The sequence below is a fragment of the Nomascus leucogenys genome, chromosome 15, assembly GCF_006542625.1.
Source record: "Nomascus leucogenys isolate Asia chromosome 15, Asia_NLE_v1, whole genome shotgun sequence".
In the NCBI taxonomy this organism is placed as follows: Eukaryota; Metazoa; Chordata; class Mammalia; order Primates; family Hylobatidae; genus Nomascus; species Nomascus leucogenys.
In genome coordinates this window covers 45,642,506-45,786,684 of record NC_044395.1, presented here as the reverse complement: position 1 = coordinate 45,786,684, position 144,179 = coordinate 45,642,506, and the positions used below count along the sequence as shown (strand labels likewise).

The 144,179-nt window shown below is 41.2% G+C and overlaps 1 pseudogene; it reads right to left on the bottom strand.

Annotated features, from left to right (window-relative positions):
* Window positions 1-31,220: 31,220 nt before the first annotated feature.
* On the bottom strand, window positions 31,221-105,229 carry LOC100597880 (annotated as a pseudogene).
* Between the last annotated feature and the right edge of the window lie 38,950 nt (window positions 105,230-144,179).

The window sequence follows — 144,179 nt, the reverse complement described above, 5'->3', positions numbered from 1 at the left end:
TATTGTTTCTGGTGAGAAATCAGCTGTTAGTCTCCTTGGGATTCCTCTTATTTATAACAGTTTTAGAGGATCTCTTTTAAGCTCAATGGCTCCTCTTTCTTTATCTCACTTTCTGCTTTCAGCATTCCCTATGTGTCTTTAGCTTTCAGCATCATTACTATGATGTGTCTGTGGATCTCTTTATGTTTGTCTAATTTGAAGTTCCTTGAGTTCCTGCATGTAAGTAAAACTTTATTTGCTGTATGCTCCTGGGACCATTTCCAGAGACTGTGAATGGTTATTTTTGTTTTGTATAGTTTTTGAAATTTTCGCTAATTTTTCAGAAGAGAACTTATTTCTCACTCACTTTCCTATGCAGGTCAGTGAGGGGCATGTGGTACTCCACAGATGCAGGTCGGTGAGGGGCATGTGGTACTGCACAGATGCAGGTCAGTGAGGGGCATGTGGTACTGCACAGATGCAGGTCAGGGAGGGGCATGTGGTACTCCACAGATGCAGGTCGGTGAGGGGCATGTGGTACTGCACAGATACAGGTCAGTGAGGGGCATGTGGTACTGCACAGATGCAGGTCAGGGAGGGGCATGTGGTACTCCACAGATGCAGGTCGGTGGGGGGCATGTGGTACTGCATAGATGCAGGTCAGTGAGGGGCATGTGGTACTGCACAGATGCAGGTCAGGGAGGGGCATGTGGTACTCCACAGATGCAGGTCGGTGAGGGGCATGTGGTACTCCGCAGGTGCAGGTCAATGAGGGATATGTGGTACTCCACAGATGCAGGTCGGTGAGGGGTATGTGGTACTCCACAGACCACCTCAGGGACTAGGCTGTTGCTATCCCTGACATCTTACAGCTGCTCCATCTGGAGCACATTGCAGGTTGCACAGCTGTAAGTGAATCACATAAGAGTAAGTTTCCCCCTGCAACTTGATCAGGAGCTAGGCAGACTTAGGGGTAAGCCGATGCAACTGAGCTCAGTTCACATGCCACGAGGTGACCCCTTTTCCAGCTCCCAGGGTATCTCCTGGGTCCACAGAGAATTTGATTCATTCTGCCTCCTTGCTGGTTTGGACATTTTTATTTAACCTGGTTCAGTCCTGCCTTCCAAATAGCTTTCCTTAAAAGTTCCCATAATATTTCCCACAATCAGAGGTCAAAGCAGTCAATAACTGAAATTACTACCAATCTTGAAATAGATGAGGATGAGTTAGTTTCCACTGAAGTAAGGTTCCAGTGGGGTTCTTGGGGCCTCAGACTTGGTGGTAGTGGGGTGCCAGTTGTGTGGAATTTGAAGCTAATCTGTAAGTTGGGAAAAATTTTGGATTTGGGGGACAGTCAGACTTCACCAGGATTTAGACAGGTAGAGGCAACCCTTCAACTGGTGGATGAGAATGTTTGCATCCAACAAAGACACTTGGTGGAACATGAGACAGCTTTCAATCATCACTTTGCCCATGCTGGGGGCTTGTGTGTGGTGATGAACAAAACTGAATGTTCCACATATCTTTTCCCTGATTTTACTACTATGGAGAACTTAATTTAAAAGGTGGCCAGTAATAATGTTTCTCTAAACACTTTCATTGAATACATTAAGGGAATTTCTCAGGGGAAAGAAATACATGATGTGCTTTTGGGAGCAGCACGTGGCTGATTTGTAGGCTCCCTGAGTGATGGGTGGAATCATTCCAAGGTTTTCTAATTTTCATGTTTCATTTAGTCCAGGTTACTATGACTTGTGTTACCCCACTGATATGCTTTGGATGTTTTTTACCCTCCAAATCTCACATTGAAATGTGACCTCCAATGTTGGAGGTGGGCCCACTGGGAGGTATTTGGGTATTTGGGTCATGGGGACAGATCCCTCATGAATGCTTTGTGCTGTCCTCATGATCACAAGCAGGTTTTTATGCCGAGTTCACATAAGATCTATTTTATTTTTAATTTTTTTGAGACGGAGTCTCTGTCACCCAGGCTGCAGTGCAGTGGTATGACCTCGGCTCACCACAAGCTCCACCTCCCGGGTTCATGCCATCCTCCTGCCTCAGCTGTCTGAGTAGCTGGGTCTAGAGGTGCCTGCCACCACACCCAGCTAATTTTTTGTTTTTTAGTAGAGACAGGGTTTCACCATGTTAGCCAGGATGGTCTCGATCTCCTGACCTCATGATCTACCTGCCTCAGCCTCCCAAAGTGCTGGGATTACAGGCGTGTGCCACAGCACCTGGCCAAGATCTGGTTATTTAAAGAGGCTGGCATCTCCTTAGTCTCTCTCTTGCTCACTCTCACCATGTGATGGCCAGCTCCCTCTTAGCCTTCTGCCATGATTGTAAGTTTCCTGATGCTTCCTTAGAAGTAGATGTCAGCACCATGCTGCTTGTATAACCTGCAGAACTGTGAGCCAAATAAACCTCTTTTTTTCTAAATTACCCAGCCTCAAGTATTTATTTATAACAATACAAATGGAGTAAAACACAGACCAACTGAAATCATGAATACCTCTTTGAATCAGGCCACTTAACTGTGAACTATGTCTCATAATCATCATCATACCCCAACAAAGACTATGACCAATAGGACTTGAATACTGTAGTACTCTCTTTATTGCCTGAATTTTGAATTGTTTGATTTTAATGTTTTCTTTGCTGAAATTCCTGTTAAGGAGTGCATTTCAGTTTCTTGGTGTTATCCTTCTGATAACCGTCATGATGGCATCACTAACGTTTTGTACTCACTTAAAAGTCTTACATACTAGTATGCAGCCCATTCTTTGTACATCAACTAGTCTCATGATTGGAGTAAGAAAACCTTGAAGAAAACATGAGAATCATGTAATTATTTTGACATTGTGTATTGTGAATACCATACTGAGATCAAACAAATTCATCGTGATGATGACAGAAGGTGGTGTCATTGCTGATGCCTTTGGTCAGTCTCACAAAGCTCCTTCTCCATAGCAGGTAATTGTTAAATCAAGTTGGACAAAAAGCTGCCTCTGTACGTGGTGAACTTTAACATGACTGAATGTGAACACAAACTATAAGCCAAGAGTATACATTCTTGTGTCAAGGAGCCAAGTCTTGGCTGAAGGTTCCTGCAGCCAGTCTCAGGCTGAAAGCCATGAAAACATGACCAAATAAGGCAAATGCTGACTTCAGCCAACAAAGGCTCTCTGTATGTCATTTTCTTCTGGCTGCAAATATAGCTTATGCCCCCATGTGGGGTGGAGGATTCTGAACCACTTTTGTCCTGAGTGCTACCCAGTTTATGAACCTTTTTCTGCCCGACTAAACTCTGTTAAATTGAACTTGTCTAAGGCTTTCATTTTAACACCCCAATCCCTAACCCAGAACCAGACCTTAACCCTAACTTGAATCAGGGCCACTTCACTGTGAACTATGGCTCTTAATCATCATCATATCCCAAGAAAGACTATGACCAATAGGACTTGAATACTGTAGTATTGAGTGGCCATGGGAGGACAGAGCATACAGGACAGAGAGCTGAGTGTGGCTGGATACTACCCAGGGTCTGTGAGGGAGCTGAGGATGGAACAGAACAGCCAAGGGTCTCAGCGAGTTTGGAGGGGCAGCACTGAGCTGTGGGCTTGAGACCGAGGAGGAGAAACCCTGAGGACTGGAAATGACTGGGAGGACCACAAGCGGTGGTGGTGGAGGAGCACAAGCTGGCAGCCAGCAGGACAGGCCAGGGGTCTCCTGGCAGCAGCAGGGCCCCGGGTACTACCACAGGAGGCACCCCCTGTGTGCAGGTCCACAGGTTCCCAGTACCACTGCCTCTCACCAAGCATGTTAAAAATTCCATGGGGTGTTGGACTGGTGCCATGGTTCACACCTGTAATCCCAGCACTTTGGGAGGCCAAGGAGAGCAGATCACAAGGTCAAGAGGTTGAGAACATCCTGGCCAACATGGTGAAAACCCATCTCTACTGAAAATACAAAAATTAGCTGGGCATGGTGGTATGCACCTGTAGTCCAGCTACTCAGGAGGCTGAGGCAGGAGAATTGCTTGAACCCAGGAGGCAGAGGTTGCAGTGAGCTGAGATCACACCACTGTACTCCAGCCTGTTGACAGAGCAAGACTTCATCTCAAAAAAAAAAATTCTATGGGGTGTTTTAAGGACCCCCAGGTCAGATCCACCCAGGACCCTTAGTCATGCCTCATACGTGGGCCCAGGCAAGAGGTGCATGGCCTGGGGCCCTTGCAAGTGTTGGCACCTCGGTCCCCAACAGGCCTAAGAGCACAGCTTTGGCCAGACGAGATTGGCAATTTCAGCCCTGGGACATTTCAGGTGGCATCTGCAGCTGTGGCCACCCCAGTGACACTGAACCAGGCTTGCTGTGCCCTTCACACAGGTACCCAATTACTGAGATGAGGGGCTTTGCAATAAAGATTTATTCACTAAGATAAAATCCACTGTTTGCATCCAATTGTTTTTGTTATTGTTTTTCAAACCTAAGAGTCTGTATCAATATCTCATGGCTAGAGTTCTGAAGCAAAAGCTACAGGATCTTTGTTTGTATGAGTGTGTATGTGTGTATTTATGTGTTTGTACATGTATTTTGTTACATGTTTTTGATCACAAGGCAACAAATTTGGCTTAAACTTAAAGAGTACTCATAAATTAAATAATTCACCCAAATGTTTTTCAAGTTCATATGACTTATTGATCAAGCAATTTCGTACTTATCTCTGCCACGTACTATAAGGTGTCAGAATTTGGCATAAAATTTATAACATCGGCCAGGCGCAGTGGCTCATGCCTGTAATTCCACCATTTTGGGAGGCCGAGGCAGTTGAATCATGAAGTCAGTTCAAGACCAGCCTGGCCAATATGGTGAAATATTAAAATTAGCGGTGGTGGAGGGCCCCTGTAGTCCCAGCTACTCAGGTGGCTGAGGCAGGAGAATCTCTTAAACCCGAGGGGCATAGGTTGCTGTGAGCTGAGTGGTGGCACTGCACTCCAGCCTGGGTGGCTGAGTGAGACTCCATCTCAAGAAATAAAAATTATAAAACTATAAACCCAGCCACCAAACAGAATTATCTCTGCTTGTGTAACTTTTAAACCAATAAGATGTTAATATCATGGGTTTAATGAAAACAGCTAAATCTTGAATTATTGGTAAAATAACCATGTATCTTAAGGTTCTTAGGTAATCATCTGAAACTCACAGGCCATAAAAATAGGATGGAAGTGAGGCAGGCAGCTATGCCACCCTGGCAACACTACAGGACAAAATAAAAATTGGGTGGCCACTGACTTGGCCAGAAGGAGGGCAATGTTAACCAAAAGTGGAATCCTAAGGCCCCCCAACAGCCATCTGAATGGACCCCCCTCTTGGCCGAGGCCATTCCGGAGTTAACCTGAAACTCTAGTTCAGGCCATGATGAAAGAGGGAGTTGGAGATGCCTCATTGTACCCCTCCAGCATTAACATCAATACAGACCTCAAGTGTAATAAGAAACATTTACAATCTAATTTGTCTGAGGCCTGCGACCTGGTGGCTTCATCTTCACGATAAAACCTTGGTCTTCGTAACTGCTTATTGTAACACAAGCATTCCTTTCTACTAATAATAACTCTTTCAACCAATGTTTAAATTTACCTAAGACCTGGAAGCTCCCCACACTACCAGATCAAACCAATGAAAATCTTACATATATTAATTGATTTCTCATTTCTCCCTAAAATGTACAAAAAGCAGCTAGGCACAGTGGCTCACACCTGTAATCCCAGCACTTTGGGAGGCCAAGGCAGGTGGATCACGAGGTCAGGAGTTCGAGGACAGTCTGGCCAACATGGTGAAATCCCATCTCTATCAAAAATATAAAAATTAGCCAGGCGTGGTGGCGGGCCCCTGTAATCCCAGCTACTGAGGAGGCTGAGGTAGGAGAGTTGTTTGAACCTGGGAGGTGGAGGTTGCAGTGAGCTGAGATTGAGCCACCCCCCTCCAGCCTGGGTGACAGAGCAAGACTCTGTCAAAAAAAAAAATGTATAAAAGCAAGCTCTATCCCAACCACCTTGGGCACATGTCATAAGAACCTCCTGAGACTGTGTCATGGGTATGTTCTTAACCTTGGCAAAATTAAGTTTCTGAACTAAGACCTGTCTCAGATATTTTGGGTTCACATAGGAAACAAAAATATGATCATCATTTACATGTGGTTTCATAACATGTTTTACTTATTTAAGGACATGTTATCAATACTGACTAATCTTCATTGAATTCTCGCTATGTCCCAAGTACACTGTGTCCTGGGCACTTTACATTAAAGCCCATTTAATCTTCCTAAAAATCCGTTTTACAGATGGAGGATATGTGGCTCAGAGCCCTTGATAACTTACCCAAGGCCACACAGACAGTAAGTATAGAGCTCAGATGTGAGTCCAGCTGAGCTTGCTCCCCAGCTGGAAGTCTTAGCCATCACTCAACACTGCCTCTCTGAGAGAGAAGATCCTTGAAGTCCATTTTTATTCTCCTAAAGGTTGTGGCGTTGTCATTTGAATGTATGTGAATGAATTTAAGTAATTAATTTCTTACCGATAGACATCCAGATAATTACAGATGAATAATTGCATTCCTCCATATGCATTCCAAATATTTCCTTTTGATAAATTTCTGGTAGTGGGATTGCTGCATGAAAATTTATCTTAAGTGTTACAAGAAGTTAGAGCTTCCCAGAGCTGCATGAAGGAGGAAGATCTGCGTTCCCAGCCTGCTTTAGGGAGTTAGCGCTGATATCGTGGTTTGGTAAGAGAGTGCACTGCAAATGCAGCCTCGTAACCCACACCTCTGTTCAGAGTGCTCCTCTGCTGTGGGTACTGCATCCCACAGGAGGGTGTGAAAGCACTGGTAAAGGTGGTGTGAGTGCACCCCAGTTCTTACAGTGCACCCCAGTTCTTACAGACTCTGGCTGCCACTATTGGCTCAACCTGCATCTGGGGTTGCCCTTCAAGCAGCAGTGAAGTAAGTGGTAAACAAAGAAAAAACTTTAGAAGAAAGGAGCTCCTATGTGGATTATGAGATTAGGGATAATGAAAAGCTTATCCCCAAAGAAGAAAGGGGTATCCCAGCCCCTCCTCAATCCTGAATAAACTTTTGAATGGTTACCTCATTTCTTGTAATTTCAGATATATGTTTAATATCTATGAAATGATTTGGAGCCCAATATTCAAACTGATCTGTGTACATACCTCCACATTTCTAATTCTAATTCAGATTTTCTCTAGCTAATTGTGTTCCTGGACCAAACCAAGAGTCAGACTGCTTGTTCTCATGGTCCAGTAATGAGACGCAGACAAACTTGGAAAGAAGAGATTTTATTTCTGTAACCAGGTATATGGAGAAGGCTGTGGAAAACATCATCAGACCAACTCAAAGTTATCAAATTTTTCCAGTGCTTATATACCTTCTAAGCTGTATGTCTATGTGTAAGTGTGCATTTTCCTAAGGACAAAAGTGATTGATTCCACCTAATCTATAACTAAGGTCTGGCTCCTGGAGACCATCCTCTGGAGCCTCAGTAAGTTTACCTAATCTAGATGGGGTCCTGATGCTGGAGGTGATTACCGTTATCTTGTTTCCAGCTAAGGTGTTGAGGTCTGGGGGAGTTTCTTCTGACACCCAATAGAAACTTTTTAATCCTAAATGCATCTTGGTGTGAGAAATGCAAAAATTTCTTTGTTATCTTGTCACACTTAAAGGCCCAGGAAAGGCCTAGGCCAGACTTTTGTTCAGCTTTTGTTACATTACAGCCTTTGTGTAAGGGCAACTCCTCATTCAGCCTTTAATATTTAACCTAACCAGTTCAGTCAGTGTAGAAGCAGTTGTCACGGAGGCCTGCCTGTTCAACTGTTAATGAGATCTGGTCTGCCACAGTTTTGCTTCTCTTTTCCGGTATTTCTGAGATCAGCTGGAACCATCAACCTAAACAAGAAACAGAGTCTCTCTAAAAGAGAATACACTTGTCTGGGAATAGAGCATTGAATAGAAGTATGTGTGCCATAGTAAACCATGTGCATATGCAGGGAGGTAAAGACTCTGCTAGAACATTTGTATGTTGCTGTAAAGAAATATCTGAGGCTGAGTTACTTATAAAGGAAAGTGGTTTAATTGGCTCATGGTTCTACAGGCGTTATAGGATGCACGGTTCTGGCATCTGCTTCTGGTGAGAACCTCAGGAAACATTTACTCATGGCAGAATTTGATGTGGGAACAGGCACATCACATGGTGAGAGCAGGGGCAACAGAGGGAGGGGAGAGGCGCCACACCTTTTCTTTTTTTCCTCTTTTTTTTTATATGGAGTCTTCCTCTGTCACTGAGGCTGGAGTGCAGTGGTGTGATCTCTCAGCTCACTGCAAACTCTGCCTCCTGGGATCAAGTGATTCCTGTCTCAGCCTCCTGAGTAGCTGGAATTACAGACACATGCCACCACGCCCAGCTATTTTTTGTATTTTTAGTAGAGAAGGGGTTTCACCATGTTGGCCAGGCTGGTCTCAAACTCCTGATCTCTAGTGCTCTGCCCAACTCAGCCTCCCCAAGGGCTGGGATTACAGGCATAAGCCACTGCGCCCAACATCCACACACCTTTAAACAACCAGATCTCACATGAACTCAGGGTGAGAACTTATCACCAAGGGGATGGTGCTAAACCATTCATGAAGGACCTGCCCCCATTATCCAGTCACCTCCCCAGGCCTCACCTCCAACACTGGGGATTACATTTCAACATGAGATTTGGAGAGGGCAATCACCCAAATTACATCAAAGACAAAGGTTTTCAAAGGAAAAAATGAGGAAAGTTACATAATTGTTTTAAAATAATTATCATTGGGTACAAAAATCAATAACAACTGTGATGTCAGTCCATGGTTGGAAGGCAGTAGTTACTGAGAATATGTCCTTACAGAAATTTTTTTTTGTATAATGTTGTCATGGACTTTGTGCAAGGTTGTAATTTTTGTAGAATCTTTTTCATCATCAGGCATACATGCATGAGAATGCGCTCTTCATGGCCTTTCCCAGCTTGAGCTGAGTTTTGTTATCACTAGTGACTCCATTTTGATTCAGACAACTTTCACATTTCCCTTTTGTGCTCCAGATCTTTTTCCAAAAGCATCACTGATCAATCACCTTTTAGTTTGGTTTTGATGGCCCTTGGTGCTAGGATGGACCTATTTTGGTTTTTGGTCTCATCCCACATTGAGGCAGGGGGTAATTGGCACCTAAAAGTCAGTGTCAAAATCCTTTAAGGCACATTTGGAGCAGCAAGGGAGATTTGAGGGGAGTAGTTTTCAGGCTAAGTCTGCCTGAAGTTCATTATTAAGTTCGATTTTGTCTGTTCTGTAGTCTTTTGCTATCATCTCAAAGTGCTGTGCTGGCATTATTCTGTTAGGAGTTGTACTTTTGAAAAAAAAACTTAAGTAATGGATACACAATTTAAAAAGGGAAATTATGAAGTAAAATTAATAGTAATAGGACAATTCTAGTTTGCATAATGGCTTTGAGCCATTAACCTAGGCTTACAGACAACTAATTGAATAAATCAAATGGCTGTATGGAATCCGGTGAATTGGTGTAAGCATGTGGCCTGTCCTCTTCTTTTGTGTCTATAAATTTCTAATTTCCTGGAGAAATTTATTCAGGTACAGCATATAGTACTGACAATAACACAGTCATTTTCTCATTTAACTAAAGGGTACCTATGAGCAGAAGCTATTGATTGTGAATTTTCATTCACATTATTATTCTGCCAAGTGAAAAATGTATCATTAAGGAGGAGAAGAGGTAAAAATCTCATCACATGGAGTCTTGTTCTAATGACCTCGGAAAATCTGTTCTAATGACCTGGGAAAATCGGCATTGGAACATTAACTTCTCCTGCTTTGTAGTTTGAATATCTTTGGTCATGACATCAGGTGGTTTGGTGAACTCTTTCTGTGATCCATACACCAGGCACATGTTTATTCTTTAAAATTTATCTAGTTTCAGCTCATAGGGCTTTAGTGACAGGGCAGCTTTTGCTTTTAGTTGGAGAGTGGTAGCCAAATTAAGAGAAATACATTAGGAAAATTCAGGATCTAGTATAATCTACACGTAGATAACAAGAACTTGAAAACATTGCACAGGTTTACAATCTACTAACAGATGTATTAGAGTTTTCCTTTAGAAACGGAACTTTCTCTCTACATTAATCTACAGGAATTTAGGTTTAAAAACCTCTTGAGGCCAAAGCAAGGGAGGTTTTAGATTTTACTTACAATCTTAAAGTTCTTGGGCCTGCCAGGAAGTGACAGTTTTTACTCAATCACTGTCAGGCTGGAAGCACTGGAAGCCAGACATTTTACGCACATTCTTAAATATGAAATTTCAGTCAAAGCCTTAATAATATAACCAATGTTTTCAGTGATATTCTGTTTATGAAGAGAAACATATTTATCAAGTGAAAATAAAAGAATGCTCACAAATACTTTCCAAATTTTGGAGGAATCAAGTAGAGAGACAAAATGAATGCTTCCATCTTTATTCAAAAAAGTATACTTTACTGAATTTTTGTAAACTATAGGTAGCTTACAAGATAAAGTTTTCTTAAATCTGGAAAACAAAATATTTCAGAACCAATAATGTTTCAAATAAAAGTCATAAAAACATCATCCTCATAAACCACTTAATTTCATGTAATTGTTTTGTTTTGCTTAATCTTGATTAACAGTTTTATAAACCCATCAGTTTATTTATTTGAGCTCTGGAGATTTTTATTTAGTCTACTGATCTTAAATTATCAAAAATTTGGCCAGGCAGAGTGGCTCACATCTGCAATCCTGGCACTTTTGGAGGCTGAGGCAGGTAGATCACTTCAACTTGGGAGTTTGAATCCAGCCTGGGCAATATGGAGAAATCTCATCTCTACAAAAAAATACAAAAATTATTCAGGAGGCTGAGATTAGAGTATTGGGAGGTCGAGGATGCTGTGAGCCAAGACTGTACACTATATACCAGCTTGGGCAACAGAGTGAGACCCTGTCTCAAAAAATTTATCAGAATTCTGTGTTCAAGTGTATTTCTTATTTTCTATGAAAACCAGTTTTGGACTATAGCAGATTGCAAACGCTTTTAGAGAAATTTTCAAAACAACTGTGAATGACAAAATCTTGGAATAGCCATTGTTTAAAATCTGATCAAAGGTCCCAATTGACAATGAAACCTGGTTATTTTTATTACATGCAACCAGGATCATGAGTGACTACATCACATCAGGACAATCAGACTTTTATTAATTTCAAGTTATATTGGAGTAAAACACTGTTTTTCTAGATTTTTCAGGACATGTATTTCAGCATCAGTACATAACAGCAGAGTTGGAACCACAGAAAAAATGTTACAAGAGTTGACAAAAGGTTGAAGGAAAGTTATCACCTCAGCCAAGCCAAATGTTATGCCTTTCTAGGCAAGAAAAAAGGGGAGCTGAATCTCCATCCTCAAACTAGGCAAATTAAATAGATCTCAGAAAGATATTTGACAGAAACGGAAATTGTCTGTAGTTTAGAAGATGGCTGTTAAAGGAGAAGATTTCAGAATTAAAACACAAAACCACTTGCAATTTTATGAAAACTAAATCAATACATTAAGAAAACCTTGTTCTAACATAGGGGAGCACATTTTTTCAGTTTTGTATTAGTATATTTTTAATGCCAAAGCTCAATCTTTAGAAAGAATTATAATTTAATTTTCTTCTGATTGTAACCAACTTGGTCACATGAGAAACATCTTGTATAAATTCTCTTTTCACAAATGAGTTACTCAGACCATTGGTGACATGATTGGTCTTTCCAGCTTGTCCTGTACTTTCCCTCTTAAATAACTAACCATTTTAGTTTAGGATGAAAATTTACCACACAAGATTCTTTGTCATGTGAAATATTTCTTTTCTTTTCAACCTTCTCCTATCTCTATCTCCCTATCAATAACTTTCTTCACATCTCTCTGTTCTATTTATTGGTTCTTCTTTAACATTTCACTGTCCTTCCTGAATCAATATTTTCAAATGACCTTTAAATAACCTTCAAATTATATAAAATTATTATTTCTTTCTCAATAAAGAGCATATTTGTATGCATTTCTTATACACTTTTTCTTATTAAAAACAACCTACTTTTTAAGGCACATTTTTATATAGAATTATATATATTAGTTAGGCCTGGTATGGTGGCTAACACCTATAATACCAGCACTTTGGGATTACAGTAAACCCAGCATTTTGGGAGGCTGAGGCAGGAGGATTGCTGCAGCCCAGGAGTTCGAGATTGCAGTGAGCTATGATCATGCCACTGCATTCCAGCCTGCATGACAGAGTGGGACCCTGTTCCACCACCCCACGAAAAGAATGATCTATATTAATTACAATTTTATTATTTTATTTTATTTGAGACAAGGTCTCACTCTGCCACCCATGCTGGAGTGCAGTGGTACAATCACAGTTCACTGCAGCCTCACCTCCCAGGCTCAGGCAACCCTCACACCTCGGCCTCCCCAGTACCTGGGGCTACAGGCATGTGCCACCATGCCTGGCTAACTTCTGCATTTTTGTAGAGACGGGGTTTTACCATGTTGCCCAGAGTGGTCTCAAACTCCTGGGCTCAAGTGATCCACCCGCGTCAGCCTCACAAAATGCTGGGATCACAGGCTTGAGCCACTGTACCTGGCCTATATTAATTAGAATTTTAAACTTGTAGTAACCTTAAATTATAGTGAAAACCTAGGAAGCAAGAAATCTGTCACATATCAGTATTATCACTATTTTATGGATGAGAAAAATTTTATATCAATATAGAAAGTTATATGGGTATAAAAATCCATATGACATATCCACAGAAATATAACTGTAGGAAAAAGTTAACATAGCAACCAAAATTATGGCTAACAATGTAGGGACCAGCCCCACAGGATCTGTGGGTTTTTCTCCCCATGTGTGGAGATGAGAGATCATAGAAATAAAGAAACAACACAAAGAGATAGAAGAAAAGACAGCTGGCTGTAGGACCACTACCACAGAGTACTGGACACAGAGAGCAGTAGTGGACCTAAATGCCAGGCTGTGCTGTTATTTATTGGATACAAGACAAGGGGACAGGGTAAGGAGTGTGAGCCATCTCCAATGATAGATAACATCACAAGGGTCATGGGTCTGCTGGATGGGGGCCCTTCCCTGTTTGGCAGCCAAGGTAGGGAGAGAGAGAGACAGAGAGGAGACAGCTTACGCCATTATTTCTGCATATCAGAGACTTTTAGTAGTTTCACTAATTTTGCTACTGCTATCTAGAAGGCAGAGCCAGATATACAGGATGGAACATGAAAGCAGACTAGGAGTGTGACCTGTAGCACAGCATCACAGGGAGAAGGTCAGGCCTCTGGATAACTGCAGGTGGGCCTGACTGATGTAAGGCCCTCCACAAAAGGTGGAGGAGTAGAGTCTTCTCTAAACTCCCCCAGGGAAAGGGAGACTCCCTTTCCCGGTCTGCTAAGTAGTGGGTGCTTTTCCTTGGCACTGATGCTACTGCTAGACCATGGTCTGGTTACATCACGGGTGCCTTCTCAGGCACTGGCATTACCGTTAGACTAAGGAGCCCTCTGGTGGCCCTGTCTGGGCATAACAGAAGGCTCACTCTCTTGTCTTCTGGTCACTTCTCACTATGTCCCCTCAGCTCCTATCTCTGTATGACCTGGTTTTTCCTAGGTTATGATTGTAGAGTGAGGATTATTATAATATTGGAATAAAGAGTAATTGCTACAAACTAATGATTAATGATATTCATATACAATCATATCTATGATCTATATCTAGTATAACTCTTCTTATTTTATATATTTTCTTTATTACACAGGAAGAGATTGTGCCCTCAGTTTCTTGCCTCAGCACCTGGGTGGCTTGCCACCCACATAATAACAGATTTCTAGAAGAGACAAATATAAAACCATCTGACCAGTAAACCTGGGTAAAATGTACATTGACCATTTTGAAGATATTTCTATTTTTATTTTACCACTAATTTTAGAATAGTTAACTTATCACAGATTTAACTAAGTCACATGAACTAAAAAGCATTTAGATTAATTATTGTATATTTCATGAGGCCATTTATTTATCTAAATAGACTTTCTTAAGGGATTTCTGGCTCACCACACCAGATTTTACCATGTAGACACAATATATAACAAAATACATGTGTATATGCATAAACACATCTGACCACATACACATACACAAATAACACATCTTATGGTTTTTTTTAATTTTAGACTTTCAGTCATGAGATAGTAATATTAATCCACCAGTTTATAAAAGACAGTTGGACCCAAATTATATTTTTTGGCAAAATATAAAACAAGGCTAAAATTTATTTGTCACAATAGGTAATCTAATAAGTGCTGTGAACCACAGTTTTGGTAAAGCAGTTTCCATGGCAGTTTGACTTAAAAAAAAATTTTTTTTTACCTTTTCTTAAGTTTCAAATGAGTTTAGGGTTATATTTCAATGTTTACATTTAAGCTGGGACTGGATACATTGTATAAGAAAAATAAAATCTCTATGTAACCTTGAATTAGTAGCAAATCTATTTTCTGTTTGCCAGTGTAATTTGCTTGACTAGCAAGTGTGGACAGGAAAGACTTTTAGCAGTTTTAAATTATTTATAATTTTTATTTTTGGCTTTTGCGTGGCACAAATAGCAAAATTTTTGTGCTAGACATACCTTAGATTATTACTGTAAGGTAAAGATTTTGACCTGTTTGATCTGAGAGCCTAATTTCATAAATATTTTTCTAGTTATTTTTCTCTTATATTAACTTTTAATTAAGTATTCTTTCATTGTACACCATTGTAAGTCAGGTAAACCTAAATTTATATTTCTTATTTTTTCTTAACACACGGTATTTTAGAATTAAATTTATATTTCTAAAGACTATCTTACTTGTTGATATCATGAAACTGTTGTAATTTATAAAGCCATTAATTTGAAAACTCTCTAAGATTTGGGGCACAGGACAGAATTCCATAAACAGTGAATGGGCAGAAGAAGAACAGAGAGGTATACAGAGAACTTAGAAAACTCTACGTGCTAACTCTATAATTGCAGGTTTTTCAAATAATGACTATTGGAGATATGAATTATCCTTGATGTAATTTTACCAGCAAGTTAAAAAAATGAGCCATAATATATAACCAGCTGGAATCCCAGAAAACCTAGCATGCCTTAATGTTTGAGAATGTGATTCTGTTTTGTTTTTTGTTTTTTATTAGATGGAGTCTTGCTCTGTCACCAGGCTCTCATGCAGTGGCACAATCTCAGCTCACTGCAACTTCCACCTCCCAGGTTCAAGCGATTCTCCTGCCTCAGCCTCCCGAGTAGCTGGGACTAAAGGCACACGCCACCATGCCTGGCTAATTTTTTTTTCGTATTTTAATAGAGACGAGGTTTCACCATGTTGGCCAGGATGGTCTTGATTTCTTGACCTCGTGATCTGCCCACCTTGGCCTCTGAAAGTGCTGGGATTACAGGCCTGAGGCACCGCACCCGGCAACTATTCTGTTTTTCATTAATTTTGCAAGAGTAGAGAAAATCCTATAAATCCTGTCATAGAATTTCAGGGGTTTAGGCCAGTGTTTTAGATGGTGACAACTGCCCTGGCAGCTTTTAGTTAGCCATCCTGACCCACCATTTAGAATGTTTACTTTTGCTCTTGGGAGAATTTCAGAAACAAGGATAAAGAGTCAAACAAAATCAAAAGAAACCAAGGTAAGATTGTTCACAAAAATTTTAACCTAGACATGCAGATCAAAATATTAAACTAGGCATGCAGACCAATTTGAAAGTAAATTCAATAGAATATATGCCTCACAGACAGAATGTAAAATCTGTAGAAACCAAGACTAATCCAGAAAGACACTGATCTTTATTCCAGAAAGGACTTACCAGAAAAGACAAAAAGTCTTTTATCATCTCTGGAGGGATGTGTGGTCCTTCATTAAGGTAGCTTATCCAAACCAGTTCCCAAATGGTATAAAAAAAGCCTCTACCAAAAGGAGGGAGGCTTAGCCTGAAAGAAGACAGGAAAAACAGGCAGTAAAAAACAAGCTGTGAAAGAAAGCAAAGAGCTCAAAGGGCTCAAAGGTGAGTACTGCACACTGGTTCTGGGAGTAATTCCTCTCAATCTTGGTTTCTGAACAAGAACTCAGTGAAAATATAAAGTCAGCAAAATTCTTGGGGGGGGTGGTTAATAATTATACTTTCTGTGGTTAGTTAGGGAGAACATCTGTGGGCTTTTGGGTTAAAGGACCACTGACATCATGAAAACCAGGGCATCCTCTCCCAAGAATACTATGTTCCTCCTTGCCTTCTTCATTCACAGACAGGATTCCCTTAATCTGAGAAAGCCAGGTCTCATCCAAAGGATCCACCTCACACAAGTGCAGGGTAATTATAATGTATTGGCAACAGCCATTCACTATATTGTACATTATGAAAAAGCTATTAATTTCACTACATCTGCACTTAACAGTTCAGCATAAAATTGCAGACACTGTGTGCAGAGTCTTTTACTTGGAATGCTGACTTCCTGGGCCTAGTGCTTTCTACAGAGGTTTTGCACAATTTGGTGATTTTTTTTTTCTCTACAGAATGGAGAAGGCTTTTTTTGCTAAATACAAAAGACAAGCTCTTGAGGGAAAAATCATGTTTCTATATAAAAGTAAATGTGATTCTCAAAGGCCTACTTTGAAAGAAAAGAGACAAAAGTGAGGTGTCATTCCAGACTGTGTGATAGGTATGTCAACAAATGATAGGTATGTCCAATGGACACATCCAAATATGCGCTTCCTAAAAATGGATCAATTTTTATTTATTCAATAAATCTCTTTGTGAGCTGCTTTCCAAAAAGGCGAAATCAATTATTTTGCACGGATAGAAAATCTTCAAATTTTGAGGGTAAATTGGAAGTTGAAGAACAATCAAGTCATTCATAGAAGGGCCTGATAAGTCAGGAGGATGAATGAATGGAAAGAATGTTGTTGGTGTCCAAAGGTAAACCTGGCTTGCTTCTGGCAGGTGGCGTCTAAGGCACATACAATATGACAGCTTTGAAGGTCAGAGGGTCTTGACATTGACTCTCCACAATGATATGAAGGTCAGTGTGAGTGCCTGCATGTTGACTCCTGGGAGACTACTAAGCATTTGCCACCTCCTCCAAGTTGAAGGTCCACAAGAAGACTCCAGAGTCATTCACAGGTGTTGGCAACTTCCAGCATCAGTGCAGGTCTCCTTACCTGCTCAGCTAGAGATACAGACAATATTGGCAATACAGTATTCTTGTAGGATTTGTTTGCTTCCAGCATAACAGATGAATTTTTCTCCAACAAACACAACAATTCATTTTCAACAGGCACCAGTTCCTCCTAAATATGGAAGATTCACCATATCTCAGTGTGGGTTCCCCCAGGAGCAGAACTTAAGACAAAGATTTCAGTGCGTGTAGTTTATTTGGGACATGATCCCAAGGAGACTGGAAGCATTGGTCAAGGAGGGACAGAATGGGACAGGGAACAGGAAGAAGACAAAATAAGGATGTGTTGCCAAGTGAGTTACACTGCATATGACTGGTGCTTACTCCCATGACAGAGCTCTGGGGAGCTATGTCAAACATGGATCTCCGAGTTACACAGCCAGGGGACAACGGAAATGAGGCATGTATTCTCCAGTCCAGTCGGTAGTAGAAGGCTTTTCTGGGGTGGGGAATGGAACCCAGGCCTAGTGGGCTGTAGCTGCAGAGAAGGGGATATGCAACCTTAGGTAAGAGGGTGCACATCCTGGCCATTGGATGTGGGGCTGCAGAAAGACGTTCGGCTGGGCTCCTACCGTGTATACTATTATACTGTTAGGGTTAGTAAGAGACAGGTGGTGATGATGTTGTCAGTAAAGAATAGCCATCATTTGCTTAGTGAAGTGTGGAATTGTCCTGGGAGTCTAACTTGCTAAGCTGATTTCACACCTAACTCCCACAGCTTGTCCATACTTAATTTCAGGATATATGTCAAAAGGTAAGAATAAATGTGATATACTGGTATATAAGTTACATCAGTGGTCCCCAACCTTTTTTGGCACCAGAAATGGGTTTCATGGAAGACAATTTTCCACAGATGGCAGAGAGGATAGTTTCAGGATGAAATTGTCCCACCTCAGATGATCAGGCATTAGATTCTCATAAGTGCATGCAACCTAGATCCTTCACATGTGCAGTTCATATTGGGGTTCGTACTCCTATGAGAATCGAATGCTGCAGCTGATCTGATAGGAGGCGGAGCTCAGGTCACAATGCTCACTCAGCCACCATTCACCTCCTGATGTGCAGCCTGGTTCCTCAGAGGCCACGGACACATACCTCTCCATGGCCCAGGTGTGGGGACCTCTGAGTTACATTATATATACATCCTGGCCAACAAGGTGAAACCCCGTGTCTATTAAAAATACAAAAAAAAAAAAATTAGCCGGGCATGGTGGCGGGTGCCTGTACTCCCAGCTACTCAGGAGGCTGAGGCCAGAGAATCGCTTGAACCCAGGAGGTGGAGGTTGCAGTGAGCCAAGATCACACCACTGCACTCCAGCCTGGAGACAGAGCAAGATTCCTCTTCAAAAAAAAATAGTTATATGCTTAAAAATGATAAATTCAGTTCATTCTAACAAAATAGTATTTTAAAATAAAACAAGTCCCCAAATAGTTTGAAGAGTTGCAATGTTTTTATGTTTTTGCAAAATGTCTGGCTTAACTGAAGACAGCTGGATACTCATGTCTGCTTCTGAATTCAATCTGTTGCAGTATGTTCTTTTGACTAAGTGTGTGAAGAAAATAGTGCTCCACACAGACATGAAGTTGTAAAAAGGAAGAATAATTTAAAAGAATTTTTGGACGAGGTGTGGTGGCACATGCCTGTAATCCCAGCACTTTCAGAGGCTGAGGCGGGTGGACACTTGAGGTCAGGAGTTTGAGACCAGCCTGGCCAACATGGTGAAACCCCGTCTCTACTAAAAATACAAAAATTCGCTGGGCATGGTGGTGAGTGTTTGTAATCCCAGCTACTTGGGAGGCGGAGGCAGGTGAATTGCTTGAACCCAGGAGGTGGAGATTGCAGTGAGCCAAGATCATGTCCAGCCTGGCGACAGAGTGAAACTCCATCTCAAAAAAAAAAAAAAAAATTAAGTATTTTTGGCCAACTATTGTTCTTCTTCTTTGTTCTCCAAACAAATGCTTTATTCAGGTTATTGCAATGGGAGGCACGACACCACATCATATGCTTTGTCTGCTATATCACATTAAAACCTATGGGTCTATTTTCAATGTTAATGGATCCTTTACCAATCATGATTTTTATCATATTGGTATGGCCATTGGGAAAATATTGGTTCATCAAATAATGCAGATGTTCCAAATATTGATACACTTTTATTATAAAATATTTTGAAATTCGGTAATATTGCCCTTGATCTCCTCAGAAAAATCCATAAGTTTTGAAAAATTGTCATGTTCAAGAATGCAGATATGTTTTCCAAATTTTAATTTTCACTTGAAAACTTTTTACATTTTCAGTAACATACTGTTATTTTTCTTTAAGACAATTCTCACTTTTTTTTTTTTTTTTTTTTCCAGACAAGGTCTTGCTCTGTTGCCCAGGCTGGAGTGCAGTGGTGCAATCACAGCTCACTGCAACCTCTGCCTCCCTCGGCCAAGTGATCCTCCCCCCTCAGCCTCCTCAGTAATAGACTGTGGGCAGCAAGCCACCCAGGTGCCAAGGCGAGGCTGAGGGCATGAGCTGTTCCAGTGTAATAAAGAAAATATAGAGAATAAAAATATACTAGAAATAGAATATAGATATAATGATATATGAATATTAATAATCATTAGTTTGTAGCATTACTCTTTATTCCAATATTATAATAATCTCAGTTCTACAACTATAACTTAGGAAAAACCAGGCCATACAGAGATAGGAGCTGAAGGGACACGATGAGAAGTGACCAGAAGACAAGGAGTGCGAGCTCTCTGTCACGCCCGGACACGGCCACCAGAGGGCTCCCTGGTCTAGTGGTAACGCCAGCGCCTGGGAAGACGCCTGTTACTTAGCAGACCTTGGTCTAGCGGTAGCACTAGTGCCTGGGAAGGCACCGGTTACTTAGCAGACCGGGAAAGGGAGTCTCCCTTTCCCCGGGAGAGTTAGAGAAGACTCTGTTCCACCACCTCTTGTGGAAGGCGACATCAGTCAAGCTCGCCCCCATCCATCCGGAGGCCTGTCTCCCTGTGATACTGTGCTTCAGCAGTCACACTCCTGGTCTGCTTTCATATTCTGCCCTGTACACCTGGCTCGGCCTTTTAGATAGCAGTAGTAGAATTAGTGAAAGTGCTAAAGGTCTTTGAAATGCATAGAAGAAATAATGGCGTAAGCGGTCCTCTCTCTGTCTCCACTTCGGCTGCCAAACAGGGAAGGGCCCCCGTCTGGTGGACACTAAACCCACGTGACCTTACCTATCATTGGAGATGGCTCACACTCCTTACCCTGCCCCCTTGCCTTTTATCCAAAAAATAACAATGCAGCCAGGCATTCGGGGCCACTACCAGTCTCCACGTCTTGGTGGTTGTGGTCCCCCGAGCCCAACTGTGTTTTTTTCTATCTCTTTGTCTTGTGTCTTTATTTCTACAAATCTCTCATCTCCACACACAGGGAGAAAAACCCACAGACCCTGTAGGGCTCATCCCTACAGTAGACTACAGTCTTACATCATCACCCCTGGCTAATATTTTTTGTAGAGACGGGGTTTCACCATGTTGCTCCAACTCGTCGCAAACTCTTGAGCCCCAAAAGTGCTGGGATTACAGGCATGAGCCTCTGCACCCTGTCCCACTTAGTTCATTTTTAAGTAATAAGTTCTCTATGAGTCCTTACCATTTTATCAAATAGAATACTGAAAAGACATACTTGGGGATCTAGATTTAATGAAAATTATACTTTTTACTGCTTCATGAAGGATATTCTTAAGTAACATGAAAATAAAATTGGCATGTTTACTTATTTAGGCAACCACGCGGCTGTAAATAATAGAACTGCTACTATCGTTTGGAGCCACTGTCTTGTTTTGTGCTACGGTTTTACTTACTATTGCATTTGCACCAAAGCAGAGTAAAAAACAAGTGAAAAAGACAAGTAATATATCTGTATTATGATAGAAAAAGTCTTATTTTTATGGAGCACTCTGAGATCCACTCTTCCAGGTATAGCTCTCTCCCAGACCCATCACACCTGTTCTGTCACACAGTTTTGTTAATTCAGATTACTAGGCATTTGTTATGTGATTCTTTCTTTCCTATCATATGGGAGAAAATAGGATTGGGCTGTGTGTTCTGAGAGGGAGGGCACATTTAGATATTTTAGGAGTTGTAAATAGAAGACCAAACATCAGAGAGAGAGACTTTGCTTCACCTGTAGTTCAAATGTTTAGTTAGGACAGGTGCAGTGGCTCATGCCTGTAATTCCAGCACTTTGGGGGGTTGAGGCATGTGGATCACTTGGACTCATGAGTTCAAGACCAGCCTGAGTAACATGGTGAAACCCTGTCTCTACAAAAAACAAAAAAAAAATCCAGCCAGGCATGATGGTGCATAGTATTATGAGGTTGCACTTCACTGAAAAACCAAAGATGTTTAGCACTTCCATGTGAATCACACGGTCTCACAACTATGAGGTGTAGCAGAATTGCAGTCCCAAGGATACAAAGAAGACACACCATGTTAATGGAATGACATGTTGCAGTTTATCTAGATAAATGATCCTGGGCCTTGATGAGAGAGATATAAGCAGTCTTGAAGGAACTGATTATGCAGTGATTCTGCATTTAAATATTTGACCTAATTTTAATAATAAAAATGTACACATTTTTCATTTTCAAAGTACAGTTGTTCCTCAATATCCATGGGAAATCAGCTCCAGAATACCCCCACAGTAACCAAAAACCATTGATGCTCAAGTTTTATATAAAATGGTATATTTGCATATAACCCATGCTTATCTTTCCCTATGCAGTCATGTGCCTCATAATGACCTTTTAATCAATAATGAACCATGTATATTACCATGGTCCGCTAAGATTATAAACACATATAGAAACCTTCTTGTGGGAAGTCAGGGACCCTGAATGGAGGGACTGGCTGGAACTGTGGCAGAACAACATAAATTGTGAAGATTTCATGTACATTTATCAGTTCCCAAAATTAATACTTCTATAATTTTTTATACATGTCTTTACTGTAATCTCTGAAAATAAATTGTGAAGATTTCATGGACATTTATTAGTTCCAAAAATTAATACTTTTATAATTTCTAATGCCTGTCTTACTTTAATCTCTTAATCTCATCATCTTTGTAAGCTGAGGATGTATGTCACCTCAAGACCCTGTGATGATTGCGTTAACTGTACAAATTGTTTGTAAAACATGTGTGTTCAAACAATATCAAATCTGATTGTAAAGCATGGGTGTTTGAACAATATGAAATCAGTGCACCCTGAAAAAGAACAGAATAACAGCAATTTTCAGTGAATGAGGGAAGATAACCATAAGGTCTGACTGCCTGCAGGGTCAGGCAGAATACAGCCATATTTTTCTTCTGGCAGAGAGCCTATAGATGGAAATGTGAGTTAGAGAATACCACTGAATTCTTTTCCCAGAAAGAAATATTAATAATTAATACCCTGGGAAAGGAATGCATTCCCGGGGGTAGGTCTATAGATGGCCACTCTGGGAGTGTCTGTCTTATGCGATTGAAATAAGGACTGAAATACATCCTGGTCTCCTGCAGTACCCTCAAGCTTGCTAGGATTGGGAAATTCCAGCCTGGTGAATTCTAGTCAGACTGGTTCTCTGCTCTTGAACCTTGTTTCCTGTTAAGGTGTTTATCAAGACAATGTGTGCACAGTGGGATACAGACCCTTATCATTAGTTCTAATTTTGCCTTAGCCTTGTGATCTTTATGGCGCTTTGAAGAATGTGATCCTTGTGACATACTCCCTGTTCGTACACCCCCTCCCCTTTCAAAATCCCTAATAAAAACTGGCTGGTTTTGCAGCTCACGGTTGCCATCACAGTCCTACCAATGTGATGGCACCCCCGGAGGCCCAGCTGTAAAATTTCTCTCTTTGTACTCTTTATTTCTCAGAGTGGCCAACACTTAGGGAAAATAGAAAGAACCTACTTTGAAATATTGGGGTCTGGTTTCCCCGATAAAATCTGATATGCGGGACTTGATACTAGCACTGCAGATCAAGTATGAAATGTGACCGATATTCAATGATGGTGTTAGAACATATGGTTTCTCATATGAAATAATATAAACATATATACCATCTAGGGTTATGTAAGTACACTTTATGATGTTCACAAAACAAAAATATTGCTCAGTAATTTATGTCTCAGAACATATACATGTCATTAAGCCATGCATGACTGTACTTTATATCATCTCTGGGACACTTCGGTCAATCAAGAAAAATGACCGAGAGAAATCTCAATCATTTTAGGAGGTTTGTTTGCCAATGTTAACACACACCAAGGAGACAGGTCTATGCTCTTCTTCAAAAATGATTTTGAGGGCTCCAAATTTAAAGGGGAAAGGGTAAAATATTGAGAAATACAATTTTCATGTAAGACTGGGGTAGGGGGGAAACATTCATTGATGTGGTTTGGCTCTGTGTGCCCACCCAGATCTCACCATAAATTGTAATAACCCCAATGTGTCAAGGGAGGGACCATGGGGTGGAAGTAATTGGATTGTGGGGGCAGTTTCCTCTATGCTGTTCTCATGACAATGAGTCACATGAGATCTGATGGTTTTATAAGTGTCTGGCATTTCCCCTGCTTGCTCTCTGCCATTATTGTAAGTTTTGTGAGGCCTCCCCAGCCATGCAGAGCTGTGAGTCAATTAAATCTCTTTCCTTTATAAATGACCCAGCCTTGAGTATTTCTTCAGAGCAGTATGAGAACAGACTCATACAGTAATTCATGCCTTTGGCTCAGTTAATCTGCATTTATACATAACATAGACAAACAGGGAGGGGGAACAATCAGATATGCATTTGTGTCAGGTGGGCAGAGGGGTCAGAACAGACTGATACAGTCATCCATGCCTTTGGCTCAGTGAATCTGCATTTATACATAACATAGACAAATAGGGAGGGGAACAATCAGATATGCATTTGTGTCAGGTGGGCAGAGGGGTGACTCTGAGTTCTGTCCTATGCACTGTAAAGATGAGCTATCAGACCAGGTGCAACAGCTCACATCTGTAATCCCAGCACTCTAAGAGGCTGAAGTGGGTGGATCACCTCACGTCAGGAGTTTGAGACCAGCCTGACCAACATGGAGAAATCTCATCACTACTAAAAATACAATATTAGCCAAGTGTGGTTGTGCATGGCTGTAATTCCAGCTACTCGGGAGGCTGAGGCAGGATAATCACTTGAACCCAGGAGGCAGAGGTTGTGGTGAGCCGAGATTGTGCCATTGCACTCCAGCCTGGGCGACAATAGCGAAACTCCATCTCAAAAAAAAAAAAGGATAAGCTATCAATTTACATTGCCATGATGTATTTTAACAGAAATACTTTAGAGATCTTAAAGCACACCAGAAATTTCCTTGTGGGAAAAATATGAGGGAGGGGGCTACAAGATAAAAAAGCTTTTTTATCTTGTAGCCATCTTATTTAGGAACCAAATGGAGGAGGCAGGTTTGCATGACCGAGTTCCCAGCTTGACTTTTCCCTTTAGCTTAATGAGTTTGGAGTATCAAGCTTTATTTTCCTTTCACACTTAGAAGACCAAATATAATGTGGATGTAAATAGTTGTGTTGTTTAGGAAATAATGACAAGAAAAAGTCTGAATATGTTCACTACAGATGCAAGTGTCTGATTTTATTTCAAGTATTTTGCAACCAATTTTGTTTACATACACAGATGTTAAACCTACAGATTAACAAAAAGCTGAGTGTACTTACAAATTAATAGCTGTACACAGGCAACATAAAATTCTCTTTGTACATGTCAAAAAAATTCCGTGTTCACCCAGGGTGAACACAGCCACTTCACAAACAGAGTGTAAATAAGGTGGTTCACTAAGTACAGGAAAGTTACATGAGCATATTGGCATTTTAAGAGCCATTCCAAGAAAGAGAATGGGAAAGAGCTTAAGAGTCAGGGGAGAGGAAAACAGGAAGACAGATGACCACCTACACCAGAAGATGAAGCAATGAGAAAACAGAATAGGGAAGAAATAGATAAAAGGAAAAAAAATAGAAACAGGATTTGATGTCAATTTACTGTGCAGAGGGTAAAAAAAGGGAGTTTTATTTCCAGGTTATCTGCCATGATCACAGCTAATTTGTTACTGGTGATATGAAATTTGGAAAAATAAAATAACAGTATGATGGCCAGAAGTGATACAGACTTGAACACATCATGTTTGAAATGTCTGAGGTCCCATATGTAGGGATGTCCAACTGGCAATTGGGAATACAGTTCCAGAGTTCACAAGAGAGTTCAAAGCTGGAGATAAAGATTTTGAAAGTATCAGAATTTCAATGGTACCTGAATCCATCAGACCAAATGAACCTAAGAGAATGAAAGGATAAAAAGGAACAAGTACAGAATCCACAGAAACACTAATATTTACAAAGAGAAATAGACTGTTAAGACAAAGAAGGAACTTTCTGAGTCTGTTTCACAAATTAAGAAAAGCTCAATGTTAGAAAGTCTACTAATACAATTCATCATATTCAGAGTCCTGAGGAGAAAAATCCTTTAATTTTCCACATAAGCATTGAGAAGAGAAGTCTTAGAAACAGATTCTAGGTTCTGATTTCTGCATGTAAGAAGCTTAGAAGTGGCCAAGTGCAGTGGCTCATGCCCTTAATCGCAGCACTTTGGGAGACCGAGGTGAGCAGATCACCTGAAGTCAGAAGTTCAAGACCAGCCTGTCCAACATGGCAAAACCCTGTCTCTACTAAAAATACAAAAATTAGGCTGGGTGCGGTGGCTCACACCAGTAATCCCAGCATTTTGGGAGCCTGAGGTGGGTGGATCACCTGAAGTCAGGAGTTTGAGACTGACCTGACCAACATGGCAAAACCCCATCTCTACTAAAAATACAAAAATTAGCGAAGTGTGGTGGCATGTGCCAGTAGTACCAGCTACTTGGGAGGCTGAGGCAGAAGAATTGCTTGAACCTGGGAGGTGGAGGTTGCAGTGAGTAAAGATCATGCCACTGCACTACAGCCTGGATGACAGAGTGAGCTCTGCCTCAAAAAAATAAAAGATAAAATAATAATAATACAAAAATTAGCCAGCATGGTCGTGGGTGCCTGTAATCCCAGCTACTCAGGAGGCTGAGGCAGGGAGAATCACTTGAACCCGGGAGCCAGAGGTTGCAGTGAGCTGAGATTGCATGGCTGCACTCCAGCCTGGGCAACAAAGCGAGACTCCATTTTAAAAAAAGGAAAAAAAAAAAAGAATGGAAGTAATCAGTCCATCTTAACAACACATGAAAAGCTGAAAAGGTCAGGTGGCTCATGCCTGTAATCCCAGCACTTTAGGAGGCCAAAGCAGGAGGATCTCTTGAGTCCAGGAGTTTGACACCAGCCTGGACAACATAGTGAGACCCCCAACTCTAAAAAAAAATTTAATAAAACAAATAAAAGCTGAAGAGACTGAAAAATCAACAATTATTTTTGGATTTGAATGTGAAAAGAGGATATAGGGCAAACCACTGCCCCCAAGATTGGAGAGATAGAGTAGTGAATATAGGAATTTATAGCTTACAGGAACAGAGACTCACTACTGAAACCACCTTAAGAACCAGTGCTGGAGTAGAAAATTCTTGAACTATAACTGGCAAATTGCTGAAGGTTCCATGTGGACAACTCAAGGAAGTAGAAACGCCAGGGAGCTCTAGTTATGAGGGAGCATAATATTGTAAAATTTATCTCCTGGAGCTTCACCAGGCTCCTGTGGCAAACACCTGAGAAAACTCGCTTCCTGCTTCCACCTTTGAGAAGGAAAAAGGAAAACCATCTTAAAATATGCCAGAGCACCCTGTTCTTAACAAGGTTTGTCCTCAGGAGAAATTACTGAACCTCAGCCTAACCTGCTCTCATATAATCAGATCCTAAATGACCTGCTGGAAGGGAAATACCCAACTCCAGCCTACTCCAGTCATCCCTAAAGGGGAAGATAAAAACAGAGAAACACTTGTGAAGTTCATAGTCCAAAAGCAGAGACTCACTTAAACAATGAGGTCCAATTGTAAGATTACAGAACACTTCTGCTATGGTCTGAATATTTATTCCCTGCCCGACCCTCTGCAAAATGTGCCTGTTGAAACCGAGTCTCCAATGCACCAGAATTAAGGGGTGGGGCCTTTGAAAGGTAATGGCAAAGCCATCCTGATTAGGATTAGTGCACTTATGAAAGAGGCCAAGGGAAGCTTCTCTGTCCATTCCAACATGAGAGGACATATAGCTGGCACCATCTATGAGGAATGGATCTCATCAAACACTGAAACTTCTGGAACCTTGACTTTGGACTTTCTAGCCTCCAAACTGAGCAATAAATTTCTGTTGTTTACAAATTACTTGCTCGAAGTTATGCTGGTATAGCAGCCTGGATGGACTAAGACAGCTTCCCCTCCCCTCCACAGCTTCCCCTCCCCTCCACAGCTTCCCATCATTACTGGATGCACTGTTACAGTAGTTCCTTTTACCTGGTATCTCATATCTAGGAATAAAGAAAAAGCACAAGGCATAATAAAAGGCAAAAAACACAATTTGAAGTAACAGATCATCAGAAGAAGACACAGCTATGATATTGGAATTATCAGACAGGGATTTTTTAAAAAATCTCTGAGTAGTATGCTAAGGGCTCTGATGAACAAAGGAGATAGCATTCAAGAACAGATAGGCAATGCAGTCACAGAGACAGAAGTCCAAGGAAAGAACAAAAAAGAAAGAGTAGAGATAAAAAATACTGCAACAGACCCAAAGAATGTCTTTGATTGGCTTATTAGTAGACTGAACACAAGAAAGGAAAGAGTCTCTGAGCTCTGGAAACGTTGAAAGAAACTTTAAAAACTGAAAACGATGGAACATAATATCCAAGAACTGTGGGACAGCTAGAAAATGTGTAACATAGAGTGAGGAGGATATCAGAACGAGAAGAGAGAGAAATAGAAGAAACATCTGCAACAATCATATCTGACAACTTCCACTGTTAATGTCAGACATCAAACCAAAGATCCTGGAAGCTCAGAGCACACCAGGCAGGATACATGCCAAAAACCTACACCTAGGCATATTATTCTCCAACTGCATAAAACATCAACTCCAAAAGAAATCAAAGGTGGAGTGCACAATATCTTACCTATAGAGAAACAAAGATAATAACCACATTCAGGCTCGGTGGCCCACGCCTGTAATCCCAGTACTTTGGGAGACTGAGGCAGGTGGATCACGAGTTCAGGGGATCGAGACCATCATGGCTAACACGGTGAAACCCTGTCTCCACTAAAAATACAAAAAAATTAGCCGGGCGTGGTGGCGGGTGACTGTAGTCCCAGCTACTCAGGAGGCTGAAGCAGGAGAATGGTGTGAACCTGTGAGGCAGAGCTTGCAGTGAGCCTAGATCACACTACTTCACTCCAGCCTGGGCAACAGAATGAGACTCCACCTCAAAAAAAAAATTACATTCAACATCTCAGAACCATGAAAGTAAAAAGAGAGTGGAATGAAATATTAAACATGCTGAGAGAAAAAAAAAACAAACATCAACTTAGATTTCAGTGCCCTGTGAGATCTTCCTTCAAAAGTAAATGAGAAATAAAACATTCCTTGGACAAACAAAAGTTGAGGAAACTTGTTGCCAGCAGATGTGTAATGTTAGAAAATGTTAAACATTATCTAGAGAAAAAAAGATATACATCTGAAAACTGAATCTACATTTTATTTATTTTTATTTATTTATTTTGAGACAGAGTCTCACTCTGTTGCCCAGGCTGGAGTGCAGTGGCACAATCTCGGCTCACTGCAACCTCTGTCTCCCAGGTTCAAGCAATTCTCTGCCTCAGCCTCCCAAGTAGCTGGGATTACAGGAGCCCTCCACCATGCCTGGCTAATTTTTTTGTATTTTTATTAGAGACAGTGTTTCACCATCTTTGCCAGGCTGGTCTTGAACTCCTAACCTAGTAATCCACCCATCTTGGCCTCCCAAAGTGCTGGGATTACAGGTGTGAGCCACCACACCTGGCCTGAATCTACATTTTAAAAAGAACATTAGAGATTTTCGCTTATATGTATGCTTACATATAAGTGAAACAAATGGAACAATAACAGAAGAGATAGGAATATGAGAGAAACTTGTATTACATTTCTATTAGAAGGCAGTCAAAGTAACCGAACTGGTATAGTGTTATTTCAAGGTGGACTTCGATTTGTTGCAAGTCTATACTGCAAACTCCAGGGCAACTAGTAAAAACCAAAGTATAAAAATGCTAAAAAGAGAAAACAGGCAAGGTATAGTGGCTCATGCCAAAGTAGAAAGATGGCTTGAGTCCAAGACTTAGAGACTATCCTAAGCAACACAGTGAGACCATGTCCCTACAGAAAAGGCCAGGTATGGTGGTGCATACTTGTATTCTTAGCTAATTGCATACTTGCAGTCCTAGCTAATTGCATACTTGTAGTCCTAGCTAATTGCATACTTGTAGTCCTAGCTAAATACATACTTGTAGTCCTAGCTAATTGGGAGACTGAGGTGGAAGGATCACTTGAACCCACGAGGTTGAGGGTGCAGGGAGCCATGATCACACCACTGCACTCCAGCCTGGGAGACTGTCTCAATTAAAAAAAGGCAATGAGAGGAAACAAAAATCATATAAAATCATCAACTCCATAAAAGGCAGAAAAAGAGTGGAGGGCAAAGCAAGAACAAAGAACAATAGGAGTGAATGGAAAATGATATGGCAAAATTAATCCAACTGTATAATCACTTTGAATGTCACTGGTCTAAATGCACCAATGAAAAGACAAATTGTTAGAGCCCATCAAAATAGAGGCACACCTCACTTTATCGAGCTTCACTTTATTTTGCTTGGCAACATCACCTTTTTAACAAATTAAAGATTTGTGGCCAGGAAGTGCTGAGCAAGTCTGATCAGCACCATTTTTCCAACACCGTGTGCTCACTTCACACCTGTGTCACATCTTTTGGGAATCCCCACAATCTTTCAAATATTTTAGTTATCACATCTGTTATGATGATCTGTGATCAGTGATTTCTGATGTTACTACTGGAATTGTCTCAGGGTGCTGGAACTCTATGGAAGATAGCAAACATGATGGAAAAATGTTACGTTTGACTGCTTCATTGACTAGTCATTTCCCTCTCTACTTCTCTCTTCCAGCCCCAGATTACCCAAGATACAATAATGAAATTAGGCCACTTCACTCTGCAGTGGCCACCATGTGTTCAAGTGAAAAGAAGTGTGCACATCTGTCACTTCAAATCAAAAGGTAGAAATCATTGAGATTAGTGAAGAAGCCATGTTGGAAGCTAAGACAGGCCAAAGCTAAGCTTCTTGCATCAGCTACCCAAGTTGTGAATGCAAAGAAAAAGTTCCTGAAGGAAGTTATAGGTGCTACTCCAGTGAACACATGAATGATTTTTAAAAAACAAAACAGACTTTTTACTGATACAGAGAAAGTCTGCGTGGTCTGCATAGAAGATCAAACCAGCCCCAACCTTCCCTTGAGACAAAGCCTAATCCTGAGAAAGGCCCTAAATCTCTTCAATTCTATGGAGGAGAAGAGAGGTGAGGAAGTTGCAGAAGAAATGTTTGAAGTTGGCAGAGATTGGTACATGAGCTTCTAGGAAAACAGCCATATCTGTGACATTAAAGTGGGAAGTGTGCTGTAAAAATGGGAAAAAAAGCCTACATGATAGAACATCTGTTACAGCATGATTAAGACCTTCTTGTTGGTAGGCCAGGAGGTAATGGTCACCATTTGTGTCCATATTCTCCTAGACTGAGCATGGAGAAATCTGTAATAGTAGCTGGAGAGGTGTAGGTTGTGTGTTCAAGGGAAAAAAGAGTGATTTTGAGGGAACACATAGCTTGCCTCAGCTATGTCAGATTTCTCTCCTATACGGGTTTGTTGATGCCTGCTGAGGTGTGACTTCTGGCAAAAGGTTTTCCCACATTCCTTACATTCATAAGGTTTTTCTCCTGTGTGTGTTCTCTGATGTATACTGAGGCCTGACTTCTGGAAGAAAGTTTTCCTACATTCATTACATCTAAAGGGTTTTTCCCCTGTGTGAGTTCTGTGATGTACAGAGTTTTGACTTCTGGGAGAAGGTTTTCCTACATTCCTTATATTAAAATGGCTTCTCACCTGTGTGAATTCTCTAATGTAAGGTGAGAACTGTCTTATGGTAAATTTTCCTACATTCATCACATTCATAGGGTTTCTCTCCTGAGTGAGTTCTCTGATGCATATTGAGGTTTGACTTATGACAAAAGGTTTTCCCACACTCATTACATTGGTAAGGTTTTCCTCTGGTATGAGTTCTATGATGTACAGTGAGGATTGACTTCTGACTGAAGATTTTTCCACATTTGCTACATTCATAGGGTTTCTCCCCTGTGTGAATACCTTGATGATTCTGAAGATTTGCCTTCTGATGAAAGGATTTTCCACATTCATTACATTCATAGGGCTTTTCCCCAGTGGGAGTTCTCTGATGTATAATAAGGTGTGATTTCTGACAAAAAGTTTTTCCACATTCATTACATCCATACGTTTTTTCCCCCGTGTGAGTTCTCCAGCGTACAGTGAGGAATGACTTGTGATGAAAGATGTTTCCACATTCATTACATATGTAAAGTTTCTACCCAGTGTGAGTTCCCTGAGGGATACTGAGATTTGACTTCTGATGAAAGGTTTTTCCACATTCATTACATTCATAGGGTCTTTCCCCTGTGTGGGTTCTCTTGTGTATCCCAAGGTTTAACTTATTGATTAAGGTTTTCTCACATTCATTACATTCATAGGGTTTTTTTGCCAGCATGAGTTCTCTGATCTATAGTTAGGAATGACTTACAGTACAAGGATTTTCCACATTCATTACATTCATAGGGTTTTTCCCCTGTGTGAGTTCTGTGATGTACTGTAAGGTATGACTTGTGGCTATATGTTTTTCCACATTCGTTACATGCATATGGTTTTTCCCCAGTATGAGTTCTCTGATGGACAGTGAGGAATGACTTACAGTGAAAAGTTTTCCCACATTCATTGCAATCATAGGGTTTTTCCCCTATGTGTGTTCAATGATGTATCCTGAGGTTCGACTTATTAATAAAGGGTTTTCCACACTCATTACATTCATAGAGTTTTTCCCTCATGTGTGTTTTCTGATGGACAGTAAGCCTTGACTTATGGCTAAATGCTTTTTCACAATGGTCACATGCAGAGGGCTTTCCCCTGGTGTGAGTTCTATGATGTATTGTGAGGTATGACTTCTGGCTAAAAGTTTTTCCATTCACTACACCGATAGGGCTTTTCCCCTGAGTGAGTTCTGTGATGTAAAGTGAGAAGTGATTTACGGTGAAAAGTTTTTCCACATTCAATACATTTGTAGTCTTTATCCCCTGTGTGAGTTCTCTGATGTAAAGTGAGAAATGACTTATGGTAAAAGGTTTTTCCACATTCATTGCATCCATAGGGCTTTTCACCTGTGTGAATTCTCTGATGGATACTGAGGCTGGACTTATAGCTGAACAATTTTCACAACAGTTACAGGCATAAGGTTTTTCCTCAACAGGCATCTTGTGCTGTATCATAAAGTCTGATTTGATAATGGAAGGTTTCTCACATTCAACATATTCATAGGGTTTCTCCCCTGTGTGTATTTGCTGATGTATAGTGAAGTCAGACTTTCTACAGCAAGTTGGCTGTCCTACCTGAGTTATCCCTTGGACAATAACACCTGAGTTATTACAGCCTTTCTCATATTCATTATATTTACCAAAGGTCTGTCCTATATGAATTCTCTTATGTATAAAAAAACATTGCCTCTGTGTTGAAGGTTTTCCCTTGTTCATTACATTGAAAAGGCTGCAGCACAGTTTGAATCTTGTGATGCTGAGTAAGATGTTCATGATGTCTATGAGATCTCCTGGTTATATCAGGGACATAAGGCTTCTCTCCAGACTGTGTCTCACCAGGCTTAATAGGGAAAAGCACGTTCTGGCAAACATTAAACTGCCCAGGCTTCATTCCTGAACTGTTTCCATTATTTATAATCAGATTTAAAACATGGTTTGAGTTCAAATTAAATGATTTTCCTAATTCAACTCTCTCCTGAGTTGATGTGTTGCTGTTGGTGATTACAATTTGCCAGAAAAATCTATCATGACTTTCATGGCTCCTTTCAATGAGGTCATCAATGATCTGGACAGCTGAAATGAGAAAAAGGTATCCATGAACCACACATGAGCATGTCTTACAGAATGCTTGTGTAAAGGTAAAAAGAAATACTTCCTATCCCAGTGGAGTAAGATTTGATAAAAATTAATAATGGGTATTGGTTTTATATGCATATGGTTCCCGTTCCTACTGACATAATGTAATAAATCAGTATATTTCCTGATGTTCAATTGAGCTTTTCTTTGCATTTTGAAGTTTTCCTGTTCTTTTTTTCACAAAGAATTATTTGGTAATAATATGCATCTACTTCCTACTCATAGGTTTTAATAAGTGTTCATTATCTGTCATTTGTTTTCTCTCTTTTTTTCTATTTATTCATATAACAATAGTGGCTGTTTTAATAGCTGTTATTTTTTCATTATTCTTCTTTGAAGATAGCCAGTTTTTCCTGGGTCAGCAACTGGCAGGTACAGGACACGGCCATTTTTCTGTTTCCTAAGCATGGAAGTAGCTTTTGGACAGGATTTTGCCTATATGTTAACTTTCACTCCTCCCTGAGAATGGTTATGTGTCTGGAGGTTTTCCAAGCAGAAAATCTCTTATTCCCCATGTTAAACAAAAACAGATCCTGGCAAATTCTTACTTAAACATGACATCCCCTGCTTCCCAGAACCATAATAAGCACAGAAGCTCCAGTCAAAAAACCACACTGGTGATCTGAAGGATTGGTTCTGCAACTCAGGCTGTGCCCATCATCTTTGAAAAGTGGATTTCTTGTTCCTTCTGAGATCAGCCCTGCCCCTCTCCACTAACACACCCCTGTTTAATAATTCACTATTTTTGAAGGGTTTTATTTTGTGTTTTGGAGTTTCAGACGTCACACAGTTTTATATAAAAATGAAGTTTCCTGTACATTTCTCATCTTCAAATGGTAACTATAAACTCCACTCTCAAACAAAAATCTGAGCCCTTCAATAGGAAATAATTGGTTTCTTTGGACTTGAGACCCAGAATCTTCTGGTTCTCCTCCCAAGTGCAGCACCAACCCTATCCAGGCCCCTATGATGGGTCCTTCTCAGCTTCATAATATCTTTCTGAGACAGGATATTACTCTGTTACCCAGGCTGGAGTGCAGTGTTGCTATCATAGCTCACTGAAATTTCAAACTCCTGAGCTGAAACAATCCTTCCACCTTAGCCTCCCAAGTATAAAAACTAGGATTAAAAACCCATGTCACCATACTCAGCTGCTATGTTTTTTTTGTAGGTGGGGGTCTACCAGGATTACATAAGGCCAGAATTTCGAGACCAGCCTGGGCAATAGAACAAGACCTCATCTCCACAAACAATAAAAAATTAGCTGTGTGTGTTGGCATAGACCTGTAGTCCTAGCTACTTGAGAGGCTAGGGTGTGAGGAACACTTGAGCCCAGGAGTTCATCGTTACAGTGAACTACAATCATGTCACTGCACTTCAATCTGAGAAACAGAGTGAGAACCAACTGTTTAATTAAAAAACAAGAAGAATACAGCTACAGCTTAAAAAGAAACACTATTTTCATCATCACTGTTATAATGACTGATTCTTAAAAACTGCTTAAGATACATTCAAAGGATAAATAAATGCATGAATGTCCAAAAAAAGTTTTTAAGATACCACATCAGAATAGAGGAAAAGGGGGAAATAGAGAAAATAAATAACAAAGAAAAAGGCCTAAGGAGAGGATGGCAGGGATTGGATTTGGGGTAAATAGAAGAAGATACTCAGAAAAATAAGAGACTTGGATATATGCATGAGAGCTACCCCTTTGGACTATATAATGCACATTTAATGCAGACCAACAGTCTTCAGGTGGTGGGAAAAAAGTGGTGAAAACAAGATAACACTACAAAAATCTGCTGGGCATTACTCCTCCAGGCCTCTCTGCCCAGTATTCACTGACTGACCTGAAAGTCTCAGGTTTGGGGCTTCTTGTAGTATCCATGGCTCTGCTCCTTGCTCTAGCTTGAAGATCATCTCAGGTTTGGTAATTCAATGTCCTGGTAATGAGAAAAAATGGAAGACTTTGTCAAACCACTAAGTCAAATCCTTTTCAGAATGACAACAGCTGGGCTTCAGGGACTGTGCAATGAAGGAGCCAATTTGAATATTTCATTACAGAGTAATGACACATTTTTCATCAACCGGAATCTTACAAGTAAATATTATTATACCTTAAAAGGGTTCCTATATTTACCAACAACAGAACACATTCCTGGGAGTTATTGGGAAATTTCACTCACCCAATGATATCAGGCTGCTGTAGGTCTCCAGTATCACGTCCCTGTACAGGGTCCCCTGAGCATCATCCAGGTCCTGCCACTCCTCCCAGGTAAAGTGCACAGCTACCTCCTCAGAGGACACCAACTCCTGTAATGATACCAGGCTGTTGTAGGTCTCCAATATCACGTCCCTGTACAGGGTCCTCTGAGCATCATCCAGGTCCTGCCACTCCTCCCAGGTGAAGTGCACAGCCACATCTTCAAAGGACACCAACCCCTGTAATGACACATTTTTCCTCAAGTCAAAGCATCAGCCCAGGGTCAAAAGAACAAGAATCTGGGTATTCACTCTTTTGTGTGTCCATGTGTCTTATATGTATTCTACATAAGATGTAGTTTGTTTTGTACTGTTTATGGTGGGAGAAAGAGTAATCACAGTAGAAATATGCTTCCACTGTAATAACTTATGAATTAATAAAATTATATTACACAGTTCACCTTATAGACCTAGAACCACCCTTGTTGCTAGGGATAAAAGTATAAACAAAATGCAAGACTCTCTCTCTACAAAAATAATTTAAAAAATAGGCATAATGCTGCATGCCTGTAGTCCTGGCTACTCTGGAAGCTGAGGCTGAAGGATTGCTCAAGCCCAGGAATTTGACAGTGCAGTGAGTTATGATCACACCACTGCACTCCAGCCTGGCCAACAGAGACCCTATATCTCAAAAAAAAGAGGAATAAAATTCTATTCCTCAAAGGAGCTCATGATCTTGTTATGAATATATAAGTATAAACACATACTGGGAATAATGTTTAGGTGAACTCATTGAGATACAAGCTCAATGCAGACTAAGAGAAGAGAGAAGGAGAAAATAAATTTTTTTAATTTTGCATCATGAGGTTCCACTTTACTGAAAAATCAGGTGTTTGGCTCTTCCACATGAACCACGAATTCTCATGCCTATGAGAAAGTATCAGACGTCTACTCACAAAGGCAAAGAGAACACACACCACTTTAATGGAACTCTGGACAGCACCATGCCTAGATGAATGATTCTGGGCAGTGATGAAAGCTACATGCAATATTTAAGGAATTGATTATGCAGTGATTCTGCATTTAAATATTTGACTTAATTTTAAAAATTCTTATGCACCTATCATTTTTACATTATATTACTTCCTCAGTATCCATGGGGACTGATTGCAAGATACCCCCCAGATACCAAAATCCACAGATTGGATAATTCTCTTATATAAACTAGTCTCATATTTGCATATAACTTATGCACATCCTCCTGTATACAGTCATGAGCTGCATAATAACATTTCAGTCAATGATGAAACATGTATATCACAATAATCCCATAAGATGATGATGAAACATACACAGAAACCTGATATTGGCATTGCAGATGAAGTGCAGAAAATGATAGTCAATAATGGCTCTGAGCCATCTGGTTATCCATATACCAAAAGCATATAAATAAAAATATACATATCATATAGGTTTTTGTAACACTATGATGTTCACAAAACAATGAAATTACCTAAAGATGCATTTCTCAGAAATTAATCCCATCAGTAAGCCATGCACAACTGAACTTTATATCTTTAGATTACATATAATACTGAAGACAATGTAATGCTACATAAATGGCTGTTATACTGTACTGTTTAGGAAATAATGACAAGAAAAATTTCTGTAGATGCTCTGCACAGAGACAACCATCTATTTTTGTGGGAATATTTTCAATCTGAAGTTGGCTGAATCCACAGATGCAAAACCTATGGATACAAAAGGGTGAGTATACTTAATTAAAAGCATATACACTGGCATTTCAAAATTTCCTTTCTACGGGACAAAAAATTGCTGTATCCACCCAGGGTGCACACAGCCACTTCACAAGCAGATGTAAATAAGGAGATCCAGTAAGGACAGAAAAGTTACATGACAATATTGGCATTTTAACAGCCATCCCTGAGAAAGAGAATGGGAAAGGGCCTAAGGGAAAGCCAGAAGAGAGTAAAGAGGAAGACAGATGACCACCTACATCAGGACATGGAGTGTAAGAATACACAACAGGGAAGCAGTTCTCAAAAGGAAAAAAATGTAGAAACAGGATTTGGTACCAATTTGCTGTACAGTGGGTAAAAAGGGGAGTTTTGTTTCCAAGTTATCTGCCATGATCCAGCTAGTTTGGTACTGATGTTGTGAAGTGAAATTTGCAAAAAATAAAAGAATATGATAACCAGAAGTGACACAGACTCGGATATATCATGTGTGAAACATCTGAGTTTCCATGCGTGGGAATGTCCAACTGGCAATTGGGAATATGGCTCCAGTGGTTCAGAAGAGAGATCAAAACTAAAGATAAAGATTTGGAAATTACCAGAATTTCAATGGTACCTGAATCTATCAGACCAAATGAAAATAAGAGATGAAAGAGTAAAAGAAACAAGTACAGAATCTACAGAAACACTAACATTTACACAGGAAGAGAAATAGACTGTGAAGACCAAGAAGGAATTTCCTGAGTTTATTCCACTAATAAAGAAAAGTTCAATATTCAGAAGTCAACTAATATAATTCATCATGATCATAGTCCTGTGGAAAAAAATCCTTTAACTCTGCACATAGGCATTGAGAAGATAGTTTTAGAAACACATTCCAGGTTCCTATTTCTGCATGTAAGAAGCTTGGAAGTAATCAATAATTACTTTACAATAATTAATTTTAATAACAAACTTAACAACAAATTAATATGACACAATGAATCTTAACAACAAACAAAAAGCTGAAGAGACTAAAAAATCAACAATTCTTTCTAGATTTGAAACTCAGGGGAGGACACAGGGCAAACCACTGTCCCCAGGATTGCAGAGACAGAGAAGTGAATATAGGACTTAATGGCTTACAGGAAAATGGACTCACTACTGAAACCAACTTTGGAACCAGTGCTGGAGTAGAAAAACTCAAACCGTAACTGGTGAATGGCTGGAGGATCCACGTGGACAACTCTAAGTGGTAAAAACTAAAAAGAGATAGAGTTATTGTGGGATGGGGGCACAATACTGTAAAATTGTCTCATGGAGCTTCATCAGGCTCCTGTGACAAATACCTGAGAAAATTCCCCTCCTGCTTCAAGCATTCAGAAGGAAAAAGGAAACCATTTCGAAATATGCCAGAGCACCCAGTTCTTAACAAGGCTTGTCTACAGGAGAAACTACTTAACTTCAGCCTAATCTGCTCTAGTATAATCAGAGACTAAGCTAGGGGAAGGGAATTATCCCCTTCCATTGCAACCGATTCTAGTCATGTTCCATCTAACGTGGAAAATTAATTAAACAGAGGAACACTTCTGAGGTTCACAGTATAGATCCAATCAGCATTCCAGAACACGGCTGCTGGGGTCTGCGTGTTTGTTGCTCACATATGATACCAAACACTGCTCCTGAGGTCTGAATGTTTCTCCCTCACATAGGATTCCATAACACTGCTACGAGGGTCTGTTTGCCCATCACATAGGATTCCAGAACACTGCTACGAGGGTCTGAATGTTTGTCCCTCACATAGGATTCCAGAACACTGCTGCTGGGGTCTGAATGTTTGTCCCTCACATAGGATTCCAGAACACTGCTGCTGGGGTCTGAATGTTTGTCCCTCACATAGAATTCCAGAACACTGCTATGAGGGTCGGAATGTTTGTCCCTCACATAGGATTCCAGAACACTGCTGCTGGGGTCTGAATGTCTGCCCCTCACATAGAATTCCAGAACACTGATACGAGGGTCTGAATGTTTGTCCCTCACATAGGATTCCAGAACACTGCTGCTGGGGTCTGAATGTTTCTCCCTCACATAGGATTCCAGAACACTGCTACTGTGATCTGAGTGTCTGGCCCTCACATAGGATTCCACAACACTACTGCAAGAGTCTCAATGTTTGTCCCTTACATAGGATTCCAGAACACTGATGTAATGATCTGAATGTTTCTCACTCACATAGAATTCCAGAACACTGCTGCTGTGCTCTGAATGTCCATCACATACGATTCCAGAAGACTGCTGCTGGGGTCTGAATGTTTCTTTCTCACATAGGATTCCAGAACACTGCTGCCATGGTCTGAAGGTTTGTCCCTCACAGAGGATTTCAGAACACTGCTACTGGGGTCTGAATGTTTGTCTCTCACCTAGGATTCCAGAACACTGCTGCTGGGATCTGAATGTCTGTCCCTCACATAGAAGTCTAGAACACTGCTGCAAGGGTCTGAATGTTTCTCCCTCACATAGGATTCCAGAACACTGCTGTAAGGGTCTAAATGTCTGTCCCTCACATAGGATTCCAGAACACTTCTACAAGGTTCTGAATGTTTGTCCATTACATAGGATTCCAGAACACTGCTAATGTGATCTGTGTTTGGCCCTCACATAGGATTCCAGAACACTGCTGTGAGAGTCTAAATGTCTGTTCCTCACATAGGATTCCAGAACACTGTTAGGAGATTCTGAATGTTTGTCGATTAGATAGGATTCCAGAACATTGCTGCCATGATCTGAATGTTTGTCCCTCACGTAGGATTCCAGAACACCGCTGCCATGGTCAGAATGTTTGTCCCTCACATAGGATTCCAGAACACTGCTTCTGTCGTCTGAATGTTTGTCCCTCACATAAGATTCCAGAACACTGTTCTGGGGTCTGAATGTTAGTCCCTCACATAGGATTGCAGAACACTAATGCAATGATCTGAATGATTGTCACGTAGGATTCCAGAACACTGTGCTGGGATCTGAATGTTTGTCCCTCACATAGCATTCCAGAACACTGCTGCTGGGTTATGAATGTTTTTCCCTCACTTAGAATTCCAGAACACTAATGCAATGATCTGAATGATGGTCCCTCATGTAGGATTCCAGAACATTGCTGCTGGGGTCTGAATGTTTGTCCCTCACATAGGATTGCAGAACACTAATGCAATGATCTGAATGATGGTCCCTCACGTAGGATTCTAGAACACTGCTGCTGGGGTCTGAATGCTTTTCCCTCACATAGGATTCCAGAACACTTCTGCTGTGGTCTGAATGTTTGTCCCTCACATAAGATTCCAGAACACTGCTAGAAGGGTCTGAATGTTTGCCCATCAGGTAGGATTCCAGAACACGGCTGCTGTGGTCTGAAAGTTTTTCCCTCACATAGGATTCCAGAACACTGCTACGAAGGTCTGAATGTTTGTCCGTCACATAGGATTCCATAACACGGCTGCTGTGGTCTGAATGCTTTTCCCTCACATAGTATCACAGAACACTAATGCAATGATCTGAATGTTTGTCCCTCTTTAGGGAAAAGAGAGATCAGACTGTTACTGTGTCTATGTAGAAAGGGAAGACATAAGAGACTCCATTTTGAAAAAGACCTGTATTTTAAACAATTGTTTTGCTGAGATGTTGTTAATTTGTAGCTTCTCCCCAGCCAGTTTGACCCAGCCACTTTGACCCAACCTGGAGCTCACAAAAACATGTGTTGTATGAAATCAAAGTTTAAGGGATCTAGGGCTATGCAGGACGTGCCTTGTTAAAAAAATGTTTACAAGCAGTATACTTGGTAAAAGTCATTGCCAATCTCTAGTCTCAATAAACCAGGTGCACAGTGCACTGTGGAAAGCCACAGGGACCTCTGCCCTTGAAAGCGGGGTATTGTCCACGGTTTCTCTCCATGTGATAGTCTGAAATATGGCCTCGTGGGATGAGAAAGACCTGACTATCCCCCAGCCCAACACCCATAATAGGTCTGTGCTGAGGTGGATTAGTAAAAGAGGAAAGCCTCTTGCATTTGAGATAGAGGAATTCCACTGTCTCCTGCCTGCCCCTGGGAACTGAATGTCTTGGTATAAAACCCAATTGTACATGTGTTCAATACTGAGATAGGAGAAAAACCACCCTATGGTGGGAGGTGAGACATGTTTGTAGTAATGCTGCCTTGTGATTCTTTACTCCGCTGAGATGTTTGGGTGGAGAGAGACATAAATCTGGCCCACGTGCACGTCTAGGCATAGTACCTTCCCTTGAACTTAATTATGCTATAGATTCTTTCGCTCACCTGGTTTTTACTTACCTTCTCCTTATTATCACCCTGCTCTTTTACTACATTCCTTTTTGCTAAAATAATAAAAATAATAATCAATAAAAACAGGGAACTCAGAGGCTGGTGCCAGTGCAGGTCCTTGGTATGCTGAGCGCCAGTCCCCTGGACCCACTGTTGTTTCTCTATACTTTGTCTCTGTGTCTTATTGCTTTTCTCAGTCTCTCATCCTAACCAGCTAGAAATACCCACAGGTGTGGAAGGGCAGGCCACCCCTTCACCCTCACATAGGATTCCAGAACACTGATTCCAGGGTCTGAATATTTATACCTTACGTAGGATTCCAGAACACTGCTGCTGGGGTCTGAGTGTTTGTCCCACACATAGGATTCCAGAACACTGCTGCTGTGGTCTGTTTTTTTCTGTGTATTTAAAATTACTTTATTTATATTTATTTTTAATTGACATATGACATTGCATGTTTTTGTAATGTAAAATGTGAGGGACAAATATTCGGACCAATGCAGTAGCGTTCTGGAATCCTATATGAGGGACAAACATTGAGACTCTCACAGTAGTGTTCTGGAACCCTATCTGAGGGACAAACATTCAGACCCAGCAGCAGTGTTCTGGAATCCTACGTGAGGGACCATCATTCAGATCATTGCATTAGTGTTCTGCAATCCTATGTGAGGGACAAACATTCAGACCCCAGCAGCAGTGTTCTGGAATCCTATGTGAGGGATCATCATTCAGATCATTGCATTAGTGTTCTGGAATTCTAAGTGAGGGAAAAACATTCATAACCCAGCAGCAGTGTTCTGGAATGCTATGTGAGGGACAAACATTCAGACCCCAGCAGCAGTGTTCTGGAATCCTACATGAAGGACAATCATTCAGATCATTGTATTAGTGTTCTGCAATCCTATGTGAGGGACAAACATTCAGACCGAGCAGCAGTGTTCTGGAAGCCTATGTGAGGGAGAAAGTGTGTATTCATTCTGAAAAGGTCAAATCTAGCTAATTAACAAATACGTAAGCTCACATAGTTATCATTTTTCTGGTGAATACACATAACTTTCTATTTCTCAGGAATACAATATATCATCATCAATTACAATCAACTTGGTCTACAATAAGTCTCCTGAAATTTATTCCTTCTATCTAAGTGTGTATCCTCTGATTAACATAACTGAAACTCCCCTTGAGCTCTAGCTCTGATGCCCTACCATTGTACTTTGTACTTCTATGACATCAACTTTTTTACATACCAGTAAATGTGATTTTCATTTGCATTTCTCTGATGGTGAGTGATGATGACCATTTTTTCGTGTGTCTATTGGCTGCATAAATGTCTTCTTTTCATAAGTGTCTGTTCATATCCTGCACCCACTTTTTGATGAGGTTTTTTCTTGTAAATTTGTTTGAGTTTTTCATAGATTCTGGATATTAGCCCTTTGTGAGATGAGTAGATTGAAAAAATTTTCTCCTATTCTGCAGGTTGCATGTTCACTCTGATGTCTTTTGCTGCACAGAAGCTCTTTAGTTTAATTAGAACCCATTTGTCAATTTTGGCTTTTGTTGCCATTGCTTTTGGTGTCTTAGACATGAAGTCCTTGCCCTTGCCTATGTCCTGAATGGTATTGCCTAGGTTTTCTTCTATGGTTTTTATGGTTTTAGGTCTAACATTTAAGTCTTTAATCCATCTTGAATTAATTTTTGTATAAGGTGTAAGGAAGGGATCCAGTTTCAGCTTTCTACATATGGCTAGCCAGTTTTCCAAGCACCATTTGTTAAATAAGGAATCTTTCCCCATTTCTTTTGTCAGGTTTGTCAAAGACCAGATAGTTTTAGATGTGTGGTATTATTTCTGAGGGCTCTATTCTGTTCCATTGGTCTATATCTCTGTTTTGGTACCAGTACCATGCTGTTTTGGTTACTGTAGCCTTGTAGAATAGTTTGAAGTCAGGTAGCATGATGCCTCCAGCTTTGTTCTTTTGGCTTAGGATTGACTTGGCAATGCAGGCTCTTTTTTGGTTCCATATGAATTTTAAAGTAGTTTTTTTCCAATTCTGTGAAGAAAATCATTGGTAGCTTGATGGGGATGGCATTGAATCTATAAATTACCTTGGGCAGTATGGCCATTTTCACGATATTGATTCTTCCTATCCATGAGCATGGAATGTTCTTCCATTGATTTGTGCCCTCTTTTATTTTGTTGAGTGGTGGTTTCTAGTTCTCCTTGAAGAGGTCCTTCACATCCCTTGTAAGTTGGATTCCTAACTAATTTATTCTCTTTGAAGCAATTGTGAATGGGAGTTCACTCATGATTTGGCTCTCTGTCTATTATTGGTGTATAAGAATGCTTGTGATTTTTGCACATTGATTTTGTATCCTGAGACTTCGCTGAATTTGCTTATCAGCTTAAGGAGATTTTGCTCTGAGATGATCGAGTTTTCTAGATATACAAACATGTCATCTGCCAACAGGGAAAGTTTGACTTCCAAGCAATAAGTAAGATCAGAGCAGAACTTAAAAACCAAAAACCCTTCAAAAAAAATCAATGAATCCTGGAGCTGGATTTTTGAAAAGATCAACAAAATTGATAGACTGCCAGCAAGACCAATAAAGAATGAAAGAGAGAAGAATCAAATAGATGCAATAAAAAATGATAAAGGGGATAGCACCACTGATCACACAGAAATGCAAACTACCATAAGGGAGTACTCTAAACACCTCTACTCCAATAAACTAGAAAATCTAGAAGAAATGGATAAATTCCTCAACACATAAACCCTCCCAAGACTAAACCAAGAAGAAGTTGAATCTCCTAATAGACCAATAACAGGCGCTGAAATTGAGGTAATAATAGATTACCAACCAAAAAAAGTTCACGACCAGATGGAATCACAGCTGAATTCTACCAGAGGTACAAGGAGAAGCTGGTACCATTCCTTCTGAAACTATTCCAATCAATGGAAAAAGAGAGAATCCTCCCTAACTCATTTTATGAGGCCAGCATCATCCTGATACCAAAGCCTGGAAGAGACAAAACCAAAAAAAAAGAATTTTAGACCAATATCCCTAATGAACATCAATGCAAAAATGCTCAATAAAACACTTGCAAACCCAATCCAGCAGCACATCGAAAAGTTTATTCACATTGATCAAGATGGCTTCATCCCTGGGATGCAAGCCTGGTTCAACATATGCAAATCAATAAACGTAATCCATCATATAAACAGAATCAAAGACAAAAACCACATGATTATCTCAATACATGCAGAAAAGGCCTTCGACAAAATTCAATAGCCTTTCATGCTAAAAACTCTCAATGAATTAGGTATTGATGGGACGTATCTAAAAATATTAAGAGCTATCTATTACAAACCCACAGCCAATATCATACTGAATGGGCAAAAACTGGAAGCATTCCCTTTGAAAACTGGCACAAGAGAGGGATGCCCTCTCTCATCACCCCTATTCAACATAATGTTGGAAGTTCTGGCCAGGGCTGTCAGGAAGGAGAAAGAAATAAAGGGTATTCAATTAGGAAAAGAGGAGGTCAAATTGTCCATGTTTGCAGACGTCTGTTTGCCCTAACATAAGATTCTAGAACACTACTGCTGTGGTCTAAGTGTTTGTCCCTCACATTGGATTCCAGAACACTGCTGCTGTGGTCTGTTTGTCCCTCACGTAGGATTCCAGAACACTGCTACAAGGGTCTGAATGTTTGTCCATCACACGGGATTCCAGAACACTGCTGCTAGGGTCTGAAGGATTTTCCCACACATAGGATTCCAAAACACTGCTAGGAGGGTCTGTTTGTCCCTGGCACAGGATTCCAGAAAACTGCAGCGAGGGTTTGAATGTTTGTCCCTGATATAGGATTACAGAATACTCCTGCTGTGGCCTGAATGTTTGTCCCTCATGTAGGATTCCAGAACACTGCTAAGAGGGTCTGAATGACTGTCACATAGAATTCCAGAACACTACTGCTGGGTTCTGAATGTTTGTCCCTCACACAGGAATCCACAACACTGCTGCTGTGGTCTGAATGTTCATTCCTCACATAGGATTCCAGAACATTGCTATGAGGGTCTGAATATTTGTCCCTCACACAGGATTCCAGAACATCCTGCCGTGGTCTGAAAGTTTGTCCCTCACATATGATTCCAGAACACTGCTGCTGGGTTCTGAGTGTTTCTCCCTCACATAGGATTCCAGAACACTGCCACGAGGGTCTGAATGTTTGTCCCTCAATAGGACTCCATAATACTGCTGGTGGACTCTGAATGTTTGTCCCTCACATAGGATTCCAGAACAATCCTGCTGTGGTCTGAATGTTTGTTCCACACATAGGATTACAAAACACTCCTGCTGTGGTCAGAATGTTTATCCCTCACATAGGATTCCAGAACAGTGCTGTTGCATTCTGAGTGTTTGTCGCTCATGTAGGACTGCAGGACACTGCTACGAGGGTCTGAATATTTGTCCCTCATGTAGGATTCCAGAACACTGCTGCTGGGGTCTGAATCGTTGTCCCTCACAAATGATTCCAGAACACTGATACGAGGGTCTGAATGTTTGTCCCTCACATAGGATTCCAGAACACTCCTACTGTGGTCTGATTGTTTGTCCCTCACAAAGGATTCCAGAACACTCTGCTGTGGTCTGAATGTTTGGCCCTCAAATGGGATTCCAGAACACAGCTGCTGGGTTCTGAGTGTTTGTCCCTCACATAGGATTCAGAACACTGCTGTGTTTTTTTTTCGCTCAAAGGATTCCAGAAGCTCTGCTGTTTGTTTATCCCTCACATAGGATTCCAGAACACTACTGCTGGGTTCTGAGTGTTTGTCCCTCACGTAGGACTCCACAACACTGCTACTAAGGTCTGAATGTTGGTTCCTCACGTAGGATTCCAGAACACTGCTACGAGTATCTGAATATTTTGAATATTTATCCCTCACATAGGATTGCACAACACTCCTGCTGTGGTCTGAATGTTTGTCCCTCACATAGGATTCCAGAACACTGCTGCTAGGTTCTGAGTGTCTGTCCCTCACATAGGATTCCAGAACAATGTTACAAGGATCTGAAAGTTTGTCCCTCACGTAGGATTCCAGAACACTGCTACGAGGGTCTGAATGTTTGACCATCACATAGGATTCCAGAACACTCCTGCTGTGGTCTGAATGTTTGTTCCTTACATAAGATTCTACAGCACTGCTGCTGTGGTCTGAACGTTTCTTCTTCACATAGGATTCCAGAACACTGCTGCTGGCCTCTGAAAGTTTGTCCCTCACATAGGATTCCAGAACACTGCCAAGAGGGTCTGAATGTTTGTCCCTTACATAGGATTCCAGACCACTCCTGCTGTGGTCTGAATGTTTTTCCCTCAAAAAGGATTCCAGAACACTGCTGGTGTGGTCTGAATGTTTGACCCTCACATAGGATACCAGAACCTAGGTCTGAATGTTTGACCCTCACATAGGATACCAGAACACTGCTGCTGGGTTCTGAGTGTTTGTCCCTCACAAAGGATTCCAGAACACTGCTACGAGGGTCTGAATGTTTGTCTCTCACGTAGGATTCCAGAACACTCCAGCTGTGTCTGAATGTTTGTCCCTCACATAGGAATCTAGAACACTGCTGCTGGGTTCTGAATGTTTGCCCTCAAATAGAATTCCAGAACACTGCAGCTGTGGTGTGAATGTTTGTTCCTCACAAAGGATTGCAGAACACTCCTGCTGTGGTCTGCAAGTTTGTCCCTCACATATGATTCCAGATCACTGCTGCTGGGTTCTGAGTGTTTCTCCCTCACATAGGATTCCAGAACACTGCCACGAGGGTCTGAATATTTGTCAATCACTAGGACTCCAGAATACTGCTGCTGGAGTCTGAATGTTTGTCTCTCACATAGGATTCCAGAACAATCCTGCTGTGGTCTGAATGTTTCTTCCACACATAGGATTCCAAAACACTCCTGCTGTGGTCTGAAAGTTTATCCCTCACATAGGATTCCAGAACAGAGCTGTTGGGTTCTGAGTGTTTGTCCCTCATGTAGGACTGCAGGACACTGCTACGAGGGTCTGAATATTTGTCCCTCATGTAGGATTCCAGAGCACTGCTGCTATGGTCTGAAACTTTGCCCCTCACAAAGGATTCCAGAACACTGCTATGAGGGTCTGAATGTTTGTCCCTCACATAGGATTCCAGAACACTCCTACTGTGGTCTGATTGTTTGTCCCTCACAAAGGATTCCAGAACACTCTTGCTGTGGTCTGAATGTTTGTCCCTCACATAGGATTCCAGAACACTGCTGCTGGGTTCTGAGTGTTTGTCCCTCACATAGGATTCCAGAACACTGCTGCTGTGGTCTCAATGTTTGTTCCTCACAAAGGATTCCAGAACACTCCTGCTGTGGTCTGAATGTTTATCCCTCACATAGGATTCCAGAACACTACTGCTGAGTTTTGAGTGTTTGTCCCTCACATAGGACTCCACAACACTGCTGCTAAGGTCTGATTTTTGGTTCCTCACATAGGATTCCACAACACTGCTATGAGTGTCTGAATATTTTGAATATTTATCCCTCACATAGGACTGCAGAACACTCCTGCTGTGGTCTGAATGTTAGGCCATCACACAGGATTCCAGAACACTGCTGCTAAGTTCTGAGTGTCTGTCCCTCACATAGGATTCTAGAACAATGCTACAAGGGTCTGAAAGTTTGTCCTTCACATAGGATTCCAGAACACTGCTAGGAGGGTCTGAATGTTTGACCCTCACATAGGATTCCAGGACACTCTTGCTGTGGTGTGAATGTTTGTTCCTCACATAAGATTCTACAACACTGCTGCTGTGGTCTGAAAGTTTGTCCATCACATAGGATTCCAGAACACTGCTACGAGAGTCTGAATGTTTGTCCCTCACGTCGTATTCCAGAACACTCCTCCTGTGGTCTGAATGTTTGTCCCTCATATAGGATTCCAGAACACTGCTGCTGTGGTCTGAATGTTTGTCCCTCACATAGGATTCCAGAACACTGCTGCTGTGGTCTGAATGTTTGTCCCTCACATAGGATTCCAGAACACTCCGCTGTGGTCTGATTTTTCCTCATATAGGATTCCAGAACACTGCTACAAGGGTCTGAATGTTTGTCCCTCACATAGGATTCCACAACACTCCTGCTGGGATCTGAGTGTTTGTCCCTCACATAGGATTCCACAACACTACTGCTGGGGCCTGAATGTTTGTCCCTCACATAGGATTCCACAACACTCCTTCTGAGATCTGAGTGTTTGTCCCTAACATAGGATTCCTGCTGCTGCCACTAGAATCATTGCGAGTGTCTGAATGTTTGACCTTCACCAAACACCAAATGTCCTGTCACTTTAGTCTTGGACTTTGCAGCCTCCAGAACTGTGAGAAATAATCTCTGTTGTTTATGAATTACTCTGTCTAAAGCATTTTGTTATAGCAGCCTAAAGAGTCTAAGAGAGCATCACATGCCCTGACACCTCATCACCACATTACTGAAGCTATATTAACAGCAGTCACTTTCAGTGGGTGCGTCATGCCTGGGAATAAAGGGGAAAAAATTAGAAGGCATACTAAAAGGTGAAAAAAATACAATTTGTATCAACAGAGCAAGCTTCAGAAGCAGACAAAGCTGTGATTTTGGAATTTTTTTTAAACCGTTGGAGAATATGCTAAGGGCTCTAATGAATTAAGTAGACAGCATTCAAGTGTAGATGGGTAATGTAATCAGAAAGACAGATATTGTAAGAACCATCAACATAATGTAGTGATAAAAAATATGATAAATAACCGAAGAATACCTGCAGTGGCTTATTAGTAGACTAGATTCAGCTGAGTAAAGAATCTCTGAGCTTGAGTATTTGTCAACAGAAACTTCAAAAACTAAAAAAGAAAAGAAACACTGGAAAGAACAGAAGATATCAAAGACTGTGGGACAACTACAAAAGGTGAAACAGAGTAATGAGAATACCAGGAGGAGAAGAAATAGAAGAAATATCTGCAACAGCCATGTCTGAGAACTTCCAGTATTAATGTCAGACACCAAACCAAAGATCCAGGAAGCTCCGAGAACACCAGTCAGGATAAATGCCAACAACCTACACTTGGACATATAATTTTCAAACTATATGAAATAAAAGATAAAGGAAAACTCTGAAAGAAACTAGAGATGGGGCAGTAAACACCTTACCTACAGAGAAACAAAGATAAGAACTGCATTCAACATTGCAGAAAGTGTGAAAGCAAGAAGACAGTGGAATGAAAAATTCAAAATATTGACAGAAAAACACCCACCAATCTAAGTTTCTGTACCCACTGAAATCACCATTCAAAAGTGAAGGAGAAATAAGGCCTTCCCCAGAAAAATAAAAATGCAAGAAACTTGTTGCCAGGAGACCTGTCTTGCAAGAAATGTTAAATGAAATTCTTTAGAGGGAAACAAAAGATATATAACTGAAACCTGGATCAACATTTTTTTAAAAAGAGCATTAAAGAAATAATTGTGGTACAATAAAAACTTATGTATTTATTCTTAATTGATCTGACCAAGATGTTTATAGATAATAATAAATACACACTGATAGATTGTGTATGCTTTTACACAAGTGAAATGAGTAACCCTAATACAACGGATGGAATGGAAGGATGGGAGGGAGGAATTGTGGTACAATAAAAACATGTATTTATTCATAATTGATCTGACCAATAAGTTTGTAGATAATAATGAATACACACAGATAGATTATATATGCTTATACACAAGTGAAATAAGGAAAAATGATACAAGGAATGGAATGGAAGGATGGGAGGGGGGAATTAAGTGTTTTCTTTGTTAAGCAGGTAGTCACCCGTGAAGTGGGATAGTGTTATCTGAAAGTGGACTTGAATTGTTTGTAAATGTATACTGAGGAATTATGTGTTTTCTTTGTTAAGCAGGTAGTCTTATTTGTGGGATAGTGGGATAGCATTATTTGAAAGTGGACTTGAATTGGTTGTAAATGTGTATTGCAAATTCTGTGACAACTAGTTAAAAAAAGTTTTAGAAAAAGAAGTACATGCTAAGAAAGACAGGGAAAGTGTAGTCATCTAAAATCAATGAAAACTGCAAAGGGCAGAAAAAGAGTGGTAGACAAAAGAATGAACACTAAGGAGAATGAATAGAAGACAGTAACAAGTATAGTAGATATTAATCCAATGTATCAACAATCACTTTGAATGTTAATGGTACGAATGTACCAATTCAAAGACAGAGATTGTCAGAGTTTATCGACAGACAGACACATCTTGTTTCACTGCACTTTGCTTTATTGTGTTTTGTGACCATGTTTTTTTTACAAATTGAAGGTTTGTGGCCACCCTGCAATAAGCAGGTCTCACTGGCACCATTTTTCCTACAGCACGTGCTCACTTCACGTCTCTGTGTCACATTTTGGTTATTCTCACAGTATTTTAAGCTTTTCATTATTGAATCTGTTATGGTGATCTGTAATCAGTGATCTTTAATGCCACTATTGTCATTGTTTTGGGAACCACAAATCACACCCGGATAAGACAGCAAACAATTGACAAATGCGTGTGTTCTGACTGCCCCACCAACAGGTTATTTCTCTTTCTCTTTTTCTCAGGCTTCTTTTTATTAATATTAAAATGTGGCCAATTAATAACCCTATAGCGTCTATGTGTTCAAGTGAAAGAAGAATTGCATGTCTGTCACTTTAAATCAAAAGGAAGAAATAATTAAGCTTAGTGAGGAAGGCATGCTGTAAGCAAGACAGGCCAGTAGCTAGACCTCGTGCAACAAACACTTAGCCAAGTTGTGAATACAAAGGAAGTGTTCTTGAAAGAAATTTAAAGTACTATTCCAGTGAGCACCTGGATGATAAAAAGCTAAACAATCTTGCTGCTGTTATGAAGAAAGTTTAATTGGTCTAGATAGAAGATTTAAAAAAATTCCATTAAGCATAAGCCTAACTCTCTTTTTTTCTTATTTTTTCTATTTTTTTGAGATGGAGTTTCGTTCTTCTTGCCCAAGGTGGAGTGCAATGGCGCGATCTCGGCTCATTGCAACCTCTGCCTCCCAAGTTCAAGCCATCCTCCTGCCTCAGCTTCCCAAGTAGCTGGGATTACAGGCATGCGTCACCACGCCTGGCTAATTTTTTGTATTTTTAGTAGAGACGGGGTTTCTCTACGTTGGTCAGACTGGTGTCGAACTCCCGACCTCAGGTGATCTGCCCGCCTCGGCATCCTAAAGTACTGGGATTACAGGCGTGACAGCCACCGCACCCAGCCTAACTCTCTTCAATTCTATGAAGGCTCAGAGAGGTGAGGCAGCTGCAGAAGAAAAGTCTGAAGCCAGAAGAGCTTGTTTAATGAGATTTAAGGAAAAAAGTCATCACCATAACATAAAAGTGCAAGATAAAGCAACAAGTACTGAAGGAAAAGCTGCAGAAAGCTATCTAGAAGATAACTGATTAAGATGGCTACACTAAACAGATTTCCAATGGAGACAGAACAGCCTTATATTAGAAGGAGATGCCATCTAGGATGTTCCCAGCTAGAGAGGAGTTGATGCCTGGCTTTAAGGCTTCAATGGACTTGCTGACTCTTTTATTAAGGGCTAACGCAGCTGATGATGTTAACTTGAAACCAATGAGGATTTACTATTCTGAAAATCCAAGGGCCCTGAAGAATTATGATAAAACAGCTCTGCCTGTACTCTACAAATGGGAACAAAGCCTAGATGACAGACTGTTTACAAATATGGTTTACTGAGTATCTTAAGCCCTCTGTTGACACCTACTGCTCAAGAAATAAGATTCCTTTCAAAGTATTACCGCTCACTGACAATGACCCTGGTACTCAAGGGCTTTTACAGAGATGTATAAAGAGCTAATATTCTTTTCATGCCTACTAACCCAACATTCATTCTGCTGCCCTTGGATCAAAGAATAATTTCAACTTTCAAGTCTTATCACTTAAAAAATATATTCCATAAAGCTATAGCTTCTCTGGAAAGTGATTCCTTTGATGGATCTGGGCAAAATAATTGAAAACCTACTGGAAAGGATTCACCATTATAGATTCCATTGAGAACATTCATGATTTAAAAAAGATCAAAATAGCAACATTAGGAGAAGTTGGGGCCTGGAGTGGTAGCTCACACCTGTAATCCCAGCACTTTGGGAAGCCAAGGCGGTTGGATCACGAGGTCAGGAATTTGAGACCAGCCTGGCCAACATAGAGAAACCGTGTCTCTACTAAAAACACAAAAAAATTTAGCTGGGCCTGGTGTGGGGGGCCTGTAATCCCAAATACTTGGGAGGCTGAGGCAGGAGAATTGCTTGAACTCGGGAGGTGGAGGTTGCAGTGAGCTGAGATTGCATCACTACACTCCAGCCCAGGCAAGACTCCATCTCAAAAAAAAAAAAAAAAAAAAAGAGAGAGAGAGAAGTTGGAAAGATTATTCCAACCCTCACAGATGACACTGAGGGGTTCACGACTTCTGTAGAGGAAGTAGCTGCAGATATGGTGGAAATAACAAGAGCACTAGAATCAGAGACAGAGCCTGAAGATGTCATAAGACTGCAGCAGCCTCCAGAGAAAACGTGAGTGGATGAGTTGCTTCCACGGATGAGCAAAGAAAATGGTTTCTTGAGATGAAATCTACTCGTGGTGAAGACAGTGTAAACATTGTTGAGATAACAGATTTAGAATAAACGTAGTTTGTACAGCAGAAGGAGAGCTTGACAGGATTGAACCCAGTGATTTACAATAATACATAAACTTAGTTGGTACATCAGTACGAAGGTTTGACAGGATTGAATCCAATTTTGAAAGTTCTACTGTGGGTAAAAAGCTATCAAACAACATCGTTTGCTACAGATAATTCTTTTGTGAAAGGGAGAGTCAATTGACACAACAAACTTCAATGTTGTCTTATTTTAAGAAATTGCCACAGCCACCCCAGCCCTCAGCAACCACCACCTTACATTAAGGCAAGACCCTCCATCAGCAAGAAGACTGCAACTTGGCCAGGTGCAGTGGCTCACACCTGTCATCCCAACAGTTTGCGAGGCCAAGGTGTGTGGATTGCTTGAGTCCAGGACTTGGAGGCAACATGGCAAAACCCCATCTCTACAAAAAAAGAAAATACAAAAATTAGCTGGACATGGTGACATGCACCTGTAGTCCCAGCTAGTGAGGAGTCTGAGGTGGGGGTTTGATTGAGCAAGAGGTTGAGGCTGCAATTACTCCAGCCTGAGCCACAGAGTAAAACCCTGTCACACACACAAAAAAAGATTGCAGCTTGCTGAAGGCTCAGATGACTGTTAGCACTTGTTAACAACAACGTATTTGTAAATTAAGGTGTGTTCACTTTGTAGACATATGCTATTGCACACTTTATACAGCACAGTATAAACATACTTTTACACGCACTGGGAAACCAAAAGAAATTGTATAACTCACTTTATTGCAGTGGTCTGGAACCAAACCCACGTATATCTCTGATGCATGGCTGTCCTGTATTGCACACTTAAAAAAAAAATTAAGGAGGTATATTTTAGGTGAAATGGTCATCTCATTTTTTTTTTTTTTTGGAGACGGAGTCTCGCTCTGTCGCTCAGGCTGGAGTGCAGTGGCGCGATCTCAGCTCACTGAAAGCTCCGCCTCCCGGTTCCACACCATTCCTCTGCCGCCACCTCCTGAGTAGCTGGGACTACAGGCGCCCCCCATCACACCCAGCTAATTTTTTGTATTTTTAGTAGAAACAGGGTTTCACTGTGTTAACCAGGATGATCTCGATCTCTTGACCTGGTGATCCACCTGCCTCGGCCTCCCAAAGTGCTGGGATTACAGGCCATCTCTCCCGGTCTCATTTTTTAAAAAGGTTGAAAATGAGAAATATTTGGGGAGTGAAGGTCATGTTTACGGCATTATTTGTTGTGGTGAGTCCTTGGGTGAATACTTATCTCTAAACTCATTAAGATGTATATATTCGGTGGCACATGCCTGTAATCCCAGCACTTTGGGAGGCCGAGGCAGGTGGATCATCTGAGGTCAGGAGTTCGAGACCAGCCTGGCCAACATGGTGAAATCCTGTCTCTACTAAAAACATACAAAAATTAGCCGGGCGTGGGGGCGCACACCTGTGATCCCAGCTACACAAGAGGCTAAGGCAGGAGAATTGCTTGAACCCAGGAGGTGGATGTTGCAGTGAGCTGAGATCATGTCACTGCACTCCAGCCTGGGCAACAAGAGTAAAACCTCCATCACACACACACACACACACACACACACACACACACACACAAGGTATATATTAAATATGTGTAATTTTTGTATGTCAACCACACCTTAATTTTATTTTATTTATTTATTTTTTTGAGATGAAGTCTCGCTCTGTCACCCAGGCTGGAGTGCAGTGGTGCAAGCTCGGCTCACTGCAAGCTCTGCCTCCCAGGTTCACACCATTCTCCTGCCTCAACCTCTTTAGTAGCTGGAACTACAGGCACCTGCAACCGCACCTGCAACCACACCTGGCTAATTTTTTGTATTTTTAGTAGAGATGGCATTTCACCGTGTTAGCCCAGATGGTCTCGATCTCCTGACGTGATCTGCCTGCCTCAGCCTCCCAAAGTGCTGCAATTACAGGTGTGAGCCACCGCACCCAAGTAATTTTTATTTTTTTTGAGGCAGAGTCTCACTCTGTCACCCAGGCTGGAGTGCAGTGGCACTATCTTGGCTCACTGCAACCTCTGCCTCCCAGGTTCAAGCAATTCTCCTGCCTCAGGCTCCTGAGTAGCTGGGACTACAGATGCATGCTATCACACCTGGCTAATTTTTTGATTTTTAATAGAGATGGGGTTTCACCATGTTGGCCAGGCTGGCCTCAAACTCCTGACCTCATGTGATCTGCCCACCTCTGCCTCCCAGAGTACTAGGATTACAGGCATAAGCCACTGCACCCGGCAATTTTTAAATATGTAAAATTAAAAATTAATAAAAAACAGGTATTTGCAAGTTTCCGTTTTGGTGTGTGTTTATTATTCTTTATGTCAGGTTGCTGTGTCAATACACTTAGGAGATCATAGTTTCTAAATTGAAATACATACAAATATGTCTGAAATTTTTTCTTTTTTCTTATTTTTGAGACAGAGTCTTACTCTGCCACCCAGGCTGGAGTGCAGTGGTGCAATCTCAGCTCACTGCAACCTCAGCCTCCCAGATTCAAGTGATTCTCCTGCCTCAGCCTCCAGAGTAGCTGGGATTACAGGAGCCCACAACCAAACCCAGCTTTTATATTTTTTTTCTATTTTTAATAAAGACAGGGTTTCACCATGTTGGCCAGGCTGATCTCCAACTCCTGACCTCAGATGATATGCCCGCCTCGGCCTCCTGAAGTACTGGGATTACAGGTGTGAGCCACAGTGCCTGGCCTGGAATTTTTTTCTAAAGTTTACATTTCTGAGTTAAGAATGCTTAAAATATTATAAAAACAGAAGCACAATTCATTATGTGTTTCATTAATCACCTTTATTAAAAACAATGCAATTATATTACAATAGGACAAAAAAATGTTTAAGCAAATGAAAACAAAACCATGACATACCCAAACTCAGGAGGAGGCAACAAAGGCAGTGCTAAAGGGAAGCTTACAGCTGCAGATACTTAAATTAAAAAGAAGAAAGATCTCAAACATGTGCTAAATGGAAGCTTACAGCTGCAGATGCTTAAATTAAAAAGAAGAAAGATCTCAAACCCATGCTAAAGGAAGCTTACAGCTGCAGATGCTTAAATTAAAAAGAAGAAAGATCTCAAACCCATGCTAAAGGGAAGTTTATAGCTGCAGGTGCTTAAATTAAGAAGAAGAAAGATCTCAAATCAATAACCTAACATTACACCTGAAGGGAAAAAAAAACTAATGACAAACCAAGCAAAAGGAAGAAAATAACAGATTAGAGCAGAGATAAGCAGAATAAGACCAGAAAAAAAGGAAAAAAAATACAGTTTGTTTTTTAAAAGAGCAATAAAAATTTTAAAACTCACAGCTATATTAAAAAAAAGAGAAATCTCAAATACTAAAATTATAAATAAAAGAGGTGACAGTACAACAGATGCCACAGAAATGAAAAAGATTACAAGAGACTAATGTGAGCAACCATATGCCACAAAACTGGGCAACCTAGAATAAATTTATAAATTCCTAGAAACACGAACCACCATACTGCATCATGGAGAAATAAAAAATCCAAAGAGACGTGTAACTAGTAAGAAGATTCAACCAGTAATCAAAAATCCCCCCAAAAAGAAAATTCCAGGTCCAGATAACTTCACTGGAGAATTTTACCAAACAATTCAAGAAGAATTAATGCCAATCCTCTACAAAATATTCCAAAAAGATTCAAAAAACAGGAGGGGACATTCCAATCCATCCTATCAGGTCAACATTTATCTGGTTCCAGAGCCTGATGAACAACTTTCATAATAAAAACACTCAAAGAATTAGTAATAGATGGAAGCTCCTCAGTAAATAATGATCATACATGAAAAGCTCACAGCTAACATCATACTCAATGGTGAAAAACTAAAAACTTTTCCTCTAGGATCAGGAATAAAATAGCAACATTTGCTCCTGCCACTTCTATTCACCACAGTACTGGAATTTCTACATAGAATAATTAGGCAAGAGAAAGAAATAAAAAGCATGCAAATTGGAAAGGAACAAGTACAAAATTTTGTTCAGAGACAACAGGATGTAATGTGTAAAAATCCTGAAATTCCACAAAATACTGGTAGAATAATGAAATTCAACAAAGTTTCAGGATACAGTAACACACACAAGTCAGTTGCATTTCTATAAACTAACAATGAACAATCTGCAAATAAAATTTTAAAAAGAGAGGCCAGGTGTGGTGGCTCATGCTTGTAATCCCAGCACTTTGGGAGGCCAAGGCGGGTGGATCACCTGAGGTCAGGAATTCGTGACCAGCTGGGCCAACCCCATCTCTAATATAAATAGTAAAACTCTGTCTCTATTAAAAATACAAAAATTAGCTGGGCGTAGTGGCAGACACTTGTAGTCCCAGCTACTTGGGAGGCTGAGGCAGGAGAATTGCTTAAACGTGGAAGGTGGAGGTTGCAGTCAGCTGAGATTGTGCCACTGCACTCCAGCCTAGGAAACAGAGTGAGACACCATCTTAAAAAAAGAAAGAATGGAAAGAAAGAGAGAGAAAGAAAAGAAAGAAAAAGAAAACAAAAGAAAAGAAATTTTTATAAAGAATGACATTTGGCCAGGCGCAGTGGCTCATGCCTGCAATCTCAGCACTTTGGGAGGCCAAGGTAGGCAGATCACCTGAAGTCACAAGTTCAAGACTAACCTGGTCTGGCCGGGTGCGATGGCTCACGCTTGTAATCCCAGCACTTTGGGAGGCCGAGGCAGGCGGATCACGAGGTCAGGAGATCGAGACCAAGGTGAAACCCCGTCTCTACTAAAAATACAAAAACAAATAGCCAGGCGTGGTGGCGGGCGCCTGTAGTCCCAGCTACTCGGAGAGGCTGAGGCAGGAGAATGGCGTGAACCCGGGAGGCGGAGCTTGCAGTGAGCCGAGATTGTGCCACTGCACTCCAGCCTGGGTGACAGAGCGAGACTCTGTCTCAAAAAAAAAAAAAAAAAGACTAACCTGGTCAACATGAAGAAACCTCGTCTCTACTAAAAATAGCAAAAAAATTAGCTGGGCCTGGTGGTGTGCACCTGTGATCCCAGCTACTTGAGAGATTGAGGTTGGAGAATCGCTTGAATAAGGAAGGTGGAGGTTGCAGTGAGCTGAAATAGTGCCACTGCACTCCAGCCTGGGAGACAGAGCAAGACTCCATCTCAACAAAAAAAGAATTACATTTACAACAGCATTTTAAAAATTAGAAATAAGCTTAAGCAAGAGGGCAAAATATTTGAACACAGAAAACTACAAAGCACTGTTGAAAGAAATTAAACACAAATAAATGAAAAGAAAAGCTGGGTTTGCAGATTAGATGATTTCATCTTGGAATGATGTCAACACTACTTGAAGTGACCTAGATTCAATACAATCCTTATAAAGATTCCAATGACATTTTTGATAAACAGAAAAACCCATCCTAAAATTCATATGGAATCTCCTGGGCCCATGAATAGGCAAATCAGTCTTAAAACAGAACAAAATTAAAGGTCTCAAAACAATTACAAAACTGCAATAAGCCAAAAAAATGTGGTCATGGCATAAAGACACACTTGACACACTTATGGACCAACACAACAGAGACCTCAGAAACCAACCCTGGCATATATGGTCCGATGATCTTCCACAAGGATGCCAAGATCACTCAAAGTTGAAGGACAGTTTCTTCAACAAATGGTGTTGGGAAAATTGTATATCCACATGCAAAACAATGAAATTGGACTCTTACCTTACACCATGTTAAAATTAATTCAAAGTGAATTATAAATCTAAATGTAAACTAGAACTATCAAACTCCTAGGGAAACCAAATTTGGAAAATGCTTTATTTTTTTATTATATTTTTTTGAGACGAAGTCTCACTGTCTCTCAGGCTGGAGTTCAGTGGCACAATCTCGGCTCACTGCAAGCTCCACCTCCTGGGTTCTTGCCATTCTCCTGCCTCAGCCTCCCCAGTAGCTGGGACTACAGGTGCCTGCCACCATGCCTGGCTAATTTTTTCTATTTTTAGTGGAGGTGGGGTTTCACCATGTTAGCCAGGATGGTCTCGATCTCCTGACCTCGTGACCCTCCCACCTTGGCCTCCCAAAGTGCTGGGATTACAGGCATGAGCCAATGCGCCCTGCCAGAAAATGCTTGATGACAATGAATTTGTCAATAATTTTTAGGATATGACATTAAAAGCTCAAGCAGTAAAATCAAAAATAGTTCAAACCTAAAAGCTGTACCTCAAAGGTCACAACAAACAGGGTAAAAGGCAAACTATGGAATAAAAGAAAATACCAGTTGAGTGTCCCTTATTTGAAAGGCTTGGGATGTGTTTCAGATTTTGTAATATTTGCATTATTCTTACTGGTTGAGCATCTTGAATTCATACACCTGAGTCTGAGATGCTCCAATAAGCATTTCCTTTGAGTATCATGTCGGCACTCAAAAAATTTCAGACTTTGGAGCATTTGGGATTTCAGATTTTTGGATCAGAGACATTCAACCTATAGTTGCACATCATGTATCTCATAAGAAGTGAACATCCAGAATATGTAAAGAACTCCTACAGAGAGACTACAAGAAGCAGAGAGGAGCAAACACATTTTCACACTAGGGCACCTCCTATCTCTCCTGGATTCCAATTAGGGCAGAGTAAGTGCTAGTTCTCTGCCAACCCAGGATTAGGCCCTGCAGCAGCAGTGAAAATAATCACAGAAGAAAACTAAGAAATAAAAAATGGAGAAAGTGAGACATCAAACTAAAATTACTAGAAACCCCTAGGAAGAAGGAAAAAGAAACCAAGAAACTAGAAAAGCAATCAAACCAGTTAATTAAACCTTGGAGTGACCAGAAGATCAGAGTTTCCTAAAGGAGTGGAAATTTATTGATTCGAAGAGGATTCATTGGTTATTGATTTGAAGAAGAAGAAAAACCATGAATGGTCTAAAGCAACAGCCTAGTGTCTGAAGAAGTCAGCAGGGTGAAAACAAGAGCTGGCCAGAATATCCACAGATGGTGACAAGTTTGCAAAACCTTTACTAGACTACTAGTGAGGCTAACTAGAGGCCACGGAGCCAACACTGACCCTGTCCTTACAGAGAGACCCTACACAGGATTTCCAGATATAGATGGAAGGACAATATCTTATCAGGTCCTCTCTGTGCAGATGTGGTTATCATTCCAAATAATGAGCTCCAGCCCCAAGCCTGTTCCATCCTCAATTGCTTCGAGTGGCCAGTGTGGGCTCTCCACACACGAGCTACATAAAGGTTCCTTGGGTACCCAGATGGGAGCTGTGAAATACAAACCCTCCATGGTCGGGTTCGTATCTGTTTCCTGCCTTTTTCCCAGCAGCCCCCAGGCCTCAGCAGCAGTGGTCCACCTCTGCTGATTATCATTCAGAACCTAAACTTAGAGATAATTAGAACCTGAACCCCAATTCTACCTGAAAGTAACAGAATAACATAATCTATACCCTGCAGCATGACTGTTTGCCCAACGTAATGAGGATGAACTGTGAGATAATGAATGATCATGACCAAAAAACCCTGCTACAACCCAACAATAAAATAAAGTGATTAAAAAATGGACAAAGAACATTTACCCAAAGATGCAAAGATGATATACAAATAGCCAACAGATACATGAGATATATGAGAAGATGTGTAACATCACTAATCATTAGAGAAATGCAAATAGAAACCACAATGGGACATCACTTCAAACCCAACAGAAAGTAACAAGCGCAGGTGAAACTGAAACCTTTGTACACTGTTGGAAATATGAACCGGCTCCTCAAAAAAATAAAATAAAATGACCACATGATCCAGCCATCCAGCTTCTACAGAGAGACAGAATAACTAGTAGCAGGACTTCAAACAGATATGTGCACCACGGCAGCATTACCCAGCCACAAGGTGGAAGAAACCAAAACGACTATCTAGGAATGGATGGATAAACAAAAGGATATATATATATATATATACACACACACACACACACACATATATATACATAATATATATGTGTATATATATATACATAATATATATGTGTATATATATACATATATACATATATATGTGCATATATATACATATATGTGTATATATACATATATAATATATGTATATATACACAAATGTATGTATATATATATATACTAAGAAATATTATTCAGCCATAGAAAGAAAGAAAATCCTGACGCATCTGACACATAACATGGAACCTACTTACAAAACGACAAATATTATATAACCCCAGGTATATAAGTGAAATTTTTAGAAACACAAAGTAGAATAGTACTTGCCAGGAGGTGGAAGGAGGGGGAAATTAATAGTTGTTCAATGGGTATAGAGTCTTCCAAGATAAAAAAAAATCTAGAAATCTGCTACACAACACTGTAAATATTCTTAACTCTACAAAACTGTGTACTTACAACTGGTTATGACGGTAAATTTTAAGGTATGTGTTTGTCACCAAAATTCGAAATAATAAATTATTTTAAAAAATGATCTTTTTTGACGCAGGGTCTTACTCTGTTGTCCTGGCAGGAGTGCAATGGCATGATCACAGCTCACTGCAGCCTCAACCTCCCAGGCTCAAGCAACCCTCCCACCTCAACCTCCTGAATAGTTGGGACTACAGGTGCACACCACGATGTCAGGCTAATTCTTGGTTTGGATTTTTTGTAGGCAGGGTTTTGCCATGTTGCCCAGGCTGGTCTCAACCTCCTGGGCTCAAGCAATCCACCTCCCTTGGCCTCCCACAGAGCTGAGATTATGAGCATGAGCCACCATGCCCAGCCTATAAAAAATTATTTCAAAAAGCCAAAAGATTAATCAAACTGGAATATTTAGAAATATTTAATTAACCCAAAAGAAGTTAGGAAAGAATATATAGAGGATCAAAAGACAGATGAAGGCCAGGCTTGGTGGCTCATCCCTGTAATCTCAACACTTTGGAAGGCCAAGGTGGGTAGATTGCCTGAGCTCAGGAGTTCAAGACGAGCCCGTGCAAAATTGCAAAACCCTATCTCTACAAAAAATATAAAAATTAGCCGTGTGTGGTGCCATGCACCTGTAGTCCCAGCTACTCAGGGGACTGAAGTGAGGATTGATTGGGCCTGGGGGGCAGAGGTTGCAGTGAGCCAAGATTGCACCATTGCACTACAGTCTGGGTGACAGAGCAAGACCCTGTCTTTAAAAAAAATAAAATAAACAAATAGAAAATAAGTAGAAAAATGGCAGACCTAAATCCAACCTTAATAATGATTAGTTACATTGTAACTGGACAAATACTCTACTTAAGACAGAGACTGCCAAACCTGAGAGGAAAGCAAGGCCCAAAAATATGGCAACCACAGAGACACAATTTAAACACAAAGACACAAACAAAGTATGAGAAAAAATATGCTATGCAGACACTAATCGTAAAAATATGCAATCCAGACACTAATCACAGAAAGCTTCAATGGAGATGTTAACACTAGGTGAAAGAGGCTTCAGAACAAAATATATCACCAGAAATAAACAGGGGACTTTCACAAAAATAAAAGAATCAGAGAGGACAATATTACAATTATAAATTGTGCCTCAAAATGCACACAAAGTACACACACACAGAGCCTCAAAGTACGTGAGTCAAAAACAACAGAACAAAAGCAGGAAATTGACAATCCACAATTATAGCTGGTGAATTAACACTGCTCACTCACTAACTGACGGAACAACCAAATAAAAAAATAGGAAAAATACAGAACTAAATGACAAAATCATGACCCAAATTGTATTTATGAAGCACGCAGTTCAGCACTATCAAGACAAACTGTATGTTGATCTACTGAGAAAAGGTTCAAGCCTGAAATAGTATACAAAGTATGTTGTCTGAACCCCTGAAATTAAATTAGAAACCAACAACAAATAGATATCCAGAAAACCCTCAAATGTCTGAAAACCAAGTAATAAACTTTGAAATACCCTGTGAGTCAACAAAAGTATTCACAAGGGGAACTGGAATGTATTTGGAACAAACTTGTTATAAAAATCACATTTCTGGTAGACTAAAGGTGACAATTTCTTTCCTGCTCTTCTTCTGTCTGTGAGAACCAATTCGCCTTGAACCTTGCCCAGACTACTGACTTATTTGGCCAACAGAAGGTGACAAATGTGGTATTTGGGAACTTCAGAAGCCAGGCTGAGAGAACGGAACACTTATCCAGGAGAAAGCCAGTCACCAGGCAGGAAATCCCACTCCCCTGAGACCCTCATTATGGAAACCACATGGCCAGTCCACGACTAGCTACACGCATTGACAGCCCCCACTAAGCCTCCAGCAACACCCATTCCCAACCACTAGTGAGCCACCCTGCACACCACCCCGCTGTGCTTTCACACAATCCAGCTCGGCTGCTGACCTGCTGCAACTGTGTGTGAGATGAGCTGGCCAACAAGACTCTCTAAGCCAAAAAGCAAGTAATAATGAGTTGTTTTAAGCTGCCAATTTTGGGGGATGGTTTCTTCAGAATAGATAACTGGAACACAATATAGCAGCTGGAAATGAGCCGCTGTGGTAATCAGAAGCTACAACATGTGCCACGACTGTGAGGCTGAGCTGTAACTGAGCCTCAAGGAGACCATTCATGCAAGCTGGAACAGCATCAAGTCTCTTGGTGAGGGCCCGAAGGACGGTGAGAAAATGTCATTGGAAACTGGAGAAAAGGCCTGGGAGTTACGTGCTGAGGGACTGTGGGAAAACTACGGCCACAACATGGAACCTGAAAGGGCACTGCACCATCTCAGGGATCTGCCTAAGGAGACATCTGGGAAGAACCTGGAAAGTGCTACCGGCTTCCCCTGTCACTGAATAAATATGACAGGAGAGAGACATGATCTAAAGAAGGAGGTTCAGTTTTCAAACAGAATTTAGAGAAAATATAAATAAATAATTTCTTGTCTCAAAAGGCCAAAGTAAAAAAAAAAAAAAAAGGAAAAGAAAAGAAAAAAATGATAATGAAGCCACCCTATTGACCATAAGAAAAAGGCAGAGAAAGTTGGTCAACAGCAAACGAGGCACTGAAGGAAAAAGAACACGGAAAATGACAAAAGCCCAGAGGGAGGAGTAAAAAGACACAAACGCCATTCTCAGGGACAAAGACTGGGCGCCGTTCTCAGGGAGCAGGACTGGGCACTAATCAGAGAACTGCAACAGGCGCCCCATGGGAATGACCAACTGTTAGACAGGGCCTGCAGGGCAGCACCTACCTCCTGCCTCCCACTAACCCCATCTGAAGGGAAATGCCGCAGTCCCCTCACTGCGGCTGAGTGTGTGGGCGCAGATGACAGGCCACCACAACCTGATTCGGGATTCAGTTGGGCTTCCAGCCAGTGCCATAAGGAAAACCATTCTGGGGCTCTTGAGAGGGGCAAAGCATATTTTGCATGTGGGAGAAATGTTAATAGTTTTTGGCCCGAGTACAAGCTGTGGTTTACAAAAGACTGCTACAGATTCCTACTATGCTTCTCATCAAGAGGTGGAATCTAATCACCTTCCCCCCTTGAATTGTGGCTGGTCTCAGTGATGAGTACGACTAGACAGTGTGGCAGGAGGGAAGCTCTGGGACTTCTGAGGGGCGATCATGAGAGGCCTTACAGCTTCTGCCTGGGCCTCTTGGACACACACCCTGGGAGAAGCCAGACAAACCTGACTACCTGACGCTGCCAGACTGGGAGGAAGTCCGTGCTGGCCACAAAGAGAGGGCTGGGTGCCTGCTCCACGTCCCCAGCCACTAGAGTCCTTCTGGGTGCCTGCTCCATGTCTCCAGCCACTAGAGTCCTTCTGAGTGCCTGCTCCACTTCCCCAACCACCAGAGTCCTTCTGGGTGCCTGCTCCATGTCCCCAGCCACTAGAGTCCTTCCAGATGATACCAGAGACATCATGAAGCAGGCAACCCACACTGCCCTGTCCAGTGTCTTGACCCAGAAAATTCTGACATGTAAAAAGAATAAATTCCTGGTTTAAGCCAGTAAGGTTACTGGTACGTTGTTACATCAGAGATAACTAAAAGGTTGAAAAACTCGTGAGAGATCACAAGTAGAACCTTGATCTGAAACATGGCATGTGGAGATTTATATTCAGTATTAGGTTAAAAATGCAAGAATGGAGCATAGTTAATATTTTACGTTAAAGCTAAAACTATAATTGCCTACTTAAAATTTTTAGTTAATTAGGTTTTCAATTTTTGCCCTTAACCAAGAAATCAACTAGTTTTAGTCCATAAACAGAACTGATGCACGCATCCGTTTTTCCTTACTCGTTTTAAGCAGCTATCTGAAATAGGAAGCATAATATAATCTTTAAAGAATCTGAAAACATGACAGAAATGTTTAAACTATAAACGTATATTGTATATGTCAGCATATTTTATACATTGCATATTAACATAAGCTAGAATCATTGACATACATTTATATGAACAAAAGATAGAAAATATGACAATGTGCTTCTTGTTTTTTGTCTTTGCATATTTCTTTATTGGCCCTTGTCAAACGTGTCCCACTAACTCTCTGAATGTTTTCTTTCTCCCCATGGATTCCTAAGGATGTCACCACAGTGCTGGCCAGATGCACAGGTCACAGGGGACTGAATCTCATCACCCTACAAACACACCCTTCAGGTTTTGCCAAGAATGACACTGTAAATATAACAAAGCTTCTGTGCTTGTTAGTGAGCACCAACTCAGCTCCTCTCCTGTATTTGGACATCAGGATGAGATGAAAACAACAAGCAGGCCACGCACGGTGGCTCATGCCTCTAATCCCAGCACTTTGGGAGGCCGAGGCAGGCAGATCACCTGAGGTCGGGAGTTTGAGACCACCCTGATCAACACGGAGAAACCCCATCTCTACTAAAAATACAAAATTAGCCAGGTGTGGTGGCACATGCCTGTAATACCAGCTACTCAGGAGGCTGAGGCAGGAGAATTGCTTGAACCCAGGAGGTGGAGGCTGTGGTGAGCCAAGATCGCACCACTGAGCTCCAGCCTGGGCAACAAAAATGAAACTCTGTTTCAAAAGAAAAAAAAATTTAAAATAAAAGAACAAGCAAACAAAAGTAACAAGGCTTGACACTGGATGAGCCTGGATCTAAGCAAGAAAAGCCTAGAAGAAATCCCATCTTGGGTCACTGGCTGCATGGTAGTAATACCATACACAGAAGGGAAGAGAGGAGGATGTGGCTTTCACTTTGAATTTTTTGAGCTTAAGTAACTTTTGGATAGCTACAAACAAGCATTCAGCAGACAGTTAAACCTATGATGGAAAAACTGAAGAGGTACAAGCTGTAGAGAAACAGCACTGCAAACCACAAAGGGCTGAATCAGTCAAGGAGAACTGCAGGGTGGGATTAACAGGGACTGACGGAACATTTGGATAAGATGTTGAGAAAAAAAGGAGAATTCAGAGAAAAAGAACTGCCAGTGAGGTCATAATAGGAACTGTTACAGTGAACTAAATATGGCCTAGGAAGAACTCTATACTTCTATATTTGAGTCCCTGTGGACAAACTGCAACCTAACTGAATAGGTAGAAAGACTGAAAACCTAACTTACGAGTATGTGCCTATAACAATAGCTGAGTCCTGGCCAATCCCAACAGCCAAACTTCTGCCACTCACACACTGCTGAGTGTTCAACTGTGTTCAAATGAGGCAAATGCTGAGCACTGTAACCAGTCCAGTTGTTTTGGGACCTCACAGCTGAGAACTGTAACAGATCCAGTTGCTTCTGGACCTCACTCCTCACTTCAGATTTCTGTACATCACGTTCCCTTTATTGTCTATAAATCTTCCATCATGTAGCTGTGCTGGAGTCTCATCAAGTCTGCTGTGATTCTGGGGGGCTGCCTGATTCGTGAATCATTCATTGCTCAATTAAGCTCCTTTACATTTAATTTGGCTGAAGATTTTATTTTAATAGATGGTGTCAGAAGTGGGAACTGCGGGAGCAGGACTGCTAGGGTCTCCGGAGCTATAGTGTGACAAGCAGGGTTGCTAGTGCTTCTAATGACCCCCAAGAGTGCTGAGGTACAAGCAAGGCACCTGCAAGGACCCCTTTGTGATGGCAGCAGTGGTCCACGTGGGGCAGTTGCTATGGAAACACTGGGGAGGAGTGGCTGGGGCTGTGCGCTCTTTGAAGCTGGTGGGAGCCAGGAAGGGGTGGGAGCCCTGTCCCTTCTAAATTGATAGGCAGGAGCCCTGCCCTCCCAGGCACAGCTGCAGCCATCCAACCATGACTGCAGACCTGGGCATCTCTGCACTCTCAGATGCCCAGCAAGCCCCCCTGCCCCTTCAGGTTCAGTCGTACCTGGTCCCGCCACCTGGCATCTCTCTGCTCCCAGAGCCCACTCCAACTTTGGATCCAAGTTGAGGCTGAACCCGGGCACCGTCGCAACCCAGCCCAGTGTGTGCAAGCTCAGGGCAGTGCTGACCTGCCAGCCACCTGCCACCTCGGCCCCCTCCAGACTTTGGGCACTGACGAGCACAGGAGGGAGGTTGAGGTGGGGCCAAGAGTGGCTCAGCACTGGCCTGCAGGCACTCCTCAGCTCAAACAGCCTGGGCACTGTGGGCACAGCTACCCACTGTGGGTCTCCTCTCAGCTGCTGAGAGCTGAACAGACATCAGGATGACCTGCCTGCAGAAAGGAGTTACCCACTGCAGGTCTCCTCTGAGCTGTACTGTTGCTCAATAAAGCACCTCTTCACCTTGCTCACCTTCTACTTGCCCACATACCTCATTCTTCCTGGATGCAGGACAAGAACTTGGGACCCACCAACCAGCAGGGCTGAAAGAGTTGTAACATAAACAGGGCTGAAATGTGCCCCTTGCTTGCCAAATTGCAGGCAAGAAGAAGAGAAGAGAGAAGTAGAGAAGAGCTGTGGCCCTTCAGGGAGCGCAGACCTAGGAGCTCCCCAAGCCAGGGCTGTGACACCTTATTTGGGGCTCTGCAGTTCCTGCATCTCCAAGCTTCCGGGCGCCACTGCATTCCCTGATACCCGCAGTGGAAGCTGTTTGCAGTCGGCCTTGTCCAGCTGCAGCCTCACAGGAATCTGGCACCTGTGCCGGTGCCTGAAGCTGCCCACCCCACCACAGCTGGCATGTTTGGCTGTGTGCAGTGGCCAGATCCCATGCTCACTTGCTCACACACCCCTCAATTCTCTGTACCCAGCTTGCCCTTGGCAAGTGTGGGATCCAGACCATTAGCATGAGCCGAGTGGACACAACGAACCCACTGGGCCCGAGCAAAACACAGGTAAAGGTCCCACCAGCCGGAGGTTTCAGGCAGAAAAGTAACACCCCGGGATTCTGTAACACTTGTGCCCTTTGACCTCTCGGAGCAGCTGGGGATTGTGGTAAATTCTCTCTCGGATTTCAGAGCTTCATGGATTTGTGTTTTGAGCTCTGAGTTTATTTGAGCAAAGTTCTGTTCCAAAGTGGGTTTAGAAGTTATGACAGAAAAGGGACCGGGTCCAGGATCAGATTTGATCCAGTAGTTAATTGGCTTGAATCCAGTTCCTGTTAGAGGCCTCCCACATCTGACTGGGTCAGAAGGAAAGTGGTAGCAAATGATAATATTGGACGGGTTGTAAAATTTGGCTTTTGAAAATTCACAAGAATTTTTCTGTTCTATCCCTTTGTTTCATTTTTCTCGCACACTTAGGTAGGAAAAAAAAATCATTGGCTAAGTTAATCAAGGGGACCTAGGAGTAAAGCCAATATTTTAGGTAAAAATAGGATCCTTAATTTCTGGAAAACTAAGTTCCTTCTGGCTAACACATTAGGCCTGGGAAGCAGCAAAGTCTTACAGAAATGACAAAATCTTACTAAAGATAACTTACAGTGGAACATTCCAAATGAATAATGCCCTGAAGTGCATTTAAAAATGAGGGTTCCAAATTAATCTCATCTAGAGATGCCTATTAATATGCAGAAGCTTCTAAAAAGATTTAGAGATGGCATGGCCCATCTGGGAGCAAGTTTGAGTCTTACCAGTTTGATACTGGGTGCTAAGCAAAGTGGCTCATGTCTATGTTTTGTCACATGTATTTTGCTCTGGGCAGAATGAAAAATGTTAATTTGGTTACTCCAAGAAACCCGTTGGGCAGCATCTTGCAAAGCTGAGTGGATTCTTCTTGTGGTTCCATGATTTTCCACTGTGATGCAGCTTGACCTCCAGAGTTATAATGTGGTGAGGAGGGTGACAGAGAATGATGCTATCTTTAAAAAAAAATGGCCAGGAGCAGTGGCTCACGCCTGTAATCCCAACACTTGGGGAGGCTGAGGCAGGTGGATCACCTGAGGTCAGGAGTTCAGGGCCAGCCTGACCAACAAGGAAAAACCCCGTCTCTACTAAAAACACAAAATTAGCTGGGCATGGTGGTGCATGCATCTAATCCCAGCTACTCAGGAGGCTGGGGTGGGAGAATCACTTGAACCCAGGATGGAGGGGGTTGCAGTGAACTGAGATCGCACCATTGCACTCCAGCCTGGGCAACAAGAGGGAAAATCCATCTCAAAAAAAAAATTAATAATAATAATAGATTTGTCTATAAGGTTTTATGAAAAATTGGGTGACATTTGGCTTTCTCTCTTTAAAGAAGATTTTCAGGTAATATTAAAAAATAATGAAAAATTTGTTTGCCTTGTAAATAAACTACCAAAAAAAAGAAAGAAAAAACAAGAGGCACATCATTAGGGAAGATAAGTCTTCCCTTTATCAATGAGTAAAGATTTTTGTCCTTTAAAAATTTTTTAAGCCATGATTTTAGGTAAATGAATGACACTGTGAGCTGGAATTCTATTTCATAACATCAAGTGTTTAAACCTTTAATATATTTAATAGGCTTCCCAAAATCAAATTTCAACTTCAAAATTGTCTTTTCTGACCTCTAACTTTGGGATGCTACAGAGGCCCCTGAAGCACCCCAAAGAGAGGTAAACAGGACTATTTAACATGTTAAGTCACATGGGAAGCACTGTCAAAATAAAAAATAATGTTGAACCTTCTTCAGGTTGTATTTAGTGTAAGTCATCAATGCATTCTAAAATTGTATAGGATTTCTAAAATTCTTTTTTTTTTCTGAGATGGAGTCTTGCTCTGTCACCCAGGCTGGAGTACAGTGGTGTGATCTCTGCTCACTGCAAGCTCTGCCTCTCGGGTTCACGCCATTTTCCTGCCTCAGCCTCCCGAGTAGCTGGGACTACAGTTGCCCTCCACCAAGCCTGGCTAATTTTTGTATTTTTAGTAAGGACGGGGTTTCACCCTGTTAGCCAGGATGGTCTTGATCTCCTGACCTCGTGATCTGTTCACCTGGGCCTCCCAAAGTGCTGGGATTACAAGCATGAGCCACTGCACCTGGCCAGGATTTCTAAAATTCTAAAATGTCTATGTGCTATCTATCATAATTACTTGTTTTGTTTTGTTTTGAGACAGAGTTTTGCTCTTGTCACCCAGATTGGAGTGCAATGGTGTGATCTAGGCTCACTGAAGCCTCCAGCTTCTGGGTTCAAGTGATTCTCCTGCCTCAGCCTCCCAAGTAGCTGGGATTACAGACACCTGCCACCACACCCAGCTAATTTTTTTATTTTTAGTAGAGACAGGGTTTTACCATGTTGGCCAGGCTTGTCTCAAACTCCTGACCTCAGGTGATCCACCTACCTTGGCCTCCCAAAGAGCTGGGATTACAGGCATGAGCCACCAGAGCCACCACATCCACCCTAATTATGGTTATTAAGTTATTGTAGACCACAGAAATAACCAAATTTCCTCGTCAATTGTCTTTAACTATAACTATTTAAAGTCATTTCCACAGTTAATTGCTTAATGGTGATGCAGTTTCTAAAAACTTCACAAGCATGCAAAATGCTAAAATATGGTGTCTATTAGAAGATTCACGAAAGAATGAAAAGGACCCTGAAAAACACTCGTGAACACAGGTTTCTAATAACTTTAATATCATAAGTAAAAATTCTCCATAAGTTCCCCAATTCCCCAAGAATTGGACTAGTTGAGAATTCTCAAAAGTTAGGCTGGGTGCAGTGGTTCATGTTGGTAATCCCAGCACTTTGGGAGGCCAAGGCCAGTGGATCACTTGAGGTCAGGAGTTTGAGGCCAGCCTGGCCAAAGGTGAAATCCTGCCTCTACTAAAAATATAAAAATTAGCTGGGCGTGGTGGTATGCACCTGTAATCCCAGCTACTCGGGAGGCTGAGGCAGGAGAATTGCTTGAACCAAGGAGGCAGAGGTTGCAGTGAGCCAAGATCATGCCACTGCACTCCAACCTAGGTAACAGAGTGAGACTCTATCTGAAAAAAAGAAAGAATTCCCAAACTTTAATAAAAAGACCAACTGGTTTATAAAACTGCTAACCCAAGTAGAAGAAAAATTGAATACCAAGGAAATATTTTGCCAGGTTTGCATGCTAAATCAGCCAGTACTGAAATTGTTTAGATATATAATTTAAATAGACTCCATGGTCTAAGTCAAATTACCTATAACTCATCCCTTACTAGTGCCATGCACCTAACTTGGAGAAACAGCTGGTATTCAAGAGGATGTAAGTCTAATGTTAATTAAGCACGTACTTATGAAGAACCAGGATGGCCACCTTGTCCTTCTTAAGTCCTTAAAGCTTTTGTTACTAAAAAATCTGCATTCCATAACTCATCATAGAAAAGAGAAAATGATACAAATTAAATATATTAGTGTGGTGATTTCTAAATTGCTAAAACAGTTTATAACCAATGTTTAGTTTGTCAAACCTATATTCCTAGGAAAACTATCAAAACTTCAGGTACATTTGGTTACCTGATGGGCCATTTAAACGTTTTATAAAGGGATTTCATTCCGTTGTCATTTTCAGTGCATGTTTTCTGATTATATAAAAGCTCTTCCATGCAAGAGGGTTGATGTTAAAACAGTAGATTATTACACTGCAGTGTATTTTCACCAGCTAAAGAAAGACTTTTATGGTTCACTGAGGACAGTCAATCCCTTCACAATGTAGAATCTGATGACTGGATCTTCTGAGAACATCAGAGAAGGACTGTCCTTGCCATCCACATGACAGCAAAACTTTAAAACCTTAAACTTTGGGTTCATAGTCTCACAACTCAGAAGGGTCCCTCCACACTCAGAACTGTATACACATTGGAACACTTAAGGTAAAGCTAATCAGGACAGTTTCACCCCAGAAGAAGATGGCATCCTTAATGTGAACAGCTTTTCCCAAGATCACAGATCAAGACTTCTCTACTATCATGAGACTCTTATCTTAAGTATCTGTGCAGCTGCTAACACTTATGGCATATGGAGAAAACATCAGGTATTATAAAGTTTCGATTGTAGGGAATTAACAAAAAAACCCACTTAGTTAAGCAAGTAAACTCTTTATCTAATTCATTCTTTAATCTATTTGATTTTAGGTGGTTTGATTTATGGGGACCCTGAGTAAGGAGCATATGCCAAATTCTTGGTGTTATCCTAATAGTCATAAGAGTATCCCTGGGGCACTGTACTTCCTCAAATGTTTTAAGAGTTCGCATGCAGCCATCTCTACAATGTCAAATGGTATCTTTTCAACTGGAATGACAAGAGATTAAAAAAAATGTGCAACCATAAGGACACCATAACCTATGAGTGACATGCTAAACTGAAACCCAAAACAATGGGAGTGACGTGCTAAAACCAGAAACCCAAAACAATGGGAGTGAGGTGCTAAAACCAGAACCCAAAACAATGGGAGTGAAGTGCTAAAACTGGAAACCCAAAACAATGGGAGTGACGTCCTAAAACCAGAATCCAAAACAGTGACAGTGACAGGCTAAACTAGAAACCCAAAACAATGGGAGTGACATGCTAAACCGGAAACCCAAAACAATGGGAGTGACATGCTAAAACCAGAACCCATAACAATGGGAGTGACTGCTAAACCAGAAACCCAAAACAATGGGAGTGATGTGCTAAACTGGAACCTAAAACACTGGGAGTGACGTGCTAAACCAGAAACCCAAAACAATGGGAGTGATGTGCTAAACCAGAACCCAAAATACTGGGAGTGACCTGCTAAGCGGGAAACCCAAAACAATGGTAACTAAGAGTGGTGCTAAGGCCCTACATTTTGGTCATGCTCTCAACTAAGTGAGAACTTGACTAAAAAGGAGGATTTTTTTTTTTTGAGACAGAGTCTTGCTCTGTCCCCCAGAGTGGAGTGCAGTGACATGATCTCAGCTCACTGCAACATCTGCCTCCCAGGTTCACACCATTCTCCTGCCTCAGCCTCCCTAGTAGCTGGGACTACAGGTGTCTGCCACCACGCTTGGCTAATTTTTTGTATCTTTAATAGAGATGGGGTTTCACCGTATTAGCCAGGATGGTCTCAATCTCCTGACCTTGTGATCCACACGCCGCAGCCTCCCAAAGTGCTGGGATTACAGGTGTGAGCCACCGCACCCAGCCCTCAAGTCTATTTTTTATAGATGCATTTGAAAGCATGGAAAAAATCATGTCTCTATTTTACTTTAAATTTTTAAAAACACAACTAATGAATATGGTAATTCTCTTCCAATCCATTATCTTTTCTCTCATTAAACAAATTTGTGAGCCTTCAATTTACACAGTTAGAAAAAATGCTGTAGTGTATGTACTAAGATAAAATAATAGGGTCATAAGACAGGTGCACTCCATAATCTTTGTGACAACTTACACTTCCAGTGTCTTACAAATATTTTCCCATAAACTCCCACGGTTCATCCATCCATCCATCAATCAATCAAATCTACCTATCTTTATTTATTGTGAGAAAGACCTGAACTTTGCCTTTCCTTCCCTGTTTTCTGCCACAAACTAGGCAAGGAGTTCTGCCTAGGGGTTTCTCAGAGCTCCAGCTACCACCGAGTTTCCTAACAGGGAAATGCCAGCTTGAACATTCAGGGTTGATGTTGGAGTGCATGTGAAACGGGGGTGGGGTGAAAGGGCAGTGAAGTTTGTAGGTGGGCAGTTGGGGGTGTGAAGGGCTTTCAGGTAAGAGGCACGCAGGAAACTGGGAGAGGCAGCGAAAGCACCTCACACCTCAGATCACCAGAAGATGCTCCCACCAGCGCCGTGACAGTTTGCCAATGCCATGGCAGCATGGGAAGTCCCCACCCCTTGCCATGAAAACAGCTGGAAGTTACTGCCCATTTCTAGCTACTTCTGAGTAACCCGCCCCTTAATTAGCATGCCATTAAAAATGAATTATAAAAATGACTGCAACCCACCCCTAGGCTGCTACTCTGGGAACACAACCCACGGAGGGCTCCCTGCCCTGCAGGAGTGGCCGCAGGGCTGTAACACCGCCAATGCCTCCATAGAGCTGCTTTCTTCCACCACAGGCTTGCTTTTGAATTCCTTCCTGAGAATTCCTTCCTGAGAGACGCCAAGAACCTGCCCTTCCTCAGTGTGACTCTTGCCTCAAACCTATCCCTGGTTTTCTCTTTTCCTAAACATGCCCTGACTTGTTCTTTTATCTCCTCTGATCTTGCAATTGCTCCTCAGTGACTCTATTCTGCAGATCCAGAAAACTCAGCCTTAATCTTCCCAGAGCCCTGTTGTCTCCAATATTGGAATCTCCAGCCTTGCTTTCTCAGACGCCTAAATTACAGGCCTCTCTCTTGAGCACCTATTGGTATGGCATCTGGGGATGCTTTAAATACACGATGATTGGCAGGGGTTACATAGTGGAAATCAGTGCCTGACAATTCGCCTTCCAGGATATGGACTGCCATTCCCTCTCTTTGTGGGCTTCAGTCTCTTATCCATAAAAGTAGAGATTGTAATACTCATTTGAATTGCAGATACCTCACCCTGAACCCACCTAATATAATGTAAAAGCCAAGAATGCAACCCCTTTCCTCACCCCGTGAAGGTAAAGTCCTCAGAGCCAAGGAGAGTAGGCTCAGGGATGGTATCTGGGTGTTTCCAACATTAACCATGTATTGTAGTTTTTAGTGTTCAAGTTTAAGCTTCTCCAGTTTTAATTCTATTTTAACAAGATTTATTTCTGTAACTCAATTTTTGGATTCTTGATTTCTTGGTAAAGAAATGCAGTTATTTTTGTATACCAATTTTATATAGTGTTACATTCCTAAATTTGTTCATGAGTCTAATACTTTTTAGCAATTTTCTTATGATTTTCTTAATGCAAGAGCATGTCATCTGTACATAAAGATAACTGTACTTCTTCCTTTCCAATCTAGATGCTGCTTATTTATTTACATTGCCAAGTTGTTCCAGCTACCACTGTTATCAAGTAAAAGGGTCTCACTGCCCAAAGCACTAGAAGCCGATACCATGACCCTGAGTTTTCGAGAAAAGAAAAACTTTAAAGTCAAACCAAAACCTATAGGATACAAGCTGGGCGCAGTGGCTCATGCCCGTAATCTCAGCACTTTGGAAGGCCGAGGCGGGTGGATCATGAGGTCAGGAGATCAAGACCATCCTGGCTAACACGGTGAAACCCCGTGTCTACTAAAAATACAAAAATCAAAAATTAGCCAGGCGCAGTGGCGGGCACCTGTAGTCCCAACTACTTGGGAGGCTGAGGTGGGAGAATGGCGTGAACCCGGGAGGCAGAGCTTGTAGTGAGCCAAGATCCCGACACTGCACTCCAGCCTGGGAAACAGAGTGAGACACTGTCTCAAAAACAAAAAACAAACAAATAAACAAAAATCCTATGGGATACAGTAAAAACAGTACTAAGAGGTAAGTTTATAGCAAAAAGTACCTACATCAAAAAAAGCACGAAAACTTCAAATAAACAACCTAATAATGCATCTTAAATAATTAGAAAAGCAAGAGCAAACCAAAACCAAAATTAGTAGAAGGAAACATAGCAAAGATCAGAGCAGAAATAAATGAAATTGAAATTTAAAAATATAAAATATCAATGAAATGAAAAGTTAATATTTTTTAAAAGACCAACAAAATCAACAAACATTTAGCCAGAGTAAGAACAAAGAGACAATACTCAAATACATAAAACCAGAGATTAAAAAGGAGACACTACAACTGATACTGCAGAAATTCAAAGAATCATTAGAAACTATTAAAACCAACTATACTCCAATAAATTGAAAAACCTGGAAGAAATGGCCAGGCACCGTGGCTCATGCCTGTAATCCCAACACTTTGGGAGCCCAAGGCAGGTGATCACCTGAGGTCAGGAGTTCAAGACCAGCCTGGCCAACATGGTGAAACCCCATCTCTACTAAAAATACAAAAATTAGCCAGGTATGGTGGCGTGCACTCCCAGCTACTCCAGAGGCTGAGGCAGGAGAATCACTTGATCCTGGGAGGCAGAGGTTGCAGTGAGCTGAGATTGTACCATGCTCCAGCCTGAGTGACAAAGCAAGACTCCACCTCAAAAAAAAAAAAAAACAAACAACAAACCTAGAAGAAATGGATAAATGAGATTGAAGTCATAATAAAACATCTCCTAGCAAAGAAAGCCTGGTTCCAATGGCTTCACTGATTAATTTTACCAAACATTGAATGCAGAATTACTATCAATCCTACTCAAACTATTCCAAAAAACAGAGAAGGCTGTAGTATTTCCAAACTCATTCTATGAAAAAGACATTCATCATGTCTAAGTGGGATTTATCCCAAGGATGCCAACATGGTTCAACATATGCAAATCAATCAATGTCACACATCATATCAACAGAATGAAGGACAAAAACCATATGATAATTTCAATTGATGCTGTAAAGCATTTAATAAAATCCAACATCCCTGTGATAAAAAGAAACCCTCAAAAAAAACTAGATATATACAAGGAACATACCACAACACAATAAAAACCATATGCAACAGACCCACAGCCAGTATCATCCTGAACAGGGAAAAACGGAAACCCTTTCTTCTAAGATCTGGAACAAGACAAGAATGTCCACTTCCAACACTGTTACTCAACATAGTACTGGAAGTCCTAGCTAGAGCAATTCAAACAAGAGAAAAACAATAAAGGGCATCCAAATTGGAAAAAATAAAATTATTATTGTTATCTTGTTTGCAGATGATTTGATCTTATATTTGGAAAAACCGAAGAACTCCACCAAAAAACTATTAGAACTGATCAACAAATTCAGAGACACAGGATACAAAATCAAACTACAAAAGTTGGTAGCATTTCTAAATGCCAAAAATGAACAATCTAAAGAAGAAAATCAAGAACATAATCCCATTTACAATAGATACAAATAAAATAAAATATCTAGGAATAAACATAACAAAAGAAGTGAAAGATCTGTACAATGAAAACTATAAAACACTGATGCAAAAAAATTAAAGAGGACACCAAAAAAATGGAAAGATAGTCCATGTTCATTCATTGGAAGAGTAAATATTGTTAAAATACCCATACTTCACAAAGCAATCTACAGATTCAATGCAATCCCTATTGAAATACTAATAACACTCTTCAGATAAATAGAAAAAAAATCCTAAAATTTATATGAAACCATAAAAGACCCAGAATACTGAAAGCCATCCTGAGCAAAAAGAGCAAAACTGGAAGAATCACATCACCTGACTTTAAATTATACTACAGAGCAATTGTAAACAAAACAGCATGGTACTGGCATAAAACTGACACATAGACCAATGGAACCGAACAGAGAACCCAGAAATAAACCCATACATTTACAATTAACTCATTTTCAATGAAGATGCCAAGAATATACATGGGGGAGGGGACAGTCTCTTCAACAAATTGTGTCGGGAAAACTAGATACTCATTGGAAGAATATATATTTTTTTTCTTGAGATGGAGTCTATCTCTGTTGCTCAGGCTGGAGCGCAGTGGCATGATCTGGACTCACTGCACGCTCCACCTCCTGGGTTCACACCATTCTCCTCCTCAGCCTCCCAAGTAGCTGGGAGTACAGGCGCCTGCCACCATGCCTGGCTAATTTTTTTTTTTTTTGTATTTTTAGTAGAGACGGAGTTTCACCATGTTAGCCAGGATGGTCTTGATCTCCTGCCCTCATGATCCGCCCACCTCGGCCTCCCAAAGTCATTGGCAGAATAATTAAACTAGAACCCTCTCTTAGGCACAGATTTCTTGAGTAATACTCCAAAAGCTCAGGCAACCAAAGCAAAAATGAACAAGTGGTATCACATCAAGTTCAAAACTTTCTGCATAGTAAAGAAAACAATGGACAAAGTGAAAAGACAATCCACAGAATGGAAGAAAATATTTGTAAACTATATATCTGACAAGAGATTAATAACGAGAATATATAGGGAGCTCAAACAACTCTGTAAGAAAAAAACTAATAATCCAATTATTTAAATCGGCAAAAGATCTAAACAGACTTTTCTCAAAAGAAGGCACACAGGTCAGGTGCAGTGGCTCACACCTGTAATTCCAGCACTTCAGGGAGCCAAGACAGGTGGACCAATTGAGCCCAGGAGTTCAAGACCAACCTGAACGACATAGCAAATAATTTTAAAAACTACCTGGGCATGGTGGTGCATGCCTGTGGTCCCAGCTACTCAGGAGGCTGAGGTGGGAGGATTTCTTGAACCTTGGCAGTCAACACTACATTAAGCCATGATCATACCACTGCACTCCAGCCTGCATGACAGAGTGAGAACCTATCTCAAAAAATGAGCATAAACGAAAAAAGAAGATATATAAATGTCAAATAGCTATATGAAAAGATGCTCAATATCATTGATCATCAGAGAAATTCAAATCAAAACTACAATATGATATCATCTTATCCCATTAAAATGGCTTTTATGCAAAAGACAGGCAATAACAAATGCTTTCAAAAATGTGGGGAAAAGGGAACACTCTTACTCTGTTGGTGGGAATGTAAATTAGTATATTTACTATGGAAAACAATATGGAGGTCCCTCAAAAAATTAAAAATAGAACTATCATATGATCCAGCAATCCCACTGCTGGGTATATACCCAAGGGAGGGAAAATTAGTATATCAAAGGGATATTTGCATTCCCATATTTATTTCAGCACTATTCATAATAACCAAGATTTGGAAGCAACCAAAGTGTGCATCAACAGATGAAGGGATAAAGAAAATGTAGTAAATGTAGTATCAACAGATGAAGGGATAAAGAAAATGTAGTAAATGTAGTACATATACACAATGGAGTACTCTTCGGCCATGAAAAAGAATAAGATTCTGTCATTTGCAACAACATGGATGGAACTACAGGACATTATGTTAAATGCAATGAGCCAGGCACAGAAAGACAGACTTTGCATGTTCTCACTCATTTGTGGGAGCTAAAAATTAAAACAATTGAACTCATCAAGATAGAGAGCAGACAGAGTTTCCAGAGGTTGGGAAGAGTAGTGGTGTTATGGGATCTTTGGAGTGTCACTTTTCTGGGCAGAAACCTCTATGGATGATGGCACCTTTGCCTGAGTTTTGCTTGGGCCCTGCACACTCAGCCTGGCAGGCTGTGCTCAGCTCATGCTACCAGGTTGGATCCCACGCTTGCCAAGGGAGACTGCATGGAGTGGCAAGGGGTGTGTGAGCGAGCATGGGGTCTGGCCACTGTGCAGCCAGACTTGCTGCAGTGGGGCAGGTAGCTCCAGGTGCCAACACGGGTGCCAGCTCTCTCTGTTCTGTTCCTTTGACCTCTATATCTGTTTTGGTACCAGTACCATGCTGTTTTGGTACCAGTACCATGCTGTTTTGGTTACCGTAGCCTTGTAGTATAGTTTGAAGTCAGATAACATGATGCTTCCAGCTTTGTTCTTTTTGCTTAGGATTGTATTGGCTATTCGGGCTCTTTTTTGATTCCATACGAAAGTTAAGGTATATTTTTCCAATTCCGTGGAGAAAGTCAATGGTAGTTTAATGGGGATAGCAGTGAATTTATAAATTACTTTGGGCAGAATGGCCATTGTCACGATATTGGTTCTTCCTATCTATGAGCATGGAATATCTTTCTATTTGTTTGTGTCCTCTCTTATTTCCTTGAGGAGTGGTTTGTAGTTCTCCTTGAAGAGATCCTTCACATCCTTGTAAGTTGTATTCCTAGGTATTTCATTCTTTTTGTAGCAATGGTGAATGGGAGTTCACTCATAATTTGGCTCTCTGTTTGGCTGTTATTGGTGTATAGGAATGATTGTGATTTTTGCACATTGATTTTGTATCCTGAAACTTTGCTGAAGTTCCTTATCAGCTTAAGATTTTGGGCTGAGACGATGGGGTTTTCTAAATATATAATCATGTCATCTGCAAACAGAGACAATTTGACTTCCTCTTTTACTAATCGAATACCCTTTCTTTCTCTTGCTTGATTACCCTCGCCAGAACTTCCAATACTATGTTGAATAGGAGTAGTGAGAGAGGGCATCCTTGTCTTGTGCTGATTTTCAAAGGGAATGCTTCCAGTTTTTGCACATTCATATGTTATTGGCTGTGGGATTGTCATAAATAGCATATATTATTTTGATATATGTTCCATCAATACCAGTTTATTGAGAGTTTTTAGCATGAAGTGCTGTTGAATTTTTTCAAAGGCCTTTTCTGCATCTACTGAGATAATCATGTAGTTTTTGTCATTGGTTCCTTTTATGTGATGGATTACATTTATTGATTTGCATATGTTAAACCAGCCTTGCAACCCAGGGATGAAGCTGTCTTGATCACGGTGGATAAGCTTTTTGATGTGCAGCTGGATTCAGTTTTCCAGTATTTTATTAGGATTTCTGCGTCGATGTTCATCAGGGATATTGGCCTAAAATTTTCTTTTTTTTATTGTGTCCCTGCCAGATTTTGGTATCAAGATGATGCTGGCCTCATAAAATGAGTTAGGGAGGATTCTCTCTTTCTCTATTGATTGGAAGAGTTTCAGAAGTAATGGTACCAGCTCCTCTTTGTAGAATTCGGCTGTGAATCTGTTTGGTCCTTGACTGTTTTTTGTTGGTAGGCTATTAATTAATGCTTCAATTTCAGAACTTGTTATTGGTCTATTCAGGAATTTGACCTCTTCCTGGTTTAGTCTTGAGAGGGTGTATGTGTCCAGTATTTATCCATTTCTTCTAGATTTTCTAGTTTATTTGCATAGAGGTGTTTATTCTCTATGATAATTTGTATTTCTGTGTGATTGGTGGTGATATCCCCTTTATCATTTTTTATTGCATCTATTTGATTCTTCTCTCTTTTCTTCCTTATTAGTCTAGCTAGCGGTCTATTTTGTTGATCTTTGCAAAAAACCAGCTCCTGGATTCATTGAGTTTTGAAGGGTTTTTCGTATCTCTATCTCCTTCGGTTCTGCTTTGATCTTATTTATGTCTTGTCTTCTGCTATCTTTTGAATTTGTTTGCTCTTGCTTCTCTAGTTCTTTTAATTTTGACGTTAAGGTGTCAATTTTAGATCTTTCCTGCTTTCTCTTGTGGGCATTTAGTGCTGTAAATTTCCCTCTACAACTGCTTTAAATGTGTCCCAAAGATTCTGGTACATTGCGTCTTTATTCTCATTGGTTTCAAAGAACATCTTTATTTCTGCCTTCATTTCGTTATTTACCCAGTAGTCATTCAAGAGCAGGTTGCTCATTTTCCATGTAGTTGTGAGGTTTTGAATGAGTTTCTTAATCCTGCGTTCTAATTTGATTGCACCGTGGTCTGAGAGACTGTTATGATTTCCGTTATTTTGCATTTGCTGAGGAGTGTTTTACTTCCCATTATGTGGTCAATTTTAGAATACGTGTGATGTGGTGCTGAGAAGAAGGTATATTCTGTTGATTTGGGGTGGAGAGTTCTGTAGATGTTAGGTCCACTTGGTCCAGAGCTGAGTTCAAGTCCTGGATATTCTTGTTAATTTTCTGTCTCATTGATCTAATATTGGCAGTGGAGTGCTAAAGTCTCCCACTATTATTGCGTGGGAGTCTAAGTCTCTTTGTAGGTCTTTAACAACTTGCTTTATGAATCTGAGTGCTCCTGTATTTGGGTGATTATATGTCTAGGATAGTTAGCTCTTCTTGTTGCATTGATCACTTTCCCATTATGTAATGCCCTTCTTTGTGTTTTTTGATCTTTGTTGGCTTAAAGTCTGTTTTATCAGAAAGTATGATTGCAACCCCTGCCTTTTTTTGCTTTCCATTTGCTTGGTAAATGTTCCTCCATCCCTTTATTTTGAGCCTATATGTATGAGATGGGTCTCCTGAATACAGCACATTGATGGGTCTTGACTATCCAATTTGCCAGTCTGTGTCTTTTAATTGGGGGCATTTAGCTCATTTACATTTAAGGTTAATATTGTTATTTGAGAATTTGATCCTGTCATTATGATACTAGCTGGTTATTTTGCTCGTTAGTTGATGCGGTTTTTTCGTAGTATCAATGGTCTTTACAATTTGGTATGTTTTTGCAGTGGCTGGTACCAGTTGTTCCTTTCCGTTTTTAGTGCTTCCTTCAGGAGCTCTTGTAAGGCAGGCTTGGTGGTGGCAAAATCTCTCAGCATTTGCTTGTCTGCAAAGGATTTTATTTGTCCTTCACTTATGAAGCTTAGTTTCGCTGGATATGAAATTCTGGCTTGAAAATTCTTTTCTTTAGGAATGTTGAATATTGGTCCCCACTCTCTTCTGCTTGTAGGGTTTCTGCCAAGAGATAAGCTATTAGTCTAATGGGCTTCCCTTTGTGGGTAACTCAACCTTTCTCTCTGGCTGCCCTTAACATTTTTTCCTTCATTTCAACCTTGATGAATCTGACGATTTTGTTTCTTGGGGTTGCTCTTCTTGAGGAGTATCTTAGTGGTGTTCTCTGTATTTCCTGGATTTGAATATTGGCCTGTCTTGCTAGATTGAGGAAGTTCTCCTGGATAATATCCTTAAGAGTGTTTTCCAACTTGGTTCCCTTCTCCCTGTCACTTTCAAGTACACCAATCAAATGTAGATTCAGTTTTTTCATATAGTTCTCTATTTCTTGGAGGCTTTGCTCATTTCTTTTTACTCTTTTTTCTCTAATCTTGTCTTCTTGCTTTATTTCATTCAGTTGATCTTCAATCTCTGATATCCTTTCTTCTGCTTGATTGATTCAGCTATTGATACTTGTGTATGCTTCATGAAGTTCTTGTGCTGGGTTTTTCAGCTCCATCAGGTCATTTATATTCTTCTCTAAACTGGTTATTCTAGTTAGCAATTCATCTAACCTTTTTTTCTAGCTTCTTAGCTTCCTTCCATTGGGTTAGAACATGCTCCTTAGCTTGGAGGAGTTTATTGTTACCCGCCTTCTGAAGCCTACTTCTGTCAATTCGTCAAACTCATTGCCAGTCCAGTTTTGTTCCCTTGCTGGCGGGGAGTTGTGATCCTTTGGAGGAGAAGAAGCATTCTAGCTTTTGGAGTTTTCTGCTTTTTGCACTGGTTTCTCCCCATCTTTGTGGATTTATCTACCTTTGGTCTTTGATGTTGGTGATGTTGATACTATTCCTTTCTGTTTGTTAGTTTTCTGTCTCACAGTCAGGTCCCTCTGCTGCAGGTTTGCTGGAGTTTGCTGGAGGTCCACTCCAGACGTTGTTTGCCTGGGTATCACCAGTGGAGGTTTGGTTGGAAATGCACGAATCACTCACCTTCTGTGTTGATCTCACTGGGAGCTGCAGGCTGGATCTGTTCCTACTCGGACATCTTGCCAGCTCTTCTATAATACTTTTATGAATGGGTGTAGTCCTCTATTCTCAAGGTCCCCAAATATCTTGAGGTTCCTGGGCCCGTCAGAAAGTGACATTCTTTACTTCTTACCACAAGGACAGCAACTTTGTAAAGGACGCTTGTAACAAGACACCAGGCCAGTAACTCTAAGGGGCTTTGTATTGGTGCTATAAAGTCAACCTCAATTCCTTAAAGTGGTCTGGTTGTATCTGCCATTCGAGTTAAAGCCTTGATAAAACAGGGTCTCCAATTGAGTCCTGTTACCAAAAACAGATTCTTATTGAAATTATGCAAATAATTATATTGCCATAATTTAAGAATGCTCACGAATGGCTTCTGAATTCTGGACAAATCAGTTAGAGAGGCAGATAAATGGATCAATTTTTTATTCACAATATAGTTTACCTAACTTATTGTAAGTTAAAAATAGCTGAAAAGAAAAAAATTTCTTGACTTTGGAAAACAAAACATAAAGAGAATCAGCAATGTTTCCAATGAAAGGGCCACGAATAAAATCTTTTCCGTCTTTTATAAGTTCAGTCCCATGTAACTAAAACTTGTTCTGCTTGATTTCAAATAGCAATTCTCTTTCAGCTTTTTGTGTTTTGCTTGATTTCAATTAGAAATTCTCATTCAGCTTTTTATAGTCCTGGAAGATTTTCCTAGTCCAATGATATGATCCCCAACTTATCAGAAACCATATTAAAGAGAACTTGTCAGAGTCCTTTCCATTAAAAGTAATTTAAATGATAGCTGATTGTAAAGGCTTTTTTTTTTTTTTTGAGACACGGTCTGGCTCTATCACTCACGATGGAGTGCAGTGGCATGATCTTGACTTATCACAATCTCTCCCTCCCAAACTCAAGCCATCCTCCTACCTCAGCCTCCCAGGTAGCTGGGACCATAGGCATGCACCAGCATGCCTGGCTAATTTTTTTATTTTTGTAGAGACAGGGTTTTTACCATGTTGCCCAGGCTGCTCTCAAACTTCTGAGTTCAAGCAATTCACCCACCTCAGCCTTGCAAAGTGCTGGGATTTTTACACACGTGAGCCACGGTGCCATGCACCATGCCCAGCACCGTGCTCTGCACTGTGCCCAGCACCCCACCCTGCATGGTGTCCAGCACCACGCCTGGCCTGTAAAGAGTTTTAGAGAAGAACTTTAAACAATCACCATGGATGACAAAAACTTAGAATAGCCTTTGGTTAAAATCCAGTGGAAGTTCTCAACTGACAAGAAAATTTAGTTATTTCTATTATATGTAGCATTTTAAGATAACAGCTGGTATCATGACTGATGGCAACACATCAGATCCATCGGATTTCCACAAATTTTATATAATCTTTAGAATATTTATATTAATAATATATCTATACACATACAACTTTAGAAAAGACTTAACATCATCAAAATTGATTGATACCATATTAGATTTTTATAATTTATATAACATTTAAAACATTTATATTAATAACATACCTATAAATGTAACCAAAAGATTTAGGCCAGGCACAGTGGATCACGCCTCTAATCCCAACACTTTGGGAGGTCAAGTTGGGCAGATCATCTGAGGTCAGGAGTTCGACACCAGCCTGGCCAACACAGTGAAACATTGTCTCTACTAAAAATACAAAATTAGCCAGGAGTGGTGGCATGTGTCTGTAGTCCCAGCTATTTGGGTGGTTGAGGAAGGATAATTGCTTGAACCTTAGGGCAGAGGTTGCAGTGAATCGAGATCACGCCACTGCACTCCAGCCTGGGTGACAAAGCAAGATTCTGTCTCAGAGAAAAAAAAAAAAAGATTTAGTGTTACTTACTTTTTGGCAATGCTTCCCATACAATGTTATCAACTAAGTTTTAGCAAAGATGTCAAAAAATTAAAAACATTTGACCAAAACAGAATGACAGTTTATTGTTTTTTATTTTATTATTTTTTTGAGACAGGGTCTCACCCTGTTGCCCAGGCTGGAGTGCAGTGGTGCAATCATGGCTCACTGCAGCCTCAACCTCCCAGGCTCAGGTGATCCTCCACCTTAGCCTCCCAAGGAGTCAGGACTATGGCCAGTGCCACCACACCTAGCTAGTCTTTGTATTTTTAGTAGAGATGGAGTTTTGCCATTTTTCCCAGGCTGGACTTGAACTCCTGGGCTCAAGTGATCCACCAACCTTGGCCTCCCAAAGTGATGGAATTACAGACGTGAGCCACTGCACACAGCCACATGTCATTTTTAAATAACAGTCATTCATTTAATTAGCATGACAACCAAAAGACATCAAAAGCAACATAGAAGGTTACATGGATGTGAAAACGAAAACCCTCAGTTTTCACAAGTAATTAAAAAAACAATAAAGACAACACATGGATTATCTTGACAAAACCTAAAATCTTTATTACAGGCCAGTATTTAAAGGGTAAAATCTCCTGTGGCATAATTGTGTCTTCTTATGGGAAGCTAATTTAAATCACTTGGAAGTCAAACGCGATGACAAGGAGACTTGAATTTAATTAGACATAGAAAGAGTGTGTCCAGGGTCATGAATGAGCATAATATTACAGAGGAATGTAAACAGGAAAACCAGAGCATAGAGCAGTGTGGATCCATAGCTCACAGTGATAGCATGGAAGTTTCCTGTTTACAAGAAGTAATTAAGACTATTTAAAAGCCAAGAGTACAAAATTAAACCTGATGAAAAAGCTGAGTTATCCCAGCCAAGCAGAAAAGCTAAGCCTTCTATTCCTTCTCAAGAAGGAACAGAAGACAATGATGTGATCTGTGAGTCATGTGTAACATGAAAGTACAGGAAAAGTTGAACTTCTGATATACAAATCTGAAAAGTTTTTATAGTAACAGATTTCAGGATTAAAAGTCAATAATTATTACCTCTTATCAAGAGCAAATACATACTTTAAGAAAACCTTGTTGTTTTAACCAAAATTTTTAGTTTTCTATCACTATGTTTTTAATATTACAGCAAATTTAAATAAACTTTATAAACAATCTATCTGATCTCAATCAGTTTTGACCTCGAGGGAAGATTTACATAAACTTTTAATAACCTTGTATAATTTTTTTCCACCTTTCCCAACTTTTTATACACAATGAGTTTTATCTATCTTTTTTATTCCTTCAATTTAAAAGAATCCTTAAAAATCTCTGTGAATTTACTTTCTCTGAAACAAAAACCGGTATACATTTTGCATACAGAATTGTCTCTCTTGTATCTAGTAGTCTTAATCACATATATCTACCACAATATCAACACTCAGTAACACTTATTTTAATAAAAAACCTAGGAAGCAAGAAATCTTGAATTGTCATACAGCAGTATCTTACAGATGAGAATAATTTCATAATTTAGAATTATGTGTTCCTAAAACATATTTTTTTTAAGATAGAGTTTTGCTCTTGTTGCTCAGGCTGGAGTGCAATGGTGTGATCTCCACTCACTGCAACCTCCACCCCCTGGGTTCAAGCAATTCTCCTGCCTCAGCCTCCCGAGTAGCTGGGATTACAGGAACCCACCACCACACCTGGCTAATTTTTTGTATTTCTTTAGTACAGATGGGGTTTCACCATGTTGGTCAGGCTGGACTCGAGCTCCTGACCTGGGGTGAGCCACCTGCCTTGGCCTCCCAAAGTGCTGGGATTACAGGCATGAGCCACCGTGCCAGGGCTAAAACATAAGTTTTTAAATTGGAAATAACCCAGATATTTAATGAGTATCTATTATTTAATTTAACAAAACTAAAATTTCAAAAATAGGCCGGGCATTGTGGCTTACACCTGTAATCCCAACCCTTTAGCAGGCCAAGGCAGGAGTATCATGAGACCAGCCTGAGCAAAATAGTGAGATGCTGACTCTACAAAAAAAATAAAAATTAGCTGAGCGAGGTGGTGCATGCCTGTAATTAACAGCTACTTGTGAGGCTGAGGTGGGAGGATCCCTTGGGCACAGGAGATCAAGGTTGCAGTGAGCTGTGATCATGCCACCACACTTCAGTCTGGGTGACACACAGAGACACTGTCTCAAAAAAATTTCAAAAATACATTAAGATGTCTTGTATAGATATTTATCCACTTACATTTACTGGTTTTCAACAGTTTATCTAGAGTATTTGTGAGAACTGAGGTATTAGACAAAGCTAGTCATCATTTCTAGGTTATTTTCTTGTTAACCATGTCATAGCCTGTGAATATCAGGTTTTCACGTAAGTGAGGACTTCAAAGTTAAATACATGGGCATTTTACCAATAACTCAGAAAATTCCATTATTTTTGTTCAACAAACCGTATTAAATTGGTCTTATGTATATAAAAAATCACATAAACAAATATTCTTTTTTCCTGTGTTTATAGCTTTATAACCTTCATGCCAAACCCTAGCACCTTGAAATATCTACCAAATGTAAATATAAAACACAGTCAAAAATGTATGCTGACAATTCTGAAGACGTTTCTATTTTTATTTTATCAATACTTTTTAAATTATTTGTATTTATAAAAGAACTCTTTCATCTGGGCACAGTGGTTCAGGCCTGTATCCCAGCACTTTGAGAGGCTGAGGCAAGAGGATCACTTGAGCTCAGGAGTTTGAGACCAGCCTGGGCCACATAGTGAAACCCAGTCTCTACTAAGAACAAGATAAAAAATTACCAGGCATGGTGGTGCATGCCTATTGTCCCAGCTACTAGAGAGGATGTGGCAGGAGGATTGCTTGAGCCTGGGAGATTGAGGTAACAGTGAGCTATGATCCCACTACGGCACTCCAGCCTGGGGAACAGAGTGAGACCTTAGAGTGAGACCTTTTCTCAAAAAGAGAAAAATTAAAAAATTGTTAAATTATTTTGTTTTTCTTCAGCCAAGTAACCTTGAATTGGTAACACCACAGACAGTAAGTTTCATCTCAACACCAGTAGACAAGTCAGTAGATTCAAAGTAGGAAGGGAAAAAAAATAGATAGGCAAAATAAATGAGACTTTTTCATTTTATGGTTTTAAAACTAGTAACTATTTGAGTTCTGAATTTTCTTTCATGTAACTTGGCCATCAGGTTTAAAGTGTGCACTAGAGGCCAGGCACAGTGTCTCATGCCTATAAACCCAACACTTTGGAAGGCTGAGGCAGGTGGATCACTTGAGGCCAGGAGTTCGAGACCAGCCTGGCCAACATGACAAAACCCCATCTCTGCTGAAAATACAAAAATTAACTGCGTGTGGTGGTGTGCACCTGTAGTCCCAGCTATTCAGGAGGCTGAGGCAGGAGAATCACTCAAACCTGGGAGGTGGAGGTTGCAGTGAGCCGAGATTGTACCACTGTACTCCAGCTTGGGCAACACAGCAACACTCAGTGTCAAAAAGAAAAGAAAAAAAATTTATATATATGTATAGGCTGGGTGTAGTGGTTCACGCCTGTAATCCCAGCAGTTTGGGAGGCCAAGGTGTGTGGATCACTTGACACCAGGAGTTTGAGACCAGCCTGACCAACATGGTGAAACCTCATCTCTACTAAACACCCCAAATTTGACAGGCATGGTGGCACACAGCTGTAATCACAGGTACTCAGGATGCGGAGACAGGAGAATTTCTCAAACCTGGGAAGTGGAGGTTACAGTGAGCCAAGATTGCACCACTGCACTCCAGCCTGGGCAACACAGCAAGACTCTGTCTCAAAAAAATGTGTGTGTGTGTGTGTGTGTGACTAGAATGGTCGATAATATATAGCCAGCTTGAGTCCCAGAAAATCTAGCAAGCTTAAGGTTAGAACTTCTCATTTTGGCCTTTTCAACATTAAATCTCCTTTAGTAAGCCCTTCCCCCTAGGGAGGTACTTGCTGGAGCACTGCCTGAAGTTGGTTTTCTGATGCTCTGTTGTTTCTGTTCTGAATGGTTTATTTCTCTTATAAGAGCTCAGCAAAGAACATCTTTATTTCAGCCTTCATTTTGTTATGTACCCAGTAGTCATTCAGGAGCAGGTTGTTCAGTTTCCATGTAGTTGAGTGGTTCTTTGTGAGTTTCTTAATCCTGAGTTCTAGTTTGATTGCACTGTGGTCTGAGAGACAGCTTGTTATAATTTCTGTTCTTTTACATTTGCTGACGAGAGCTTTACTTCCAACTATGTGGTCAATTTTGGAATAGGTGTGGTGTGGTGCTGAAAAGAATGTATATTCAGTTGATTTGGGGTGGAGAGTTCTGTAGAAGTCTATTAGGTCTACTTGCTGCAGAGCAGAGTTCAATTCCTGGGTATCCTTGTTAACTTTCTGTCTCGTTGATCTGTCTAATGTTGACAGTGGGGTGTTAAAGTCTCCCATTATTATTGTGTGGGAGTCTAAATCTCTTTGTAGGTCACTCACGACTTGCTTTATGAATCTGGGTGCTCCTGTATTGGGTGCTTATATATTTAGGATAGTTAGCTCTTCTTGTTGAATTCATCCCTTTGCCACTATGTAATGGCCTTCTTTGTCTCTTTTGACCTTTGTTGGTTTAAAGTCCGTTTTAACTGAGACTAGGATTGCAATCCTTGCCTTTTTCGTATTCCATTTACTTGGTAGATCTTCCTCCATCCTTTTATTTTGAGTCTATGTGTGTCTCTGCACGTGAGATGGGTTTCCTGAATACAGCACACTGATGGGTCTTGACTCTTTATCCAATTTGCCAGTCTGTGTCTTTTAATTGGAGCATTTAGTCCATTTACATTTAAAGTTAATATTGTTATGTGTGAATTTGATCATGTCATGATGTCAGTTGGTTATTTTGCTCGTTAGTTGATGCAGTTTCTTCCTAGCCTCGATGGTCTTTACAAGTTGGCATGATTTTGCTGGGACACATTCAAAGCAGTGTGTAGAGGGAAATTTGTAGCACTAAATACCCACAAGAGAAAGCAGGAAAGGTCCAAAATGGACACCCTAACTTCACAATTAAAAGAACTAGAAAAGCAAGAGCAAACACATTCAAAAGCTAGCAGAAGGCAAGAAATTACTAAAATCAGAGCAGAACTGAAGGAAATAGAGACACAAAAAACCATTCAAAAATTAATGAATCCAGGAGGTGGTTTTTTGAAAAGATCAATAAAATTGATAGACTGCTAGCAAGACTAATAAAGAAGAAAAGAGAGAAGAATCAAATAGACACAATAAAAATGATAAAGACGATATCACCACTGATCCCACAGAAAAAGAAACTATGATCAGAGAATACTACAAACACCTCTACGCAAATAAATTAGAAAATCTAGAAGAAATGGATAAATTCCTCGACACATACACCCTCCCAAGACTAAACCAGGAAGAAGTTGAATCTCTGAATAGACAATAACAGGCTCCAAAATTGTGGAAATAATCAATAGCTTACCAACCAAAAAGAGTCCAGGACCTGATGGATTCACAGACAAATTCTACCAGAAGTACAAGGAGGAAATGGTACCATTCCTTCTGAAACTATTCCAATAAATAGAAAAAGAGAGAATCCTCCCTAACTCATTTTATGAGGTCAGCATTATGCTGATACCAAAGCCAGGCAGAGACACAACAAAAAAAGAGAATTTTAGAGCAATATCCTTGATGAACATTGATGCAAAAATACTAATAAAATACTGGCAAACCAAATCCAGCAGCACATCAAAAAGCTTATCCACCATGATCAAGTGGGCTTCATCCCTGGGATGCAAGGCTGGTTAACATACGCAATTCAATAAATGTAATCCAGCATATAAACAGAACCAAAGACAAAAACCACATGATTATCTCAATAGATGCAGAAAAGGCCTTTGACAAAATTCAACAACCTTCATGCTAAAAACTCTCAATAAATTAGGTATTGATGGGACGTATCTTAAAATAATAAGAGCTATCTATGACAAACCCACAGCCAACATCATACTGAATGGGCAAAAACTGGAACATTCCCTTTGAAAACTGGCACAAGACAGGGATGCCCTCTCTCATCACTCCTATTCGCCATAGTATTGGAAGTTCTGGCAAGGGCAATCAGGCAGGTGAAGGAAATAAAGGGCATTCAATTAGCAAAAAGGAAGTCAAATTGTCCTCGTTTGTGGATGACATGATTGTATATCTAGAAAACCCCATTATCTCAGCCCAAAATATCCTTAAGCTAATAAGCAACTTCAACAAAGTCTCAGGATACAAAATCAATGTTCAAAAATCACAAAAATTCTTATACACCAATAACAGACAAACAGAGAGCCAAATCATGAGTGAACACCCATTCACAATTGCTTCAAAGAGAATAAAATACCTAGGAATCCAACTTACAAGGGACATGAAGGACCTCTTCAAGGAGAACTACAAACCTCTGCTCAATGAAATAAAAGAGGATACAAACAAATGGAAGAACATCCTATACTCATGGGTTGGAAGAATCAATATCGTGAAAATGGCCGTATTGCCCAAGGTAATTTATAGATTCAATGCCATCCCCATCAAGCTACCAATGACTTTCTTCACAGAATTGGAAAAAACTACTTTAAAGTTCATATGGAACCAAAAAAGAGTCCATATCGCCAAGTCAATCCTAAGCCAAAAGAACAAAGCTGGAGGCATCATGCTACCTGACCTCAAACTATACTACAAGGCTACACTAACCAAAACAGCATGGTACTGGTACCAAAACAGAGATATAGATCAATGGAACAGAGCAGAGCCCTCAGAAATAATGCCGCATATCTACAACTATCTGATCTTTGACAAACCTGATAAAAACAAGCAGTGGGGAAAGGATTCCATATTTAATAAATGGTGCTGGGAAAACTGGCTAGCCATATGGAGAAAGCAGAAATTGGATCCCTTCCTTAAACCTTACACAAAAATTAATTCAAGATGGATTAAATACTTACATGTTAGACCTAAAACCATAGAAACCCTAGAAGAAAACCTAGGCAATACCATTCAGGACATAGGCATCGGCAAGGACTTCATGGTTAAAACACCAAAAGCAATGGCAACAAAAGCCAACATTGACAAATGGGATCTAATTAAACTAAAGAGCTTCTGCACAGCAAAAGAAACTACCATCAGAGTGAACAGACAACCTACAAAATAGGAGAAAATTTTTGCAACCTACTCATCTGACAAAGAGCTATTATCCAGAACCTACAATGAACTCAAACAAATTTACAAGAAAAAACAAACAATCCCATCAAAAAGTGGGCGAAGGACATGAACAGACACTTCTCAAAAGAAGACATGCAAAAATGCTTGTCATCACTGGCCATCAGAGAAATGCAAATCAAAATCACAATGAGATACCATCTCACACCAATTAGAATGGTGATCATTAAAATGTCAGGAAACAACAGGTACTGGAGAGGATGTGGAGAAATAGGAACACTTTTACACTGTTGGTGGGACTGTAAACTAGTTCAACCATTGTGGAAGTCTGTGTGGTGATTCCTCAGGGATCTAGAACTAGAAATACCATCTGACCCAGCCATCCCATTACTGGGTATACACCCAAAGGACTATAAATCATGCTACTATAAAGACACCTGCACATGTATGTTTATTGCAGCACTATTCACAATAGCAAAGACTTGGAACCAACCCAAATGTCCAGCAACGATAGACTGGATTAAGAAAATGTTGCACATATACACCATGGAATACTATGCAGCCATAAAAAATGATGAATTCATGTCCTTTGTAAGGACATGGATGAAACTGGAAATCATCATTCTCAGTAAACTATCTCAAGGACAAAAAACCAAACCCTACATCTTCTCACTCGTAGGTGGGAATTGAACAATGAGAACACATGGACACAGGAAGGGGAACATCACATTCTGGGGACTGTTGTGGGGTGGCGGGAGGAGGGAGGGATAGCATTAGGAGATATACCTAATGCTAAATGACGAGTTAATGGGTGCAGCACACCAACACAGCACATGGATACATATGTAACAAACCTGTACATTGTGCCCGTGTACCCTAAAACTTAAAGTATAATAATAAAAAAATTAAAATTAAAATTAAAAAAAGAGCTCAGCAAAGCAGACAGAGTTAAAAACAGAGACATGAAGACTTTTTAAAATCGTGGACTTCACTCCTACACTGAATCTCAAGTCCCCAAAAGGACAGAAACACCATGGGACCACAGCAAATTCAGAAGGAGGAGTGAGAGAGGGAGGTGGACAGAACAACAAACGGGAGTTGGCTCTCAATTTTTCACGTCTGCCATTTTCCTTAATTTTTTCTAGTTTATGGAGTCTCTTTGTTCCAATTGAGCACACAGATAAACTGGAGATCTCACAAGGCTTTTGCCAAGACCATCAAAGCCTTTGACTTCTGTTGGGCCAAATATTTTAGACAAAAAATACAGATAGACACACAAAAGCCAGAACCAGACCAGATTGTGTATCTCAGTGGCTGCAGCCTTTATTCGCTTTATTCCTTAAGATTCAAACTCAAACCAGATTCAGGGTTCTAACCCAACCAGGATCCCCCTGGGGCGAAACTGAAACCTGCAGTCTAGACAAGGTTGGGGGTCTCTTTTTATTTTTTTATTTTTATTTTTTGAGATGGAGTTTCACTCTTGTTGCCCATGTTGGAGTGCAATGGTTCAGTATCACCTCACTGCAACCTCCATCTCTCGGGTTTAAGCACTTATCCTGCCTCAGCCTCCCAAGTAGCTGTGATTACAGGCATGTGCCTCCATGCCCGGCTAATTTTGTATTTTTAGTGGAGACGGGGTTTCTCCGTGTTGGTCAGGCTAGTCTTGAACTCCCAACCTCAGGTGATCCACCCACCTAAGCCTCCCAAAGTGGTGGGATTACAGGCATGAGCCACTGCACCCAGCCTGCTTGTTATTTTCATTTAATCCTGATGTCTGAATACAGGAGAGTAGCTAAGTTGGTGTTCCCTAACAAGCACGGAAGCTTTGTTACATTTACAGTGTCATTCTTGGCAAAACCTGAAGTTTTGTCTCCCGGGTGCATGCCATTCCCCTGCCTCAGCCTCCTGAGTAGCTGGCACTATAGGTGTCCGCCACCTTGCCCATTCAATTTTTTGTATTTTTAGCAGAGATGGGGTTTCACTGTGTTAGCCAGGATGGTCTCGATCTGACCTTGTGATCCGCCCACCTCGGCCTCCCAGAGTGCTGGGATTAAAGGCGTGAGCCACCGCACCCAGCCAGAAGCTCTGTAATTTCAATGATGATTGTGCTTTTAATCTCTTTCTGGGCATCCGGCTCATGATAAAGTTTCAGATGTCTTGATGGTATCTAAATCAGCTGTTGATTCTATCCTGGAGAAACACAAGCATAACCTCTATGCCAAGTTTTTTTTTACTATTTCCCAACTTTTTGTTATTGGATCTTTCCACCAAACCAGTTGTTCCACTTCTGTCTTTGCAGCTGGTTTCTGTAGATGCTGTTCAGCTGCTGATAACATCTTGCCTTTGGGCAGGCTTAAAAAATTGAAAGTTAATAATACTTGATTCAATTGTGTATGGGCTATCCTATAATCTCTGTTTCTCTCCCTTTTTTGTTTTTATTATCAGGTGTTCATCTGTATGAAATCACAACTGAGCACTTTCAATTAACTATTTGGAATGAACCGTGTATGAAGAATCAGAAATCACATTAATAGGCATATCAAAAGCAGTCAATACCTCAATTACAACTACAAGCTCCACTTTTTCAGCTGAAGTATAGGGCATCTGGAAAACTTTACCTTTTGATCCAGAATAAGAAGAGTTACCATTACTAGACCCATTTGTGAAACAATGAAGATGCTTAGCAGGCTGCAGGTTGTTTACTTCAGGAATTGGAAAAGCAAACCGTTCACAGTCTTGCTCAGCTAAAAGGGTAGTAAAGAAACAGTCTTTTAAATCTGTGATTATTAAAGGCCAATTTTTTGGAATTATAGTAGGAGAAGGCAATCCTGGCTGTGATGGTCCCATAGGTTGGATAACTGAATTGATGGCTCTTAAGTCAGTTAACATTCTCCATTGAACTGATTTTTTCTTAATTATGAAAACTGGAGAATTCCAAGGGAAAATGTTTGAGCTATGTGCCCATTTTCTGATTTTTCAGTAACTAATTTCTCTAAAGCCTCCAGTTTCTCTTTGCTTAGCAGCCATTATTCTATCCAAATTGGCTTATCTGTTAACCATTTTAAAGGTATTGGTTCTGGAGGCTTAACAATGGCCACCATCAAAAATGATATCCTAATCTTTGAGAGGAAGTTTGTCTTTCCACTTGAAGCAGTTCTTTCAAAACTTGCAAATTTTTTTCTGCTCCGATACCAGGGACATGCCCCATTTCGTGCATCATATGTTGACTTTGAGGGCTGTATAATTGTTATGGAATTAGAACTTGTGCTCCCCATTGTCGTAATAAATCTCTCCCACATAAATTTATAGGTACAGAAGCTATAATTGGTTGAACATTCCCAAGTTGTCCGTCGGGCCCTTCACAATACAAAATATAGCTACATTGATATATTTCTGGGGCTTTACCAACTTCAACTATGTTGAATTGAGTGGGTTGAATTGGCCACGTGGATGGCCAGTGCTGTAGAGAAATGATTGAAATGTCTGCTCCTACCAAAAAAAATTGTATCTACCAAACCTTTAAAGTTCTTTCCCTGGATAGTTATTTAACAGGTAGAATGTTTATCAGTAACTTGATCTACCCTATAAGCTGCTTTTCCTTGTTTATTTGTGCTTCCAAATCCTCCTGTTCATTTAATTTCACTTTTTCCCATTCCCACATATGGCACACTCAGGAGCTGTGCTATGCGCTCTCCTGGCTCTGCTTTCCAGGGAATAAAAGTAGATATAACAATTTGAATTTCCTTATTGTAATCTGAATCAGTGACTCCAGTGTGTATGTGTACCCATTTTAAACTTAAACTAGACCTTCCTAAAATAATCCTATTGTCCCTGCTGGCAACGATCCACAGACTCCTGTTGGGGCCTTTTGTGGGGGTTCCCCAGGCAGAAGGCTCACAGCTTTTGTGCAGCATAAATCTACTGTGGCACTACCGGCTGTGGTCGGGGACAGATAATGTATGGGGATGAGGGGATGGCCTGAGCTGGAAATGGCCCAGTTTAGAACCGGGCCTGGGATGGGCCCCTCAGGGAGTTTCCCAAAATCGGGTTCCCTTCTTTATCAAACTTAGAGTGACACTGATTAACCCAATGTTTTCCTTTTTCACATTTTGGACATATTTCAGGATCAGCAGTTTTCTTTTTTCCCCTACCTGGTGGAGTGACTTGCTGATTTTTTCTACATTCTTTTTAGTATGACCATGCTTCCCACAGTTAAAACAAGCTCCAGGAAATGGAGTATTTCCTTTATCCACTCTCAGTCCTGCCATCGCCTGTGCCAACAAATTATCTTTATACAGATTACCTCTGATACCATCACAAGCCTTGATATAATCAACTAAATATGTTTTCCCTCTGATAGGTCACAGAGCAGCCTGGCAATCGGGATTAGCATTGTCAAAAGCTAATAACTGCCGCACTATATCCTGAGCAGCCGAATCTGCAATCATCTTTTTAAGAGACTCCTGTAACCAAGCTATAAAATCCACATATGGTTCTCTTGGTCCCTGTCTTATAGCACTAAAGGAAGGGTATTGTTCTCCACATGAAGCGATTTTTTCCCAAGCTCAAAATGCACACTCCTCTAAGCTGTTCTATGGCATCATCCTGCATGACCAGTTGTGCATCTAAACCAGCCCAGGCACCAACCCCCAAAAGTTGGTCTGCAGTTATATTAATTTGAGGTTGGGACCAGGCATTGCAAGCAGCCTGAATGGAAGCTTCATCTGTCCACCAAGTTTTAAATTGTAAGAACTGAGCAGGAGTTAGACAAGCTCCAGTAAGAGCATCCCAGTCAGTAGGAATCATCCGACTGGAAACAGTAACATTCTTTAACAGTCCCATTACAAAAGCAGAACCTGGTCCATACTGATTTACAGCTTGTTTAAATTTTTTGAGTAATTTAAAAGGAAAAGTCTCAAATGTAGCTATATTTCCCTGTGGATCTGTGGGGTGTATTCTAACAGGGAACTGCCAAGCCTCTAAATCCCACTCTTGTCTAGCTTGCTGAATTCCTGCCTGAATAGAACTAAGAGTGGTCACTCAAGGTGCTGTTTGAACAGTCACCAGGGCAACTACTTTTTACCCAGTGTCCTCCAGAAAAGAAAGATCTGGAGGGTCGTTTTCTTCAAAATAATAATGAAGGGGTGCAGAAGAGTAGGGATGAACCTCTCCCTCCTTTGCTTCTTTAGCTTTAGGTGGCAAATAAACCTGGTCTGTAACCTCTTCTGTTACTTCGTTATACTCTCCTTCCTCCTCATCATCAGTGTGAAAAAGTTCCAAGGTAGAACGAACCATACCCCACACTTGTCCCATTGTTACCCTGATGCTTCTGAGCTCCCCTTCTTACTTATCACAGGGATTGCTTTAAGAGTACTCAGGTGTCCTCCAGCTAGTTCCACGTTCTCCAACTGTTTCTCTGGCGATCCTTTGACCTGTATTTGAGCCCCCATGAATGGGCACCACTTGCCAAGACTAGGTCAGGGAGACCCTAACCCAGCAGCGCTAGAGGAATTAAAGACACACACACAGAAATATAGAGGTGTGAAGTGGGAAATCAGGCGTCTCACAGCCTTCAGAGATGAGATCCCCAGAGATTTACTCATGTATTTATAAACAGCAAGCCAGTCATTAGCATTGTTTCTATAGATATTCGATTAACTAAAAGTATCCCTTATGGGAAATGAAGTGATGGGATGAATTGAAGGAATATGTTGGGCTAGTTAACTGCAGCAGCAGCATATCCTTAAGGCACAGATCGCTCATGCTATTGTTTATGGCTTAAGAATGCCTTTAAGTGGTTTTCCACCCTGGGTGGGCCAGGTGTTCCTTGCCCTCATTCCAGTTAACCCACAACTTTCCAGTGTGGGTGTTATGGCCATGATGAACATGTCACAGTGCTGCAGAGATTTTGTTTGTGACCAGTTTTGGGGCCAGTTTATGGCCAGATTTGGGGGGGCTTTTTCCCAACAGTTCCTCAGGGCAAGGGTCCCCTAACTCCTGAGGTGACCTTCTTTGGTGGCTCCCCAGGAAGTAAAGAGATGGGAATTGTGCTGTAGAGGTCTACAGCAGCACTGCTTGCTGAAGTGGGGGACAATTGTACATTTGTAAGGGCAGTGGCTGGGCTGGGTATGCCTCGGTTTGTTGAGGGGCTCGAGGTGGGCCCCTCTTCCTATTTCCTGAAAGAGGCTGTCCACCTTTGCTAAATTTAGAATGACACGGACTTGCCTAGTGATTGCCTTCCTTACACCAGGGACATAAACTGGGACTTTTCTGTTGATTGATGGTAGTAGTTTTTGTCTTTTGAATTCCTTTATACATTCCTTTCCTGTGTCCAATTTGCACACAATTAAGGCAAGAGCCTGAGAAATGAAGCATATTTTTTCTTACTCTTAATCTAGCCAAAGCCTGAGCTAAAAGACTAGCCTTATGTAAGTTACCTCCAATGCCATGACAAGCCTTAATATATTTAGTTAAATGAGCCTTCTCTCTCAGGGGTCTAATAGCAGTTTGACACTCTGCATTAGCATTATTGTATGCAAGAAGCTGTATTACAACATTCTGAGCTGTTTTTATCATTTATGGCTTTATACACAGCCTCTTGGAGCTGAGCAATAAAATTAATATATGGTTCTTTTGGTCCTTGTTGGCCAGAACTGAAATAAGGGTACTTTTCCCCTGTAACATTTATCCTTTTCTATGCCTGTAAGCACACGAAGTGCTGCTGAACCATGGCAACATCTTCCATTACTGCTTGATTTTCTAATCAACCCAAATTAGGGCCAACTCATATTAACTGATCAAAGAAAACAGGCACAGGTGGCTGCACTTGTGTGTTTTATTTTGCCTGAGTTTGAGCTTCATCAGCCTACCAAGTTTTAAACTGCAAGTACTGAGATGGAGTGAGAACAGGTTTTGTCAAAGTATCCTAATTATATGGTATTAATCTATTATCAAGAGCCATATTTTTAATAAAGTTTGCACAAAAAGAGAGTTCAGTCCATATTGACTAATGGCTTGCTAAATTCTTTAGTAACTTAAAAGAAAAAGCAGCCTAATTACCTATATTCTATCCTACTTACTGGATTATAGTAATGGGAAATCGACATGCTTTAAGCTCTCCCTTGGCTTTAGCTTTTTGAATAGAATTTTGTATGGAACCACCAATTGCTCCAGGTTTTAGTGTTACAACTACAGAAGCAGTAAGTTTTTCAGCTAATTTATTTTCTCACTCATTTAGGGGAGAGAGAGGAGGTGGCCATTCACTTAATTCAGCAGGTGGAGACAACGGGCTAGTAAAACATACTTTTTAAAGTTTTTCTTTCTTTTCTTTAATCTCCTCCGGTAGCTGTTCCTCACACTCAGAATTTGAAGTTAGTTTTTTACACTCATCCTCCTATTCCTCATCTGAACCTGCCTCATCATATATTTGAAATGGCTCAAGGGTTGCCTTTATTAGCGCCCACATGGACCATACAGAAACTGGAATTTCTGCTCCATCTTTATACACCTTTTAAAAATCTCTTCCAATTCTCTCCCATTCATCCAACTTCATAGTCCTTTGTTCTGGAAACCATGGGAAAAACTGCTTTACTGTACTAAAGAGTGATAACAAATTCTAAGTACTAACCTTCACTCCCCATCTTTGTAATAAGTGTCTTTTAAGAAATAATTTATAGATTCAATGCCATCCCCATCAAGCTACCGATGACTTTCTTCACAGAATTGGAAAAAACTACTTTAAAGTTCATATGGAACCAAAAAAGAGCCCACATCACCAAGTCAATCCTAAGCCAAAAGAACAAAGCTGGAGGCATCACGCTACCTGACTTCAAACTATACTACAAGGCTACAGTAACCAAAACAGCATGCTACTGGTACCACAACAGAGACATAGATCAATGGAACAGAACAGAGCCCTCAGAAATGATGCCGCATATCTACAACTATCTGATCTTTGACAAATCTGACAAAAACAAGAAATGGGGAAAGGATTCTCTATTTAATAAGTGGTGCTGGGAAAACTGGCTAGCCATATGTAGAAAGCTGAAACTGGATCCCTTCCTTACACATTATACAAAAATTAATTCAAGATGGATTAAAGACTTAAATGTTAGACCTAAAACCATTAAAATCCTACAAGAAAACCTAGGCAATACCCTTCAGGACATAGGCGTGGGCAAGGACTTCATGTCTAAAACACCAAAAGCAATGGCAACAAAAGCCAACATTGACAAATGGGATCTAATTAAACTAAAGAGCTTCTGCAAAGCAAAAGAAACTACCATCAGAGTGAACAGGCAACCTACAGAATGGGAGAAAATTTTTGCAAGCTACTCATCTGACAAAGGGCTAATATCCAGAATCTACAATGAACTCAAACAAATTTATAAGAAAAAAACAAACAACCCCATCAAAAAGTGGGCAAAGGACATGAACAGACACTTCTCAAAAGAAGACATTTACACAGCAAAAAAACACATGAAAAAATGCTCATCATCACTGGCCATCAGAGAAATGCAAATCAAAACCACAGTGAGATACCATCTCACACCAGTTAGAATGGCCATCATTAAAAAGTCAGGAAACAACAGGTGCTGGAGAGGATGTGGAGAAATAGGAACACTTTTACACTGTTGGTGGGACTGTAAACTAGTTCAACCATTGTGGAAGTCAGTGTGGCGATTCCTCAGGGATCTAGAACTAGAAATACCATTTGTCCCAGCCATCCCATTATTGGGTATATACCCGAACGACTATAAATCATGCTGCTATAAAGACACATGCACACGTATGTTTATTGCAGCACTATTCACAATAGCAAAGACTTGGAACCAACCCAAATGTCCAACAATGATATACTGGATTAAGAAAATGTGGCACATACACACCATGGACTACTATGCAGCCATAAAAAATGATGAGTTCATGTCCTTTGTAGGGACATGGATGAAACTGGAAAACATCATTCTCAGTAAACTATCGCAAGGACAAAAAATCAAACACTGCATGTTCTCACTCATAGGTGGGAATTGAACAATGAGAACTCATGGACACAGGAAGGGGAACATCACACTCCAGGGACTGTTGTGGGGTGGGGGGAGGGGGGAGGGACAGCATTAGGAGATATACCTAATGCTAAATGACGAGTTAATGGGTGCAGCAAAATAACATGGCACATGGATACATATGTAACAAACCTGCACATTGTGCACATGTACCTTAAAACCTAAAGTATAATAATAATAAAAAAAAGAAAACAAGGAAACAACAGACACTGGGGTGTACTTGATGGGGGAGGGTAGGCGAAGGGAGAGGAGCAGAAAAGATAACTATTGGATATTGAGCTTAAAACCTGGGTGATGTAATAATATGTGCAATAAACCCCCATGACATGTGTTTATCTATGTGACAAACCTTCACATGTACCCCCAAACCTAAAATTAAAAATAAAGGTGTCAGATTGGCAAAAAAAAGAAATTTAAACAACCAGAATGTCTGCTTTCACTTTATCCCATTGCTACCCTGGTTCTTCTGAGCACTCGGCTTTCCCACCCATCTTCTTCTAGATTTCCTCTGGTGTCTTTTGATGATGTGTCCTCTGCTTTCACATGCTCTAGCCTTCCTTCACCGGGGTCTTTGTGGCCCCATGTTGGGCACCAGGAATGTTGGGGTGATCAGACCCAACACTAGGTCGTGGGGGCGACAAAGTCCGGTGGAGTCAAAGGAATGAGAAAAAGACAGTTTGAGAGAGAAAGTGGGACCAGGGGACCATCACGAGTGTGGAGTCTGCGAAGTCCCAAGCTCTGGGATCCCACGCTATTTATTGGTGCTCAAGCAAAGAAACAGGTGGTGAGGATGTGGGGGTTGAAAGGAAATGGTGTATCAAGTGAATGAGAAACATATGGCCCTGCCTCAGCTTCTCTCCGAACACTCAGCGTTTCTCCCAACACATTCTCCTTAAGAACAGGAATAAAATAGGGATGGCTGTTCTCACCACTCCTGTTCAACAATTCCTAGCCACAGCAGTCAGGCAAGAGAAAGAGATAAAAGGCATCCAAATAGGAAATGAAGTCAAATTATCTCTCTTCACTGATGATATGATTCTACACCTAGAAAACCCTAAAGACTGTGCCAAAAGACTCCTAGAACTGATAAGCAACTTCAGCAAAGTTTCAGGATAAAAGAAAATCAACATTCAAAAAGAAGTAGCATTTCTGTACACCAAAAATGTTTAAACAGAGAGGTAAATAAAGAATGCAATCCTGTTTACAATAGCAACCCCCAAAATAAAATAAAATAAAACAAGAATATGTCTAACCAAGGAGGTAAAGGATATCTAAGAGGAGAACTACAAAACACTGCAGAAAGAAATCGTAGATGACAAAACAATGGAAAACCATTCCATTCTCATGGATTAGAAAGATCAATATTGTTACATTAAAATGGCTATAATGCCAAAAGCAATCTACAAATTCAACACTATTCCTATCAAACAATCAATGTCTTTTTTTTACAGAATTAGAAAAAAAACTATTCTAAATTTCATATGGATTTTTAAAGAGCCCAGACAGCCAAAGGAAACCTAAGCAAAAAGAACAAAGCTGCAGACATCACATTACTTGACTTCATACTGTAAGGCCACAATAGACAAAATAGCATGGTATTGATATGAAAACAGACACAAAGACCAATGAAACAGAATAGAGAACCCCAAAATAAACACATGCACCTACAGCCATCAGCTTTCCCAGGGTAACACAAAGGGAGCCAAGTGGCACCTACACATTACACGGTGGGAGAAAAATCCAAGCTCAAGAAACCCCAGCTTGTGTTATGGGAAGTTCACTTGGCTGTATCCTTCCCCAGAGGGAGAAATTATCTGCATTATACTAGACAGTAAATAAAATTTTCCTTTGTTCCAGAAGGAGGTACTGGTTTTCTATTCCAAGGCTGTTTTCTATACAAACATGCTTGAAAACAATCATTTGGAACAAGATAGTCAGCGTCCACATTTGCAAAATGTGCGGAAATTAAAGAGACCCAAAAATTGTTTCTCTACCAATTTCTATTTTTAATCATATTTTCCCCATATAATATGCTTTTAATACATGATCATATTCTGAAATTGTCTTAGCATTTACCCCAACTTCTGAGTCCAGAAAGATACAATAAATTTAATTTAATTTATTAACACTTCAAATAGTAGTGATTCTAATAGCAGAGCTAGTTTGTAGCATAAAGAAAAAATAATAATATTATTAGGTGACACAAATAATGTTAGTCACCATTTGTAAGTGTCATGGTAAGTATGATGATTATTTTCTTTTTTTCTGACTCTTTTTTATTTTATTTTTTATTTTTTTTCATAGGTTATTCTGGTACGGTGGTATTTGGTTCCATGAGTAAGTTCTTTAGTGGTGATTTGTGAGATTTTGGTGCGCCCATCACCCAAGCAGTGTACACTGCACCCTATTTATAATCTTTTATCCCTCGCTCCCCTCCCTATTAAATAATAGACAAAAAATAATGGGTTTAGAATAAATCAATTCAAATAAATTTTCAAACGTATGTGGGAAAAGTGGAATCAGTTTCTGAGAAAACGCAAAAAACTCAACAGAAATGCTCATAAAGCACCATCCCTTCATGGCTAGAGCTGCCAGGACACCAGAACACCAAAATCAACTAGAGAAATTTTGTAGAAGTCCTAGATGTACTAATTGTTCTCTGAATACACAGAGATATAATTATAACTGTTACCTGCACGTAGAGTAAAGATGAGAAGGCATTGGTCATGGTGGCAGCTTCCTCAGGAGTTACAAAGCAGACGTGGTTCCAGGACAGTATATGTCAGGGCAAAGCTGTCCTCAGAGGCTATTAGGAGCTAGTCATGGCACAGACATTGTAAGACAGATGTTCTCATTACTTTCAATGACAAAACCAAAATTACTTTTGCATCAGCCTAATACAATGGCCTGGCAAGAGCACAGAAAAAGTCCCTGTGCTGTTAGGTGGGGATTTCTGATGCAGCACAATTCCTTCATCCTCTTCTCTAAAACTCCCTCTTCCAATTCCCCTGAAGGGAAAATCTGATGGAAGTCCTGTGTAAGCAGGCTCAGATATATCTACCACTATAGATAGTAGAGGTGATTCACAAATCCAAGCCTATCAAATACATCATAAATCAGTTACACGTTTAATTTTTATTTGAAATTAGGGATCACAATATGAAAGTTATCAGAATCAAAACTGTCACTAATGTTTAAAAAGAAAAGAAAAAACCTGGACAAATAGATTCAGAGAAGGCCTTGAAGAGAGGGTTCTCATGCTTCTAGGCCTGACAGCAAAAACTGTCACAAAATGCCACAAAAACCACAACCTTGCACAAAGGCTATAGCCACCTTACACAAAATACAATTCTGTGAGGACATCTATCCAGCAACCACCTGCCCAACCTTCAACTGACATCGACCTTGTTGTTGATCTTTATAGTCGAAGATAACTATATCAAAACAATTATATAAGCCTCTTCATTTTTCCTTTATTTATTTTTTTCTGCTCCCCCATGCTTCCAGGTTGATCGTTTTTCTTTTAAAGACCTTGTCTTCCTTTACCTTCTGAATCTACATAGTTTACTTTGTCATGCATATTCCCATTGCAATGCCCTCTTCCCTAAGATGTGTCTTTTTCCTTTAGAGAGCCTTTCTCTGTTTGTTATTTAGGTTTACAATGAGAAGAGGTGTAAAGTATTTTTGTAAAATTTTTACTGTCTTCCTAGGAAAAACTCACTGACTTACAGTATTTATATTGACTTATTTACATTCCTGGGGATGAGGAATTAAAGATTTCACAAATTTTCTTCTTGAGAAGATCCAAGTTTTCATGTGAGCAAAACTGAATATGTAAATTGACATGTAAATTATGCTGCAGATAATATAGTCAAATGTTTACTCATATTTAATTTGTTACACATGAATATTGCATATGTAAGATAATAGACTAAGAAATTATCACATTTAATGAAATACTGTAATCAAATTCCTGATTGAATTTTTTATATCAATATCTTTTTCATTGTTTAATCCATTTTTAGAGTGAACAGGGCTGTCTAGGCCAAAGTCCTCACTTCTATCTAAATTGTCTGAGTTACAGAACTTTTTGAATTTATTATGTTGTCACAGGAAGTTTCCTATTGCTTGTTTAATGGAGTCTCTCTCAATATGATGCAGAATCCAAAAGCACTGAAGGGCATATATCCTGAGTTTCTGTTAATGAAGCCAAAGGTTGCCAATTTCTTGAAGATCCTGCTAGAGTTAAACTTCATTTAAGTAATCATTAAAAGCTGCATTTATTCCCAAAGTTGAAATTTTGATTTCACACTATTAGGACTAATCCTCTAAGTCTTTGCTAAGTAATGTTCCTATTTTCTTGTAGCTTGACTCTGATGATCTCTATATGCAACATCAATTGACATAAATTAAAGTACATTCAGGGCAAGAGAGTTTCCTTAAATATTACTTTGTTATTCAAAATAATCACAAAAGCACTCGTCGTAGGAAAAGTTGTGAGGATTCAAATATAGGGAAATACTTTTCCTTTCAATGGCATAATTCTGTAAAGAAATTCACCTTAATTTGAATATATATGGGAAAACATCCCTGTTCACTAATAGTCTATATTCACGCTGTTTTCTTTGCTCATAGACCAGCCAGTTCACTATTATTCTCCAAATGATGTGTGCCTGTCTAGAGTCCAGGCTATCTGCATACCTAATTTTTCCCACAAATTACTGTTTTGCATTACACTGAATTCAATTCAAGGGGATGTCATTTATAAACAGTGAAAATATATACTACACGAGGGATCTTAGAAATCATATGCATGGTTTGATCCATAAGCTCATATGAGTGTGCAGTGTCAACTTTTTTCATGCTTTTTTTCAAATCCACTTAAATTCTATTTTAAGCCACCATCTGTCTGTGCTGTTAGGGCAGTTGGCCTTAAATCATTTTAAGATGCACCCCTATAAGTACTGTGATAGTGATAGAGATGTCACCAGTCAGGTGTCCTAGGAAGCCGACTCGGAGATGGAGATTTGCATGCAAGGAAGTTGAAATAGATATTCCCAACACCTGTGGAAGAGTGAAAGCAATAGGATTGGGCAGAGCAGGAACTCGGCTGGAATGCAATCACTATCATGGCCGCAGCCCACTCTACAGGGATCTTGGTGAGTTTACCTAATGACCTCAAATTGAAGCAAGCAAGCCAGGCCATTATATTTCTGTACCAAGCAGTTCTCAAGTGTCGGATGTCTTGAGAAGGGACATGAACTTGGATGAAGGAACTTTACTGTGCTGTGAGTATTGTTACCTGGAGTCAGCTGTCGACATCAACACTCCCAGGAGACGGGAAATTATGCTTTAGTCACTGAGGCGGCACCTAGTGCCAGACCACAGCCTTGTTAAACAGAGCCAGAATTTGGAGGATGGATGGTGGGTTTAACATTTGGGGCTTGACATCTTGTCCCCACAAGCTGCTGCTGGCCTCTTCCTTGTCCATTTCTGTGTGGCCTGTTTAGGCCCACCAGCTTCCTGCTTCTTTACCATATTTGGAATGCAAAAATCTACTCGTAATTTGGCCCATGGTCCCTTCTGCTTAGACATATCCTTGTAGCTATTTTTTTAAAAGATGACTATGCCTTCTAGAATATACTAAGAAACTGCCTAAGTCACCACTGCTCACCAAGAGGCCTTTGCTTTTTCCTCTTCTTAACTATGGGAAAGGAATATAGGAGTGTAGGGAGTGGATATATTCTAACCTGGAAAAAATTCATTTTACCCTATATAATTTTTGTTAGCAAATTCCTTCTTTGCACTTACTCCACAATCTTTCCAAATTCTCCCAAATGCTCAAGCTTTTAAAAAACAAAAGACAGAAATGATAGCAGGTTATTATTTTTTCCACCCAACCTTTTCTTTCTATTCCTTTACATCAATGAGCTTAGAATAACGCTGCTCCTGGAACTGGGAAAGGGACTTGGGAAAAGAAAGAAAAAAAAAGCTCTCAAAGTTTAACATCACAAAACATTATAGTCACTGCTATTATTTATTTATTTATTTATTTATTTATGAGATGCAGTCTTATTCTGCCACCAGGCTGGAGTGCAGTGGTGCAATCTCGGCTCACTGTAACCTCTGCATCTTGGGTTCAAGCAATTCTCCAGTCTCAGCCTCCTGAGTAGCTGGGACTACAAGCGTGTGCCACCACACCCAGCTAATTTTTGTATTTTTAGTAGAGATGGGGTTTCACCGTGTTAGCCAGGATGATCTTGGTCTCCCGACCTTGTGATCCGCCCGCCTAGGCATCCCAAAGTGCTGGGATTACAGGCGTGAGCCACCGCGCGTCGCCTTGCTTTGTAATTTTTACGTCATATATCCCCTGTGTTAGACCAAGAGCTTGTAAAAGCCAGAAGACATACACCATTTATAGTTCAATTAGAGATGTTTACTGATAAAACTGATTCTTCAATCTGAGGGTGGCATTTGTAGTTACAGTAATGTAGATGACAATCTAAGTTATGCTCTATAAACGATGTCACTGACATCTCAATCTACAGCTAACTTTAATTTTTTAAAAACAGAGGAATGGGTTGTATAGGTTTAGAAATATATCCATCAAGCTAGTTAAGTGAGATAGATTCAAACCTTCAACTCACTGGAATATTTAACAAATTGACGATTCATTATCTAAAGGAGCCATATAAACAAGGTACTTTTTAAAATTCAAAATTATGTAAGGTTTTATTTCCTTTTTATGCTGTTATGAATTGCATTGTAGAGGTTATAAGGTGAAATAAGATTCCTTTTACAGTAAAACATACAACACATTGTCACAAGAGGGCAGCCTTTGAACATGAATTGCTTCTCAGGCATTCCTTGAAATTTTGAGACAGTTACTTTATTCGCACAACTAAATAATAAAACACTACAGAGGACCTAAGAAGATACTTTGACTTATGCATATTGTTACTTTTTTATTACTGCTAGTGGAAGATGTAATCTATAAGGAAGGCAAGGGCTGAATTTGTTTTATGTAAAAAGACAAATTTCTTTGGTTTGTAGCTTTCAAACATCAAGATAGTAGGTCAATGTCTAAATGCGTGTATCAAAGTTCTCAAAGTAGCACATGTAAATCCACCTCTTATCTACCCAAAATTCTAACCAAGCAAAGGCAAGTTGGAAGAACCAGACAAATGTAAGTGCCTAGGATACATAAATGCCACCAATGGATTTTATATTTTTAATTTTCAATCTTGCAAGTTTCACTAAAAGACATGTTATTTGGAGAGGTTGCTAAAGTGTAATTGTATGATGTCTCTCTGTACGTTTGGTCTGGACCTCTCTCTGTCCAGGGGTTGCCCTCAAGTGATTAGAGCCACCTCTCTAAAGATCATGCTTATGTCCCTGGAGCAGTCCACAACACTATCAATGTCTGACCTCCACCTTGTTCCAATTAAGATTTCTGTACTTACTGAATTGGAAAACATACAGGTGTTTTTTGCCTGGTCATTTGTGCTTTTACAACACTCCGCCCCCTTCCCCACCACTGTCCAGGTGATTTTGATGCCAGCCAAAGTGTGAGAACTACTGGCAGCTGCTGGCAGACAGCAACAAGGGCCCAAATCCTCTGTGTGATTTCCAGACCCATATCGGGTTTTCAGCCATATTTCCTTCTTCTCACAGCTGAGCCCACTCTTCCTCTCTCACCACCTGTAGGCTATGCTTTCCAGCCTGTGTCCAGGATTAGTCCTGACGTAAGACACGTGGGGTTTAAGCAGCTCTCTCTTCAGTCTTATTTCCGCACCATCTCTGACAGATGTATTCTAGTTGTAATCATGGGGCTTCCTCCTTTTGTTTCCAGTCCCATGCTCGTTTTCTCTATCACATTCTACCTTGTAATAAACTAAATCTTCTAGTGGGCAAGCTTCTTCCTCAAATTTGTGTTTATGAGTTCCTGCTTTAGGGATTGGCTTGGTAATCCAGGTATTGCTACTGCCTTGAATGCGGAGACTGCCTCCTTCTGTCTAGATTTCTTGAGTTTCTGGATCGTAAACCTTATTAGGGCCCATTTTTCCTAGAATTGGAGCCTCTACTTTGTTCTTGCAATGTTAGTTGCCCCAGAAACGTAGGATCTCTGCCTGAATTTCAAAGTGTTGGTTAGTTTAAATATCCTTTTGTGAGACTTTTGTCTTCCTGAGGGGTGATTTTTTTCATCTTACATACCATTGCTAATACTTTTATCTTGATTATAATTGAAATAGTTTTAATCTGTGTTACCAGCAACAAGAACCCCTTTTATGAGATGGAGAAGGCAGGTCAGCCTCAAAACGTGTCCCTCTGCATGTGTTGAATTTATGTCAGAGCCAGGCTCTTTCCTATTTGATGTCTCTCACCAAATTCCAGTGTTTATGTCCTAGGAGGTGCCCAATAAATTCTAGAGTTGAGTTGATACAAGCTGTAATTTTAGAGAAATTAAATTAATTTGCAACTTAATTTAAATTCTTTAAAATTAAGCCCAAAGCAAGTAGAATTAGATTATATACAACTTAATCAACTTTTTTTTTCTGAGGATGACTAAGATTTGGGCTTCAGTGACAATAGTTGTCCCCTAAATATTTATACTCAAAGTCTAGGATCACCAGTACAATGTTGAATAGAGGTGACCAACACACACATCCACACATCCTTTTCTTGTCCTAATCTATGTGGTTTAAACATTTACGCTTTCACCATTAAATATCATATTGTTTATATGTTTTGTTATGGATGCTTTCCACCACTTCGAGAAAATTTCTTTTTCTAGCTTGCTGAGAGTTTTTTTTTTTAACCAGCAATAGATATTTCTCCAAAGAAATTATCCAAATGACCAACAGGTACATGAAAAAAATGCTCAATGTCACTAATCATCAGGGAAATGCAAATCAAAACCACAAAGAGATATTGCTTCAAGCCTGTTAGAAAGGCCTTACTAAAATAAAACGATAATGAGTGTTAACAATGGGGAGAAACTGGAACACTTGTACAGTGTTTCTGGGAATGTAAAACTGTGCAGCCTCTATGGAAAACAGTATGTTGGTTCCTCTCAGGTTCCCGCCATTCTCCTGCCTCAGCCTCCCGAGTAGATGGGACAACAGGCACCACCACCGTGCCTGGCTAATTTTTTGTATTTTCAGTAGAGATGGGGTTTCACTGTGTTAACGAGGATGGTCTCGATCTCCTGACCTAGTGTTCCACCTGCCTCATCCTCCCAGTGCTGGGATTACAGGTGTGAGCCACTGCGCCTAGCCTATTTTGCTCTTATATTCTATTTGTTCCTTCATTTTTTGCTCCTCTGTTCTTTCTTTCATGCCTTTTTACATTAACTGAACAATATTCAGCATTGCATTTTAATTCCTTTATTGGCATTTTAGAAGAATGTCTTCATATAATGTGATGGTTCTCTAGGGATTATAATAAGCATCCTGGGCTTATCGCAGTCCACTTAGTGTTAATAATCAACGTTTTCATGTAACATAAAGAAATGTTGCAGCAAAATTGTTGTGTTTAGTCTCCTGTCAGAGCTATTAATTTAGAATATTTTACTCTACACACATTATCAATACTACACTTAATTTTTTATTTAAACCATCAGTTGTTTGTTATAAAACTAAAAGAAAAAAGCCTTAGTTTTTCACGTTTATGCACTTGCCATTCCTAGAGCTTCTCCTTGCTTTCTGTAGGTCCAAATTTCCATCTGTTGTTATCTTTCTTTAGCCTAAAAAATTTCCGTTTGCATTTCTTGTATTTAGGTCTGCTAATGACAAATGTTTGAAGCTTTGTTTTATCTGAATAAATCTTTATTTTCTCAAGAATTACTTTTTCTAGTTATACAATTTGGAGTTGACAGGTTTTTTTTTTATTTTGGGGATGTAGTTTCATTGCTTTTTAAACTGTCATTTCTGATGACAGGTCATCTGTCTATTTGTTTCCATGTATGTAAATTATTTTCTCCCTCCCTTTAGCTACTTTCTACATTTACTCTTTTTTTGCTGAGTGGTTTGACTATGGTATGTATACATTTGGTTCTCTTTATTTTTATTCTGTTCTTTGAGTTTCTTAAATCTGTAAGTTGATATATGCTGACAATTAGGAAAACTTTTGGTCTTTACTTTTTCAAATAGCTTTTTCTGTCTCATTTTCTGCTTCTCTACTCTTTCTAGGACTCCAATTATATTAGTTCTAGACTCGTCCTATTTTTATTTTTCTTCCTCTGTATTCTTAACTGTATTGGGAAATTATTCTTGATCTGTTTTTAAGTGCACCAATAGTTTTTTCTGCCATCTTTAATTTACTGGTATGTGCATACAATGACATTTTTACATAAGATATTCTGTCCCTTAGTTCTAAAATTTGTCCTATTATTTCTTTATCATTTTTACTTCTCTGTTGAGATTCTCCATATATTCCCTTTTATAGCCATCTATTCCTTAAATCTTTGAATATGCTTACAATAGCTTTTTTTTAAATTTCTTATCTTCTAATCCCAGCATGTGGGCCATTTCAATGTCTTAATCCGTTGTTTACTTTTTTTCTTATGCAATATATTTTCCTGATTCTATGTCTGGGCAGGTTAAATTATTTGTTAGATTATGTGGATGATATTTTGTAGGGATAGGTTCTTTTATTTTCCTTTGAAGAGTGACTCCTGTCTAACATTAGTCTTCTTTCTGTAGTCAAACACCAAACTTTCACTCCTGAGCTATATGCAATGGTTGAAACCTCTGCTCTGTACTAGCAATTTAGCTGTTGTTTTCTGCTGGATTCTATGGAGTCTCTTTTTATGAATGTGAAATGTAGCAGCCATTATATAGCTGAATGAAGTTTAAGTGCTGATTTTAGATTTTTACTATGTGACATTCTCCTCTGTGACTTCTACTTGTGTGAGATTTCCTCCCATGCCACTCAAATTTCCCAGTTCTTCTTTTCTGTCAGCCTGTAACTCTGTGCTGTTGTTCCTCAAACTAGTAAAACTCACAACTTTACTCATAGACATCCAATTTTGCACAGACCAGGGAGTGTCATCAGATGTGAAGTTGCATTGATGTAAATTTAAATCATTGCGATTTTCTTTATTCAGTGGTTAAATACTTCATCAGTGGTTGAATATTCTACTATTTCTGCCTGTTTTCTGTTTCTCATTACCATCAAATGTGTATTTAGTTGTTTTTAGAGTTTATAGTTTTTCTCCCTGCGTTTGTGTTAGACATGAGCTACTACCACATTTTGTAACTCAAACTTTTTGTCTAACGATGTTTTAAAAAACTCTTTATTTGGAGGGAATTCTCAAATTTATAAATACTCTACAAACATTAGGATCAGGGCTCAAATTCCCAGTTTCTCTTGTAGCCAGATGTGCATATGAAACATGGCCTCAGCTAATTAAGCATGCCCACATATTTGACAGTAAGAAAAGTGTTAAGAGGAACTGTAGATATCATTTTAGTTGATGCAAGGACGGAAAAAAAATAACCAACATTCACTGGTGAACTTTGTCTTCAATTATTGTTTTCTTGTGGGTAAGTGGCTAATTTTCTGGCCTAGAGGTGGAATTAGTGTATTGGTAACAATTGATTTGATGATAACCTGCTTTTGTCTTTTTAAAAATTGCCAATCCACCATTGTTTCTGGTCCTGTTTTATGCTTATGCACTGTATAATCTCTCATGCAAAATTTAGTTCTTTGTTTCTCAGCTTAAACTGGATTTTGATGAGCAGTTTTCACCTTCAAATGAAAGAAATGGCTTCGGTTGATGTTAGACAAAAATAACAACAAGAGGGAATTAAAGAAATACGTTTGTCATCTTGTGGCATGACAGAAATGAAACTTTGAAAATTCAACAATTCTGCTTCATAAAAAAATAGAAAGTTTCTACTGTTTTTCATTATTTTCAAAGCTATATCATTAAATGAAATTTCTGCCTCATGAAAGATTTTTTAAACTATGTAATAATAGCATACAGACCATAAGGAGAGAAATGAATAAAGATGGAAAGAAGTAAGCACTGTGTGGTAACATAGATGGCACACAGTTGTGTGCATGGAGCCCTAATACATTTTACCATGGAATTTATACAATAAATGTTAATTTCCTGTGAACCTGCTAATTAATATGACTTCTGCAGACATTTTATTAACCTAAACAGTTTAGGTTTCCTGTAGATAGACTGCATGTATTCTCATCTTTAACCTTTCCATAATGTTCCCTAATTACAGATGTCATTAATAGTAAAAGAACAGCAGTAGCTTATAAAGTTATATTATTTGTTTTTTACTAATACGTTAAGTGATTTTGTCTTTCATTTCACCTCTACAGCTAATTATATATTGTAGCTTAACAAAAACTCCAGATCATACCATCATTAGTTTAAACTTTATGATGAAGTCAATATTTCCATTTATTACTAGCCTGCATTATAGCAATATTTAGCTAATGAATTCTCAAAATATTTCTTGAAAGGTGAAAGAGTACCTCAAGTAAATGGTATAATTAATTTATTTATCAGAATTTTAAATTAAGTTTCTGTTTAATCTCAAAGGGGTACCAATGAAGTTAGGGCATAATGACTCCGTGGTTAATAAAATGGCAAGAATTAAAAAGGATTATTACATTTTTTCCTCATACTATGATGGCTATAATTTTTTAAAACAGTAGAAATGTTTAATTTTTAAAGGCTGCTAGTGTCTATTTTATTCAAAGATGTGAGCTCTTCAGTTCAACTTGTTTGAAGTTTGAACAGCTTTTTCTTGCTCTTGTTCAATACAGTTGTTAAACAGTCCAGGCAGGCCTCTAGAGTTCCATATATGTATGTGGATATGTGTGTATATATACATAGACATATAAATAGCATAAAATCAATTTACATAAGACTTTTGCTTTTGATGAAAATTCTTCTAAAAGTGAATATAAATTAATAGCATATGGAGCCTACAAAAATTGTCTGATAGGGAAGTAGTTAAAGATAATCTGTGAACAAAAAGTTTGCCAAAACAGACTTTTTATTTTTACATGTAATAACATTATATTGAAGGGTTTCCAGAAATATATAATGTTATAGGGCACTTACCCTGAGACACACGAAGCAGACAAGCGATAGAGCTAGGATGGAAGTGAAAATAAAGGACAAAAAATGATAGATACTTAAGTGGAAATGAAACACCACATGTTCTCACTCATAGGGTTGGAATTGAACAATGAGAACACATGGACACAGGAAGGGGAACATCACACACCAGGGCCTGTTGTGGGGTGGGGGGAAGGGGAGGGATAGCATTAGGAGATTTACCTAATGCTAAATGACGAGTTAATGGGTGCGGTACACCAACATGGCACATGTATACATATGTAACTAAACTGCACATTGTGCACATGTACCCTAAAACTTAAAGTATAAAAAGAAATCATCAAACAGGTGGTAATTTTAAAACATGGCTTTTCCAGGCAGCAAATTTTATGAATGTGTCGTGAAAGAAGGTAAATCATGTGTTTATGTAGATCATGCCAATGAAACAAACAATAAAGTTTACTTATGGGAATATCGAAAGTGGTTGATAATAAATAAATTATTTATATTTATGGTAAAAGCAATAAACTTGATTTTTAGGAGGTTCAATGACTTCCTGAAAATATCCTCTCACAGATTTTCTCAGAGTGTCTAGTTGGCAAAAGCACAGCTCCAAATAGCTGTTTCTGTCAATGTCCACAGAACATTTACAGTTCGATTTCCGAAAGTTTCCATTTCTACTGATCTTACAAATTTGTCAAATGAATGCCCACCAGGACAAAATATTAAGCGATAAAATAAATTGGATCCTACAAGTGAAAATCTAAGCAAGGAAAATCTTCTTCCTTCTTAATGAATGATTTTTATGTATCTTCATTCATGTACTTCTAGGTAGAGCACACTCTGGAGACCTTCTTTTGAGGGATTTCACCAACAGAATAAGTGTGATGAATGACTAATTAGTCCACCCACAGGGGGCTGGTGAAATTAAATAGGAAGTTATTTCCTAACTAGCATATCTTGGAGTAAAATTAATCTAATAACAGCTTTCATAAAAGAGCATAAGCTTAAAAGACAACATCTTTCATTCAACTTTACGAAACCAAGTGCAAATTTAGGTCTCCAGTGGTGAAGTTTGGTTGTTTGTGGATTGTGCAGTGAAGGTACCAGTGGACAACAGTTGCTCATCGAGCAAGTTTATACAAAAGCTTTGGGACAAGTCCAACTCTAGATAAAATTCTAAAGTATTTCATGCTTGTGTTCAGAGTTTCTTTTCTGTCTCCAAGGTAACCCACATATCAAAAGACGTGGGTTTGGGGTAGAACTTCCTAAAATTACTGGTGAGAAGTGTGCCATGCATAAACATACTTCACTAGCTTGAATATTCTATTAGTCTCACAGGCAACAATTGCAATCCTGTATGTTGTTCTATCTCCACACACTCCTGTACATAGACCAAGTAACATCCCTGGTTAAGATGTGTACAGGTTACAAGACATGTCTAAACATATTCACCAAGAGGTTTATTATTCTCACAGTGGCATTCACTAAATCAGTTGTCAGTGTAGCAATACTCAAGGAATAACAGGGTCTCTACATTATCAAAGTTTGGAGTCAACCCCAAATTGGATCACTGAAGCACATAACTATAGATAAGGTCACTCAAAAACACAAATCCAGGTTATAAATATTCAGTAGTAGTTTATATGCATTTAGCAATCTGAATGCTGGGAAGTGTAGCCCAGAAAATCAATCGACACAGAACTGTTGAAGAGGCATGCATGGCACCTGCACTTTGAATCTCTTCAGACTCAGGTTAAACAGGAGACACAGTAGCTCATGTATACTGCAATAACCCTTCCTCATTGCCTTCTTATCTACAAACCTGCCCTTTTCAATGTTATCTAGATGCCTGAAGGTACCCTTGATCTTGGTAAAAAATGGTACCACCCGTCAGCAAAATCTCACTGATGAGTATCTATGTTACCTCACCGAGTTAGCCTTTTGTGTTGTTGTGGCCCAGGATAACAGTGTTGACACAATCCAAACCAGTGGTTGGAAAGTTAATGTGGGATGCATCTTTGAAAATTGATTAAATGACCTGAAATCAAATGTGAGGCAGTGGAGACTCAAGAATGCTATACAGGCAGTTAGTGATCTGTGGAGATACTAAATGAAATATCTGGAATGAATTGTATTCTTGCAAATATGATTTTATGTGTTTTTTTGACATAAACAGTTTCTACTTATAATGGAGCTGTAGCTTCCATTTCCCATGAAGTTCCCACAGTGTTAACTAATACAGTCATGTGTCACTTAATGAGAGGGATGTGTCTGAGAAATGCATTGCTGGACAATTTTATTATTGTATGAACATCACAGAGTTTACTTACACAAACCTAGATGCTATAGCTGATTACATACCTAGGCTATATGGTATAGCCTATTCCTCCAAGGTTACAAACCTGTGCAGCATGTTACTGTACTGAATACTGTAGGCAATTGTAACACAACAGTTAAGTATATCTATGCTCACTTATATCTATAGAGTAAGTGTATCAATACATGTCTAAGCATAGAATAGGTACAGTAAAAATACAGCGTTATGATTTTATTGCACCACTGACATATATGTGCACCATCCTTGACCAAAATGTTGTTATGTGATGCACTATTGTAACAAAAGAATTAATTAAACATAATATTGAAGTGCTTATTGAGATTTCAGTGACGAAAGGAATATTTGTAAATTCTGATTACCTTAAGTGGGAATTGATTTTCTTCCTGTTCCATGGCTGTACTTGTGAAAGAGCATAGCATTCCAAAGACCTGAAATCTCTGACAAAACACACAATTCAATATTGCCTGCGTTATGAACGTCAGCTGGTATCAAATGAGGCAAAATGGTAGATTATAAAGACGTGTAGTTTCTTGTCAGTTCCGAAACATAGCAAGCATTGGTTGGTCTTGAACATTTCTGCAGTTATAAACTAGCCTTGCGTCATGATTTTCTGACTTTTTATCAAAGACAAGATTTAATTTAGGAGATGTCCTTTTAATGTGTAATGTGAATAGTAATGGCCACTTATGAATTCCACTCCAATCCACTCCACTCCACTCCATTCCCCTCCATCCCATTCCATCTCATTCCATTCCACTCCATTCCAATCCACTCCACTCCACTCCATTCCATTCCATCTCATTCCATCACATTGAATTCCACTCCATTCCACTCCACTCCACTCCCCTCCAATCCACTTCACTCCATTCGATTCCATTCCATTCAATTCCACAATATTCCATTCTTTTCTTATGACAGGATCTCACTCTGTCACCCAGGCTGGAGTGCAGTGACACAATATCAGCTCACATTTTGTTTCACCATTCCATTCTATTACCTTCCAATACAGTCCACTCCAATCCACTCCACTTCAACCCATTCCAAACCAATCCATTCCATTCCACTCCATTCAACTCCACTCCACTCCATTCCAGTATTCTCCACTCACCTCCACTCCACTCCACTCTAATCCATTCCATTACACTCCATTCCACTCCATTCCTTTCTTTCGACAGGATCTCACCCAGGCTGGAGCGCAGTGGCACTATCTCAGCACACATTTCATTTCACCATACAATTCCATTCCATACCATTCCATTTCATTCCATACACTCCACTCCACTAAATTTCACTCCATTCCACTCCACTCCATTCCACTCCATTCCACTCCAATCCACTCCACTCCACTCCACTCCACTCCACTCCACTCCATTCCATTCCACTCCATTCCATTCCTTTACTTTCTTTCATCAGGATCTCACTCTGTCACCCAGGCTGGAGTGCAGTGGCACAATCTCAGCTCAGATTTCATTTCACCATTCCATTCTATTCCATTCCATTCCATTCAACACCACTCCACTCCACTCCATTCCATTCCACTCCACTCAAGTGCACTCCATTCCACTCTATTCCATTACATCCCATTCCATTCCACTGCCTATCACTCCACTCCAATCCACTCCACTTCACTCCACTCCACTCTGCTCAATTCCATTCCAATGCAACCAATTCCATTCCACTCCACTCCACTGAATTCCATTCCATTCCATTCCACTCCTTGCATTCCATTCCTTTCTTTCAACGGAATCTCACTCTGTCACCAAGGCTGGAGTGCTGTGCTATGGCACAATCTCGGCTCACATTTCACTTCACAATTCCATCCTATTCCATACCATTCCATTCCATTACATTACATTCAAATCCACTCCACTCTGCTCCACTCCACTCCACTCCATTCCATTCTGCTCCACTCCACTCCATTCTGTTCCATCCCATTTCATTCCACTTCATTAAACTCCACTCTGTTCCCCTACACACAATTCCATTCCATCCCATTCTATTCCACTGCATTCCACACCACTCCACGCCAGTCCACTCCACTCCACTCCACTCCACTCCATTCCATTGCATTCCATTCCAATCAATTCCATTCCTTTACTTTCTTGCAACAGGATCTCACTATGTCACCCAGGCTGTAGTGAAGCGGCACGATCGCAGCTCACATTTCATTTCACCATTCCATTCCATTCTACACCACTCCGCTCCACTCAATTCCACTTCACTACATTACACTCCACTCCACTCCATTCCATGAAATCCCATTCCATTCCAATCCACTCCAATCCACTCCATTCCACTGAACACCACTCCACTCCACTGCAGTCCATTCCATTCCATCCCATTCCATTCCACTCCATTACTATCCATTCCACACCACTCCACTCCATTCCACTCCACCCCATTCCACTACATTCCACTCCACCCCATTCTACTCCACTCCACTCCACCCCATTCCAGTCCAGTCCACTCCACTCCATGCCATTCCATTACACTCCTCTCCATTCCACTCCATTCCACTCCACTCCACTCCTCTCCACTCCACACATTGCTCTGCAATCCAGTCAACTCCCCTCCATTCTACCCCATTCCATTTCATTCCATTCCATTCCACTCCACTACACTCACCTCCACTTAAACCCATTCCACTCAACTCCATTCCATTCCATTACATCCCATTCCATTCCACTCAATTCCACTCCACCACACCCCAGTCCACTCCACTCCACTACAGATAATTCTACTCCACTCCACTCCATTCCATTCCATTCCATTCCATTCCACTCCATTCCATTCCATTCCATTATTTTCTCTTGAAAGAATCTCACTCTGTCAAAAAGCCTGGAGGGCAGTGGCACAATCTCAGCTCACATTTCATTTCACCATTCCTTTCCATTCCATTCCATTCCACTCAACCATACTCCACTCCATCCAACTCCACTGCACTCCACTCAATTGCTCTCCACTCAACTCCACTACATTCCATTCCAGCCCATTCCATTCAACTCCATTCCATTCCACAGCACTCCACTCCATTTCAATCCATTGAATTCCATTCCATTCCACTACACTTCATTCTACTCCTTTCTTTCAACAAGATTTCACTCTGACACCAATGCTGGAGTGCAGTGGCACAATCTCAGCTCACATTTTATTTCACCATTCCATTACATTCAATTCCATTGCATTCCACTCCACTCCACTCCACTCCATTCCATTCCATTCCGTTGAATTCCACTCCATTCCTTTCCTTTCCTTTCTTTCAACAGGATCTCACTATGACACCCAGGCTCCAGTGCAGTGGTACAATCTCAGCTCCCATTTCACTTCACCATTCAAATCCATTCCATTCTATTCCATTCCTTTCCACTCCACTGCACTGCATTCCACTCCATCACACTCCACTCCACTGCATTCAACAATATTCCACAACACCACTCCACTCCAATCCATTCCATTTCATGCCATTCCATTCCACTCCATTACACTCCACTCCACTCCACTCCATTCCATTGCAACCACTTCCACTGCTCTCCATTCCATTCAAGTCCACTCAACTCAGATCCACTCCAATGCACTCCACTCGGCTCCATTCCACTGCAACCACTTCCACTGCTCTCCATTCCATTCAAGTCCACTCAACTCAGATCCACTCCAATGCACTCCACTCCGCTCCATTCCACTACATTCCATTCCATTTCATTTCACTCAATGCCATTCCATTACTATCTTTTGAAAGGATCTCACTCTGTCACGCAGGCTGGAGTGCAGCGGCAAAATCTCGGCTCACATTTCATTAGACAATTCCATTCCATTCCATTCCACTCCATTCCATTCCACTCCTCTCATTCCACTCCACTTCAGTGCATTCCAATCCACAACATTCCACTCAACTCCACTCCACTCCATCCCATTCCACTCCATTCCACTGGACTCCCGTACACTACACTCCATTCCACTCCATTCCATTCCTTTCCATTCCATTCCATTCCATTCCATTCTTTCCGCAGGATCTCACTCTGTCACCCAGGCTGGAGTACAGTGGCACAATCTCAGCTCACATTTCATGTCACCATTCCATTCCATTCCATTCCATTCCAACCTTTCAGTCCACTCCACCTTACTCCATTCCATTCCTCTCCACTCCCTTCAATTCCATACCATTCCATTCCTTTCTATTCCACTCCACTCCAATCCACTCCACTCCATTCCACTCCATTCCATTCCATTCTATTCCATTCCAACACATTTCATTCCACTCCATTCCACAGCATTACATTCCACTTGACTCCACTCCACTCCACCTCACCCCACTCCACTCCATTCTAATACATTCCACTCCAATCCACTCCACTCCATTCCATTCAATATCATTGCATTCCATTAAACTCCATTCCACTCCATTCCACTGCACTCCACTCCATTCCATCCCATTCCATTCCATTCCATTCCATTCCACTCCACTTCACTCCACTCCATTCCATTCCATCACATTGCATTACTCTGCATTCCACAACACTCCACACCACTCCAATCCACTCCACTCCACTCCACTCCACTCCGTTCCGTTCCATTCCATTCCATTCCATTCCATTCCATTCCATTCCTTTCTTGCGACAGGATCTCACTCTGTCACCCAGGCTAGAGTACAGTGGCATGATCACAGCTAACATTTTTTTCACCATTCCATTCCATTCCATTCCATTCCAATTCACTTCACTCCACGCCATACCACTCCAATCCACTCCATTCCACTCCATTCCACTCTACTCCTCTCCACTCCATTCCCTTCCATTCCATTCTTTCTTTCAGCAGGATCGCACTCTTTCATCCAGGCTGCAGTGCAGTGGCACAATCTCAGCTCACATTACATTTCACCATTCCATACTATTCAATGCCATTCCATTCCTTTCCATTTAATTCCAATCCATTCCATTCCATTCCAATCCACTGCATACCACTACATTCCATCCTATTACATTCCACTACATTCAACTCCACTCCACTCCACTCCACTCCAATACACTCCATTCTATTCCATCCCATTCCACGGCACTGTATTCCACACCACTCGATCCCACTCTAATCCATGCCTCTCCATTCCATTCCACTCCACTCCATTCCACTCCATTCCATTCCATTCCATTCCATTCCATTCCATTCCATTCCATTCCATTCCATTCCACTGCATTCCATTCCATTCCACTGCATTCCATTCCATTCCTTTCTTGAGACAGGATCTCACTCTGTCACCGAGGCTGGAGTACAGTGGCACTATCTCAGCTCACATTTCTTTATACCATTCCATTCCACCACATTCCACTCCATTCCACTACACTCCATTCCACTCCACTCCAGTGCACACCAGTCCACTCCACTCCACTCCATTCCATGAAATCCCATTCCATTACACTGCATTCCAACCCACTCCATTCCACTGCACACAGCTCCATTACACTCCATTGCATTCCATCCCATTCGGTTAGAAGCCATTACGCTCCACTCCACTCCACTCCACTCCAATCCATTAAATTCAACTCCATTCCATTCCATTCCTTTCTTTCGACAGGATCTCACCCTGTCACCCAGGCTGGAGTGCTGTGGCAAAATCTCAACTCACATTTCAATTCACCATTCCATTCCATTCCATTCCATTCCATTCCATTCCATTCCATTCCATACCCTTCCATTCCATTCCATTCCAGTCCATTCCACTCCACTCCACTCCAATCCATTCCATTCAACTCCATTCCACGCCACTTCACTCCACTACACTCCAATCCATTTTATTCCATTCCATTCCATTCCATTCCATTCCATCTCTTTCCATTTCACTCCATCCCACTCCACTCCACTCCATTCAACTCCTCTCCACTCAATTCCATTCCATTCTATTCCATCTCATTCCATTCCTCTCCTTTCCATTCCATTCCTCTCTACTCCACTCCACAACACTATATACCATTCCACTCCATTCCAGTACACTCCATCCCATTCAATCCCATTCCACTCCACTAAATTCCACTCCACTCCACTCTCCTTCACTGCATTCCATTCCATTCCATTCCATTCCATTCCACTCCATTCTTTTCCTTTCCTTTCTTTCGAGAGGATCTCACTATGCCACCCAGGCTCCAGTGCTGTGGAACAATCTCAGCTCCCATTTCATTTCACCATTCGAATCCATTCCATTCCATTCCATTCCCTTCCACTCCACTGCACTACATTCCACTCCATCACACTCCACTCCACTGCATTCCACTCTACTCCACAACACTCCACTCCACTCCAATCCATTCCATTTCATGCATTTTCATTCCACTCCATTACACTCCACTCCACTCCATTCCATTCCAACCACTTCCACTGCTCTCCATTCCACTACATTCCCTTCCATTTCATTTCACTCGATGCCATTACCTTGCTATCTTTCGAAAGGATCTCATTCTGTCCTTCAGGCTGGAGTGCAGTGGCACAATCTCAACTCACACTTCATTTGACAATTCCATTCCATTCCATTTCACTCTATTCCATTCCACTCCTCTCCATTCCACTCCATTTCAGTGCATTCCATTCGAAAACATTCCACTCAACTCCACTCCATCCCGTTCTACTCCATTCCACTAAACTCACGTACACTCCACTCCGTTTCACTCCACTCCACTCCACTCCACTCCATTCCATTCCATTCCATTCCAATCCATTCCATTCCATTCCATTCTTTCCTTAGGATCTCCCTCTGTGACCCAGGTTGGAGTACATTGGCACAATCTCAGCTCACATTTCATGTCACCATTCCATTACATTACCTTGCATTCCATTCCACTCAACTACATTTCACTCCACTCCACCTTACCCCATTCCATTCCACGCCATTCCACTCCTCTCCACTCCATTTAATTCCATACCATTCCATTCCATTTTATTCCACTCCACTCCAATCCACTCCACTACACTCCACTCCACTCCATTCCACTTCATTCCATTCCATTCAATTCCATTCCAACACATTTCATTCCACTCCATTCCACTGCATTCCACTCTACTCGACTCCACTCCACCTGACCCCACTCCACTCCATTCCACTCTATTGCACTCCAATCCACTCCACTCCATTCCATTCAATTCCATTGCATTCCTTTAAACTCCATTCCACTCCATTCCACTCCACTCCACTCCACTCCATTCCATCCCATTCCATTCCAGTCCATTCTGTTCCACTCCACTTCACTGAACTCCATTCCATTCCATCTCATTCCATTCCACTGCATTACACAACACTCCACACCACTCCAATCCACTCCACTCCACTGCACTACACTCCTTTCCATTCCGTTCCATTCCATTCCATTCCATTCCATTCTTTTCTTGTGACAGGATCTCACTCTGTCACCCAGGCTGGAGTACAGTGGCATGATCACAGCTAACATTTTTTTCACCATTCCTTTCCATTCCATTCCATTCTATTCCATTCCATTCCATTCCATTCCATTCCATTCCATTCCGTTGCATTCCATTCCATTCCATTGCATTCCATTCCATTCCTTTCTTGAGACAGGATCTCAATCTGTCACCCAGGCTGGAGTACAGTGGCAGGATCTCCGCTCACATTTTATTTCACCATTTCATTCCATTCAATTCAGTTCCATTCCCTTCCTTTCCACTCCATTCTATTCCATTCCAACACACTCCACTCCACTCCATTCCACTCCAATCCATTGAACACCACTCCACTCCACTCCACTCTATTCCATGATATCCCATTTCATTCCACTCCGTCCCAATCCACTGCATTCTACTGCACACCACTCCATTCCACTCCTTTCCATTCCATTCGATCCCATTCGGTTCCAAGCCATTACGCTCCACTCCACTCCACTCCAATCCATTACATTCAACTGCATGCCATTCCATTCCTTTCTTTCGGCAGGATCTCATTCTGTCACCCAGGCTGAAGTGCTGTGGCAAAATCTCAACTCACATTTCAATTCACCATTCCATTTCATTCCATTCCATTCCATTCCATATCCTTCCATCCCGTTCCATTCCAGTCCATTCCACTACTTTCCACTCCAATCCATTCCATTCAACTCCATTCCACTCCATTTCACTCCACTACACTCCACTGCATTCCATTCCATTCCAACTCTTTCCATTCCACCTCATTACACTCCACTCCACTACACTCCATTCACTCCACTCTACTCCACTCCACTCCATTCCATTCCATTCCATTCCATTCCTCTCTACTCCACTCCACACCACTGCATTCCATTCTAATCCATTCCACTACAATTCACTCCACTCCACCCCACTCCACCCCACTCCACCCCACTCCACCCCACTCCATCCCATTCAATCCCTTTGCATTCCATTCCACTACACTCCACTTCACTGCATTCCATTCCATTCCATTCCATTCCATTCCTTTCCTTTCCTTTCCTTTCTTTCTAAAGGATCTCACTTGTCACCCAGGCTCCAGTGCAGTGGAACAGTCTCAGCTCCCATGTCACTTCACCATTCGAATCCATTGCATTCCATTCCGTTCCATTCCGTTCCATTCCATTCCATTCCATTCCATTCCATTCCATTCCATTCCTTTCCATTCCATTCCACTCCACTGCACTACATTTCAATCCATCACAATCCACTCCACTGCATTCCACTGTATTCTATAACACTCTCCTCCACTCCTATGCATTCCATTTCATGCCATTCCATTCCACTCCCTTACACTCCACTCCACTCCACTACATTGCATTCCAACCAATTCCACTGCTCTCCATTCCATCCAAGTCCACTCCACTCAGATCCACTCCAATGTACTCTACTCCACTCCGATCCATTCCACTACGTTCCAATCCATTCATTTCACACGAGGTCATTCCATTGCTATCTTTTGAAAGGATTTCACTCTGTCATGCATGCTGGAGTGCAGTGGCACAGTCTCAGCTCAGATTTCATTTGACAATTCCATTCCGTTCCATTCCACTCCATGCCATTCCACTCCTCTCCAGTCCACTCCACTTCAGTGCATTCAATTCCACAACATTCCACTCAGGTCCACTCCACCCCACTGCATCCCATTCCACTCCATTCCACTAAACTCCCTTACCTTCCACTCCACTTCACTCCACTCCACTCCATTCCACTCCATGCCATTGCATTCCATTCCATTCCATTCCATTGCATTCGGTTCCATTCCATTCCATTCCTCTGCATTCCACTGCAGTCCATTCCATTCCACTCCAGTCCATTCCAATCTCTTCTTTTGACTGGATCTCACTCTGTCACACAGGCAGGACTGCAGAGGCACAATGACAGCTCACATTTCATTTCAACATTCCATTCCATTGCATTCCATTCCATTTAATTCCATTCCCATACATTCCACTCCACTCCATTCTTCTCCACTCCACTTCATTCCATTCCATTCCATTCCATTCCATTCCATTCCATTCAAATCCACTCCACTCCACTCCACTCCAGTCCACTCCATTCCATTCCATTCCATTCCACTGAAATCCACTCCACTCCACTCCATTACATTACATTACATTTCATCTCATTCCATTCCTCTCCATTACATTCCACTGTAGTACACTCCACTCCTCTCCACTCCCTTCCAATCCATTCCCTTCCATTTGACTCCATTCCATTCTATTCCTTTCTTTCAACAGGGTCTCACTCTGTCACAAAGGCTGGAGTGCAGTGGCAAAATATCAGCTCACATTTCATTTCACCATTCCTTTCCATTCCATTCCATCCATTCCATTCCCTTCCATTACACTCCATTGCATTCCACTGCACTCAACTTCAATCTACTCCACCCCCATCCACTCCACTTCATTCCACACCACTCCACTCCAGTGGACTCCATTCCATTTCATCCAATTCCATTGCATTCCGTACCACTGCACTCCACTCCCCTCCAATCCACTCAAATCAACTCCATTGCATTCCACTCCATTCCATTCCATCCCATTCCATTCCAGTCCATTCCACTCCACTCCACTCCATTCCATTCCATCTCATTCCATTCCACTGCATTCCACAACACTCCACTCCACTCTACTCCACTCCATTCAATTCTATTCCATTCCATTCCATTCCACTGCATTCCACAACACTCCACTCCACTCCACTCTACTCCACTCCATTCCATTCTGTTCCATTCCATTCCATTCCATTCCATTCCATTCCATTCCATGCCTTTCTTGTGACAGGATCTCACTCTGTCACCCAGGCTGGAGTACAGTGGTACGATCACAGATAACATTTTTTTCACCATTCCATTCCATTCCATTCCATTCCATTCCACTCCATTACTTTCCTTTCCTTTCTTTTGACAGGATCACACTCTATCACTCAGGCACAAGTTCAGTGGAACAATCTCAGCTCCCATTTCATTTCGCCATTCGTATCCATTGCATTCCATTCCATTCCATTCCATTTCATTTCCTTCCACTCCATTGTACTACATTCCACTCCATCACACTCCACTCCACTGCATTCCACTCTATTCCACAACACTCCACTCCACTTCAATCCATTCTATTTCTTGCCATTCCATTCCACTCCATTGCACTCCACTCCACTCCATTGCATTCCAACCAATTCCACTGCTCTCCATTCCCTTAAAGTCCACTCCACTCAGATCCTCTCCAATCCACTAAACACAAATCCACTCCACTGCACTCCATTCCATTCCATTCCTTCCCATTCCAATCCACTGAATTCCACCCCACTCCACTCCACTACTCTACAGTCCACTCCACTACTCTACACTCCACTGCACTACTCTACACTCTACTCCACTCTAGTCCACTCCACTCCATTCCAATCCATTCTATCCCATTTCATTCCGCTCCATTTCAATGCACTCCACTCCACATTGCACCACACCACTCCAGTACACTCCATTCCATGAATTCCCATTCCATTCCACTGCATTCTTCTCCACTCCTCTCCACTCTACTCCACTCCACTCCATTACAATCCATTGCATTCCATTCCATTCCATTCCATTCCATTCCATTCCATTCCTTTCTTTCCACAGGATCTCCATCTGTCACCCAGGCTGGAGTAGAGTAGCACAATCTCTGCTCACATTTCATTTCACCATTCTATTCCATACCTACTGCAACTTACTCCATTCCATTCCACTCCTCTCCACTCCATTCCATTTCATACCATTCCATACCATTCCATTCCTTCTATTCCACTCTACTCCAATCCACTCCACTCTACTCCACACCATTCCATTCCAGTTCATTCCACTCCATTCCATTCCACCCCATTCCATTCCACTCCATTCCACTCCACTCCAATACCCTACACTCCACCCCACTCCACTCCACTCCATTCCACTGTATTCCACTCCAATCCTCTCCACTCCATTCCATTAAATTGCATACCATTCCACTCGTCTCCACTCCACTTCTTACCATTCCATTTCATTCTTTTATTTCTGCAGGATCTCACCCTTTCACTCAGGCTGGATTTCAGTGGCACAATCTCAGCTCACATTTCATTTCACCATTCCATTCCCTTCCATTCCACTCCACTCCACTCCACTCCATTTCATCCCTTTCCATTAAACTCCATTCCAATCCATTCCACTCTGCTCCACTCCTCTCCACTCCACTCGACTCCATTCGATTCCATCCCATTCCATTTTATTGCGTTCCACACCACTCCATGTCACTCCAATCCACCCCAATCCGTTCCACTCCACTCCATTCGATTTCATTTTATTTTATTCCATTCCATTCCATTTCATTCCTTTCTTTAGACTGCATCTCACTCTGTCACCCTAGCTGGATTACAGTGGCATGATGTCAGCTCACATTTCATTTCAGCATTCCATACCATTCCATTCCATTCCATTCTCTCCAGTCCATTCCACTCCACTCCCCTCCATTCTTTTCCACTCCATTCCACTCCACTGCACTACACTACACTACATTCCATCCCATTCAATTCTACTACATTCCACTACACTCCATTCCACTCCGTTCCTCATCATTCCAATACAATCCATTCCATTAAATCCCATTTCATTCCACTCCATTCCAATCCTTTCCACTCCACTCCACAGCACTAGATTCCATTCTATTCCATTCCATTCTATTCCATTCCATTCCATTCCATTCCATTCCATTCCATTCCAATCCATTCCATTCCATTCCTTTCTTATCACAGGATCCCACTCTGTCACCGAGGCTGGAGTACAGTGGCACGATCTCAGCTCACATTTCATTTCACCATTCCATTCCATTCCATTCCATTCCATTCCACTCCACTCCACTTCACTCCACTCAACTTCACTCCATTCCATTCCACTCCATTTGACTCCTCTCCACTCTATTCCATTCCATGCCATTTCATTCAACTCCATTCCACTCCATTCCAATCCATTCTACTCCATTCCATTCCATTCCAACTGACTGCATTCCAACCCATTCCACTGCATTCCACTTCATTCTACTCCACTCCACTCCATCCCACTCCATTCCACTCCATTCCACTCCATTAAACTCCACTCCATCCCACTCCATTCCACTCAATTCCAATCCACTCCACTCCACTCCATTCCATTCCATTCCATCCCATTCCACTCCAATCCATTAAACTCCACTCTGTTCCTCTACACTCAATTCCATTCCATCCCATTCTATTCCACTGCATTCTACACCACTCCACTCAAGTCCACTCCACTCCACTCCATTCTATTCCATTCAAATCAGTTCCATTCCATTACTTTCTTGCAACAGGATCTCACTATGTCACCCAGGCTGTAGTGCAGTGGTAGGATCACAGCTCACATTTCTTTTCACCATTCCATTCCATTCCATTCCATTCCATTCCACACCACTCCACTACACTCCAGTCCAATCCACTCCACTCCACTCCACTGCACTACACTCCACTCCACTCCATTCCATGAAATCCCATTCCATTCCAAATCAATCCAATCCACTGTATTCCACTGAACACCACTCCACTCCACTGCAGTCCATTCCATTCCATTCCGTTCCACTACATGATGATCCACTCCACACCACTCCACTCCTCTCCACTCCACTCCACTCCTCTCCACTCCACTCCACTCCATTCCATTTTATTCCATTCCACTCCATTCCATTCCATTCCATTCCATTCCATTCCATTCCATTCCATTCCATTCCATTCCGCTCCATTCCATTCCATTCCATTCCATTCCATTCCATTCCATTCCATTCCATTCCGTTCCATTCTTTTCTTTCGACAGGATCTCACTCTGTCACCCAGGCTGGAGTGCTGTGGCAAAATCTCTGCTCACATTTCACTTCACCATTGCATTCCCTTCCCTTCCATTCCATCCCACTCCACTCCACTCCACTCCATTCCATTCACTCCAGTTCACTCCACCCCATTCCATTCCACTCCACTCCACTCCATTCCACTCCATTCCAATCCACTCCATTACACTTCACTCCACTCCATTCCACTCCAGTCCACTCCATTCCACTCCACTCCTCTCCACTCCACTCCATTCCACTACACTCCAATCCACACAACTCCCTTCCATTCCTCCACAGTCCATTTCAGTTCATTCCATTCCACTCCACTCACCTCCACTTAAATCCACTCCACTCAACTCCATTCCATTCCATTACATCCCTTTCCATTCCACTCCATTTCACTCCAATCCACTCCAGTCCACTCCAATCTACTATAGTCAATTATTCTCCACTCCACTCCATTCCATTCCATTACCTTGTATTCCACTCCATTCCATTCCATTCCTTTCTTTGGATAGGATCTCACTCTGTCAAACAGCGTGTCGTGCAGTGGCACTTTCTCAGCTCACTTTTCATTGTACCATTCCTTTCCATTCTATTCCATTCAATTCCATTTCAAACAACCATACTCCACTCCATTCAACTCCACTACACTACACTCAATTGCTCTCCACTCTACTCCACTCCACTCCATTCCATTCCATCCCATTCCATTCAACTCAATTCCATTCTACACCACTCTACTCCACTCCAATCCATTGCATTTCATTCCATTCCATTCCATTTCATTCCATTCCTTTCTTTTGACAGGATCTCAGTCTGACACCAATGCTGGAGTGCAGTGATGCACTCTTAGCTCAGATTTAATTTCACCTTTCCAGTACATTCAATTTCATTGCATCCCACTCCAATTAATTCAACTTCACTCCACTCCATTCTACTCCACTCCATTCCACACCACTCCACAGCACTTGACTCCACTCCAATCTATTCTATTCCATCCCAATCCTTTGCACTCCATTTCAATGCACTCCACTCCACTCCGCTGCACACCACTCCAGTCCACTCCATTCCATGAAATCCCATTCCATTCCACTCCATTCCACTCCACTCCACTCCACTCCATTCCACTCCATTCCATTGCATTCCACTCCATTCCATTCCATTCTTTTCTTTCCATGGGATCTCACTCTGTCACCCAGGCTGGAGTACAGTGGCACAATCTCAGCTCACTTTTCATGTCACCATTCCATTCCATTCCATTCCATTACCTTGCATTCCATTCCACTCAACTACATTTCACTCCACTCCACAATACTCCATTCCATTCCACTCCATTCCACTCCATTCCACTCCATTCCACTCCTCTCCACTTCATTAGATTCCACACCATCCCATTCCATTCTGTCCCAGAACACCCCACTCCACTCCACTACAATCCACTCCACTCCATTCCACTTCATTCCACTCCATTCTATTCCATTCCAACCCATTTCATTCCACTCCATTCCGCTGCATTCCTCTCCACTCCCCTCCACTCCACCTCACCCCACTCCACTCCATTCCACTCAATTCCACTCCACTCCACTCCACTCCATTCCATTCCATTGCATTCCGTTACTCTCCATTCCACTCCACTCCATTCCATCTCATTCCATTCCAGTCCATTCCACTCCACTCCACTCCATTCCATTCCATCTCATTCCATTCCACTGCATTCCACAACACTCGAAGCCACTCCAATCCACTCCACTCCAATCCATTCCATTCCATTCTGTTCTATTCCATTCCATTCCATTCTTTTCTTGAGACAGGATCTCACTCTGTCACCCAGGCTGGTGTACAGTGGCAAGATCACAGCTAACATTTTTTTCACCATTCCATTCCATTCCATTCCATTCCATTCCATTCCATACCGTTCCGTTCCATTCCATTCCATTCCATTCCATTCCATTCCATTCCATTCCATTCCTTTCCAGTTCACTCGACTCCACTCCACTCCATCCCACTCCAATCCACTCCATTCCACTCCATTCCACTCCATTCCACTCTACTACACTTCACTCCATTTCACTCCACCCCATTCCCTTCCATTCCATTCTTTCTTTTGGCAGGATCTCACTCTTTCACCCAGGCTGGAGTGCAGTTGCACAATCTAATCTCACATTACCTTTCACAATTCCATTCTATTCCATTCCATTCCGTTCCATTCCATTCCATTCCATTCCTCTCCACTCCACTGCATTCCATCCCATTCCATTCCACTCCATTCAATTCCACTCCACTCCATTCCAATCCACTCAATTCCATCGCATCCCACTCCATTGCACAGCATTCCACACCACTCCATCCCACTACTATCCACCCCACTCCACTCCTCTACACTCCATTCCATTCCATTCCATTCCATTCCACTCCATTCCATTCCATTCTTTTCTTGAGACAGGATCTCACTCTGTCAGCCAGACTGGAGTAGAGTGGCACGATCTCAGCTTACATTTTATTTCACCATTCCATTCCTTTCCATCCCATTCCATTCCATTCCATTCCATTCCATTCCACCACACTCCACTCCATTCCAATCCATTTCACTCCACTCCACTCCATTCCACTCCACTCCTATCCACTCCATTCCACTCCACTCCACTCCAGTCCACTCCACTCAACTCCACTCCACTCCACTACACTCCATTCCACTCCACTCCACTCCATTCCACTCCACTCCACTCCTCTCCACTCCATTCCACTCCACTCCAGTGAAATCCCTTCCATTCCACCCAATTCCATTTCATTCTATTGCATTCCATTCCGCTCCACTCCACTCACTTCCACTTAAATGCATTCCATTCAACTCCTTTACATTCCATTACTTCCCATTCCATTCCACTCCATTCCACTCCACTGCATTTCAGTCCACTCCACTCCACTACAGTTAATTCTACTCCACTCCACTCCATTACATTACATTACATTTTATTCCTCTCCATTCCATTCTATTCCATTCCATTCCTTTCTCTCGAAAGGATCTCACTCTGTCAAACAGCCTTGAGTACAGTGGCACAATCTCAGTTCACATTTCATTTCACCATTCCTTTCCATTTCATTCCATTCAATTCCATTCCACTCAACCATCCTCCACTCCATCCAACTCCACTCCACTCCATTCCACTCAATTGCTCTCCACTCCACTCCACTCTACTACATTCCATTCCATCCCATTCCATTCAACTCCATTCCATTCCACACCAATCCACTACACTCCAATCCATTGCATTCCATTCCATTCCACTCCATTTCATTCCATTGCTTTCTTTCGACAGGATCTCACTCTGAAAACAATGCTGGAGTGCAGTGACACAATCTCAGCTCACATTTTATTTCACCATTACATTCAAATCCATTGCATTCCACTCCACTCTTTTCCACTCCACTTCACTCCATTCTACTCCACTCCATTCCACACCACTCCACCGCACTCCACTCCACTCCACACCATTCCATTCCATCCCATTCCATTCCACTCCATTTCATTGCACTCCACTCCACTCTGTGCCACACCACTCCAGTCCACTCCAATCCATGAAATCCCATTCCATTCAAATCCATTCCATTCCCCTCCACTCCACTCCACTCCACTCCATTCCACTCCATTCCACTCCATTCCACTCCATTCCACTCCATTCCATTCCATTCCTTTCTCTCTGCATGATCTCACTCTGTCACCCATGCTAGAGTACAGTGGCACAATCTCAGCTTACTTTTCATGTCACTGTTCCATTCCATTCTATTCCATTACCTTTCATTCCATTCCACTCAACTACATTTCACTCCACTCCACCTTACTCCATTCCATTCCACTCCATTCCACTTCTCTCCACTCCATTCCACACGATTCCTTTCCATTCTATTCCACTCCTCTCCAATCCACTCCTCTCCACTCCATTCCATTCTATCCCATTCCATTCTACTCCATTTCAATGCATTCCACTCCACTCTGCTCCACTCCACTCCAGTACACTACATTCCATGAAATCCTATTCCATTCCACTACACTCCACTACACTACACTCCATTCCACTGCATTCCACTCCATTCCGTTGGATTCCACTCCATTCCATTCCATTCCTTTCTTTCTGTGGGATCTCACGCTGTCACACAGGCGGGAGTACAGTGACACAAACTCAACTCACATTTCATTTGACAATTCCGTTCCATTCCACCCCATTCCATTCCACTGCTCCCCACTACATGCCACTTCAGTGCATTCCATTCCACAACATTCCACTCCACTCCACTCCACTCTACTCCATCCAATTCTACTCCATTCCACTAAACTCCACTCCACTCCATTCCATTCCATTCCATTCCATTCCATTGCATTCCATTGCGTTCCATTCCATTCCATTCCATTCCATTCCATTCCATTCCATTCCATTCCACTCCACTCCATTCCATTCCACTCCACTCCATTCCATTCCATTCCCTTCTTTCCACAGGATCTCACTCTGTCACACAGGAAGGAGTGCAGAGGCACAATCTCAGCTCACATTTCATTTCACCATTCCATTCCATTGCATTCCATTACCTTGCATTCCATTCCACTCAACTACATTTCACTCCAGTCCACCTTACTCCATTCCATTCCACTCCATTCCATTCCTCTCCACTACATTCCTTTCCACACCATTCCATTCCATTCTATTCCACTCCACTACAATACACTTCACTCCACTCCAATATACTCCACTCCATTCCACTTCATTCCACTCCATTCTATTCCATTCCAACCCATTTCATTCCACTCCATTCCACTGCATTCCTCTCCACTCGACTCCACTCCACTCCACCTCACCCCACTCCACTCCATTCCGTTCTATTCCACTCCACTCCACTCCTTTCCATTCCATTGCATTCCATTCCACTCCATTCCACTCCACTCCAATCCAATCCATTCCATCCCATTCCATTCCAGCCCATTTCACTCCACTCCACTCCACTCCATTCCATTCCATTCCACTGCATTCCACAACACTCCACGCCACTCCAATCCACTCCACTCCATTCCATTCTGTTCCTTTCCATTCCATTCCTTTCTGTTCTTGCGACAGGATCTCACTGTGTCACCCAGGCTGGAGTACAGTGGCACGATCGCATCTGACATACTTTTCACCTTTCCATTTCATTCCATTACATACCATTCCACTTCACTCGACTCCACTCCACTCCATCCCACTCCAATCCACTCCGTTCCACTCCATTCTACTCTATTCCACTCCACTCCACCTCATTCCTTTCAATTCCATTCTTTCTTTCGTCAGGATCTCACTTTTTCACCCAGGCTGGAGTGCAGTGGCACAATCTCAGGTCACATTACATTTCACCATTCCATTCTATTCCATTCCATTCCATTCCATTCCATTCCATTCCACTCCACTCCACTCCATTCCATCCCATTCCATTAAACTCCATTCAACTCCACTACACTCCACTCCAATCCACTCCATTGCATCCCATCCCATTCCATTGCACTGCATTCCACACCACTGCATCCCACTCCAATCCACCCACTCCACTCCTCTCCACTCCATTCCATTCCGATCCTTTCCATTCCATTCCATTCCATTCCACTCCATTTCATTCCATTCTTTTCTTGAGACAGCATCTCCCTGTCACCCAGGCTGGAGTACAGTGGCAAGATCTCAGCTCACATTTTATTTCACCATTCCATTCCATTGCATTCCATTCCACCACACTCCACTCCATTCCACTCCAATCTATTCCACCCCACTCCACTGCACAGCACTTCAATCCACTTCACTCCATTCATTGAAATCCCCGTTCCACTTCATCCCAATCTAATACATTCCACTACACACCACTCCATTCCATTCCATCCCATCCCATTCGGTTCCAAGCCATTACACTCCACTCCACTCCACTCCACTCCACTCCACTCCAATTCATTACATTCAACTCCGTTCAATTCCATTCCTTTCTTTCGGCAGTATATCATTCTGTCACCCAGGCTGGAGTGCTGTGGCAAAATCTCAAGTCACATTTCAATTCACCATTCCATTCCATTCCAGTCCATTTCACTCCACTCCACTCCAATCCATTCCACTGAACTCCATTCCACTCCACTTCACTCCTCTAAACTCCACTCCATTCCTTTCCATCCCATTCCATTCCATTCCACTCCACTCCATTCCACTCCCCTCCACTCCACTCTTCTCCACTACATTCCAATGAAATCCACTACACTCCATTCTATTCCTCTCCACTCCGCTCAACTCCACCCCAACCCCTTCATTCCCCTCCCTTCCATTTAACTCCACTCCACTTCAATCCACTCCACTCCACTAAATTGCATTGCACTCCACTCCACTACACTCCACACCACTCAATTCCACTCCACTCCATTCCACTACTCTCAACTCCACTCCTCTCCACTCTACTCCATTCCATTCTGATCCATTCCAATCCACTCCACTCCTGTCCACCACAGTCCATTCCACTCCACCAGATTCCACTCCACTCCATTATAAACCACTCCACTCCTCTCTCTTACATTCCATCCTATTCCATTCCACTCTATTCCTCTCTAATCTACTCCACTCCTTTCCACTACTCTCCACTCCACTCCTCTCCACTCTACTCCATTCCATTCTGATCCATTCCAATCCACTCCACTCCTGTCCACCACTGTCCATTCCACTCCGCCAGATTCCACTCCACTCCATTATAAACCACTCCACTCCTCTCTCTTACATTCCATCCTATTCCATTCCACTCTATTCCTCTCTAATCTACTCCACTCTGTTCCATTCCATTCCATTTCCCACCACTCCACTCCAAGCAACTACACTCCACTCCTTTTCACTCCACTCCATTCCACTCCTTCAACTCCACTCCAGACTATTCCATTGCATTCCATCCCATTCAGTTCCACTTAATTCACTAGAATTCACTCCACTCTGGTGTGATCTACTCCTCTCCACTCCATTATATTACATCCCATTCCATTTGCCTCCATTCCATTCCACTCCACTCCACTCCACTCCACTCCACTCCCAATGGAGTGGAAGGGAATGGGATGGAATTGAATGCAATGGAGTGGAGTGGAGTCAAGTGTACTGGAATGGATTGGAATGGAATGGAATGGAGTGGAGTGGAGTGGAGTGGAGTCGACTGGAATTTAATGTGGTGGAATGGAATGGAATGGAATGGTTTGGAATGGAATGGAGTGGAATGGAATGGAATGTGTTGGAGTAGAGTGTAGAGCAGTGCAGTGGGATGGAATGGGGAGGAATCGACTGGGATGGAATGGAATGGAATGCACTGGAGGATAGTGGAGTGGAGTGGAAAAGAGTGAAACAGAATGAGTTGGAATTGATTTGAGTGGAGTCGAGTGTAGTGGAGTGTCATACAGTAGACTGGAATGGATTGGAATGCAATGGGATGGAATTGGATTGAGTGGAGTTGAGTGGAGTGGAATTTAATGGAATCGGATGGAATGGAATGGAGTGGTGCTTAATGGAGTGTAGTGTGGTGGAGTGGAATGGAATGGAATACAATTGATTGGAGTGGAGTGGGGCAAAAGGTAATGGAATGGAATGGAATAAAATGTAATGGAATCAAATTGAATGGAAAGAAATGTAATGGAATGGAGTGGAGTTGAAGGGAATGGAATGGAATGTAATGGAAAATAAATGTTATGGAATGGAATGGAATGGGATGGAATAAAGTGGATTAGAGTGTATTGGAGTGGAGTGGATTGGAAAGGAATGGGATGGCATAAAATGGAATGGACTGTAGTGGAGTGGAGCAGAGCAGAGTGGAGTGGAGTGGAATGGAATGGAATGAAATGGAGTGTATTGGATTGGAGTGGAGTGGTTTGGAGTAAACTGGAATGGAGAGGAGTGGACTTGATTGGAGTGAAATTGAATGGATTTTAAAGGAATGGAATGGAGTGGAATGGAAATGAAAGGTGAAATGAAATGTGAACTGACATCATGCCAATGCACTTCAGCATAGGTGACAGAGGGAGATCCTGACGAAGGAAAGGAATGGAATGTCATACAGTGGAATGGAATGGAAAGGAAATGACTGGAGTAGAGTAGAGTGGAGGGGAGTGGAGTAGAGTGGTGTGCAGTGGAGTGGAATGGAGTGGAATAGAAAGGGAAGGAATGGAGTGGAATAGCTGAAGGGGAATGTAAAGGATTGGAATGGAGTGGAGTGGAGTGGAATGGAATGGAGGGGAATGGAGCAGAGTTGAGTGGATTGGAGTGGCATGGAATGGAATGGGATGGAATGGAGTGCAGTGCAGTGGAAAGGAGTGTCATAGAATGGAATGGAATGGAAAGGAATGGTTGAATGAAACATGAGCTGAGATTGTGCCACCTCACTTCAGCCTGGGTGAGAGAGAGAACCTGTCAACACAAAGCAATGGAATGGGAAGGAATGGAATGGAATGGAATGAACTGGAATGGAGTGGATTGGAGTGGAGTGGAGTGGAATGGAGTGTAATAGAATGTGAAGGAATGGAATGGGAAGCAATGGAATGGAATGGATGGAGGGGAATGCAGTGGATTGCAGTGGAGTGGAGTGGAATGGAATAAAATGGAATGGAATGGAGTGGAATGGAGCATAGTCTAGTGGAGTGGAGTGGAGTGGCGTGGAATGGAATGGGATAGAATGGAGTGGAGAGCAGTGCAGTGTAAAGGATTGGAATGGAATTGAAGGGATAGGAATTGTTAAATGAAATATGAGCTGAGATTTGCCACTGCACTACAGCCGTGATGACAGAGACAGATCCTGTCAAAACAAAGAGTGGAATTGAATGGAATATGAAGGAATGGAAAGGATTGGAATGGACTGGAGTAGAGTGGAATGAAGTGGAGTGGAATGGAGTGGAAAGGAATGGAAATGAATGGAATGCGTGGAGTGGAGTGGAGAGGAGTGGAAACGGGTGGAGTGGAATGGAAAGGGATGGAATGGAGTGGAGTGGAGTGCACTGGTATGAAATGGAATGGAATGGCATGAAGTGGAGACTAGTGGAGTGGAGTGGATTGGAGTGGAATGGAGTGGAATTGGATGGGATATAATGGAATGGAGTGGAGTGGATTTGAGTGGAGTGTACAGGAACGGAGAGGAATGGAATGGGATGGAAAGGTATGGAGAGGAGTGGAGTTGAGTGGAGTGGAGTGGTGTGGAGTAGAATGGAATGGAATGGAAGGGAGTGGAGTGGAGTGGAATTTAGTGGATTGGAGTGGAATGGAATGGGATGGAATGGAATGGAGTAGACGGGAGGGGAGTTGAGTGGAGTGGAATGGATTGGAATACAATGGAGTGCAGTGGGGTTGAGTGGAGAATAATGGAATGGAATGTTGAAACATAATCGCAGCTGGGATTGTGCCACTATACTCCAGCCTGGATGAGAGAGTGAGAACCTGTCCAAAGAAAGGAAATTAAGGTAATGGATTGGAAAGTAATAGAATGGAATGAAGTTGAGTGGAGTGCAGTGGAGTTGAGTGGATTAGATTGGAGTGAAGTGGAATGGAGTGGAATGGAATGGGATCGTATGAGATGGAAAGGAATGGACTTGGATGGTCTGGACTGGAGGGGAGTGAAATGGCATGGAATGGAATGGGATGGAATGGAGTGGAGTGTAGAGGAGTCAAGGGGAGTGGAATGGAGTGGAACGGAATGGAGAGGAGAGGAGTGGAGTCAAGGGGAATGGAATGGAATGGAAGAGATTGGATTGGAGTGGAGTGGAGAAGATGGAGTGAAATCGAGTGGAGTGGAGTGGAATGGAGTGAAATGGAATGTGGTGTAATGGAATGGAGCAGAGTGGAGTGCAGTGGAGTGGCATACAATGCAGTGGAATGGAGTTGAATGGAATGGGATGGAATTGGATGGAGTGGAGTGAAGAGGAATGGAATGGGATTGAATGGAATGGAGCAGAGTGGAGTGGAGTGGAATGGAGTGGAGCGGAATGGAGTGGAAAGGAATGGGATAGAATGGAATAGATTAGAGTGAAGTGGAGTGTAGTAGAGTGAAGTGGAGTGTAGTAGAGTGGAGTGGAATGGAAAGAAATGAAATGGAGTGGAGTGGAGTGGAAGGGAATGGATTGGAATGGAATGGTATGGAATGGAATAGAATGGAAAGAAATGTAATGGTGAAATGAAATGAGAGCTGACATTGTGCCACTGCACTTCAGCATGGGTGACAGAGTGAGATCATTTAGAAAGAAAGGAATGGAATCTCAAAGAGAATAATGGAATGCAAAAGAAAGAATGGAGAAGAGTAGAGTGGAGGGGAGTGGAGTGGAGTCGAGTGGATTGGATTAGAGTGGAATGGAACTGACTGGAATGGGAAGGAATGGAATGCAATGGAAGGAGGGGAATGGAGTGGATTGGAGTGGAGAGGAGTGCAGTGTAGTGGAATGGAATGAAGCTGAGTGGAGTGGAGGGAATGGAGTGGAGTGGAGTGGAATGGTATGGTATGGAATAGAATGGAGTGGAATGGAATGGAAAGCAATGGAATGGTGAAACGAAATGTGAGTTGAGATTGTGGCTGCACTCCAGCCTGGGTGACATAGTGAGATCCTGTAGAAAGAAGGGAGTGGAATGGAATAGAATGGAAAGTAATGGAATGGAGTGGAGAAGAGTTGAGTGGAATGGAATGGAATGGAATGGAATGGAATGAGATGGAAAGGAATGGACTGAAGTGGACTGAACTGGAGGGGATTGAAATGGAGTGGAATGGAATGGAATGGAATGGAGTGGATGGGAGTGCAGTGGAGTGTAGTAGAGTGGAATGGAATGGAATGGAATGGAATGGAATGGAATGGAATGGGAATGTAATTGAATGGAGTGGTGTGGAGTGAGTGGAGTGGAGTTGAAAGGAGTGGAATGGAATGGGATGGAATGAAATGAAATGGAGTGGAGCGGAGTGAAGTGGATTGGAGTGGAGAGGTGCGGAGTGGAATGGAGTGGAAAGGAATGGAATGGAATGGGATTGAGTGGAGTGGAAGGGCATGGTGTGGAGTGGAATGGAGTGGAATGGAATGGATTGGAATAAAATGGAATGGAGTGGAGTGGAGTTGAATAGAGTGGAATGGAGTGGAATGGAGTGGAGTTGAATGGAGTGGAATGGAATGCAGTGGAGTGGAGTGGAATGGAGTGGAGTTGAGTGGAGTGGAGTGGAACAGAATGGAAGTAATGGAATGAAATGGAATGGAATGCTGAAATGAAACCAAAGCTGAGAATGTGGCACTGCACTCCAGCGTGGGTGACAGACAGAGATTCTTTTGACAGAAAGGAAAGGAATGGATTGGAGTGGAATGGAATGGAATGGGGTACAGTGGAGTGGAGTGGAATGGAGAGGAAGGAAGATTAGTGGATTGAAGTTGACTGGAGTGGATTGGAGTGGAATGGAATGGGATGGAAGAGTATTGCATAAAATGGAGTGGAGTGGAGTGGAATGGAGTGGACTGGGATGGGATATAATGGAACGGGGTGGAGTTGTGTGCAGTGGTGTGGAGTGGAGTGGAATGGAGTAGAATGGAATTTAACAGAATGGAGGGGACTGGAGTGGAGTGGAGTGGAGTGGAATGCAGTGGAGTGGAAACGATGGAATAGAATGGAATGGATTGGAGTAGAGTGGAACGGAGGGTAGTGGAGTGGAGTGGAATGGGATGGCCTGGAATAGAATGGAGTGGAGTGGTGTGCAGTGGAGTGGAATGGAATGGAGTGTAGGGGAAAGGATTGGAGTGGAGTGGAATATAATGGAATGGATTGGAGTGGAGTGGAGTGGAATGGAGAGGAATGGCATGGGATGGAGTGGAATGGAGTGGAGTGGATGGAGTGGATTGGAATGGAGTGAAATTGAATGAATTGGAGTGGAGTGGAGTGCAGAAGAATGCAGTGGAATGGAATGGGATGGAATGGAATTGAGTGTAGTGGAGTGGCTTGCAATGGAGTGGAGTAAAATTGAGTGGAATGGAATAGAGTGGAGTGGGGATATGTGAACTGGAGTGTAACGGAATGGAATTTAGTGGAATGGATTTCAGTGGAGTGCAGTGGAGTGGACTGGAGTGGAGTGGAATGGAATGGGAAGGAATGGGATGGAATGGGATGGAATGGAGGGGAGTGTAGAGGACTGTAGGGGAGTGTAGAGGACTGTAGTGGAGTGGAGTGGATTGGAGTGGAGTGGAGTGGAATGGAGGGTAATGGAATGGGATGGAATGGAATGGAGCAGAGTGGATTTTAGTGGAATGGATTGAAATGGGGTGAAAAGGAGTGGAATGGAATGGGATGGAATGGAATAGAGTGGGAGTGGAGTGGAGTGCAGTGGAATGGAGTGGAGTTGAATGGAGTAGAGTGGAATGGAATGGAATGGAATCATGCAATAAAATATAAGCTGTGATTGTGCCAATGCACTCCAGCCTGGGTAACATACTGAGATCCTTTCAAAAGAAATGAACGGAATGGAATGGAGAGGAATGGAATGGAATGGAATGGAATGGAATGGAATGGAATGGAATGGAATGGAATGGAATGGAATGGAACGGAATGCAGTGGAGTAGAGTGGAGGAGAGTGAAGTGGAGTGGAATAGAGTGGAAAGAAATCGGATGGAATGGAATGGAGTGAAATGCAGTGGAGTGGATTGGGTTGGAGTGGATATAGTGGAGTGGAGTGGAATGGAGTGAAATGGAATGCGATGGAATGGAATGGAGTGGAGATGAGTGGGGTGGAGTGGAGTGTAGTGGAATGCGGTGGAATGAAATAGGATGGAAAGGAATGGAGAGGAGTGGAGTAGAGTGGATGGGGTGGAGTGGAGTGGAAAGGAGTGGAATGGTATGAAATTGATAGGAATGGAATGTATTGGAATGCAACATAATGGTGAAACGAAATGTGACCTGATATTGTGCCAATGCACTCCAGCCTGGTTGACAAAACG